Source organism: Oculina patagonica, chromosome 10 (genome assembly GCF_052425735.1).
Source record: "Oculina patagonica isolate OP01 chromosome 10, crgOcupat, whole genome shotgun sequence".
Classification (NCBI taxonomy): domain Eukaryota; kingdom Metazoa; phylum Cnidaria; class Anthozoa; order Scleractinia; family Oculinidae; genus Oculina; species Oculina patagonica.
In genome coordinates, this window is record NC_135767.1 from 7,036,800 (window position 1) to 7,140,301 (window position 103,502).

Below are 103,502 nucleotides of genomic sequence, written 5' to 3' on the forward strand. Positions count from 1 at the left end.
TAAGGAGAAAGCGACGGATAAGCACGCGTCTTTCTTTGCTAAGGGTCACATTGGCTTTATAATTTCGAAGCCTTTCTCTTAAGATCGGACAATGCCGGTAAGCAAACAACGATGATTTAACTTCACCAAAGATTTTTTCCGAGAGATGACAAAGCAGAATTAAAATATCATATTCCTCAGGCTCCGCGATATATAAAACAATTTCAATATTGTATCATTGTTAGGCAAGGTTTCTATACACGCTATGCTCTCAGTGGCCTCCAGTCTTCCGTTTCAATTTGATCAATTTTCAGATGGATTGATTTCGCTTGGCTCCAGATAGTTTAGCCTGAAGATGTTGATTGTCTATCGTTTCCGGCAGTCTTTTTACATTTTAATTTATCTTGCTTCAGAAATTACCATTCAGAATTCAGCGTCGAGCCTCTAGGTCATCATTAGGCTTTGTTTTTTTGTAACACGATAAATTATTTTATTTTAATAAAGCGAAAAAGAAAATATTAAATGTTTTTTCAGCGAAAGAAATCTAAAATGTCATTGTTCATATGTCCGCCTTCTATTTTCTTTAGAAATTTATGACTGATGTTTAACATAAAAGGAACTCAGTTAAAAATACTTTAATATTGCATTTTTGAGGAGGTTAAAGTACTTTCATTTCGAAATGTAAACAGAGGAAGACCTTGAAATGTTTCTGGGTATTAAATTTTATTGAGTCTTCTTTTGGAAATAAAAGGTTTTATTGATTTTGTTTAAAACTTCGAGCTCGTTTTGATTATAAAATCGTTTTGCGGTACATCGAGCGCTCTTTATAATTATTCCCAAATAAAAGTGAATAATTTTAATTCTTTTTTCTTTCTTTTTTTCTGCAGCAACGGGAAACCTGTAACATCACCATTTCCTATATTTTAGTAAACATCCTACAATAGCACAATTTCTATTCACTAAATAATTCACCTTGCAAAACACTTTTGTCTCAAGTGACGTGTATGAAGGAAAAAATAGCAGCTTTTCCAAGACTTGAACTTAATATAGCTATGTTTACCTTTCTTACACGCGAATAACCTTCTGTCTGTCAAAGTGTGAAATAGGCCCCGCGTCGTACATTTAACACGAACTCTCAGCAGAGGCAATAACGTCAATTCACTTTATTTCACAGTGTCTGTGATTGGAAGTGGAAATGCGATAGAACCGCCTTCGTAACGTTTACGTGGAAGATAATCTGCTTTCTGCGCAGTTCATCGATTCGCTTTAGGCGTAAACACAAGCGGAAGTTGAAACTAAATCAGTTTTTTACAGAGCTGATGTTTATCATGTCTTCGCTGATGCTACAAATAAATCGAAGTGACATACATGTTTTTTTCCTTAAAAATCGTGACGTACTGCAGTTATTTGTTTTTCTCTGTATGTAATCCCTATTTTCTGTCGATCAGTACATGTGATTCTGTTTCTCATTTGAAAATTGCATCAGTTTTAGAACTGTTCAATGTGGACTCGATATCAGACTCAGAATACCTTAAGGCTGTTATAAGTGGAAAGAACAATTAACGTAAAGGTTTGTTCTCGAGTGTTACCACAGTGAGTTGGGTAGAATTTCACCAAGTCCTTCGACGGTTTTTTTTTTTTACGCTTACGCTCGCCGATACTCCTAACACAGGGCGACTTGGTACAAGTCTGTGAGTTGGGAATACGGTATTATTGTTGTATTTCACGACAAAACACAGGAACCAGAAAACTAAAAACGTTTGATAGAAGGAAAATTTATATGAACAACCTCGACAAACTATTATCATCTTAAGTCCGCAGAGAGACTGAATTTTGTAGTAAAGGTAATCTGAATTCCGAATATCCTAATATCCATTTTGCAGCTTTCAGTTAAAATCTAAAAGCCAGAAGTACTGGCGTCAAATATAAAGTAATTAGAAATGCAACAGCATGTTGACGTTATAAACGCAGAATTCGCTATAAGTTTACACTTTGGAATTAATTAAACTTGGGCTAAAAACTATCCATGACGGTTGTCCTACATTGTAACTTGATATATGTGACCAAAGAGTTGAATGCAAAAACTGAAGTGTGGTCAGAAGTGGTGCGGAATTTCGTTCTTTCGTTCAGAATTTCGGTCGGAATTTCGGAATTTCGTTCAGAAGTCGACGCTTCATTCTGTGCTACAATAGACTGAAATTAATCCGATCAGGCCCAATCTTGAGGAAGAAATTCACATGATTAGAATCATATTTTGCTGTTTATTACAATCAATGTTATCAACATGGCTGCTCCTGCCAAAACCTGAACGGAAACACATGCAGGAAATTACAAGCTATCATTCGCATCTTGCATGAAAAATGTATCTTTTCATCTCTGATGTTATTTATATTTTTTATTTTATTTTTCATTATATAATTTTTGACTTTTTTTTTTACTGCAAACTTTCCATAACAATATAGCCTACTAAAAAGTTTAAATAATTGAACTTTGTAAATGCAATTATTTGTTTTACAAGGCAAGGGTAATTTAATTTTTTTACCCTTTTTAAGAGGAATTAGGTTTGTTGACTATTTCAATCACTATCTTTTCAAACAATGGTAGGAACCATTTGAGCAGCTGCATAGCCTTTCAAGATTATCGCATGCATGGGTTTTCCGTTTGTCGAAATCAGTAAGAGAATAAATTGAAAAGAAATTCATAAGATATATTTAACAGCATTGAAGAAAGAAAATCTTACAAATCTTCTTTATCATTATTTTCCAGGTTTATTCTATAAAGGCCGCTCTTCAGTGGAAAAAAAAGCTCAAGGCACGTCACTCATATTGATTTATATCTAAACTAGCAAACTGTTCCTCCCAAAACATTACGCGGTTGTTGTGATTTTAGCACGAATTAATTAAAGCGTGAATAATTAAAAAAACCGAAACACTCGCCGAAATATATTGGAAGCAATCGATATTAAGTATAGTAGTTCATTGCAAGTGCCCAAATGAATTGTGCAGTTAAATTCAATATTACAACTACACTGAAGTAAAACTATCATTGAGGAAATAACGATATTACAGCTTTTTCCCAAATAGGGTTAATCGAGTAAATTAAGAGATGTTTCTGCTGCATGGCACATGAGACATAACCTTCCTAGTACAAAATAACTGTTGACGACATTATAATTCCATGCAAATTTTCCCCTTCTTTCAAAATTAAAATTGAGGAAAAAATCAAAATTTCATTTTGCAAAATTTGTTAAAACAACAGCACACCAAATCAAAGTGCTTCTCAGGTCACACGCTAAAAAAACAAACAAACGGTTTCCTATGAAAGTGCTACATAATCTGCTTATTTAATAGCTTTTTATTTGAATGGTAACACAATAGGGATTCATCCACAGAGGTTAAAGTTAGAACAAACTTGGACAGCATAATAAACAGTTCCACATGAAAGTACTACGCACTAGCTTTTATTTGAATGGTCACATTTTAGGGCTTTAGTTTTATATTCGAAAACTTAAATGTTAAAACCACCTTAAACAGCATAGTAAACAGTTGAACGATAGAACTTCTCATTAGCCTTCGCATAAAAATTATCTGATGGTGACAGTGCGAAGTTCCATACGCAGACATAAAGTTAAGAAAACACCTTGTACAATATCAACCATACTGAAATTGACATTTTTTAAGGCCAATACCATTTGCTAACACCGTCTTCGACAGATGTTACTTTACTTTAGCAATATTATCACACCTAATAGCATTTTTGTTACAATGTTACTAACCTCTTTTCCTGGTTTAACATATTTCAAGAGCTTGTTTGTCAATTGTACAATATTACAATATAAATCACATTAAATGGACATTTTAAGGACAATACCAATTGCTAACACCCTCTTCGGCAGATGTTACTATACTTTAGCAATATTACCCCAACTATCACCATTTTTGTTACAACGTTACAAACCACTTTTCCTGGCTTGACATATTTCAAGTGCTTAATTCAATAGACTATATTCTTCCGCAATATTTCAACAACGGTTACCATAACGATTTTGGCAACAACGCTTTTAACTGAACTTGTTTACACTACACTTATTTCGAACAATTATTTCCAACAACCAATACCATTTTGTAAATAGCTTTTCTCTGTTCTGTTTTAGTTCGATAACTAAACTGAACAGTGTCGTAAATTAAACTTAAGTATACAGCAAGGGGCAAATGCCATTTGTTAAAGGACGTTTCTCCTCGCCATCTTACTTAGTAACAACTATAAAAACAGCATAAACAAACTTATATAATACTCCAACATCCAATACAACATAATTGTACTTAACAAGAGCTGAAAAGAGGCACACACTTTACTTACTTAAAAAAGAACTGCTACTTACTTAAAGAACTGCAAACGTGTCGTAGCTGAACTAAGATGTTCAAAATTTGTAAGTTTGGTTGAGAAGAGTTTTATCTTTCCTTCACCTTGCCGTAAATCAACTGGCGTCGTATTTTAAATGGGTATCTACATATGTACTGTTGCAGCACTAGAAACGCTATCTAAAGATAAGCGACACTTTATTTAACGGTCAGCAGGTGTCTATTATGTAATTTTGGGAGTTGCAAACAAAATTTCGTTAAATGGGATTTTTGGATAATGAAACAAACAGATCTGTCTGATGCAAGATAAAAGCTTTTAAAATGTGAAAAACAACAACAGCAGCTTTTAGACTTTGAACTTCCTCACAACTGTTTGTAAGAACGAGAAACAAATGGGTTGAAACTAATATCAAAATGCAACGTAGTGCGCGTTTTGTTATCCAAAATTCTGGAATAAAAATTGATTGATACAGAATGCTAGGAATCACTCGGATTGCCTCCATTTAAAAACGCCCATGTAGTCGAGATAATATGCACGGTCCTGCATGGCACGGGTAACTTGATGGCGTAACAAATATGGCGGCCGACGCAGAGGTTGCCATTGCAGCCATTATCACAGCAATGTTTTTGCTAAGTAGAGAGGAGGCATAAAGTATGGAGACTGTTATGGGTTTGTCGAATGTTCTAGCAGTGCTATTCACAAAGGAGAGGAGACACATTCCTCGAATCACGGGCTATGCCGTCCGCCATCTTGAATTTTCATTCGCAGTATTCTAAAACGCGCCCTCAATCTCCAGTCAAAAGAGGGCGGGAAATTGTCTTGTTAGACTTGCTCCAACTTGAAAGGTGCCACGTTAACGTTGTTAAGTTTTCATTTTGTTGTTGTTGTTTTGTTGCCGTTGTAGCAATTTAGAGTTTAGAAATCAAAGATAGACAGCAAGGTAACAAATACAATTAATAATGTGTAAAAAAGGCATACGAATTAAACATAGATGCCCAAACAGAAGAGGTACGGGGTGGGGGTAAACAGCTGCAAACTGTCGTGCAGTAAAAAGTGTGTTTCATTATTTTATTATATTTACTACACAGTTGCACTTTTCAGTGCCACTCCATAGATCAGTTGTCAGTGGTCGCGACGTGTTCTTTTTTGCAGTTTAGGAGCTATGCTGTGAGATATATTAACTCATCAGATAAGGCAGAAAAGCCTAGTGGTTCAGTAGCACGCTGGAGTTCGGATCGAGCAGTCCGGGTTGGAGTCCTGACCGGGGTCGCTGCATTGTGTTCTTGGGCAAGACACTTTACTCTCATAGTGCCTCTCTTCACCCATGTGTATAAATGAGTTCCAGCGAATTTAATGCTGAGGATAACCCTGCGATGGTCTAGCATCCAATTCAGAGAGGAGTAGAAACACTCCTAGTCTCTTCATGCTACGGTAACCGGGATACGCTCTGGCTTGATGGGCCACTAGACCCAAACGCAGACTTTACCTAGTACGATAAGAGGTGGGAGTAAACGAAAAAGGAGCAAGGATGGTTAAAACTAGGAAAAGAAGCACGCTTTAAGGCTAAATTTCGATCAATTAAAACCGACCATCTCTTTTTAAATATTTGTCACCCGAGACATTTCGAGGTCCCCATTTCGACCTGGTTTGAGTCTGGTTGGGCCTTGGGCTGTGCAAGAAACTTCAATTTAACAGTGCACCCTTTTTGGTATCGAATGAATGACTAGAGGGGAATTGTTAAGGTAACATGGAATGGTCTACTAAGCAAGTGTTACGCATTGGCATAAAAATGTATCAAGGTTATTTCCCCCAATACCGCCTCTTATTTCAAACCTTATAACGAACTTTCAAATAAAATTTATTTTATTTTAAAATTTTATACAAACAATAACCTTTATCGCCAATCTTCTGTTTCGCCCCCTTAATTAAATTTTCCTTTTTTTATCTTTTAGGCGCCTGGCAGGAATTGCGTAAGACATATTGCCGCGGTAGAATAAAAAGGCAAAGAGCCAAATTGTTTTATCATGAAATCGTTTTCCGATTTTTTCTTATATGTCTTTACGCTTAATTGAGTTATGACGCGTGAAACGATTGATCTAATTCTGAGAGGGAAAAACCTGCGTAGAAAGACAGATAATGTTACAGCGCCACATTGAAAACGATTATTGTGTAACCTCGGGCTTAATCCAAAGTACATTAATTTAAATTCAGTTAAAAGATTTTTGTAAGTGACGACGCGCAAACATCACAGATGTGAGATAAAAAGAGAACTCGAACTTTTTCCATTATCCGCATATTTAGAATTTTTTGACGACACAAATGCGAAAATAATAATTTTATTTATACAGATGATCGAAACATCGGAATAACCTTTAAAAACGCTTGAATCAGCGGCAGAGAATAAATTTCGATTCCATCTTAATTTAAAAATAAAAATGCCCTGGCTTGTTAGGGAGTGGCAAAAACGTTTTAAGAAACTGTCATTAAGGGGAAACGTTAACGATTTGCAACAAATATAATTCAAAGAAATTATATCTGGCCATTGTGGAATATGTTTTTACGTAAATGTTGAAAGGGGTTTGTAAGATGCAAATGATATTAAACCCGGGGCACTAAATTAAATGGGGTATAAAATACGTCATACTTCAGACTGTAAGAACATGAAGGAAATCATTCCTCATTTAATGAATGTTATGTGCAGTTAAGAACGCTCTCGTTCATGACCAATGTTAGGAAACTTTCCCCCTCCCCCACCCCTGAAGGGGAGAGAGGTTCCCATATGAAAGGGTAGAAGATGCTCTAGTAGTGAAGCAACTCTCATAAGCTAGTTATTCTATTGATCCAGTCCTCAAGTGTAGTAGTTGCTACAATTCTTTGGGCGGGAGGGGGGGGGGTAGGGGGTCGGTAGCGGCATTGTTCCTGTTGTCTGTTCTATTGTTTTCTCGCAAAACGAGCCATTCATGTGAAACCTTGCGAGAGATGCTACTTTTCCGACCTGGATAGTATTCTGAATTAAAGGAGAACAACCTGGCCGTAGCTCGACCTTTTTTGACTTCTAAAAGAAATCATTTTTAATGCCTATTCGGTCTAGACCGCAAAAACAGTATGACAGAGTCTTATAGTTCTTCATGTGCAACCCTAAACTAGACCTCGAGGGCTAAAATATATTTGCGTTCTGTCCTGATACCCAAGCCTGAGTTACATCAAAATCCGTAATTTACACCTCTAAACGAGACGATGAGCATCCCCGTCCCTTTCATATGAAAGTCCCCACCGGCTCTGGATCGTCCGAAACGGTCTTTTTTAATGATAAGTGGGAAGAAGCGTACTGTGGCGACTATGCAAAGTAACTGCAGGAGCCCATTAAGGGTTCCTGGCAACGGTTGTGATAAGAGTATACGCACAAACCTCAAGTTTTTTTTCTCTGACTCTGTTTCTTGACCCACCAGATTTGTGCGTAAGTTGATTGAAGAACAAAGTTTCCATGGAATAGAAGTGAAAGAAGTGAAAGTGAAATAGAAGGCCCAACTGTGTAATTTACGCCCCTAAACGAGACGACAAGCATGTCGGATTATCGTCCCATTCGTATGAGAGTCCCACAAGGGAAACTTTTTAGCGGACTTCGAACTTAAAGGGGCTTTGTCACAGTTTTTTAAAGATTTTTGAACAGCCAAAATATATATTTGTGTCGTAGGAAAATTAAAAAATAATGGTCCATTTTTATAAAAAAAAATTGCTATATTAGAGCACTGAAGCTGTTAACAAGCGTCTTTGGCTTGGGATGGCTCGGATGGAAATGGTTGCAACTTGAGCAATTAAGGTTCAACTTTTCAACGAGCTTGATTTCTATCTAAAAATTACGGTAATATATCCCTTTAGATGTTTGAAGATAATGTTTTTCATATGTTTCAGAACAGTTTAGACCAAAAAATTGCGAAATCCCCCGTGACGTATCTCCTTTAAGGCCGCAAGAGTATCCCTCGCTATTTTTGGCTGCTGCATATTTTTTTCAAAGAAATAACAGTTTAAAGAGCATTTAGAGTACATCAGTAGTTTATCTCAAGTACAGCAAGTCGAATGTTAAAAACCCTAAGTTTAATTTCTTCATGGATTTACCTGTAACACTAGGTCAACCGCCACCTAAGTTTACTGACATCATCACACGTTAAAATATGGATTCTTATAACAACGCCACATTTTTCGTCCTGTGTGCTCTGGTTTTCGCAAAACAGCGGAATTTTAAACGAATTGCTGTGTTGATTGTGGTATCTTGGTTGCTAACTAAGATTTAGGTATTTTGGAACAAAGAATTGAGAATTACTAGGAGTTCAACTGTGTGAGAACAAAAGATACTAAAGCACCAACTGTTCTTGAATTCATTGGTAAATTAAATAACGTGATGTTCGCTTAGGGACGGACCATTATTTCTTGGAGGGGAAATGAAACATTCTCCTATGCAAACTTTTTTTTAGTTTATGCACCTCTGCAAACATTCTTTTCGGAATTCCACCTATTTTTTGTCATACATGTCGTTTTGTCTTAAAAGTGGTCTAGGCCCTGCAAACAATTTTTTTTACTAATTTTCATTGGTGCTAAATATTGTTAACTAATCACTTTGAGTCAAAATTAATCCAGATTTAACAACAGTTTCTTTTTATTAAGAATAATACCGTTGAAAAGATAATAGTGTAATTGCTTCAAATACATTATTCTGGTATAACACGCTTACCGACCTTTTGAAGTGAAGTAAATTTCTAGCCAAACAAATTCCCATTTATTTGTCCCATTTTTTGGGCAAAGCCTTAATTACAGACCGTGAAATTCTAAACTTGAATTCTAAAATTCAAGTAAAATCGATACATAGGTAACTTATGCCATTGTTGAGTCTATTTTAGAAGACGTTGTAAGACTTACAGAGAAAAGCCTTAACATTGAATAACAGTGAAATAAAAACTTTAATAACGCACTGTGAGAAAAAAATAAGAGCCAATTATTTTATAATGCACCCCCGAAGGAGGTAATTATCCTGGTTTCTCTTTTTTGAAACAAGTCGTGTCTGTATCTCAAAATATATTGCGTCAAGTTTTGTACCCCCATGATGTTAATTTTTGCATTTAATTAACTGATATAATTTTAAAAGGAAAACAAACAATATAATTCCGTTACAAAAGCTTCAGCCAGTATTGCATGAATCGTTGCTTTAATTTTTTTTGTTTTAATTTTTGGAAAAAAATCAATGAATTTTATATTACTTTAAGCCTTGAAATATATTTCAGTATACGCTTTCGTGAATTTCTTAAGGGTTGTTTTTAAACATTCTTATTTAGAGGCAGGTGTTGAAAACGCTAATAAAAATAATACGTTTTCGTTGGTAAAGAAAAACGTTCGTTTTCAATTCACTTCGACAATCCTTCCTATTTTCGAAATTTTTTAATTCAGTCACATTTTTGCATACTAACAATGTTTTTTACCAGCTGGTTATCAAAGTTAATCGCAGAACCTCGACCCTTAAAAAACAATTGACTCGAACAAAATTGAAAAACTGTTACCAACGCAAAGCATCACAGTGGAAGGCAAAGATCATACAAAACACTGCAGCTGTCGCTTTATAAATAGTTTATAAGTGGCATTTAGCTAGAATATTCTAAATCACTGTGTTTTAAGCAGCGACACAAGTTTTTTGTAAGGAGGAATATGGATTCTGAAGTTCTTTTGTATTTCGTGGAACATTACAACTTCTGATGTTTTGTGATTTTGTTTTGGACGTGGAAAAGGCATAACAAGGTAAGTTTTAAAGAATGTGAGATATTTTAAAGTTATTTGAGGCAATTGAGTCTGATTTCGCAATTAACTTTGATCGTAGACTCAGTCTATTAAAATTGTCGACCCAATACAATACCTTACAACATAATTTCCTTTATTTAGGTGGAAAATATCTTAAATGTAATACGGAATTTATAATTATGTGGAACAGGTTCAGCTAGATGTTTACGCCAGTAACTTTACTTGTATCTTGATCAGAACTAACTTCTAATTTTAAAAGAGCGAACTGTCGCTTTTAGCGATCAAACTGAAATCTCATTTATAATGACATGGTCTTAAGCGGCCTTCACACGACAAACTAAAGTTGGCAAACTCAAGTTGGTGTGTGTGAACGACACAACAACAGTTGGCAAACAAGTTGGCAAACTGTTGGTGAGAATAAAGACAAGTTCTATTTTGTCGCCAACAGTTGGCCAACTTGTTTGCCAATGTTGCGTCGTTCACGCACACCAACTCGAGTTTGCCAACACGAGTTGGCCAATAGTTTGTCGTGTGAAGGCCGCTTTACTTTGGCAGCTAAAAATATAATGAAAACCTCTATTCTTTTTCGTGGCTGTCACCCTTTAAACAGGGTCAATTCATTGAGGAATTCAATCGAAGCTAATGTATATTTTTTCCTAGCTTCTACCAGGGACCAAAAGCTTCACGTAGTTTAAAAAAAATCGGCCTCCGTGAAATTAACTCGCAAGTGTAGTAACAAAATCACAAGAAAAATATTTGCTCGTCAATGTCTCGGAAATCCGGGTAAAAGTAAGTATGACCCAAAAAAATATTGGAATATTGACCAACTTTCACACAGACCAGTAAGTCAGAGAACTAAAATTACGAAACAAAAATAGTTTGATATGTTATGTACAATCACGACATCAGATCACGGAAAAAATGAACGGCGTAACGTTTCACTTTTCGCACATTTTGTATCCATCAAGTAATATGGTTTACGTTGTTCACGTACTTCGTACTTCTCGTAAGGTTTCTGGTCTAAATCAGACAAAAATAATAAGTTAATATCACTTGTTTGTTTCGACCTGAACGAACTTTGACTAAATTGGCTTTTGATACCAATGCACGTCTAGAACTCCGTTTTTTAAGACAAAGACATTGAAGGCAAAATTTGATGCTAGCGTGTATTTAGTGGTTGAATTTTCTCAAATTAAGTTATAGCGCTGAAACAGTTGTCAATGTTTTTGCTGTTTGTAAGAGGTTATTCGTATTTTGCACTCCAATCTTCACGACTTGAGGTATAGTAGGAACGGAAGTATACAAGGAACGAAAGTAGAGGTATAGTAGTTAGATGTGCAAAAATGACTGCAAAAATAAGTAATAAAAATAACTTTTAGAAAATAACAAAGAAATGAATAGAATTTATAAAGAAAAAAGCCGGGTACATTCTTAAATAATGAACGTGATCTAATTAAAATATGGGATAGGAATTTGCAATCTAAACTCTTGGGGGCCAGAGACCGTGGATTTCAACAGGAAACTTTAGTTATTACTTTTTCAATTTGGTAATTTTTTCATAGTACAAATCATGGTAGAACATCAGCCGTTTTCTTTAGTTTGAAATGTTGGAATGCAGCCTGAAAAATACGTTTAATTTTCATACCCAAGACTCGATAGGTGAGTATATTTTCAAAGGGCTACGTCAAAAACAAAACACCCTTAATTTTTTATGATTTTCTTCTTTTAACTTTGACGTTTGTAAACTATACTTAGCTCTAATCATTCTTGTTTTGTCTTGTTTGGTATCTTTTTGAGCGCAATAAGGAAAACTGCACATTGACATTTGATTGAAGAATTCACGAGTTTTTTGGTCAGTCTGTTTTGACATTTCGTTCAATTTTGAAATTTAAAATTGGCTAAAGGAGAACGAATTTCTTTCCTTGCCCAGCTTAAAAGTTCTACGTCACGGACAACTCATCTTGAAAAAAACTGGCAAGTGTTTTTAAGCTTTTCGTTCTAAACCGTCCAAATCTTCGTCTGTCGAAACCATCCTTTATTTTTGCGTTTTTACTACTCCTTTGTTATTTTCTTACATTACACAACTATTATTTTGAGGTTTTCTTAAATTTCGATGTAATCAGAAAAATGACTTAAATTTAAAATCATCAATTGTGGAAAAAAATAAAAAATACTTTCATTTCGGCTTGATAAGTGACATCACATAACAGTGGGATCCCGATTTTCGATCCTCGAAAAGAAACGAAAATCGGTTCGAGAAATGGAGGAGTTCGAAAAATCGGAGGTGAAAATGCAGGGTTTGACCGAGGGTAGGTTAACCACTTTTGGTTCGAGTTATGGCGAGTTTTCGAAAAATCGAGGTTCGAGAAATCGTGATTTCACTGTATTGGTGCAAATTTTGCAAATGTTCTACTACCGTACTACAGCCGTGTGGTCCTACTGACGTTTGCATGACGTGAGATCTCCATGGTCAGGAAAAAGACGTCGAGTCCTCACAGCTACCTTTTTGTTAAGCAAATAGGAGTCTTTGGTGAAATACTAGGGAAAGATGCATCCCAAATAGGTTTCATTGGCAGGCCTGTAGCCAGGCAGTTGTCAAGCGCCGAAGTTGGGGGGGGGGTCAAATTTCAAAGTCTAGAGGCCCAGCAATGTCATTTTTAGGTGATATCAGAAAAAGAAACACTCCTTTCATTCTTACAGGAACATGAAACAAAATAAATTATTTCAAGATTTGACCGAGGCAAGTTTCTCTGTTTGCCTGTCATTAGTAATAATGGGCCCTGTCATTAGTAACAATAGTGAACAACCGTCGCACTAGATTGAATCGACTGATTGGAAATAGTGGTCTTTCGTGATTGAGGCCGAATGGACGTACGTATGTGCCTTTTGAGAACTTGTTTTGCATAGTGCGACATTTTCACAAAAACTCCACGAGTTAAAACAACAACGTCAACGACGCCTTTCCCGCCAAGATGACGTGCATTCATAACAGCATTATAGAGTGTCTCAATGGGGTGGGTTGTTTTTTTTTTTTTTATTTCCCCCCCCCCCCTTACTCTTATGAAATACCAAACTCGTATCATTAAAACTTTTTAGCAGGCATATTGGCTTAGCAGTCTGATCGGAAGAAACTACTGATATTTCCCTCCCGGTCATCATGTTCGTACACAGAACATATACTATAACCTTGAGTCAAATATTTCAGGATTAGACCTTCCAAATAAGTGCGTAAAATAACCCTTTTGGCAGGTGGATTTTTTTTTACAATTCCAAATTGCTAAAGTTGTTTTTTTTCCTTAAACTGTGTTTATGGCACGAGGTTTCCTAGAAGGTTACTTTCGTAACTATTTGTTTGTCATATTGGGTTGAGGGACCTGAACGGGTAAAATGGGAACTGGGATTTGCTTATTTTTTCACTGGGAAAATGGGATTTGGGTCAGTGGGACTGGCATTCTGTGAATCACAAACAAAAGAAGAGGAATAGGACTGGGATTTGTACAAACGAATAGGCTGGGAGATGGGATTCGAGAAAAATTTGAGTCGGGAAATGTCATTTATTCCACAGCCAGACCCCCCCCCCCCCCAACAACCCCACCCCTTAAGAACCCTCCAGGTTAACTGATTTGTGTTCTTCAGGGTAATGGGGACATTCGAGTTTAAAAAGGGTGTTAAAATTCAATACGTAGTGTGCAGGTCACATGTCATAAACGGGAGTCAAAATATTGCAGATCTAAAACCTCGAAATTGAAACATTCTTATTTTATGGCAACCAAGCAGGATTTCTTTCGACCTCTTTATTGCAAAAAAGTGTATTTGACTTCTCATTTCCTTTTTCCTTTTTTTCCCCACGCAGTTGTCTTTTGACGGTATCTCTTCATCGCTGAATGGCAACCGTTCCGATTAGAGTCAATGTTTTTCTGCTGCTAATCTTCAATGGATGGAGGTTTACTGCTGCAGCTGAATGGAGCTGCTCTGATAAAGTAGAAGAATCTTCTGGTAAGTGCTGCTGATTCCCATTCATTTTAACCGTAAAAGTAATAAGCCCACCCCCACCCCCACCCCCACCCCCCCCTAAAAAGCTAGTGAACATACAACCAGTGGGGAACCTCAAAATCTTTGGGTTTTTTGGTAAATCTTCGTTATGGAATCCAATAATGGCATTCGTCATCAGTTGGTACTTGTAGCTTATTGTGAACGAAGTAGCCTTTTGGAACAACTGTTTGACATTTATACCTTTTGTTTCTATAACTTGCAAACTTTAATTCGGGCATTATTCTCCGTTGTTTTGGACAGAAATGGGCCTGGGAGCCTATGGTAGCGAGGCGATCATGAGTTTAAAATGAATGCCTATTTTTTTGAGGTGATTAACAATTATTAAGATGGATAGAAACCTTCTCAAATCCATAGGAATGCAATATCGCATTTGCTGTGCTGATATTTTGACAAAATCTCAAAGTAACTTCTTTCTTCTGTTTTGTTTTGTTTTGTTTTGTTTTTGTTTGAGGTGGGTGTGTTGTTTTTGTTTTTTTTTGTTTTATTATTTCAGTGTCCTACGACCAGGACTATTACTGTTACTACGCGGACGAAAATGGGGTACCACCTATACCATCCATTGAAAACCAGGACCCTCTCTTGACGGATTCGTTTGCTTCTCGAAGTGACAAAGTGCAGTCCTGTGCCAAGGCATCATTGGGTCGAGGTTTTAGATACTTCGCGTTATTCAATAACGGAGAATGCCGGTCCTCGTGGGATGCCACGACAACTTACGATGATTTTGGTTACTTTAGAGACACAAAACAGTATTGTTACTATTACTGTTACTGGGGCTGCTACAGTCGTTGCTATAGTTACCTGGTATACTGTGGTGATGGATACGGTGACAGCACTAAGATGAATCTCTACAAACTTAGTGGTAGGTCGCAACGACAACTGTGACAAATCATGAAACATCTGATTTGTTGTTTAACTGTCAGTAGACTAATTAACTGGCTGGCTGACTGAATGACTGACTGACTGACTGACTGACTGACTGACTGACGGATTGGTTAACTCACTGACTGATCGACTACCTGATAGACGGTACCTACTAACCAATTGACCGACTGACAGAATGACTGACTGACGAATAGACAGACTGACTGACTAATCGACTGCCTGATAGACCTACTGACCAATTGACCAATTGACTGAATGACTGATTAACGAATAGACGGACTGACTGACTAAAGGACGAATTGACTGACCGACCAACTGACTGATTGATCAATTGACTGATTGATTGATTGATTGATTGATTGATTTGATTGGTTGGTTGCTTGGTTGATTGAATGATTGATTGATTGATTGTTTGATTGATTGATTGATTGATTGATTGATTGACGGATTGACCGCCCGCCCGCCTGGGGCGACGAGACGCCAAGATCTCTTTTTAAATGTATTTTTTCTTGTAACAGCATTGGACGTCATATTATGGATCCGTGTAAAACGCCAATCCTTTCCGCAGTACAAAGACTTCTTTAATAAGAGTTCATCGGTGTCCACAAATGTCAACTGGATCATCCAGTCTTGGGTATTCTGTCATTTATTTGTTCGTTTTAATTTTATTTCTGTTTCTCGATTCGTTTAACACATCCTTGTCAGTCAACAAAACTGTCAAAACTGACGACGACATTTACTCTTCCTTCATTTTCTCAGAAGATATTTACATCTGAGAAGAAAGAAATACTTCTTTTGAAAGGTTATGAAACAGGCTTTCAGGAAAATACTTTTGTTTGAAACGTCCCATAATATTTTGTACATATTAATTTAATTAGTATAAATTAGCATAAAATGACCAAAACTACTGGACAAAAATCAACAAGCTTCGTTCCTCTGTTTGCCAGTATTCCTTTATGTATTCATTAGGGAAAACAGTAAGTTGCAACTTTTGAGGCGAGCAAAGTGCAAAAAGATTTACATAAAATTCCTCATATCCTTCCTAGCTCCTAGCTTGTGTCTGGGGTAACACATGTCTTAAAGTAACCTTTGCAAATGTTTGGTTATTAATTTCTTTACAAATTCTTCTATTTCAGGTTAAAGAACAGATTGAGGGTAGCAAGATCTGTGGTATCAACAATGGAACTCTTCTGTTTTGGCGGTAAACATTTTGTTTTTCGTTTTGTTACTGCTGATGTGGTTGTTGTTGTTGCTAAAGCTTCTGCTTCTGCTTCTTCTTCTGCTGCTGCTGCTGTTACTACTTCTGCATGCTGATATCGTTGTTGTGATTGTTTTTGCAATATACATTCTTTTCTTCTATAAGAATATTGTTTTTCCGGCCCAGGGTGAATATTCTTATTCTGCCGATTTTTGGCTGAAAATTTTCTTGTGAATATTCTTAGATTATAGCGTATTATATTTCCGTTTTAGAATGGTTATGGTATCAATTACAGTTTATTACTTTGTATTAGCATCAAACATACGGCTAGCGCTGCTTTTGATGTTTTTTGGCTAGTTTTGCCATTTACAGAAAAGGTACATTTTATACTGTTTAGTTCAAAACATATATTTGTGTTGTATTTACAAATTTTCAAATTCTATTCTTTTCATAATCTCAGCCTCTAGTTTATTCTTAAGATATTCTTAAAATGTTGCAAATTTCAGCCTCGATGTTCTTATAAAATATATACTTATCGAATAAAAAAGAGTGTATTTGTTTAACTTTTATTTACCTGTTTATTATGTTTATAAAAAAAACGTGCAATCGATTTACAAAGGCGAATACGATGCCTAGTTATTGTTTGTATCCTGTAGCCTAGAAACTGGTCTTGACCAGAGTGTCCCAAAAATTTAAAAGCTCCAGGCTGCGACCGAAAACAGACGGAGCTTTCGTAAGGTTTGTTTTCACGGTGGTTATGTAAGACCTCAAAAGTGCCGGGGTAGTTATAACTTTTAGAGCTTTTATGCAATTAATCTTAAATTTTGCACCAATATACAATCTTATGTTTTACGTTTTTCAGATTTTGGCATTTTTGGCGGGAAAATGACGTCACTAAATTGGCGGCAAAATTTCTGTTTATTATCATGGGATATCTAATAAAGTTTCCTTAAAGGACTTTCCACAAGGATCTACAAAGTGAAAATTTTTTGTAATATGTCTATCAATTCTAAAGATTTAAGGTTTGGAAATTTGAATTTCCCGCCATTTTGTTACTAAAAATAGCCCAAATGTTCGCTTATGCGCATGGCCACAGTACATTATACCATAACCGAGAGAATTCTCGCGCGCTGATTGGTCAAAAATTATGGTCGATGAGAGTTTATATAATAACCTGAATTCTACGCGCCTTTTGATTGGTTCTTACTTATGATCTATTAGAGTACAGACACATAGATGACGTCACGCGGTGGTGTGACTCGCGCGCGTGATCAGAGTTCATAGTCCAAATCAGAGTTGTCGGCAAAGTTTTTCAAACTTGCGCACGCACACGCGCGAGCTAAAAGATGTGTAAGTTTGTCTCCATGAATGAAAGCGAATTTCATCGTGTTTTCATCAAGTACGCATTTGTTTTCGGAATTCAGGATTGGAGTTCTACTCAGGTGATTTGTCGAAAGAAAATTGACCAGGCATTTGAATTTTTGGTCTAACTGAGAAGAACGGTGCTAGCGAACCGGCAGCGGACTGTCGATGTTCAGTGAACGAGCGCTTAAAACATCTTCAGAAAGAAAAATAATCTTGCTCGCTCCAAGCGATAGGCACACACTCAACGAGAGAGGAAAAGGTAATTAAAATTGTTATTCTTTGAATTCTTGTTCATCTTCTTTTGTATCATTGTCGTTTTTATGTCTCCGACCGGAATCTTTACGTCCCACCGGCAAAGTTTCTTCCCAGTTAGGCATCGCTTTTGATAAATACTTATTCGAGTTTGTTATGGTATAAAACAAATCGACCCCTTTTTTCCATGGTCTACACTATTATAGACCATAGAAATGACGTCATAAAATGTTCAAAACTCAAGTGGAACCACGAGCCTGAGTTTTGAACATTTTTTGACGTCATTTCTATGGTCTATAACAGTGTAGACCATGGAAAAATGTGGTCGATTTGTTAAATATTTTAAATTTAAACATAAAATCTTTAGCAAAATCTTGCTGCGGTGTGAGAAAGTAAATTTCAAGCAAAGAGGAAGAGAAATGATAAATTTAGCACCGTGGCGTCAAAAATATCCATTAACGGTAAAAAAACTGATTTTTTGAGTAATTTCAGCACTAAAAGGGTTAATCTTTTTCCTTGCCACAGAAACAGTTTACCATTTTCTTTTTATAACGGGCCTATTTGACCCTAAGTTTTTTTTCGTTTGTACTTAAACAATGGCGACTAATAACAAGAGTTTCGGATAATTGTTTAACAACTTCGCTTTCGTTACAGTCCCGACACATCCGACTATATCATTGGACATTACTACTTTCCAACAAGTTTCAAGAATATCACCTACATTGCTGATAAGATGATCGGATTAAGCCGAACTGAGCCTGAGGCCCAGGTTATTGCTATACAACAGAACGACGGTAAGAAAGCATGCCCGGGGAGGAGTACTCCCTTATAAGGGCTTAACGGGGACGTGCAGCCCGATAGGGCATGGTTTTCAGGCTTTTTTGTCTTGAACGGGGTATCTTTTATAATTTACATGGACCAATGTCAAACAGGATAGCCTTGTATTCCTGCAGAGGTGTCAATTTACACAAACTTAGCCACAAGCCGAATTTTCATACATTTTTCCGTATTGCTGTCTTACGTTGATTTCGGCATTGATACTTAACTTAATTCACGATTACAACAAAGCCAGTGAGGTACTTGTTTCTGTCTTAGACGGAGTATCAAAAATTTACATTTTGTCTTAAACAGGGTTGGACAATCAGAGGTTTGTGTCTTAAACAGGGTCATGATTTTAGAATCATCATCATCATCATCATCAATTATTATTATTATCATCATCATCATCATCATCATCATTATTATTGCAGGTCAATGTGATGAGAACCCTTATGCTCGTGCGAGTATGTCCATTTCGAATAATTTCGAGAATCCATCCGTTTACGAGAAGCAGGGTAACTACCTCTTTTATGGGTATGCATATTTCTACTGTACAAGTCCAGCAGTCATGAACTACAAGTGGGAGGCCGCTCTACTGAGCCCGGTCAGTATTTATTAACAGTTTTAAGAACACTTCTTTGAGAAAGTGAATCAAACTTGGAAATGAAAAATTGAAATACTCCTTCATTTTTTTGTGTGGAGGTAGGTTACTTTGGTGGATGAACAAAAACGAGCATATTTTGATTGACAGATTTATTGTTGCCATGGTAACCGCACTTGGTCACGCAAGCCTCAGGTTCATGTTTTGAGCTAAAATTTCACTCTGAAAATATAAAAATTTACGAGTCTAGTTCTCTGGTAAAAATAAACCCCATCAAATGAAATCCCAGCACAAAGTGGAGTCATTCTTCTAGTTTATAAAAATTATCGTAAAATTATTTTGCGATTTATGAACAAGGAAAAATTTGTCGCTTTATCATAGTGTCTGTCGGCCATTTTGACAAGTGGGAAAATCAAGCACGACCAATTTCGCAATTTCTCACAAAGTACTCAATTTCTTGAAACCAAATTAGCAGCAGAATTAAAACGGTTATTGTAGATTCTAAATATCATAAAATATTTTTTTATTATTTATGTCCGGTTGCCCTAAACAGAAATCAAGTTTAACTTAACAAGAAATCGTCGCGTAGAACAAGGACGTCGTTACGAAATCTGCTTGTTTCTGACCGATGTTTGCACCACTGTGTTCATGTACTTTTTCTGCCAAAAATGCAGATGACAGTCATGACACTCAGCGTCAGTAAAATAAAAGTTCAACTTCTGTGGTACGATTGTATCTGGCAATTATATCTTCGTTATTATTCTGTCGCTGTAAAACCATCCACCTCTAATACCAGATCGACAGGCAAAAATCCCATAGCCAAAAGAACCACGAGATATCCTTAAAACATTTACATCCGTCGCAACACCATTTGTATTGTGTTACATCCGGTCAGCAGTCGCATCTCCCTTACTTCCGGTGTGTTCGTTTAGTCAACATTTCAGCAATCTAACAATCGAGCTCGCGCTCGATTTTGGCCAAAAGTAGTACTCTTTGTTGTTCTCAGATCATACATTTGCTAAGTACAGTGATTTAAATAGCTTTTTCGGTGAACTGTGCTGAAAAGGTTTGGTAATCGACGGCAGAAATCACAAACATTCATTACGGATGTGTTTTGGCATGGCGGCCAGCTGTTGTTTATCGTGTCATGCGGATAAATGCAACATAATTTGTGGTCTGAAACGCAGTAAAATGGATGCTGATGTGGCAAACTATTAGATTTGGCCTTGTTACTAGTTTCTGTGCTCAATTTAGTCAAGAACATGGAGGGAGCGGAGGCGAAACCCACACGACAAGTCGTCCTGAAGAAATTGCCAAAACGTGCCAGGTAGGCTTTTGTATTAATTTAGATTTCACCAAATTCGGGAGCCCAAAACCGTATTAATCACATTTAAGTAAAAGACCAGGTGAAAGAAAATATTTTCAAGCTGATTTCATCTTTTGTACGCCATTTTAGGCCAAATAGTGCGGCCCTCAAAATGGCCAATCTTGCAACTTTTCGTAATTTGCCTTGTATATATTGAACGCCCATGGCAAAAATATAATTTTCCCCAAAAATATTTTATGATATTTAGAATCTACAATAACCGTTTTAATTCTGCTGCTAATTTGGTTTCAAGAAATTGAGTACTTTGTGAGAAATTGCGAAATTGGTCGTGCTTGATTTTCCCACTTGTCAAAATGGCCGACAGACACTATGATAAAGCGACAAATTTTTCCTTGTTCATAAATCGCAAAATAATTTTACGATAATTTTTATAAACTAGAAGAATGACTCCACTTTGTGCTGGGATTTCATTTGATGGGGTTTATTTTTACCAGAGAACTAGACTCGTAAATTTTTATATTTTCAGAGTGAAATTTTAGCTCAAAACATGAACCTGAGGCTTGCGTGACCAAGTGCGGTTACCATGGCAACAATAAATCTGTCAATCAAAATATGCTCGTTTTTGTTCATCCACCAAAGTAACCTACCTCCACACAAAAAATGAAGGAGTATTTCAATTTTTCATTTCCAAGTTTGATTCACTTTCTCAAAGAAGTGTTCTTAATTACTATGATCAAATTTTCACCCCTTGCTTTTTTTGGCGTTTCATAGGGTATTTAACGAAAGATTCAAAAAGGCGTTTTCCGTTTTCAAATATCTTTTTTAGTTCCGGAGATATTTAAAGGGGCTACGTCCCGAGATTTCGCAGATTTTTGGTCTAAACTGTTCAGAAATAAGTGATAGGCAACTTAACCGATGAAAAACATTATCTTCGAACATCTAAAGGAATATATAACCTTAAATTGCGGATAGAAATCGAGCTACAGCTATAAATATCGATTTTTTTGAAGACGCGCGGAAACAACTTGAAAAGTTAAGCCTTAATTTTTCAAATTGCAATCCATTTCCATCCGAGCCATCCGCAGCCAAAGATGCTCGTAAACAGTTTCAGTGCTCTAAGATAGCAAATTTAAATAAAAATTGACCATTTTTTCTGGGTTTTCTACGTCACAAATATAAATTTTGGCTGTTCAAAAATCTTGTAAAATCCATGACAAAGGCCCTTTTAAGCTTAAAAAATCGTAAAATATGCAATAAGAGGAAATTTGGAAATCGTCCAAAATTCGGCATAAGATTTTTTGGAGGTTAACGTTTGATCCAGGGGTTTTTTAGGTTTTGTTGGAAGCCCTTGGGATTTTTGGGGTCTTGATTTTTGCGCCCATTCGATCATCCCCGTCACTTGAAATTCCCTATTCACAGGATAATTGTTAATTAACGGTCACCTTTAGAAATGTACTTTGCGTAGCATACAAATTGTTTTATTAAATTTTGTTTTGTTCTTAAAGGCCTGGCCAAACGCACGCAACATTTTAATGCAACATATCCCAACATTGTTGGGTCATGTTGTGAGATGTTGTGAAGCAGCTGGCCAAACGCACGCAACATTTTAACGCAACATATTGCAACATTGTTGTGTACGACATGTTTCACGCGTTTGGTCACCCTGTTGCAATATGTTGCGGTATGTAGGATGGCGCAAATCGAAATAGTGCGCATGCTCCAGCGGAACAATGTTGAATGAACGTGGCCAAACGAGTTCAACATCTTGCAACATCCAAAAATGTTGCGAGATGTTGGGAGAAAAATTTGACCATTTTCAAACTTGGTCCAACATCATCCAACATGTTGCAACAGGGTGGCCAAACGATTGCAACATGCTCGGCGCACAATGTTGGGATATGTTGCGTTAAAATGTTGCGTGCGTTTGGGCGGGCCTCAATATATCTCTTTATCTTACAGGATAACACTACAGTTGGCGACTTAACAACAGTAAGCAGTGACAAATCATGGAGCATGTCAGCTCTATCTCTGAATTACGGCCTCTACTTTGTACAGTACACAATAAGTACTCCAGAAAATCCTTACCAAGTGGGTTACGACTACGGATTTATGAAGATCATCCCAGGACCTTTGTACGTGTATATAACGAAGGGATCTACTGCAGTATACATCGAGAAAAGACCCATGGTGGTTGATGGCTCCGAGACGTATGATCCTGACTACTTCGAAGCGAAAGGTAACCTCGTATAAAAACAAAAGTAAAAACAAAACCAGCACCTTTGCTATTAAGATGGTTTCCGTTGAATATTCGAGCAACGACGGCAAAAAAAGTACCAAAACGACCTGATAGCATGGGCACAGTTTTAATACAGTTAAGAAGAACCAATTGAAATTTTAGCTCTCAAGCTGACCCCGCGAGAAAAAAAAAAGAATTTGAATTTCTCTATATTTTAGTTAAAATGGATGTTTCAGGTCAAACAAAACAAAACAACACGCATTTTAAGCTTTTCTTACGAGGTTTGACATTAAATTTCTTTGCTTTGGTAAAGTAAGTCTGCATCGAGCCAAAGCGTCCCGTCTTGCCGGAGCTTATCTCGATTTTTGTAGCATTAAGCGAATAGGAGAATGTCTGCTCTCCCCCCGCCCCCACAGGTATGCTGCTCCATTACAGTGTTACGCCCAGTATTAAATTCGCCGGTACCCATTCGAACACCTGGGTGGAGAGAGCAGCTATGAGAGTAAAGTGTCTTGCCCAAGAACCAGGGCAGGATCGCTCCAGCCAGAGTCCCTTGCACTAACCATTAGGCCACCACGCGCGAGCCTACCACAATTGTGGCGAGTTGCTAGAAACGACATAATTTGAAAACCTCATTATCTCGATAATGAGATAATTCCAACACTTTTTTGTAAAGTGATACAAAATAGCTGTTCTTGCTCCACGATTGAGCTTGGTTTCCGGTGGGGTGGGGTGGAGGGGAAAAGGCCGGAGGGGATCCAAATTCTGACCCTATTTCGAACCAAAAAGCGTCATCTTTCTATCCATTTTGTGACCTAGCCAAATGAAACGGTGAAAGAAAATATGTACGTTAACATATCAAAATAATGCACTTATAATTTAAGACCAATTTGAGACCAAACTGCCATAGCATGGCCTAATGTAAGACCCTTTTAGACTGAAAATAGTTTAAAAACTTACCCTTTGGAAATGGCTGTTCGAATTGGTCGGATCAAAAAAATAAAGGGAATGTTCATATTATATACAGTGTACGTGGTTCGATAACAGTTTACCTCCCTATTGATTTAATTATAATTTTTTCTTTGTATCAGGGAACTATACAGGCATGAATTTTACTTGGGTCTGCTATAAATCTGGTGAATCCGTGGATCTTGACGCGGTCGATTCGATGCAAGTGGTATACTCCGATGGTTCTAGACCGACGCTGCATGGTTCTCCGGTACCGCCACCAGATTTACAGACTGGTGGCTGCTTTAATACCGGGCCTGGTATACTACCATTAAAAAACGCTACCATAACATTCAACAACACCTTGATGGTACGGGGCAATACATATTACATAGCTCTTAGGGTACAAAAGGACCAGCGAGTTGGGACCTATACTCAGAGTTTTACCATCGCCGAGGCTCCACCAGATTATAACGTCAGGTATGAAATATCAGAAACTTGAACATTCAGTAAGTGCTGAAGAAGTACTCTCAAGCCTAATACTTTTCGAGGACATGTAGCAGCAACAAAATGTATACACACAAAAGTTACTGTAGTGGGGACATGCCCCAGGGACAAGTCACAGCGCCATATGCCCCCGTGTGTGCTGATAATTTGGCACGTGCAACACTAATTCCTGCAAAAATTTGTCCCGGCGACATGTTGCACGAAGGTCAACGAGTTGAATTCCGTGCAACATTTTACAGGGAAAAAACAGCTTCCAAGTTCGTGTTGCGCGTGCCAAAAATAATTAACAGACAGAAGGAGGCGTGTCGCTGCAACATGTCCCTGGAACATGTCCCTGCTACATTTTCTAACGTTCGTACACATTGTGATTTTGTTGCTGCTACATGTCCCCGCTCCACGTCCCCTCAGTGTGAACAACACATGATTTTTTCTCTGCTACACGTCACTGCTACGTGTCCTTGCGACATGTTCCCGCGTGTGCGGAGACCTTAAGGGGGCTTTAACACGGATGCAATAAATTGGCTATATATCTTGGGCAGCCTTTTCCCCATAAATTGAAATGACTTATAGCAAACTTCCTGACGAGTATATACTGTATAATTGGGAGGTTGGAAAGGGAGATGGCTGGCAGTAGTGATGTCTTCTCCACTCCTTGTCAGCCCTGAAATCAATGTACCGTAACAGGGTACATGCATAGACCCTTTGCATAAATGGCGTCCGCATTTGAATAACAATACAGATACTTCCTAAGCCTCACATTCCCGTAAAAAATCCTTTGTCTATAAACATCAACATGAGGCTAAGGGTGTACAAAGTATTGTTATGTAAATTTGGGCGCCATTTATGCAAAGGGTCTATAAGCTAAGAAAGTAAGAAACAACAGCAAAAAGCACCATTTTAGATAAAGAGACCAAACTGCACCAGACCTATAATTGGTTACATAATAAGTACCAAAAACTCGTCACAAAATACCGCGATAATGCGCACTAAAATATCTAGCTACTAAGTTATTTTACAATGCCTGATTCCCTCTTTGTTGTATTCATCGTTGCCATGTTTCGTGCATGGTTTGATGAATACAATTACTATGATATCCCTGCAGGCGCACGCCATAGAGGGAATCGTGCATTCTCCTGCGAAATAACGAGGAATATCGCCTGTTATTATTCAACAAATGCGCACGCTGCCCATATATGGTCAAAATGCTAACGTTATCTGTCATCCGTACATAACAGATATCCTGCGATATACGTAGGTTGCGAAGATTCGTCCAAAGTCTTGTAACGCGCTGCATAATTACACCTTTTCAATCTGCAAAATGTGTTTCGTTGACAATTTGTTGAATAATAAAACAATTATCCTGCTCAATCTTGCGGAATATCGTCTGATTTTAGCCAACTCTGCCTACGGCCTCGTCGGCTAAGTATCAGGCGATATTCCGCGCGATTTCGCAGGATAATTGTTAAATACCTTGCCGACGATATTCCGCAAAATTGAGAAGGATAATTGTTTTGCAGGATAATTATAACATATATTTTCCTTTGTTTATAATAGCTGTTTCTCAAACTGTGCGTCGAGTGCAGTCATCAACTTGCGACTTGGCCTTAAAGCGCACTGCATAGACCCTGTAAAGTGTGGAACACCTCTATCGTACAGATGGTTCATGTACTACAAAGACGAAGATAACTTGGCAGGTATGCTTTATATTCTCAAATGTCGCTATGGCTCTTATTTGTCTGTCTGTTATAGAATGGTTTCTTTGATGGATCAATAATCTCGTTCCCAGAGGCTGCGATCCTTTTGGACAGCACCAAAAATCAATAACTTTGGGCTAGACTGAGAGCCCGCCAAAAAGACTGCAAAACCTAATTGGCTGTTGAAAACATGTTCATTTCATCTACTATCTCCGGTGCACGCGCAAAATCAAACCGGAACCAGGAATTCCGGTTTTTGAATCGCCCAGAGCCGTTATTTTTCCCGACAGCTGGTTAAGGGGAGGAAAAATGAGAAAGTTGACTACATAATTCACTCGTGTAATCTGTCTATTACATGTCAATGTCTTAGATGTCACTTTTGTAATTGGGGGCGCTAACTGGAAGGGGGAGCTTTTTAAAAACGACGACACTTCATTAGAAAGGGGAAATATTTTAAATAGGGCGCTATTTGGTAATAAAAGTATTTGATTTGCGGATTGTAGTCATACTGCTAGAAGAAAAAAGTGACCTTTGAGATCAGTAAGTTTCAATCAGTTCTTGAGGCGGGCCTTACTAATTTCTTCCTTTTTCAATTGTTATAGGAGACTGGATAGATGACAATGATTTCTATACGCACTTGCTAACATCTTACAGTGGCGTCACAGAGATTCTCTTGCAAGAAAACTTTCTCCTAGTGGACAGGATATATCGAGTAACATTAGAAGTGATGACTCAGTACGGAGCCGAAGGATATGCTCATTACGACTTTCGTCCCAACACTCCTCCTCAAAGAGGGACTTGTGTGTTGGACAAATATGCTGGGATAGCAGTGTTAGATCTGTTTGAGTTACAGTGTAACGACTGGGATGATTATGATCTACCACTGACGTACCAAGTGACTGTTCCTACACTAAATGACACCTACATTGTTTTGGCTGTAGGACAGAACAGTTCAATTCAATTGCGCCTTCCAGTGGGGGATAAGGATGATGTTTTTCGTCTGCGGTTAGAAGTCTACATTATTGACTCTCTCGTAGCATACACAAGAGTCAACGTATCTTTATATGTAAGTATGGATTTGCAATGATTTTTGTGCAATTTATTAACGGTCTCGTCCACAAGAAGGAGTAGCTTCTAAAACGACATAGTTATCTTACTCTAAGCTAGACCAGCCCAGTTTTACGCCAACGGTTCGTTTTAACTGTTGAGTAATTTATCTTTCTCCAAGATGCGAACGTCTCTTTAGAGATGATTTCGTCAAGAATGTGTGTCCATTTCAGAATTTTTTCTGTCTTTGAGATGTTTCTGTCTAAGACGGGGCTTGTCTTAGACGTTTCTGCCTTGGAGTTGTGTTCTTCGTGGATACACATGCAAACGACTATAGCTTTGCAGGAATTTATTAGACGTCAATTACAGGCAGGCTGACAGAGAACAGGCAGGCTGGCAGCTAGGCAGACAAACAGATGGGTGGAAAGACAGACAAATAAACAAGAAAGCAGACGGACAGAGAGACAGACAGACAGACAGACAGGCAGGCAGGCAGGCAGACAGACAGACAGACAGACAGACAGACAGACAGACAGACAGGCAGGCAGGCAGACAGACACAGACAAACATACAGACACAGACAGAAAGATAGACAGATAGACAGACAGACAGACAGGAAGGAAGGAAGGAAGGAAGGAAGGACGAAAAAAGAAGTACATACCTGCAGATTAACCTACATTATCAATGCTTGCATTGCATAATAACAAAGGAAAGCTACTTTTTTTACAAGACATAAGACAAATTCCATTGGAATCAGCGCTCTGGTTATCGTTGTGTTTGTCCTTAAGTTGAGTGATAATGGTGTTCGTTTCATGAGCTTAGTGACAAGGGTGTTTTCCAGGTATTATCCCCAGAAGCGAGTGCTTTGGAGAGTCAGTTGCCGGATCTGATAGGTGCCCATAGCGAGCTGGAGAACTTGGTAAATCAGGAGGACAACGAGTTAGCCGTACAGATCAGCATTGGTGTGTTGAGTGCTGTGGACAATCTCAAGGAAAACAACGAGACAACCACCAACACTTCACTTGTAAGGCAGCTTTTATTTATTAGTGCATGGGGGGGGGCTAGCAAAATCACTTGGAGTGGCTTCTAAATATTACCCAATCCCCCCCCTCGTTGGTAGGCAACAATGTCACATTTTCTGCCCATAATTTACTGTAAGCCCCCCCCCCCCCCACACACACACACACACACACACACACACACACACACACACACACACACACGTACTTAGCTTTCCAAAATAACGTAACCCCCCTTTCGCAATCTTGCCAACCCCACCCCCCATGCACTTATAAATGAAAGCCCCCTAAGGACACTAAGGCGTATCTTACATAAACGTAGTGAAGACTTTTAACCCTAGCTAGTGACGTGCATCTTAATATTCTAATGGCTACTCTAATAAATAGTTTAGAAAACGGGATGCCGTATTTCTTACTGTATTTATGAAAAAGAGGTATCATTGTTTTATAGGAAAAATATAAAAAATTACCTTTTCTGTCAAAAATGGTATATCAAAGGGTAATGGTTAGGCTTGGACCTCAGGGTTAGCCTCGCAATATAAAACTTTGTTGAGTACCTCTTCGCCGGCTAAGAACATTGCCACTTCTTCCCCCGTCCTAGATGGGAATCTACTTTTGACTTTTTGCTAGAAAATGATTAGCTAATGATTCATCTTGGTTTTTTTCAGCTTCGGGAGGATATTATTAATAGCATCACAAAGTTGAGGATGAATGATACAGAAAGTGTTAACCAAATAGCAAGCGTTTTGGTAGAAGCCACAAAAGAAGAGGCGGCCTTAACTGCAACATCAGGGGTAAGCATTTTTTTAATATATGTTGTTGTTGTTAGAAGTGGTGATGGTGGTATTGGTAGTGGGAGTGGTGGTGGTAGTAATGGCGGTGGTAATAGTGGTGGAAGTGGTAGTCGTCGTCGTGGTAGTGGTAGTGGTAGTGGTAGTAGTGGTAGTGGTGGTTGTGGTTGTGGTGGTGGTGGTGGTGGTGGTGGTGGTGGTGGTGGTCGTGGTCGTGGTCGTGGTCGTGGTCGTGGTCGTGGTCGTGGTCGTGGTCGCAGTCGTAGTCGTAGTCGTAGTCGTAGTCGTAGTCCTAGTCCTAGTCCTAGTCCTAGTCCTAGTCCTAGCGGTAGGGGTAGTGGTAGAAAAAATGTTCGGAAATACTCTACATTTTGTTAATGTGTGAAATCAAGCCACATATGTTTATAAACTCTTTTACGATAAATTATTAAGAAAGCTTAGAAAGTTCAAAAAAGCGTGCGCACTGTTGATTGGTTCATTGAGTTATTGCTGTTTCGTATCCATGTGGTTGGAGAGTGTGATGGTGGTCCATTGCACCACTATCATTGGACTTGTATGCTAACTTGGGAGGCGCGGTGGCCTAATGGTTAGTGCGCTGGACTCAGGATCGAGCGGTCCGGGTTCGAGCCCTGTCTAGGGCACTGCGTTGTGTTCTTAGGCAAGACACTTTACTCTCATAGTGCCTCTCTCCACCCAGGTGTATAAATGGGTACTGGCGAATTTACTGCTAGGGGGTAACCCTGCGATGGACTAGCATCCCATCCAGAGGGAAGTAGAAATACTACTAGCCGCTTAATGCTGCGGAAACCGGGATAAGCTCCGCCTGATGAGCCACTTGGCTCGACAGCAGGCTTTACCTCTACCTGTATGCTAACTTTCCGGCCCCATACCCACCTAGGGCTATGGCCATAAGTCAAGTAAGTCAAGTATGCTAACTTGAAGCCTTCCGTTTAGTTTCAGTCACTAGGGGCTTGTGAAAACATGTCGGCCATTTTGGCGCTGGAGAGTAACAATACAGCGTCGACAGATGGGGTCGAAAACGCTGGTAAACAAATCATATTAGTAACTGGTAACGTGTTAGGAGGAGCTGTGCTGTCCAGCAAAACAGGAAATTCTACAGAGGTGAGAATCGGACCAACTTCACTAACATCATTGTTTACATTTTGCCTCATTAGCAAAGGACGTTGCGTAGAGAGGGCATCATGCTACATACAAAGTGACTCCAGATATTTTAAAGAGCTTGTGAAACTTACTTATCGGCGAAATTTTCAGCTTTTGTGTGCAATATTCAACGAGATATAACTGTTTAAAAACTGCAAAATTTTTGGGTGGCAAAAGCGCTAATAAGCCCATACTGATTCTTTGTAAAATATCAAGTTTTCAAGCCTGCGTCACAGAAAAAGTATTTAATACATCGAGCTCAAATTTACAGCAAAAGTTAACCGTACCATGTACATTCAATATTGAGAATTGATATTTTTGTAGCTTGAACAGAAAGGGAAGCGCTTATGCTAATGAGGCAAATATTGTAATCTAAGATACCCCTATATCCGCATCTTGCAAACAGGTTCTTAAAAGAGATGTGGGGTGGGGGAGGGGAAGAGGGCTAAGGGGGGTGGGCGATGTAAATGGTTACAAGTTCTTTGGACGCCTTTTTAGACTGCGATCATCAAGGGCTTGAGGGATAAGCTAATGTCACTTGGGAATTTTTAAGAACACTCGAGAAGTGCGAGAAAAGCACTCGGCTGTGCCTCGTGCTTCTCTATGCACTTCTCTCGTGTTCTTAAAAATTCTCGCGTGCTTATATAACTCAACAATGCACTCGGGTGCGTTTTTTATTTCTTTAATAATAAGTTCGAATTGACCAATCACAGCGCGCGCAATTCCTCGACCATTTTATAATGAAATATAAACTGGGTGTAAATTAAGGATTTTGGTCTCGCTTAGTGTGTTGAGGACAAAACGCCAATATTTTAAGCCATCAAGGTCTCGATTAGGGTTGCACATGAAAAAATAACAAAAGACCGTCATACTGTGTTGGCGGTCTTGACTGAACAGTCATAAAAAGTGGTATCTTTTAGGGATCAAAAAAGCTTGAGCCACGTCCAAATTGGTCTCCGTTAGGGGTTTAATTCACATTTAACGACACGCATCTCTGTCATATGAGGGTCCCCCCGGGGGGGGGGGAGAAATCAAGAACATGGTTAAATATGGTTAAACATGGCTGACAATTAAGGAGACTTAGCGAAGATAGTAAGAATGTTTCTATTCTAATATAAATTTCTTTCTACCCTTTCAACGCGATAGCTTGAAAACTTGGCTAAACAAGCTTTGAAGATGGCAGACAATCTAGCAAAACTTTTTCTAGAACGTTTGTTACCTGGAGAAAAACCGGCAGTCTTCCACAGTTCACATCTCTCAATGCAACTGTTCAGACAACAAGCGGGTGATCCTTTGCCTCAAGATATGGAAGTCAGCGGAGGTTCCTTTTTACTTCCTTCGGACTTGGCACTTGCGAATACCTCGGGATTTCTCGATCGAAATGTAAGTTACTGTAAAATTCTGATAGTTTTAAGATAGTTATTAGATAAATTTTGGGCTTGTATGTTTTCAAAAGGCTTTCCTGTTGGGGCTTATATCATCGAAAGGATTAAAAATTGTGTTTCAAAAATGGTCGTGATTACATTTGGAAGCTAAGCGACTTAGCCATTTGACAAAATTTAGGTGCGCGTAAGAATACTGTACGGAGAATGACAAAATAAAGCGACATATCCGAGTCAAACCACGACTGATGCCAGGGCAAGAATTTAAGAGGGTCTGAATGGGAGTACCTCGATAACACTAAACACTTAGTTTTTGGGCTCTGTAACGTGATATTTTGATTTTGATTCTGTAATGTGAAACGGTAAAATTTTAGGCATTTTAACACTAACAGTAAAAAATTCACTGTAACAGTAAATTTTATCCAGAACGAAACAAAAACAGCTCCAAAAAGGCCAATATTAACTTGTTTAGTATATGAAGAAGCTTTCGGCCATTTTCCGACGACTTCCATCAGTTCGAAAGATTTTCGAAGACTACCGAATATTCCCGCAGACTGCCGAAGATTTCAGAAGACTACCGAAGATTTCCAGAGACTAAAGGATCCAAAGACTACCGAAGATTTCAGAGGAGAAATCCGAAAGTTTCTATAAGTCCATGAGTGATTTTATCCGTTTTTTGAAGAGCAGATAAAAATTTACAATGCTTTAAAATGCTATGCTTAACAGTATTTTCTCCGGAAACAGTAAACATTCAAAAATTCGCCAGTGTAACAGCAAACACTAAAAAGTAATGGCAAATAACACTAAACACTAAACCCCATCCAGACCCTCTTTAAAGAAGCGCACCACTCAAAGTTTATGAAAGTATCCCCGGGATAAGGACAACTATAATGCGAAGTAAGAGACCATTTAAATAACTAATGGCAATTAAAAAGCACTTTGTCAAAAGGTAGATAAAGGGACACTGTTCCCAGCTTCACTTCAAAAACTCAAGAGTCTAAAGATATATGGAAACTACGAAAAGTGGTCCAATTTTGTTAGAAATCACCATGCAAGTGTACTGAAGCGATAAACAAGTGATATTATTGTGCTGCCATCAGGAACTTTAGATCTCAACTTGAAAAAGTCAGGTCATATTTTAAAGTTTCGTCCTTTTGGACTGGATAAACACCTAAAAATTATTATGGCTCCCTTCTTCCTTCAACGACAATTTACTTTATGTCTCCATCTTGACGTACTAGGTGCATTTCACGTGCGAAAAGACCTATTCGCCAATTTAAGTACTTTTTACCGAAAAGCATTAAGATCCCCGTGACAGTGCCCCTTTAAACCACCGTACCTCTTATTATAATAAAATGAAAATGAGGTTGACCATATACCTTATTGGTACTAATTTTCGCGTCTCTTTAATTTCGCGATTTAAAAAAAATCGCGAACTTAAAGCGACGCGAAAAAAAATTCCCGTGAACTTTAATGTCGCGAAATTTAATGCCCTCCTATATTTCTTGTTTTCTCAATTTAATAAAGAAACTCATGTCTAAGTACTGTGTATAATGTGTAAATCAAATTTCACTATCTGTGTTGCTTTGAAACATAAGGACTATGCCTATGGTACGCGATGCGGTTTCTATAGTTTGGTTTTGTTATAAGTTGATGATTTTCAGCAATAAGAAGTGTAAAACAATAATAAAATTCTCGAAATAAAAGGGTTTTTTTTATTTTCGCGAAAATTAATTCCCCAAGAAAATAATTTTGCACCCAAATCGCGAAAATAAAGACCCGCGAAATATGCCGACCTTTTTTTCGCGACATTAAGTGCCCGCGAAAATCAGTACCAATAAGGTATATTTCGAGAAATCAGTCTTTACAATCCGTGGATACCATTATTGTTGATATAGTAGTTTGATGTCACTTGAAAGCCAATACAAAATAAATAAAGCTATGATTTATATGAAACGAAAGCAATATAACACAACTTAACAAAGCTTAACAGTATATCAAAAGTTACCTTCTGACCGTATTTGTCCCCAATTAAGGCCACAAAATTGCTTCAAGCTGGCCTCCGTAAGATCCAATAGATTTAATTTTTATGTCAATGACCTTCTTGAAGTCAAATAATTTATCGTTAGTTTCTTATTTCTTCTAGGTGCAATTCTCTGATTTGGATCCGTTCATTTGGGCCAAAAACAATACATACCAGGCACGAACTCCAGTCGTTAGCTTATCTTTCACAGATGAACATGGAAATCCAATACCGGTGCATGATACTCAATCAGATATTGAGATTAATATTCCCGTAAAACACCCAAATAATACTCTCAGCCAACCCACTAATTTCATCAATCCAAATGATTCTATGGCGTATCATTCATTTAACATCACCCACCACGACACGGCGTTTTCGATTCGCATCCAACCGATGAATGAAACACGTTATATTGTTTATTTGAGGTACGGGAAAAGACCAAATGAAACGCACTTTGACTATCAATTTCTCATACCAGATTTCACCTCTTGTTTACCTCCGGAGGATGAGAACTGTACGATCGTGTCGGAGTTTATGCAGTGTTTAGGAGCAAACAGTACCCCATATCATGATGCAAATTTTACTAAGCCTGGTCAGCAGACGTACTGCGGGCCACCCAAAAATGATTCCGTTCCTGCACCAGCACCACCTGAGGATGGCGAAGAAGAAGAAGACTTCTCATGCCCTGAGATATGTAGCTATGGCAACCTTACTTTTTCAAACTGCAGCTGTGACGAAATTCCTGACGTATCGTTTTTGTTTCCGAATGCTACAATAGCGGAAGATATTCAGACCTGTAGAGACTTCATCAACTTTTCACTGTGTCCTAACAATACTATGCTGTGTAAGAACTCCATTAATCTATTATCTTGTTACCTTCTGGAATTCGAACGCTTTGAACAATGTCGGGCAATCCTCACGACGCCGCGGAAGCTATTTTATGACATATACGGGAGGTGTACCGATGACCCTTTCAAGGTTTTCTTCAACCACACAGTCGGCAAGGCAGGAAAGTGGTACGTTGGTGTACAAGTGTATATACCTCCGTTTGTTAATGACACGGAGGAGGAAGAGGAGGATGAAGATGATTTTGAGTTTGAGGATTGGAAGGATGCTGTTAGAAACATGACTGATGAAGACGATGTGGAAGAATATCTTGAGGCGCACATCGTTGCTGTAGTGAATTCTGGAAAGAACACCACAGTGGAATTGGACGATGACGACTGTGGATTGTACAGATGGTATAAATGGTATAGTTGTGAGCAAGTAGTTTCATACAGACTTAAGTATTGGAAGAAGCATTTGAGAAAGAAAAGTCATAAAAGTAAAAAGGGAAAGGAAGAGGACGACCGCCGCAAACGAAGATCATTGTCATTAAACTCTAGCGACTCGGATCTTGAAATAAAGGCAAAGCGACTTTGCATAATAGTCAAAGAAAAGCCTCCTCCACCAAAAATAGGAGGCAAAATGGAGCTTGTTGAAGAACCAGCGTTTCATTTCAACACATCGTCGTTGTATACTTTTGACGTGAGGCTTTATACTTGTCTTTTCTGGAATGAGGAAAAAGACGAATGGAGCACGGAAGGATGCCGGGTAAAATTATAAGTGCTATTATTTTTATCGTTATAGTTAGGGACCAATCATTATTTAGAGGGTGGGGAGGAGGGGAGGGGAGTTGCAAATAGAGGAAGGGCAATGATTTTTATACGGGGAAAAAGGGAGGGCCAAATAAGTTATTGCATGCATATTAGGGAAGTTTAAGAGAGCTACGTCAAAGACAACCCATCTTGAAAAAACTGGCAAGTTTATCCAAGCTCGTTATTCGTAATTCGTCTAAATCTTTGTCAGTCGAAACCATCCTTGGATATTTTCGCGTTTTTATTACTCCTTTATAATTTGTCTCCATTACACAACTATTATTTTGAGGTTTTCTTTAATTTGGAAGTAATAAAAATGACTAAAAATACCGCGACATTACTCCTTAAAGGGAGTGAATGGGTAAGAGGGGGTGAGGCCAGCAAAAAATGTGCTTCATAAAAGGGGACGGTCAGGAGAAGGTGAACACAGCCTTCTCCCATTTTTACGAGCCCTCCCCCTCTAAATAATGACCAGTCCCTCATTGTTATCATTTTTAATTTTATTATCATTTTTAAATGAGATAGAGCCTATTTTCAGAGTGTTCTGTTGTCGTGAAAGCTTTAAGAGTAGCTTTCCGTCTGCTTACTTTCTTTTTAACCTTTTCACAGCCTGGTCCAAACTCTACTGAAGACAACCTGCAGTGTTTCTGCAACCACCTAACCTCATTTGGAGGCGACCTCTTTCCTACACCAAACAATATTGACTTTGATGAAGTTTTTATTGGGTTTGCCAGCCTTGGTAAGACTGGTAATGTTGGTGTTATAATCGCTGTCGGCGTGTTTTTTATGCTGTACATCGTTGGTGTGGTGTTTGCCAGAAGGGCGGATAAGAAAGACGAAGAGCAGGTACGTTTTTCATTTGGCTTTGCCATACAAAAGAAACTATCCGCCACATAGATGGTTTCTGGTGATATCTTAAACTTACATAAGAAGCAGAAGAGAACTCAGAAAACACTCCTTCGAAGAAATGGGATCTTTTAGACCCTCCTATTTAAGAAGATCAATTATCCATAGGAAACTATCCTCCATTTGCCTTGGATATGTCACCAACAGTCTTTTGTTTTTCTGCTAACAGATAGATTACTTCCTCTTTTTCGTTTCTTTCTCTTTTTCTGCTATATTGTAGTGTGCTTATTGCGTTTATTCGCCTTGCGAAGTAGTGCAAATAATAATAATAATTTATGAATTTATATTGCGCTTTTTAACATGTAAATGAGCAAAAGCGCATTACAATATTAAAACTTAAATATATTATAATATACTAACTATATACATTACAATATTAAAACATAAAATTATTAAAATAAACTAACTATATACACATTATTGACTAGATCTAAAAGTTAAAAAAGCTAATTTAAAAAGATATGTTTTAAGACGAGATTTAAAACTAAAAATAGAACTAATATTACGAAGGCTAGCTGGAAGCGCATTCCAAAGTGTAGGCGCACTGACACTGAAAGATCTGTCACCAAAAGACTTTTTCATTTTCCCTTCTGGGTGCACTAAAAGCGTACCTGAATTTATAGAGCGCAGTGAATAGCGTGCGTGCTTCCTTACCTTAATTAAGTTACTAATATAAGTTGGAGCCATGCCATTAAGAGCCTTAAAAGTTAAAAGTAAAATTTTAAAATGAATTCTATATCTAACAGGTAACCAGTGTAGTTCTTGTAAAACAGGTGTGATGTGGTCATATTTACAACTCGAAGTAAGCAGCCTAGCCGCGGCGTTCTGCACTCTCTGCAATTTAGCAATCTCGCAGTCCGGTAGCCCATAAAGAAGTCCATTGCAATAATCAATTCTACTAGTAACAAACGCGTGCAAAACCATTTCTACTTTACAGTGCAAAGCATTGTAAAGTATCGTTTATTTCTTCTATTTATTTGCCCCTTGTAAATATGTCTTTTTCTGTTTGTATTGTATTGTTCTAAGCATTATTAATAATAATAATAATAATAATGATGATGATGATGATGATGATGATGATGATGATGATGATGATGATAATAATAATAATAATAATGTAAACGCTCGCTTTAAAAAAGACACGTTATAGCCAATTGTGGGTAAACTATTCAGAATCTCGAAGAACAATAGTCTGACATACTTTTAAGTCACCTCAGGACTTTGGGGGGGGATTAAGAATTTTTTCTATCAAAGTTGCACATATGAACGCATGATTTTTAAATAGATCGAAAGAGACAATTCATCGAAGAACAACACATGATCTCAAATGGAAAAAAAGCCCTTATCCATGCTTACGTTTGGCTAGACTTGCTAACGTCACCCACAAGCCTCGCTTTTGAAGTGCAAAATAAAATGTGAAAATTTTGTCATAAATGTATTCCTAGAGCAGCAAGAAGAAACGTACACTTAAATGATAACAATATGAAGATGCCAGACGTTTGAGTGAAAAGAATTTGTGTAAGCGAGGCTTGGAAGTTTATTCTGAGTAACTTAGGACGCATTCTTTTGGGACTATTAACGGAATAGGAATACTCGGAATAGAAGTCATCGCGTTCTTTTGGGACCAAGGTATTCCGTTTTCGGAAAGAACGAAATACTATTCCGTTCATTCTGCACCCGATAGTAGAGTAGTTTACTGTTTTCCATTCATTCTACTATCGGGTGCAGAATGAACAGAAAACAGTTAACTCGGAATTAGGCAGAATATGCGTTCTTTTGGGATAGTTTTGGCGCAAATCATACACGACCGAGCTCCCTTGCTCGTTTGCAAGCCGCGCGTGCGCAGTTACAATAGTTCTCTGGTCACCTCCGCCACCTATATTCCGTGTTCAGAATAGGCTTCCTTTTGGAAATTGATACTCCGTGTATTCTGTTATTCCTAAACCGGAATGAGAATAACCAGAATAACCAGTGGGGGAAGTGTCTTTCACGGTTTACAGATTTCAGTGTCCATTCCTGTACGGACCAGAAAAACTGGGAACCATGTCTACGAGATTGCTGTGTATACAGGCATGTTTGGTTCGTCTGGTACAACTGCCAATGTGTCCATGATTATAAACGCAGAGAAAGGGGAAACCGAGATACTGCCACTTATGGACATCAATGGGGCTAAGAATCCGTTTTCTCGTGGCAGCGTAAGCTCCTTTGTGGCTAAACTACCAAACTTCCTTGGCCAGCTGAACTACGTGAGAGTGTGGCATGACAACTCAGGTCCAAGCCCCTCATGGAACCTCCATCAGATTGTTATTCGTCACGTGGCTACAGATCGAAAGTGGTTCTTTATTTGTAATCGTTGGCTGGCTGTCGAAAAAGACGACGGATCCATAGAGAAAGTCATTTTTGTCGCAGACCAAAAGCAGATGGCAGGGTTCCAAAATTTGTTCTACCAAAGAGCGTCAAAGGACATTGGCGATGGTCATTTGTGGTTTTCAGTGTACACCAGACCGCCAAACAGTACGTTCACCCGGGTGCAAAGACTAACTTGTTGCATATCATTGCTGTTTTCGTCCATGGTTGCCAATGCAATGTTCTACGAGATCGGTTCACAGGAACAAGGTCTCCAGATTAAATTTGGACCAATAAACTTTAACTGGATTGAGATGATGATTGGGATTCAAAGCAGTTTGGTAATTGTACCAGTAAATCTATTGATCATCACTATTTTTCGTTACACTAGGCCAAAAACTTACAAGAGTGAAGCAAACTCGGACTCGAAAAAGAAAAAGAAATGCAAACTTCCTCATTGGTTTATTTACATAGGCTACACATTGGCTTTGCTGACTTCTTTGACCGGAGCAGCGTTCACCATGTTTTACAGCATGATCTGGGGCAAGGAGAAGTCCAATAAGTGGATAACATCAGTTATTATTTCACTGGTGCAGGATATTTTCTTTTTGCAGCCACTTAAAGTGATTATTGTGGCATCTTTGTTGTCCTTTTTGTTCCGCAAGCCACCAGAGGAAGACAGAGATGAAGTACATAGTGATGAGATTGCGGAAACGACAAAAGATGAGGCTGAAGACGAGAGCCCAGTAAAGGACAAACTGGAGAGTCTAAAGACACTGACAAGTCTTTATTGCCCGCCTGATCCAATGACCATTGCACTGGCCAGAGAGAGAAGGCTCAATGAAGTCAAAATGTGGAAAATATTCTCTGAAGTTGGATTGCAGTTGGTCTTTGTATTTCTTCTGGCTATAGCATCCTATGGAAGTCGAGGCAATGACAGGTTTTGGTTGAACAAGAATATCAAGGACATCTTTAACGTGAAGATTGACAAGGTAAGAAGTAAGACCCTTCCCCTGGTGGAACCCTTACGGACCCTTAGGTGAGGTGGAAGCGCCGAGGCTTTCTAACCATGACCCTGTTAACAACTAAGCCTTTGTTTTGCTATCCTGTTTTAGAAAGACGCTTTATTTTGTAATTCTGTTCTAGAGGACAATCCAGGTGTTACATCCCGTTTTCAAGACTAAGGCTCCGTCCACACTGACCCGGGTAAATTTGAAAACGCATCTTTTTTCTCCGGTTAGGCCAACCGTCCACACTGAAACGGCGCTTTCGGTCACCGAAAACGGAGCTTTTCAAAAACGCTCACCAATGAGCGTTTGGACTTGGAGCGTGAAATAGTGTATTTTTATATTTTATTGTAAATAATTTTAGAGGGCCACTGGTTTGTTAGTATTTTTTATGTTATTTTAGTGCTACCCTCCTTAAATAAAGACTTTACTTTTACTTTTACTTACTAATGAAGCGTATCGTTTTCAAATTTACCCGGGTTAATGTGGACGGAAAACATTTTACGCGGCGTTTTCAAATTTCTCCGTTTTCAAATTTACCCGGGTCAGTGTGGACGGGGCCTAAAATAACAATAAAAAAACATCTCGTCCCGTTTCTGTTATGACGTACCGAATTTCTTCTCATTGACGCGTGCTATGATATTTTCTCGTGTTTGGGGAATGAAATAAGGTATCGTTGATAATCTGTCTTAATCTTTATCAGTCAAAATCATCCTTGTTTATTTTCGATTTTTTATCACTTTTTTGGTGTTGTTCTATGTTAGAAAACTATTCTTTGAGATTTCCTTCGATATAAAACATGGCTCCTTTAATAACGGTTTTTTTTTTGTTTTTTACTTATATGAAAATGCCAATTGAGTCGAGTTGGAGTTTTTGGGGGGGGGGGGGGTTATAACGGTTTTCATTGGTAACCTTGGTTTATTTGTTGCATAGGTTAAGGACGTGTATACATTTTGGTGGTGGTGTGAAAACTACATGCTTCCCAGTCTGTACACTACACCATGGTATAATGGACAGAAGTTTGAAGAGAAAGATTTCTTCTCCAACAAGAGGTCGTTTATTGTCAGCCTTCCTCGCTTACGGCAGGTTCGAGTCAAACCTGGTAAGTTTGGGGCGATGCATGGGGCTTTATAGAATTGAATTGAGAGAACGAAAGGAGGGATATAGATCAGTTTTGTTTAAGATCTCAATAGAAATCAGACTGACTTGACTGCCAACAGCAGTAGGTAAAGGAAACGTCTGTGTCTGAGCCAAGTGACCTATAAAGCCGGAGCTTATCCCGGTTTCCGTAGCTAGATGTATTGCTACTCCCCCCTGGATGGGATGCTAGTCCACCGTAGTATTACCCCTTAGCAGTAAATTTGCTGGTACCCATTTATGCACCTGGGTGGATAGAGGCACTGCGAGAGTAAAGTGTCTTGCCAAAAAACACAACGCAGCGCCCCGGCCAGGGCTTGAACCCGGGCTATTCGACTCGGAGTCGAGCGCGCTAACCATTAGGCCACGGCGCCTTCCACTAAACACCGTCCTACAGCAGTAGGGCGATGTTTTTAATTTCTTCATGTGCAATATTGACGTTCTGTCCTAAACACCTTTTGAGACCAAAATCTATATATGAGGAGTCTTCTTTGGGGGGGATCCCCTCCCATTTGGAAGTTTTAATTTTTCATCCTATGTTGTTGTTTTTTTCTCTTCTTAGGTCCTTGTTGTACTTGGCCGGCCTATCCCGAATTAAAAAAATGGTTTCCGCGATGTTACGATGACTTCTCCGATGATATTCGTGACGACGCTCCGCCCGGCTCCACGTTAGAACTAATTGACGTCTCACCCTCTTACATAACCGGCCAAAGCAGCAGCCAAAGTAGCAGCAGCAGCAGCAGCAGCAATGGCACTAATAGTAACAGCACCAGTAGCAGCAGTGAGGATGAGACAATGCCAACCATACCAATAGCTTGTAAACACACCCTGAAATACCATGATTCTAACTCCCTTGGAACTCTTCCTGTTGTTACGGCCCGCAATACATACACAGGCGGTGGGCTTGTGGCTGACTTAGGATATGACATACGGACGGCCCGTAACGTCATCGCCAACCTTCAGCAAGACATCTGGATCAACAGACGGACAAGAATTGTCATGTTAGAACTTGTCACGTTCCAACCAGCGGTGAATCTGTTTGCATTTACTCGTTATACGTTTGAATCTCTGCCGACTGGAGGCATACTCCCTTCCTACCGCACTGACCCTATCTCATTTTACGGCAGTGGTAATTCGTTAAACAGCGCCATCTTCATTGCTTGTTATGTTCTTATCGTCTTGATACTTCTTTATTCGATATATAAGGAAATAAAGGAACTTCGGCAGGTGAGACTGAAGTACTTTAAGGATGTTTGGAATTTGATAGAGATAGCGTTCATCTGCTTCACTATTGCAACAATTGTCATCTTTTTCTTCAAATCGGAACACATCAGAAGGCTAATAGAGAAGGTCCAAGAGAACCCATATGCAAGGATGAGCTTCGACTACGTGGCACTATGGACCGACATCGAGAGCGTGTTCCTGGCCCTAGTAATCTTCTTGGCGACAATGAAGTTCCTCCGCATTCTGAAGTTCAACAAGCATATCGCTATCATGGCCAAAAGCATAAGTATTTCCAAGGGTCCTATGATCTCATACTCCATAGTATTCATAGTGGTGCTGGTAGCATTTGCCATTATGGGGCATATGATATTTGGACGTTCGGCGTACATGTTTTCGACGTATACAAGGTCACTGGTGAACATATTCGAGATGATTCTTGGCAAAGGGACCAACTACGATGAGCTGGAGTCAATCAACCGTTTCCTTGGGCCGTTCTTCCTTTTCGTTTACTTCTTCAGCATGACTATCTTCCTGATGAACTTTTTCATGGCCATATTAAACGACTCTTTCACAGAAGCAAGAGAGATCTTGCAACAAGAACCAACTGAAGACAGTGAGATGTCCGATTTTATGGGGGAGTACGCTGTAGCCATGCTCAAGGAAGTAGCAGACGAACTACGAGCGATGGGAGGAAAGAAAAATAAGTATTCACATCAGGCCACATCATACAGCAAGGAAGCAAAGGAAAGTGACTTCTTTCTGTACTGATCAGTATACCTGAGGGGTACACCTTTTGAAACTTTTAAATTAAACACTGTCCTCTATAATAGTTCATTAACTGATAGTTACATGCTTGAGGCCAGGGTGATAGGGGCATTCCTTAGAAGTTCAAGTGGGAATTTGCTTATCTGCCCGGTCCTTAAAACCCTTACAAGATTTCATGTAGCGGTCTTTGGTCACATTTTGCCAAATCCAGAGGGCGATTTTTTTTATTATAAGTTAGACATAGCTATAGTTTACGGCTGGAACGAAGTTTACACAAGGCCATAATCACGACTAAGCGAGACTAAACTGTACTTTAATAACGATGGCTAAGTTGCAATGCACGTAGACTCCTCTGACAGCGTTTATTAGATGTGATGAGTAACCGCCTGAGTCCCGTGGAGGGGTTAGGGGGGTTTGGGGGGGGGGGGAAGAGTGTTGCTATTGCTCTAAATCCGACGAAGATCACAGCTTTCTTATACGCTGTTTAACTTCTGTTTAAAACTCGGATCAAAGGTTGTTTTCGCTTGGCTCTCTCTCTCTCTCTCTCTTGAAAGATGATGGTCCCAAAAGGAGTGACGTCAGAGCCCGGGAGCCCTTAAACTGAGCTGGGAGCCCGCAGCTTCATTTTTCCTGGGGGTATTATTTTTTTTTTTTTTCCTTTTTTTTCGTTTTTTTGGCGTTAACCCTTTTTTTTTTTAAAAATATAAATTTATTTTTTTAAATTTTTTGGCCCCAAAAAAATTTGTCAAAGCTCAAAATCTTAAAAAATCCTCAAATCCAATTTTGCAAAATATTGGAAAACAAACAGCACCACATAAAAAATAATTCGATGGCTTACAATTCGAAAGATTATGCACTTAGTTTTCATCCTCAGACTCGACAAAGTAAATTAACAAAAAAGTACTGCTCAATAGCGTTCCCTTGTGTGGTCACACACTTGGGTTTCATGCACAATTTTAAAAATAAGAGCCACGTTGTAGATCAAAATGAACACTACCGCATGAAAGTACGGCTCAATAGCTTCCATTTGAATGTTCACACTCAAGGGTTTCAGACAGACATAAAGACATAAAACAACGATTTTTAATTGCATGCCCTGAAACCAAACCCAAAGCAGTTACAATGGCCAATCCAAAAAAACGTAAAAAGCACAACAAACCAATAAGAGTTCAACGCAAATACTCGGAAACGTTGACAAGTACGGGAAAACACGCATGACCAAGTCATCATTGGTTTTGGATTTGCATTTGTTTGGTTGCAGTTGCGTAAGTTTCGCGGGTTTTTCAACCAATCACAGAACATAGCAAAGCAAAACCAAAGTAATTCCGGACAACTTTTGAAACTAAAATGAAAACCGCGCTATAAGCAGTCGGAGTGAAGCTCATATTTTATACCCAACCGACCAATCATAAACAAAAGCAAAACCAATCACGTGATATGGCTTGCTTGACCTTTGTCGCACTTGCTACAAGTCACATGTTTTAGCTTTCATTGATGTTTTTGTATTATTACTTGCGGGCGTCGAGATTTTCAGCCTGTAATTATCATAATTTTGATTTTACTTGAGTGATTTTCGCATAAGTGTTCTAAAACTAAAAGCAGGGTTATTACTCTGAAAAGTCAACGAAGGGCACAGACAATCCAGTAAACCAAGCAAATACATGTAGCCGCCTCCAAACGCGGGAAAACGTGTGCGATCGAATCACGATTGGTTTTGGTCTTACTTCTGACAGGTAATGGGCCCCTGCTTCTGATTGGATGAGCGAGAAAATGGCGGGAGTTTTTTAAGCCAATCACTAAACGTAATTATGCAGAAAAAAAAAGCGAATTATACCTTCCACACTACAGTGAAAATCGCTCAATGTATATGTCATTAGAAATTTACATTGTATGGAAATAACACATTTTAAAAACACTTGCATGGTTGGGATTTTGACGAAACGATTACATATAAATGTGTGATGTGATGGGTACCGCACTTTTGTAGATGGTAATCCTTTGGCTGTAGCTAAATCATGAGTAAATATTAAATCACTTTGACACTTGCATTATTCTGAGTGAATGTATTTTACCAGGAAATCTTAGAATGCAAAGCAGTCGTATTTTTTAGCGAATGCGCGCACGCTTGGAAGGTAATCTGAGAGACAAATAGTGAATTTTAAATGAGCAGGAAACTAACACGACTTATGACCGTCTTAAAAGCCTATTTCGCCTCTTTAAAACTAATCATCACCCCAAAGAACTCTTTCAAATGGAAGAAGACGTCATCAGAATATTACCCATTATTTTCAGGTTTAGCCTGTTCCAGGCTCTCGATTTGCGGGGAAGAACAGGAAAAAAAACAAACGGGGGAGCGGGGAAAAGACGAGCAGGGAAGAAGGCTCGCTCGCCTTATCGCATATATTATTATTATTATTATTATTATTATTATTATTATTATTATTATTATTATGTTTTTCGCTCTCCCTCACAATCCGAGAACCTGAAACAGGTTATTTGAGGTTATGAGACGTCACTAACTACAAAATGTGATGGATTAAAATAACAAAAGAAAGCAAATGACATCTGTACAGTGCCGCAGCTGTTTTGAGGGAAATGGCCGCTATACGTCGTAAAACTTTTCCGAGTTATTATAACCCCTTTTAGTTATGGGCTTATATAGCTGCGTAAGGGGTTTTGGGTGGGGTTATAAACGGAGGGGCTTAAATCCGGGAGGGCTTATAAGCGGAATAAGAAAACGTTTCGAGATTAGCCATGGGATGGTTGATCGAAACGGGTTTTTAAGTTAAAAACGCATAATAAAGCAACCCTTTAGCCCTGTTTAGTACTGTCATCCGGTAGAGGGGGACTTATATACGGGAGGGGGCTTATAATCGGATGTCTTTTTTTGTTTATAAGCGGGGGAAAAGGCTTATAACCGGAATTTTACGGTATAGGGGTAAAGAAGTCACCTGCTTTCGATCAGTTGGCTTTACCGAATGTTTGAGTTGAGTAAATCCGCTATTTTCATTGTATATAAAAAAGGATTTTTTGTGTCCTTACCGTCTCCAAAACATGTATTGGATGAAAAAAAAAACGGGTGTCGAAGAAGACTACAGCTGCAAAAACATGGCATTGTCACAAAGCCAGATATAGCTCGCTTGTATCGGATGCCCTGAGGAGCGCAATGTGATTTCCTCAAGAGAGGATTTTAATCGCACATGTCGCTGCTTTCCTTAGACAACAAAACTGTTTCTTCCAAAATGTCATCAATTCATTTGTGTCTAAAGAGACGCTTTTTTGTAACTTTTGCATGCATCAGTGTGAAAACTGAACGAGTCTGAATAATCGCAAAATGGATGACATGTGTAGCAATGGCGATGCCGTATTTACACCAGTAGCACTTGTGTTTGCAAACCTGCACATACTGGGCAAAGACAGGATGCAGGTTGAGACATAACAAGACAGCAGGGAAAGCAGGTGCGAGCAGCTATCTGCAGCTTTATACTCCATTGTTTGAAGCATCAGCAGTCAGTCAGTTTGTTGAACGCAACACAGTCTCAAGATTTCTTACTAAGAGAGATGCACTTCACTGTGGTTTTCGCGCTGGTATTGCTTAATGAAGTAATCTTTGCCCAAGGCAAGTAAGCGTACAGCGTATCTACAGATAAACAGAACCACCCAGCGAGGAAATTCAGTTCAAAAGTCTTGCAATGTCGTTGTACCAAAAGTTTTGCGGCCTGTATCGCTTTGGACCGTTTAAAGGAATATTTGTGTAAACTTACACAGTCAAATCTAGCTTTTCGGCCATTTTCTTGCTGAATAGCGATTTTAAGTGGCAGAAACTTTTAGGGAACAAAATCTCATTACCCGAATTTGCGAGCTGCTGTTACCTTTCCGAAAATTGTAGCTGGCGTTTTCTTGTACCCAACTCACTAATTTTACATCTCCAAAAACAACAGATGTAATATCTCCCATATTACGAAAGTTCGAGGTGACGTTTCTCTAAAGAAAATTTAACCTGGGATAATAAGCCTTCTGAACAGATATTCAATGAAATTATCCGTTGGGTGCCCCTGAGATAAATTTAAGGGAGTATCACTGTAGCTCATGCCCGCAGTTTTCAAAATTGTCTAAAGTAAAATCCCGATTTCTCCAATTGATTTCTCGAAATTTCCATTGACAGGAAGCAAAAGTTATTTCTCAATTAAATTTGCTTCACTGAGTGAAAATCACAATTTTACCCGTTTTTTATTGCAAGCTGCCTGCTTAAAACATAAACGAGCAAGCTAAGTGCGGGGTGGGTCCCAATTCAAATTTTTTCGAACGCGGGATTACGGTTTTGGCCAGAACATTATGCAAGGATTTAGACATCAAACTAGTTTTACCCTAAGGGGCGCTCCAGTCACGCCGGCGACAGAATCGAGAACAGAATTCCGTTGGTAGTCAAGTCCGCCAAATCAGCGAACATAAATATACATTGTTATGGTGGATTTATGGGAAAATCCGGGAAAAGACCCATTTCACTTCAAACCACCGGCCCGGCCGGCCAGTTTTTGACAAATGGAAAGCGCCCTAAGATGGTTTTTTAGCATATTGGTCAACAAAGAGCATTAATGAAGTACCCTTAATACGCCATTCTTACGAATGCTTGTTATTTCTTATTTTTATAGCAGAATGTGGTAAGAAACCTATCACAACACGAGTAGTTGGCGGAACAGACGCCAAGCCGAATTCTTGGCCGTGGCAGATATCTTTACGGGTTAACGTGCGAGGAAAGCTCTATCACATTTGTGGCGGGTCTCTTATTTCACCGACGCACGTGGTCACCGCGGCACACTGTGTGGTGAAAAACGCCGCGCCGAGTCGCTACAAAGTTGTTGCAGGTCAGTTTGATCAACTATTTGCGCGTGGACTTATGAGGGCGAGGTTTACGTTAAGCCCAGTGGTAAGGGGCGGAGGTGGCGGGGGGGGATTACTCCCTTACATAAGCTATATAGGCATGTGTGGCCAGTGGGTATGGTATTTGAGCTATTTTGGTCTGAAAAAAATACAGTCAACTCTCCTTATAGCGGACACGCTCGGGGCGTCGTTAAGTGTCCGTTATAGCGGGAGTCTGTAATAGCGGGAGTCATTTCCAGTCAAACCTCTTTCGCCGGGGATCTGGATTTTGTCCGTAATAGCGAGTGTCCGCAATATCGGGGTGTCCACAAGGGAGAAAAAAAAGAAAAAATTTTGAAAAGAATAGAAAAGAAAAAAGTATGGTTTCTTCACTCTGTTCAGCAGGCCACTCGAGAAAATAAACCTTTTCAAATGGCGTTTGCATGTAAGAAAAATAGCAAAATTCTTATTGCCCAAACTTAAGCTTTCTAAAGACACTGGTTCACATGCGAAAAAAGCAAAGAACTCAGTCAATATATCTATGTTTGGACCTCACGATTGGTCAATAACAATTGTATCCTTACAGGCGAGCATGACCAGACAGTTGAGGAGGGTGCTGAACAGGTGGTCGATGTATCAGCAGTCTGTTTTCACGAAGGCTTCTCCATGCAGCATTTACGCAATGACATCGCTGTACTGACACTTTCCAGCCCAGTGGCCCTGAGTGACAAAGTCAGCACCGTTTGTTTGCCACAGGGAGGACAACAAGTGGCAGCTGGGACCAAATGTTACATCACAGGTACACCAGCTTCGCATGAGAGGACAAATGCATGTTTATGTCTAGAATTATAGGCATGTAATGTGTGCAAAGGGCTACAGCTAGATAGCCTCTTGACACACCGCGGGTCTATGAAGCGTTAGTAACTGAGATGCACATAATCTAAATTACCTCTTTCTGGCACAAGAAATAACACAACAGGCTAAAAAGGTTTGAAACAGGCTCGACTGGCGATGTAAAACGGTTTCGTTTACGCGTAGCTACGCGCAGAGTCAAAAGAAGCGAGTCAATTAAACCAATGATAGTGAGTTTTTTTCTCATTTTAGCATAGCCTGTAAAAGTTCTTTTAAAAAGCTCTTAATGACCCTCTACCCATATATTAAGGCCCCCTCCCCTAGATGGGAAATAATGACAGTTTGAGAACAAAGAAACTTTACGCTATAGGTATTCATCCACCACGTTTACATATTATTGTTGGTATTTTGTGAAAATGTGTTATCAAACAGCACTAAAACATTACAAAGTCCACTTTATTCCTGCTATACTCATTTGTACCCTAACTGATCAGATATATGAATTGAAATAAGCCTCCAACTCTAATAAGCCCCCCGGAGCCATATAGTTCTTCTACGGTATTAGAGAATTGGGCCAAAAGTCTCTGTTTATCATTCATTTGATCAATTATGTAGGTTGGGGAAGAACTATTGGTGGCGGGAAACCAGCGAACATTCTTCAACAAGCTGTCATGCCTGTGGCTGACCATCAGACATGCGCAGCAGCCAACAGCGACTTAGTGCCAGTGGATGAACAGAGTATGGTATGCGCAGGTTACGCGACGGCAGGCAACGTGATCAGCGGATGTCAGGGCGACAGTGGAGGACCATTTGTTTGCGAAGAAAATGGGCGTTTTGTTCTTCATGGGGCTGTGAGCTGGGGGAATCCTAACTGTGAAGCACACAGCTCCTACACTGTGTTTGCCCGTGTGAGCTCCTTTGTGGACTGGATCAATCACAAAATGTCCATTGCAGGTCGAGTGTTGTTTTCTTAATTCTTTTCTTCATTCATTTATTCATTCATTCATTCATTCATTCATTCATTCTTTCATTCATTCTTTCATTCTTTCATTATTCATTCATTTTTTCTTTCTTTCTTTCTTTCTTTCTTTCTTACTTTCTTTCTTTCTTTCCTTCTTTCTTTCTTTTTTTCTTTCTTTCTTCCTTCCTTTCTATCTTCACAAATTTCTTCGTTTATTTGTTCGTTCCTTCCTTCTTTCCTTCCTTCCTTTCTACATTTCTCCTTTCTTTCACTCTTTGTTACGTATTTGTAACTGGAAACTAGTTAACTAACAAAAATAGTGTCCCTTACTCTTCAGGTCACGGTCAAGGCTGTGCCCCGACTCCCGCCCCAACGACTCAACCACGTAAGTGCCTTTTAACTATTACCCCGCCAACAGGATATATGGGATATATCGGAACAGTTTACTATTTTAGAGTACCTACCAACCTTGTCCCAAGGGTCTGCCTCTTCCACGCTAAAGAGAGGGGGAAAGACTCTGACCACCTACAGGCTCTCATTTTGCATTTTGTCCCACATTGAGACCTATTTAATCCCCTCCTCCCTTATTCCCTTTCCCCTCCCATTCCTGCTAAAACATGTTACGGTTTGTTTTCTCAGGTGGGTGGATGGTTGTACTGTGGCAGTGTGTAAACTATTGAATTGTAAATTCAAGTCGTCAAAGCTGCTTTGCAAATACAAAATGACAACTACTGTTGTCATCCACAGTAGCTTCTGTACGTCTTGAACACAAATTCATCCGGATGTCCCAAATTAACATCACCAGCATTACTCAACACAGACCCTGCGTTTTTCGCAGGTGTCATTTAATTACCGTAGAATTCCGGTTATAAGCCTTGGGCTTATATAACTTCGTAAGGGTTTTTGGGTGGGCTTATAAGGGGAGGGGCTTTTATTGGGGGAGGGTAATAAGGGGAAAAAAAAAAAATTAAAAAAAGGGGCGGGGGTGTATAAAAAAAAATTTTTTTATAAAAAAAAAAAAAAAAAAAAAAATTTTTTTCGGGGGGGGGGGGGGGGGGGGGGGGGGGGGGGGGGGGGGGTTGGGGGGGGGGGGGGGGGGGGGGGGGGGGGGGGTATTTCTTTACTTTGCATTCAGTAGTCATTACCAAAAGCGCGACATAGTGTAGAAACTCAAATTTATTTTTTCCTTCTTAGCTTGTGTCGACGACTGGGGAAAGGCAACATGTGATATCTACAAAGGCAGCTGTAGTTTTATCACCGTCAAACTGGGCTGCAAAAAAACATGCAACTTTTGTCGACACTCAATTTGAAGAGAATAAAGATAGCCCGGCCATACAGGGCATGGGAATTGAACGCTATGTTGTGTTAATTCTTTTTTGTCTGGCGTAAGCATTTCATACCCCTCATTTCACGCGTCCCTTTTTCCACCTAATTTTGGGCTTTTCAGTTTGAGCTTTTTATCCAATTCCCAACAAAAAATATAGGAATAAAAAGACCCTTTCTAATTCTTGTAGGGACCCGCAAATCTCCAGGAGAAAAATTGCGAAACAATGTATCAGACCTGTAGTGTGACTTGGTTGTTGGTGTTGTCTGAATTGCTGTCGAGACTCAAATTTCTTTCGTTCCCGGACTGCTCCTACGACGACACAGTCTTCTCGCAGGAGGACGTCACGCAGCCTCTGTGGGAAGAAGTGTTGCGGACGACCGGACGCCCAGCCCGGCGAGTCCCATGCAAATGAGCAAAAGCATGTTGTCGCAGGGACATGTGAGCGACGTTGGCCGCCGCGACGGGGAGGCTCCGCCCCGATCCAACCCCTACCCAACCTTGACAGAAGGCACCCCTTTCGTATCCTTCCTAAAAAAGGGACCCCCACAGACAGAAGGCCAAAACAGGAAGTATTGATGCATTTTTGTACGTTTAATAAATTTAATGATACAGCCAGGCCCTTTTGTGAAGGCCCCCTGACCGAATCCCACCCCACCTTAAACCCAACACCTGAGCGGCACGGATACTTTCCCACTTTCAGCTAGTCGTACAAATGCATAAGACAGGAGCACGCGTCGAACGCTCTGCGACAGTGATCATTCATCACCTTTGGATCCGTGCTTAGCACTTTCTAGAGTTGCTGTTGGGGATCCTTGTCAGTTGCATGAGAACGTGCGCAGTACTTTTCCCCCTTGGAACTAGAACCCATTCTAGACTTTTGCCTTAGGTAGTTTACACGACGCAAAGCGGACCTATAATTTAATAACGTGACGAGACAACTGATGTCGTCACCTCCTGCCTGAGACTTTCAAGAAATCCAATGACCTGGAGAGATGGTTATCTACTTCCTGTTGTCACAAACACCCGGGCGGAGAGAAACAATAATGAAAAAAAAAAAACTGCTCTGCATTCTCCTAGAAACTAAAAAAAAGCCTAGACCTGTTTCCGTTGGACAGTTATTACCCAAATATTAATTGCAAAATAATTACTGTTGCTAGGATAGGAAGTTGTTCCGGGGTGAAGAATCTTTAGAATTGTTTTGAGACACCGGAAATAACACTGCCATGAACATATAATTTACATAGGACCCCTCCCCCGGAGAGGGGGGGGGTGTACTCGACTTAATTTCGGGAAGGCAGGTGCGGCCCGGCCTCTAAAACCCCGACCCTGTTTAAGACACGAACCTCTGATTTTCCTACCCTGTTTAAGACAGAATGTCAATTTTTGATACCCCGTCTAAAATATAAACAAGCACCTCACTGGCTTTGATGTGACCGTGAATTAAGCTAAGTATCAGTGCCGAAATCAACGTAAGTCAGCAATACGGAAGAATTTGTGAAAATTTGGCTTGTTATACCTCTGCAGGCATATAAGCCTATCCTGTTTGACATTGGTTCATGCAAAGATACCCTCAACCTCGTTCCCAGGGCTTTTCCCTTGGTAATTTGGAACGGGCGGGAAATTACCAAGGGAAAACGGAAAAGCCCTGGGAACGAGGTTGAGATACCCTGTTTAAGACAAAAAGGGGTGAAATATATACCCCGTTCAAGACAAAAAAGCCTGAAAACCACACCCTATCGGGTCGCACGTCCCCGTTAAGCACTAATAAGGGTGTGCCCCCCTCCCCCGGGCATAGGACCAACAATTCCTCTTCCCAAATCGCTATCTTTTCTTTCACCTTTTGCCTGTTTCGAGTATGACTGAGCTAGTAGACCGATTTTGAGGGGTCAGGTCCTAAATAATGTTCATATTTGGATGAAATACTTTAAAAAACTCCATTCACAGAAATCACTGTCAACAACAGTGAGGCTAAAAGCCGTCAAAAAGGCTTAAAGGCTGCACAGGCAGCCCAGGCTCTGGCTTCGTTAATAATTTGCAACGGTCGTTGTCGGTTCGACTCAAGCGATCGAAAAATATGCTCGCTTGAGTCGAACCGACAACGACCGTTGCAAATTATTAACGAAGCCAGAGCCTGGGCTGCCTGTGAAGGCTGTTGACTTAAGTTGGCGCCAAATTTAATTCAATGTTAAAAAATAACCAAAGTTAACCTAAGTTAAAAAAAACCTACCGTCGGGTGGAATGCCATATTACACTGGTCTGAGCTGAACGGTAGTCAGGGTTTCGCAAGAGTTGTATATGTAGGTAAATTTCGCGTATTAATTACCGCTGATTCCTGAGCGAAAACAGCGGCCGCGTTAAAACTGGGAACGAGCCGAGTACAAAAATGTTCACGAAAATTATTATATTTCGCACTAGTGATGAGTGGCGGAACCAGACCTACTTAGAAGCTAAGGTGAGGGAACCGAAAGGAAGGGGCCCCCAGAATATTTTCGACCCAATGGACCCGTCCCGGTCATGTTGTCCCGGTACACCCCCTTCCCCCAAACATAACCCCGCGCGCTAGTTCCGTCAATGTGACCTTGTGTATTGTATTAATGAGTGTTGACAGTCGTTTCAATTCCTAGTGTATTCGTAGATATGGCAAAAATAAGATACATTTAATTTCTCTGTTCTTGGAAAATATCTCCCCCCCCCCCCCAATTCCGTTATCATCTCTCGGACGATGCGCGAGGACTGGGGCAATTGAAAAGCGGGAGAGTTGAAAGGAAAAATATATTGTAGATTTCCTTTTACTGGGCAAACAAGTATTATGCCAAACCGGATATCAAGCTTTCCCTGTTCTTAATACATAATACACTATTTTTTTCTTGGGATATTTACATTCACAGGAAGATGACATTCAAAATTAGTTTTTTTTAACGAGTTAAACGCGCACGCAAATGGTTAAAGCCAAAAATTTTAATTTTTGCATTACAAAACGTTTTTGACTTCTTTAAAGTGGGGACATATTTTTTTCCAAAAAAAAAAATGAAATAGTAGAGTTATAGCAAAATATCGTACCATACGGTATCAGGTCTTCTGTGAATTTAAAAGCGCCATTGGTATCTTGATAAAATCGGCTCATGTGTAGATGGTCATAAACAAAAGTATGTATACATGCATTCACAGCTAAATAATCACGCAAACCACAGGTTTTTTTTCTCATCCCCTCGGGCTGGCATCGATCAATGAAAGATTCGCCCAGAATTTGCCCAAATTTGCCTAGAGTGCGTTCTTAACTGGACCTTTCAAGAAAAATCTATTTCAAATTTTCCCCGCCTTGACCTAAACTTAAGTTAATTTTAGTGGCTGACACGAAGTCTATATTCATTTCGTGACAAGAAGCCTTGTTGCTAAAGTAACATCACGTTTAATTTGGAAAATTTAACATGCCGCACTTGATGATAGAAAAAAATCTTTAGACAAGAGACGTGAATAAATATTACAACATAAGTGGCTATTTTTAAGCTTGTGTTGGTGATACAAGTGGACAGAAATGCATAATTCTTTTAATTTGTATTCGCTTTCTTTCTTTACGTTTTGAATGTTTATAATATAATTGCGTGATTCAGTCTTCGCCGAAAGAACTTGGCATCACGCATAAATGCTAAATCAACAGTAGACGCCATTTGTAACAAAGAGAAATGAAAACAATGATCACTTTGGCATAAATCTGCTTCACAAACTTGTTTGCAGGACAAAATCAACTTTTTAAGACGCCAAAATACCAGTTATCTGCTTTACGAATGTCGTGCTTGCGTGAGTTTGACCCAGTCTTCCCCCTTCCGGTTTGTCGATTGCGTGTCAGGTTCGCGTGACAAGAAGCAACCGCTGACCAGGGTTCCAGTTAGAGCGACCAGGAATGCAAAGATGGTGGAGGCATAAGACATGTTGACCTTTCGCCGAAAACAATAATCCCGTATTTAGTTCTTAAAATTCGGTGCTTTCACAAAAGCGAAGACCAGCGGACCAGGGATTGTGATGGGGGAATTTGGAGAAACGAGAAAAGGGTAAATTTAGAGCAGTTTTGAGTTCATTGAAGCCTTCCACGTTGTTTGTGAAATGCCCGTTGTCGGTTTAGCGCCTTGTTGAATGGATTGTTCTCACGCACATGTGTTTGGTGTGAAAATTGATTGTAATTATAATGATCTCTTCTTGTTTTCTAGACAGAACCTGGAAACGATAATTTCGAAGCTTTCTAAGGAGCAGCCGAACGGGAAACGAAACAGTTTTATGTTGGTAAGCACATTGTTTTATAACCCGAGCTTTAGGCGTCGCTTGCTGAAGACTGCCTGGTCTTGCGTGTTTGTCGAGTGACACGCTGTTTGGTATGCTTGATTAGCTTAGGTCACTTTATTGTAAAATTGTGTGCAATTTCGCGCTAGGAAGGTGTCGGAAAATTCTAATCTAGTTATCTGGACCGGTTGGTTACTTTAAAAAGCATTTCCCGGCGTTAGTTTGGTGAATTTAAGGTTTCGTGTCTTCGGTAATGAAAACACGATCGAGGTCCTTTGTAGTTTTATGATAAGCACGCTCGCATGTAAATTTGTGAGATGAATAGCGTATTTGAAATACCTCCTATTGGTAAACTGCCATTAAACCCAACCCCTAGGTGTCAAAGGGCTTTACAGCCGAGAGAGAAAAGTGTATTTACAAATTGTTTACCTCGAGGGCAGTATTTTGTACCAAGATCTCGATTAAACGAACTAGGTAGTCTTGCACTTGTGTTAAATTGTTTCTGGTACAGTACAAAAATTCATATTTGACGCTTAGTAAACGGGCGATTCGGTAGGTTAAGCTTGTATTCCATGAATGAACTTCGCTTCTCGTTCGGGCAGATCTGCATTTAAATTCTTTGTGATATAGTTTTTATACAAATTTACATTATCATTGAATTAACTCGTTCGCTATAAAGCCTTGTGTTCTCACTTGCCGACGGTGTAATTGAATAGTGTGGTTTCGTATCAGGAAGCCGGACATTTGACATTGTTCATGCTTATAAAATTTGCCGACATTTCTTGCATCCTATACTGTAGAAAAATCGAATCTTTTAGAACAAAAATACTTACAATTCTAAGGACCTTATATTATTATCGCACGTGTGCAATTCGGCGGTGTAACATGTCAAAAACATTTTGCATTTAACAAGCGGAGGCAAAGGTCTCTCGGCTCTCGCTATATATAGACAACGTTCGCTTGTTATTGTCGCAGATTCGGACAAAACAGGGGCGGTATGGCTTTAAAAGCAATTTGATCCGTGTTAACACGATATCTGAATCTGCTTAGCCAAAGAACCCATTGAAATTGCACAGCTAAGGCGACGCTTTCGAGAGCATGACACAATTATTCATTAAATGTTTTTTTCTGTCGGCCGCTGGCCTGGGAAGGTTTTTGACAGTTTCCCGGGTTTTGAATAACTGGTTGACCGGTTGATTTCTAAACAATTAAAGCTTTTTTTTTGTTATTTTTGGTCTTTGAATACATTTGCACTGGTGGTATAACAGATCATATCTTCCCTTTTTTAAACTGTACAATATTGTTTTATTCTGGTTTTATTTCACAATGGGATAATAATATGTTTGCTGGACCTCAAAATAAATTTGGTCCAGATGTTTGAAAATAAATTGTTACAACTTAAGGTTGTCAGTAACATCCTTAAAATTTCACTTGGAAAGAAACAACTTTGCACAATAAAATGGGATTCTATTTTTAACATTCACTGTAGATTTTCATGTAATTTTTCATCCGATTTTCCTCCCGCATGTGGGGAATTAAAGAGGTGACAATGGTCTTTCCAAGTTTTGCCGAAATTGTTTTAGTCAGTTCTCATGAAATGCTCTGTCTCAATTTTTTCCAACACCATCTTAAAGTATTGATTTCTTTTACGAGGCTAAGAAAGTCTTGGCTTCCCAGAAAAAATAAATTTAATTAAAAGTAAGAAATGTTATTTAATAGTGTTGATTATTAAAGTTGTTGGCCCTGGGTCAGTTTATAAGCAAGATCCTCACTAAAAAAAGAACAGAATGGAAAACAGTTCCACTATCCCCGATTCCACTATCAATAAATGTACACTACTCTTCTTTATGCCTATCAAATAGAAATGATACCCATTGCTTACTAGGGGTGGCGAATGGTAAATGCGAGACTTTGCGAGAAGGCGAGATGATATCTCTGCGAGCCCGAGACTTTTTTACCCTTGCAAAAGAAATTTATCAAATTTAAAAAAATGTCAAATTTAAAGAAATTTAAAATGTCCTGTGCCACTGTTTATCCCACTTCTGTTGCTGTCGGTAGTTGAATTGAAGGAAAATTGCTTGTCCTTGTTGGAATTTAAGTTTTTCTAAAAGCATTGTCGTTTGTTGCGATTTTATTTTATGTGCTGTCATTAACTTTCTGGGCCGTGTCGCTTGCCGGAATTTACCCTAGCACGGCCTCAATGATGGGTAGTCCCCTTGGATGGGACGTCAGTCTTTAGTAATACCTCCAAGTTTGTCAAGTATTCATTTATGCACTAGTTAGCAATAATTTTTTAAGGGAAGTACTAAGCTAAATTGGTAGTTCTGGAGGGGTGGGGGGGGGGGGGGGCGGGGTTGGGGCAGGGGGTTTAAACCCAAAAACCTTCCATGGGGGAGGTATGGATATTTTCTGGAGCAACAATTTCTAACTCAAAGCAAGGGATGGTCTAATTATGCTACCAACCAAGCCATAGATTGCACCATTCTGCTGTATTTATGTCCTTGCTTTATCTTACAAAAGCAATCCACTTACTAGTAACTATCATGGGAGCAGATTATATATGTTCGACAAAGGTTACCCGCGCGTTGTAAGCAAAGGATTAATAAAATAAATGTTGGAAAAATTATTTTGTAATGGTATCGCTGTCATAATACCAACAAAGAGTTTTTACGTGTAGCTTGAAGATTAGGTGGGGAAGAGAAATAATGGAACAAAACTGTGTGTTTACAAACAGGTGGTTTAGTTTGTGCATGGGCCAGTTCTTGTTACCTGTACATGTGGTTAAATTTACAAGTATTGCCCATGTTAAAATTTCAAAAGATAAAGACACAAGTAGCACCACATACCGGTAATTTCTTAGTTGAGCAGTGAGCACTAGGGTTTCATTTAAAGACTCACATGTAATGAAACCTCAAATTAGCTAGATCCATTTTGCATGGCATAACAATAAGTGAACCACATGGAAATTTGTTGTTTCAAAGTTTTTTTTTTTCATGTTGTTGTATTTGAGTGAGGATCGACATCACACATTAGGGCTTCATCTACATGTTAAAAGTTCGAACCAGACCTTGTAGTTAAACACAATGGTGACACACTGGGATTTTCATCCACAGACTTAAAAGTTTGAAACACCCGCTTGTGCATACAGCATAATAAACAATACCACATGAAAGTTGACTGCCTAATTTTCATCCACAAACTTAAAAGTTAAAACCACCTCATGGAGTGTATTATAAACAGCATGTCATAAAAGCAGTGCTCATGATATATATGGTCACGCACTTAATTAATTTATGAAAGTTAGAGGTTCCTCATCAGCTGATGCAAGTTTCACTCAGGCTTATTCTTACTGATTACTGGATTTAAAAAGTCAAAAATACAACTCACTTGTAAAAATTATACTGCAACACATTGTTAACTAAAGGCAATTTGACAAAATGCTGGGGATCGATTACCTGTAATGGACAATGATTCATCCAGGGAATTAAGAGAACGGTGTCTGACATTTGCAGAATGCAGAATGCAGAATGCAGAATGCAGACTAAGAGAATATATTGTGTTACCTTTACCATTATTGAAAGCTAACCGTAAACAGGCTAACCGAAGTGCTATTTAGGCTAACCGGAGTGAATAGTAGGCTAACCGGAGTGTGTAGTAGGCTAACCGGAGTGAAAAGCTTAAGTTCACTCCGGTTAGCCTACTATACACTCCGGTTAGCCTGTTTACGGTTAGCTTTCAATAATGGTAAAGGTAACACAATATATTCTCTTAGTCTGCATTCTGCATTCTGCATTCTGCATTCTGCGTTCTGCATTCTGCATTCTGCATTCTGCATTCTGCAAATGTCAGACACCGTTAAGAGAAAGGGCATAAAAAGAAGCAGGGCATAAGCTGATAAGTAGGGCATAGATAGAAAAAAAGGTGCAAAAGGAACCAGGCTGCTCAGCCACCAGCTAAGCTCAGAACCTGCAAAGCAAACTTTACCTGAATAATTTGTTATAAATATAATAAGGCATGTAAGGTGAATAGGTACATCTTGTAAGTGATACAAAAATTATATTTTTAGTTTACCAGTAGGTGTTGGAGACTATAAAGTATCTTATCAGTTTATAATTTGCTCTGTTTGCAGATATCAGGGATAGATCATTCTAATGTCATGTTTCACCTTGGGACTGGAGGTATGTTACACTGATTATGCTATCATCAAATTCTATCATCAAATTCTCAGAGTAAGTACTGAAAGGGAAGACATGGCACTAGTTAGAAGAATTTTAATCTTGATAAAAACCAGGTAAATTCATTGGTTAATTGCTGGGAAGCAGGGATGGCATAGCAGTGAGAGTGCTTGCCTCCCACCAATGTGGCCCGGGTTTGATGTTGGCCCGGCGCCATATGTGGGTTGAGTTTGTTGTTGATTCTTGCCTTGCTCCGAGGGTTTTTCTCTTGGTTTTCTGGTTTCCTTCATCCACAAAAAAAAACAACATTTCCAAATTCAGCAATTTGACCTGGATCAATAGATCTAGAGGACCTGCATGAAAACCAGCTAGAGCTGATGTGGCTTCCTCTCTACAAATAATAATTTAAAATGAATTAGACCATAAGACTTTCGGTTCAGATAAAAATGGTGTTCAGCCCACTTACCGCACTACCACATAATTTTTTCATAGGAAAGGTGGAAAACCCAATTCTAGGGTATTGCTACCACAGCTTTTTACTAGTTCCCTCATACATGTAATATGTTTCTCATGATGATTCACCCTGCACTGTCCAGTTAAAATGTTTTACATCCCTGATTCCTACCGCAGTAGAGGCACATGTATTTTTGTGCTGTGCATAGGTGTATGTATTTATAGCATTATAATACCCCACTCAAAATTTATGAATATTAGTGGTGAGTGCAGTGGTGATTATTTTTCCAGTTTCGTGTCCCTGCATCACATCCCTGCCATATTTGCAACATGTCACTATGGCGTGTCCCTGCAACAGGACTTCTTGTACATGCGTGAACACCTCTGTGGAGTAATAATATTGATTTCATGCATTATTGTTGGTCTCACTTAGTTAAATTTAATTCAAGAAAAGAAATATTTTCTTATAAATCATAACCATACTTGTAACAAAACAGGGCTGTCATTAAGGGCCGTAACCCGTAACACCTGTTACAGCTGAGCTCACTCAAAGTTACGGGTGAAAATGTTGATTGCTGTTACCTTACACTTGCATACAGAGTGAAATGTAACAGGTGATAACTTCGATGTTATTGCTGCTTAAAAACTTAATGACAGCCCTGTGGGACAAAATATTGAGCGCAGAAATACTCCAAGTCCAAGATAAAAACTGTGTCACACAAAAGTTCATAGAAAAAACTGTCACATATTTTTTTGTAAAAATTTAATACCCCACAGATATACTTCTGCTAATGGAAATATCTTAAATAAAGGTCGGCACACACTAGGGGACTAGTAGCAGGGACTTGTCGCAGGGACATGCCTCGGGGACCATTATTTTGCATCGAATTTGTGGGACTAGTCGCAGGGACCAATAGTCCCACAAAGCGGTCAATTTTCTAGCGTGTACACACTAAGGGATAAGTCCCTGCGACTAGTCCCCTAATTTCTGAGGAGTTATGGAAATTGTTGAAATTTTTGTTTCCCGCTGCAGTGCTTAGTTTGTAATAAATTATTAGCTTATATAAGCCTTACCAGTTTTGCCAACTTCTTCATCACTTCCTTTAGCTACAGACTACAGTCTCTCCTTCTACTTTTGGAAATGGTTAAATTAAACTTAATTTGCAGCAGGTCAGCTATATAATCTGGGTAAAAAGCAGCATGCAGCAAATACAAGCTAAAGAAAGAAATAGTACTCGTTGAGCTTCGGTTCTGCTTGAAGTTAAAGCATTTGGTATGTTGTCAAAGACTACACAAACTAAAGCTAATTTGAAAGGGCTTTAAATTTGCAAAGTGAAAGCTTCAAACTCAAAGCACTATGCAAGCAAATTCAAGATTAGCAGCAGTGACAGAAAGCGCTTTAAAATTTAAAATTTGTAAAATGCGAACACCAGCCCTGACTAAGTACAAAAAGACTAGTTCCCTTGGACTCACCTTTCAAGTCAAAGAAACTATGATAGCACATGTAAACAAAAACCTGGACAAAAAGAGAGACGAACAACCGTGAGGACTTTGCCAACAAGAATTTCACTTTTTCGCAAATTGAGTCGTGCCAACTTTCGGTCCGTGTTCGTGCACTCGTGCAGTAATCTAATTGGTCAGTAAAACACGGGAATTCCCCGTAAGTTCACGAAGGCTTACGAATGACGAGTGTTGGAATGCTATCCCGTAATGCAAAGCAGCCGAGAATATATAAAATTCTACTTGTCACGTGGGTAAACATTTGAGCAATGGCTGCTATCGTGCGAGGAGCTTATGAAGTAAAAATGTGGGAAGAAGCGATGTTCTACATCTTTTGCTTACGAAAAGATTTCCCCGAGGGTATGTGGAAAATCGATCTGTGTTTAGTTTTAGTTTACTCTCTGGTAAAGACGAACGAAGTGGCCATTTTTCCCACGAACCTAAACTTCCGTGATTTCAGATCACGATCTATCGATGTTCTTTTGTGAAGAGTTTTCAATCTGCTTTGAATGGGCAAAATTGAATGATTGAAAGCTCAAATCTAAAATCGACCTTAAAAAATTGATGGAAGGCCTTAAAGGCTTGCATCTATTCAAATTTCTTACAAAATCAAACATAAAGCTAGACAATATACTATGTGTGAAAAACTGACAGCTATGTATTTTATAAAGAGAGCGCCTTACCCGCCAAACTCGTTCCCAGGGTCTCTCTCGTCTTTCCTTGGGATCGAGGTTGCCAGCCGCCACCTGTGGCGGGAAAACAAGAACCTGTCAAAATTTGACTGAGCCTACGATTTTTTTCGCTGAAGTTGCTAAGCAACTTGTGCACGGTATATTGCCTTGCTCCATGCTGATAATTTTGGTATCTTTGCAGGACACGAGTCCGAGGGAGAGGACAGTGAACCAGACCTGTTCCAATGCGGCAAATGTAAGCGGATGTTTACCAGCCTACAGAAATACCTGAAACACAAGGCAGCTAAGGATTGTGCCCAGCTACAAGCTGGTCAGCGGAGCACGATCAGCCCCGTTACAAACGGAGAGGTATTACTTTTTCTATCTTAGTACCAATGCCTTTCTTTTCCACTCGATCAATTTGACGCGAAATCTCACTACATGTACCTCGCTAACATACAGCGGTATCGCTCCAATCCGTTCCGAGGCCCTTGCTTACGTGTACTTCGCGCGCTCTCGTGAAAAAGGAGAGAGAGGCTAGTCTGTACTTGGTCAAGTCAAAACAATGCCAGAAGATGTTTGACAGTTGGTGTTGCAAACATCCTTGTTTTATAGACTATCGTTAGAAAATTGTGGTAAAGAGAGGGGCTTACGCGGGGGAGAGGTTGAGGAGGAAGGAAACATATTCCAGGTTTATATTCTTAGTCTCTTTGGAACCCTCGGCATTGTTCATTCTTTTGTTTGATGATTTATTTACTTCTCCTTAGGTTTTTGACAGTCCGGATGAAAACAGTTCAATCCACAGTCCTACACGAAGGTACTGTGAACTTAATATTACACCTTGAGTAGCAGCGCGCATTGGCTCACTTTCTGAGCAGGACTGCGGCGCGCAATTCTCGGAGGTTCTGCAGTATAGAAATGTTCAAAAATAGTAAACGAACTTTTTCCTTCATGAAGGGGAAAATGCGTGGTAAAGAAGTCCATTATTTCTCAGTTATGAATCAACAGACAATAGGCGAAAATCAATTTGAGAATAAAGTGACCGCGTGAAAAATGCGAGAGTAAACATGGCCGCGCGAACAAACGTGTTAAAAACGTCTGTGCAAAAAACGCAGGGCAAAAGAAGCGAAAAAACGCAGTAAAATAGGATGCGTGAAAAAGGCAAGAAAAAATTCCCCATGGGTTTTCCTCCGCGGTTTTTGCGTCGCGTTCGTCGAGCACTCGTCAAAAAGACGAATCTGTGGAACTGTTTATTTATGTAGTGCATAATTGTCCTTTTTTGTCTGCAGGAAACACGATAGGAAAGGAATCGCACGGAGGGTGTCAAACTTCTCCTCGGAAGGAGAATCAGTAAGCCCCGATATCCCCGTCGTGGTACCAGAACAAGTCTACAGCGTCCACCCTCCTTCCTTTCCGGTTCACATAGAAGCTCCTTCCGCCTCTAACTACCACGACTTCTCCAACCCTGTAGTTAGCATCTCCGTAGCTGAAGCACTGCGCTCTCACAGCCCTGTTGTTGTCCAGCCTACACCGAATTTCAGCATGTGGAATGGCTCAGTGAACGAGCAAGCGGAAAATGTGAACCCTCCAACTATGGCGACGAGTGTTTACGCGCAGATGCCTTCCACCTCGGTGGTGAATGCCATGCCAGTACTTCCCCTTCAGCACCCCAGTCAGCCAACTTCAGCGCCCAGTATTAGCTCATCTCACATGGACCAGCAATGGACTGGGCCGAGGATGAGGGGGATCCCAGTGGAAATACAGCCGGTTGCCCCACAAGCTCCGGTGCACATGACAAGAAGTAAGAACGGTCTGGGACAGCCTCCTCCCCTAGTGGTTCATCTTAAGGACAGAGGTGCGTGTCTTGCCCTGGGCTCTGCGAACGCGTTGCCACTTGATAAAAGGTCTTCTAAACCTTTGCCAACCCCTTCCCCCACCCCCCCCCAAACTTCCATTGCGTCAAAATGCCACTTTGTTTCTTACCTTTTATTTCATACCCAATACAATGGGTGATTTTTAAACCAAAATTATGACTGCGTAAGAAATATAGTTAGTATAAGGGCGGCTTTTTTTTTTTTGGGGGGGGGGGGTTTTTTTGGGGGGGGAAAAAAAAAAATATTTTTTTAAAAAAATTTTATAAAAAAAAATATTAAATTAAAATTGGGGGGGGCGAAAAAAAAAAAAAAAAAATAAAAAAAATTTCCCCCCCAAAAAAAAAGCCCCCACCAATTGACACCATAGTCATTCACATCTGCCAATCAAAGCAAGCAAAGAACACGACGAGCCAATCAGAGCTGAGCGATCACGAGAAGCATGCAACTTCGCTTCTGTTCCACTGAAATGTATCAACATGTCATTGGTGTCTTTTACCGCATCTCCACAAAAACTATCTTTTGAGTGACAATCGTTACTTTCCAGTACACCAAATCTCATTTTCTTGTTGAATTTAAGGCTTTTGGGAGTGAAGTAAACACGGCTAGTAATAGCTTCTGCGTCCGTGCGCTGCATGCGGCCATGGTACCTAGACGTGAAGTCAGTACCTCCGTTGTTGTTAGTAATATAAGAGACAGTGTTTCATCGAGATATAAACATCGAGAAGAGAGTTGAAAAAGCGATGCGCAGCGCAGTATTTTTGACGAAATTCGAGGTGTTTGGATAGCCGATGAAACACTGTCTCGAGTGTTTGATATATCTTCTTAATCGAAAGAAAATCTACGGAATAACGGAGAAATAAAATCGTAAAAATTGCTAATTATGACCGGATATCCAAACCTCCTTCACGGTTATGATTTTCTTTGTTTTAACTTGGTGAATTATTAATGTGTGTGAGAAAGTGTTTTCAAGTCCTAATCTTTTTTTTTTTCGCAGGTCGCCCCGTGAGAGCAAAGGAGACTGGCCTAACAGAGGAAGAGCTGACGGACGAGATTGTCACATCGTCTGGGCAAAAGGTTTACAGATGCAAGAAGTGCGATAAAGAATTTTCCTTCTCCAGCCGACTAAAGCGGCATCTGCTGGTCCATACAGGGGCGCGCCCGTTCGAATGTCACGTGTGTCACCGCCGTTTCACGCAAGCCGTGGACCTGAAACGTCATATGTTACGTCACAGTGGACAGAAACCGCATGTGTGCCACTTCTGTGGGAAGCAGTACACGCGAGGAGATCGGCTGAAGGTGCATTTATTGTCGCACACGCAAGAAGACAATTCTGAGAAGCCGTACAGTTGTTCCAGATGCAGCGCAACCTTTTATGAAGCAGAGGAGCTGCGACTTCACGTATGTGAATTCCAAGATGGCGCGCAGCCGGGCACAGCTGAGGTCGATCTAAACGAGACAGCCGCTTATGTTGATAATAGTGGGGCAAAACTGCAGCGCGGGGGTAAGAATTACACTTGTGACGAGTGCAACTCAAGCTTCACTAAGTACACTTCACTCAAGTCACACCTGCTTAAGCACACTGGTGAGAAGAAATACAAGTGTGAACACTGCAACAAGACTTTCTTCAGCTCGAGTAGTTTGAAAATTCACGTGCGGGTTCACACTGGTGACAGACCTTTCAAATGTAAGGAGTGCCCAAGGAAATTTAGTGATCCGTCGAACTTTAACAAGCACAAACGTTGGCACGCTAAGCAGAAGGGATCCGCGACAGTTGCAGCGACGGCAACTTTGTCTAGCATTTCCGAAAACAGTTCGTCTTCCGATGATAAAGTAAAAGAGCGTGCTACAGCGGAGCAGAGCAGTTCGGGGCAGGGCGAGCAAGCAGAAGAGCAAATTGGTACGGCAGAAGGAAGCCCTAAAGACGAACTACGCGAAGATTTATTCCCAGGAACAAGCCAAGATATGGAAACTGAAGACCCCGGCGGGTTCAAGTCACCAGGAGCGTTGCTAAACATGGCGGCAGAAACTGAGACCAATGTGAAGCAAGAGGTAACAGAATAGACGATCTTTAGTGAAGTTACAAAGGTCATTGGGAAACTTTCTCTCCTTCGCAGAGGCTTTTTAGGGAGATATCCGCTGATCACAATCAGTGCAGGCGCAAATTTATGCGCCTGCACTCGTTCTGTTCAGCGGATATTAACCTAAAGATCCTCTACGGAGAAGAGTGACAAACTATCACAAAAGCAAAGATTGGCTAAGAGCGTATTACATTTTTGAAAACTCATCTATTTTATTTATCGGCATTGCATTGTATATTATTACAGTAAGCTAGCCTTAAACGCGTACCATGATCATTCACATGATCAATGTAATATAACGCAACATGCGAAACATTTTTGTGTATTTTTCATCCGCTTTGTATTTTCTAACAAGCGCTGATTTTTTCATTTAACGTAAAGCAAAATATATCAGTGTTTAAGCAATATATCAGAGTAGTTTTTAGAAACCAAAGTAGTTTTAGATATGCATATAAATAATTTTATTATATTATATTATTACGAAAAGAAATAGTGTTTAGAGTTAAGTTACATTTATCATCGAAGAGAGATTGTATTTCTGGGAGTTCGGGCGTCTTGTAGGTTCCAGGAAACGTGGCGTGGTTTAGGGTCAAGGAAAGGTTCTATAAATTTTCGCGCCAAAATCTTTCGCCCGCAAGAGAGATTCCAAGATTCAAGCCTGACGGACGTGCCTCGATATAGATCCGTGTCGTGATTGGTTGTTGCTCGGTTTTGAATTTTCGCGCGCAAGTATCAACCAATCAGAGACGCAACACGAACCTCAGTAGAACACGTCATCAGAATAGAAATTTTCTGACGAATCTGAAGGGGATTCCTTGAGCGGGGTCGGGAGTTGAACGCGCAAATTCGAAGTGTAAAGCCCGGGCCAAACGAGGATGAGAGTTGATGAGAGTTAACTCTCGTGAGAGTTGTCGTCAGCTCTTATCATCTATCATCAACTCGTGCCAAACAAGAGAAAACTCTCATAACAAATTTGAGCATGTTCAGCACGTTCAAAGTTGATGAGAGCGCATGAGAGTCGATGAGAGTGCACGAGAGTTCCATGCCAAACGAGAGTTTAAACTCTCATCAACTCTCATCCTCGTTTGGCCCGGGCTTAAGGTGTGTTTACTTGAGACACCTAAACTTTCATATCCCACCTCATGTTTGTATAACGCGTATCGTTAGCTTCAAAAACTATCATTAATATGTGTTTATTGTTCATCGTGGTGTAAGATAGGAAAGATGAACGTTTATTCGTTTGTCTCACGATGGAATCGCTTGAGTTGTTGATCGCGACGTTTCGACTGCAATAATGCTAGTCTCCATCAGGCGATGAGGTCGACTGTTTACGTGTTGCTATTTGTAGTAATGTAATAATAAGGATCGAAACGCACCAATAGCAGAGAACCAACATGCTACAAGTAGCGACACGTAAACAGTCGACCTCATCGCCTGATGAAGACGAGCAGTATTGCAGTCGAAACGTCGCGATCAACAACTCAAAGCGATTCCATCGTGAAATAAACGAATAAACGTTCATCTTTCTTCAAAAACTGTTGTCGAGCAACGGGTACCTAGTCCTGCGGAAGTTACTCGGGAGACATAACGCCACTTCTATCAGTTCAAATTAGCGTCATTGGGGTTGCAACTTTTAACGAGTAGAAAGTTAAATATATATATCGGCAAATAGTTAGGCGTTTCTCATTTATGTAGCGTAACTTCAGATACGGACGAACATCTAGTAAAATGAACTTGATATACGGTATACAACGATCATCAGATATTACGAACAACGCAAAGACAAAATTAAACAAAATGAATATCAGCGAACAAGGATGCAATAAACTAGGAGTTCGAGCAAATATAATATATTGAGCTGGATATTTTTTAACCACTGTTCGTTCTATTGAGGTTACGCTTCATAAGAAAGCTTCATTGTAAATAGCTCATGCATGCTTACGGTCTTTCATATATCCAAAATTTTTTGTAACACATACTCAACTGTACGTGAACCAAGTTATAGTGTCTTCTCTATAGAGCAGTTTTCAACTGAGTGTCGTAAAACCAAAAGCAAAGTAATCACTCTGGCCAATCACGAAGAACACCGGCAATCCAGTGAACCAATCAAAACTCGAAGCAATACATGCAGCCGGCACGAAGCGCGGGAAAACGTGCGCGAGCGAGACACGATTGGTTTTGGTTTTAGTTCTGATTGGCTGAGAAAGTGGCGCGAGATTTTTAAACCAATCACTAAGCGTAGCAATGCAAAAAAAGCAAACGCCAATTACTGCGACACTCAAGTGAAAACCGCTCTTTCAAGTTTTAACATGTAAGTCTTTGAGTTAGTTCAAACATGTTTTGCTACTGGAATAGCGGCCAATATGATCTCATTATGGTTACAGGAATGTTCTAACGAGTTCTATAAAAAAAAAATCAAAGGTCTTCGTCTCTTTTAGCTTTTTCTTCCAAATATGGAGTATCGAATTCATTGTTATCTGTCGTGACGTAATTTAAGGGGTAATAGGGCGGTGTTGCGTATGTGTAGAGTTAATTGACTGATTACCAGCAAAGTTTTAAGCAACAAAAGTAGAGCTAGAGTATGCCCCTGCCTGAGAATGGATTCCAAGTAAAAACAAGACAGTTTAGCATGACTCGAAATTTTTGCGGGATATAATTTTCGCGAGTTCAAATTTTCCAACGATCGGCGAAAATTAGATCCCGCGAGAATAAATTTCGGGAAATTTTGTAATATCTTTCCATCCTTTTTACTATCTACAAAGAACCGGTGAAATTAATTTGATTGATGAAAGTCAAAAATCTCTTAACTCTTTGCCTGTAAACGTACTTTAAAGTACATCTGATACGAATTGTATTTATTACATAAAACTATACAGTTGCCTACCTTAATTACAGAACTCTGAAAATGTACAATCTGTAAATTTTGCATGCAAAACGAAAAAGCTAATAAAGTGTTGTTGAACTTGAAAAGCTCGTTGTGTGTTGTCATTGAAGGAGGAAATTGATTAAGGATTAAATTCTCCCAATCAGTTGCAAAGCATTGTATGGAGACGGGGTTTTTCTTTTGTTTATTTCCACGAAACTCTGGTTTCCAGTTCCCTTCGAGTACAACCGGTTTAAGGTGTCAAAGCCCACTAAATATAACACATTAACATTTAACTCCAGTAAAATAACAGCAAACGGTGAAATTCTTTCTTTTCTTTAATTATAATTTAATAAAATTCATCATCGATTTTTTATAAGATATTAATAATTGAAATTTTTATTGAAAATCTACCTAATGTTTGTTTCATACGTGACACATCTACAGCATGTAAAAACCATGAGTGATAAACGATTATCTGGTACTTTTTTTTACTTATTACATCAAAAAGTACGTGCCACTGGATTTCCTGCTATTGGCAATGATAACACAAACTTAACGATACTGGAGTAAATTTTAAACTTAAAATTAAACCATAATTTAAAAAGAATTTTTAATTTTAGCAAGTCAACGTTCACGTCCATTACACGTGAATTCAAATTCAAGTTTTTTATGGATGGCAGTAGGATTTATGTTCAAATCTGTAGCTTACAAATTATCAACTTTCTATTGATAAAGAAATTAAAAAAGAACCTTATACACGTTTATTCCTGATTACCCAAAATAAAATCACTGACGACCCTTGCAAAAGGCCACATTCACGATTACCACGGCCGCCATTCTCTATTTTCCAATTGCCCATAATACACTTTGTTTGCCCCCCACATTTTGCATAAACTATTGTTTTGGAAATATGCACTCCTCTCAAGAGAATTTGAAAACAATAGTTTCTGCAAAATGTGGGGGGCAAACAAAGTGTATTATGGGCAATTGGAAAACAGAGAATGATGCTTATCATATAAGAAGACAAATTAGTAATTGGTGGTGTACAGAAAAGCGAACTTTGGAAACAAGACTATTTTCAGAAAATTGACAAATATGTTTGTCCTAACGTCCAAATATGTGCCAAAATCATTTACAAGTGTCCGATGATAGCCAGAGCTATATTACAGTCGAACCTTTTAAATACGGACACCAAAGGCGCTGGAAAGACTGTCCGTATTATGAAGGTGTCCGTATTACAGAGGTAGAGTTTATATGAATTTCAGTTTTCTTCAGACCAAGTGAACTGTCCGTATTAGGGTGGTGTCCGTACTACTTAAAATTACTTTAATGGGACCGTGTCACGGATTTTAGCAAAAGTCAGGTATAGAAAATGACCAACAAATTCATTTAAATATATAAAATAACCTCTTAAAACAGTGAAGGAATATTAAACTAACAAACCAAATGCAAAAGAAGGTACGGATGTCAAAGTTAATCTTGTCTGCTTATACCTTTTAATTAGAACGCCTGGGAGACACATTTGGCTGCAATGAAGCTATGGTTTTGTCATTTAGAATCATAGAATTAATTTTTTTGTAAACAGTTAGTTTCGTAGCGAATATTATATTTAATAACATAAAATTTTTAAACTTAGCCGTGACACAGTCCTTTTAAGCTTGGAATGGTTACTTTGTATGCTGGCTATGAAAATGGCAACCATTATGGCGGCTTTTGTGAATAAGGACTATCCTCAGATGTCCTTGCATTTCCTGGTGGCTAAGTAATAATAATAAAACACTTGTTATTAGCCCTAAAAATATGAACCTGATTTAGATACCACAACTAAATTTTCATACAATCTAATAGAAATAAAAAAGTATTAATAATAATAATAATAATAATAATAATAATAATAATATTATTAATAATAATAAAAATTCCTTGACCTTAAATTCTCTTTTTTCACGAAGATCACCGTAAAATTCGGTTCTAAAAATGAAAATGTAAGTGTGTATAGTTTCGTCGACAAGATTTTATTATGATCATTTATTATGGTTATATTTAGCGTATAGTAAAGTTATCAAAGTACAACCCCGCTCCCTCCCCCAAAGTAACGACTCTTCAAAAATAAAGACAAAATTTGTCGACACCCTGATTAGAAAAGACCTCAAACCTACAAACTTCATTTCAACAGTTCAGGATACTAGAAAACTTCGGTAAATGCAAAGTGACAGGTTTTAAAAAAGTTGTGGAATTTCTGCCAAAATTGCGCGTACTTTTTGTAGTTTATTAACAATGGACTCGCCTTTAGCTCCAAAAAGTCGTAGTAGCGACCTTTTCATACTGACGGCAGTACAAGGTCGCTAAAACTGAAAGAAGCGACTCTTGTTACTTTATAAACATTACGGTATACAATCCAAATATTGCATTGTTGATATTGCTTAAAACAGCTACCTCACAGAAGCCACATATTAAAATGTTGGCCTTGAAATATCAAGTTCAATGATCAATCTTTTTTTTTGGCTTTAACCCTTTCAACATCGGTTAACTTTTATTTTAGCATTTCCTTAGAGCCTGAAGGCTGTTTTGTAGACCACAAACAATGACACTACATAATGGCACGGCTCCACAAGAATTTGACCTTGTCATAAAATTAGTCAAACCAATATTAGTTAAGTCAGGAGAAAAAGTGTTGTTATGTTTTTGGCCAAAATGCCAGAATTAGCTTGCGTGTACAAGTCTACTAGAAAAAGGAGACATCTACACGCTGGCCAGAATCTTCCTAAAGAACGTTTTTATAACAATTTTCGCGAATGTTTACTACGACAATTTGCACAGAGAAAAATCTCTTCATTGAATTGTGAAAATATATATTTGTGTTCCTAAAAATCTGCTTATACATCATAGTTATTTGTGTTGGACCTACTATTCTATATCTTTGGCTTGCTTTTGTCGTTTGTCTCTGTCTTTTTCAAGCCACCCTTTTTAAAATCACAGATGGAGCTTAGCAACGCGCCTCGTTCTGATGATTTCGGCGGTGGTGATGTCTTCTGAGCTGGGGCCTGGGTTGGAGGAGGCGGCGGCGGCGCGGGAGCTTGGGGAGGAGGTGGTACAGAAGATGCTGCTGGGAACAATTGGGAGAAGGATGTGTCAATCTTTAGTTAAAAATTCTTATGGTGAAATCAAATCGAGTTAATGGGACTGTCACGGAGATTTCACAAATTTTTGGTCTAAACTGTTCTGAAATTAGTGGAAGCAACCTAACCCATAAAAAACAATATCTTTGAACATCTAAAGGAAGATATAACCTTAATTTGTGGATAGAAATCAATCTACGGCTATATATATCGATTTTTCGAAGACCCGCGGAACCAGTTTGAAAACGTTTGCCTAAGGTTTTAAAATTGCAATCCGTTTCCATCCGCGCCATCCGCAGCCAATAATGCTAGTTAACAGTTTCAGTGCTCTAATATAGCAGTTTTTAATAAAAATGGACTATTATTTCTAGGTTTCATGCGACAGAAATATAAATTTTGGCTGTTCAAAAATCTGGTAAAATCTGTGACATAGTCCCTTTAAGGTACAGACAAGCTGTTACACGCACCAGGAGCTGGAGTCCCGCGGGACACGGGCGGAGGTGAAGATGGCGGCTTGGCTACACAAAGAGACAACAAAATACAGAAAGAACCATCAACAAAAATTCATTTAATTTTTTAGAGGGGGGAGGCGTGGTGCAAATGGAGGGAGGTCAAGTTCAAATTCAACTGACCCTCCCCTCTTATGATGCAGATTTTTTGTCGTCCCTCCCTTTTCATACCAATTCACTACCTTAAATATCCCTTAAAAGTGGGCAGAAATTTATTTGCCCCCCCCCCCCCCACTATTCCTTGCATAAAAATCAATTACCCTCCCCCTATTTGCAACCAGCCCCCTCCCCTCCATCTAAATAATGACTGGTCCCTAATTGGAGATTTATCCAGACCAAGGTGTAGCTACCTTCTTGTTACTAATTTTCGCGGGAACGTAATTTCGCGAAAATAGAACTGGCATATTTCGCGGGTCTTAAACTTCGCGATCTGGTCGAAAAAATATGTTTAGAGAAACTGAATTTCGCGAAAAGTGTCAGAATACTGACAAAGATAATTATGTAGTAAACTGACGGCAACGTTGATTAATCATTATGAATTAGATAGAAGGGTATTAAAGTTCGCGTCGTTATTTTTCGCGAGAACCTTTTTGCGCGGGTCTTTAATTTCGCGATTTTTTGAAAATCGCGAAAATCGCGAAAATTAAGTCCCGCGAAAATAAGTAACAATAAGGAATAATACAAACGCAAACAGAAAATTTTACAAAACTAAAGCTGGTTCCTGTGAAACCCACAATGAGATATTTCTGCCACGCTCACAAGGTCCAAGAAGGGAAAAAACCGGCCATCTATGGCTGTGACTCTCAGGCGTTACTTTTTGGGAAGTGTCTACTGAGTTACGTTCTTTTGTAATAATCACCTTCGAAGCCAATTTGGAATGTCACACAACGCTTCTCACAGGAGCGTTCCGTGACGATCCAAATACCGGATATTTGTTCGCTCGTCACGCAATCTTTATTCGCCAACGGCAAAATTCCGTGACAAGTGAAATAAATGCCAATGTGACGAGGAAATTTTTTAGTGGCCTCTACCTGTCTTTGCGTAGTTTATGTACTGGAGTAATAATGTAGTCTGTTAGTTTTCTGTAAAGGAAAATGCATAGCATCGAAAATCCTCGAACATATTGTACACAGCCATGTGATGAAACATTTTGATCATTATAACATACTATCAGACTGTCAGCATGGCTTCAGATCAAAAAGATCTACAGAACTTCAATTAATACTTACTATTCATGACATTGCAAGTTCTCTACAACAAAACAAATCTATTCATGCTGCTGTGTTAGACATTTCGAAAGCCTTTGATAAAGTTCCACACCAACGCTTACTAATGAAGCTGGAGCGTTACGGTATCCATGGTAACCTTTTGTCCTGGATGGAATCCTTTCTCACTAAGAGGGTACAAACTGTCATCTGTGAGGGTGCAACATCTACCTCCTCCCCAGTGACCTCGGGTGTACCACAAGGGTCAGTATTAGGCCCACTGTTGTTCCTAACGTACATAAACGACCTGCCAAACGGTCTAACCTCTACAGTTAAGCTGTTTGCCGATGACACCCTTTTATACGGTGTGGTGGTTGAGGACTCAGATTGCGACAATCTCCAAGACGACCTCAATAAATTAGAAATCTGGCAAAACGAGTGGCAAATGGAATTTAACCCTTCTAAATGCAACATCATCTGCATTTCAAATAAGCAAAGTCCTCCTCAACGGTCATATACTTTCTGTGGGTCCAAACTTGAGCAAGTTGACTCTGCATCGTACCTAGGAATTACTGTTAACAGTAAACTAAAGTGGTCTGAACATATCTCATCTATCTCAAGCAAGGCAAGTCGGTCCTTGGGGCTGATCAAGAGAAATCTCTGGAACTGCCCCAGGAAAGTACGCGAAACGGCCTATACCAGCATCGTCCGACCCAAATTGGAGTACGCAAGTGCCTCGTGGGACCCACACCACAAAAAAGACATTTCTACCCTGGAGAGAGTTCAAAGAAAAGCTGCCCGTTTTTGCCTTCAAAACTTCAACAAAACAGCTAGCGTGACAGACATGTTATCTGATTTGAAATGGGACACGCTAGAGACAAGACGAAAGAAAAACAGACTGACTCTAATGTACAAACTTAGTCATAACCTAGTAGACATAACTACGGAAAATCACTTAATACCAAACAGTGAAAAAAGAACACGCAATAGCCATGCTTTTAAGTATAGGATGCCAAAAGTTTCTAAGGACGTTTTTAAGTTTTCTTTTTTTCCTAGATCAATAACAGAATGGAACTTACTGCCAGCTGACTTAGTTAATTGCAAGTCATTATCGAATTTTAAATTAAATTTAGGGAAGCATGTAAACAAGTAAATTGTAACTAAGTATTTTTATATCCTATTTATACATGTACATTTTGTTTTTGTTATTTTGTACTCTTATAGTTGATGTGATGTCTTAAACGATGTTATCAACTTAATAAATGTAGATGTAGATGTAGAAACGATAGCCGTGCACCAAAAACGCCCTAGGTACCACACCCCTATATATTTCAATATCGTAGGATGGGACAAGTAAATAATTTTGGTACATAATTTTGTCCAATTAATACTCGAAGTCCTGCCGGATTCTGTCTTAACATTCGGGAGTTTAGCGGCTCGCCATCTCACCATTTTAGGGAGGACGGAACAGCCTATTTAACACAGGGTTCGTACACTTTTTCAGGCCAAAAATTCAAGGACTTTTCAAGGACTTTCCAGGACCCTTCTTGGAAATTTCAAGGACTTTTTTTCATGAAATTTACCCCAAATCAACGGTTGATGTGTTTGCTGAAGAACTAAAAAAATCGCTTATTTTGGTGGCCTTCTCATTGCCTTGAAGCCTTTTGACGTTCAATAAAAAATCAAGGACTTTCAAGGATCGAAAACCAATTTCAAGGCCTTGAATTTTTATTTTGAGATTCTAGGACTTTCAAGGCGCGTGCGAACCCTGTTACTAGATTTTCTTGATGTTGCATTGCTTACTGGTTGACAAAAATGCGAAAAAAATAAAAATAAACAGATTATTACCTGATAATTGAGACATGTCTGATAATGAAGACTCCTTCTGCAACTGCGAGGAAACGAAGAAAAAAACTACTCACTATGCGGGGGGTGGAAAGGGGACGGCGGAACTCAAACAAAGAAAATAAGCAAGCAAACCCACATTGTATTTATAGTGACTCTACAACCTAAAATTATCACGACTTCAAATCTTTGTGAAGCCTGATTTTCTTCTTTTATTTTCAGGTTGCTTTGCAAGTGCATATGTTACATTACACAACTATAAACATCTCTTTCTAATTAATTATTTGGCAGGCATTACACATTAACATTAACTTGATTATGCGTTATAAAGAGAAATTGTGTCATTTGAATTTTACTGACAATGTTCAGTTAAGTTTCTATTACAGAGCTGTAAAACTAAGCGTTCACATGTATTCGTCCATGCATAGCTAATATGTATGTTTTAATTCACATGGAATCACAAATGTTGTTGCATTTTCACTTTTTGACAATGGACCAATGCAATTAAACATCAATAAATGGACAGACACATAAGAAACGAACGCCACATTCTTAGGGTTGTCAAAATAAGCCGGCAACCAGCGCATTTCACCGGTTATTCCGAATACTGTGCTGGCTACTCGGAATATTAGTAGGTCAGTTCTGAGTGTGTGTTATCGAGTTCTGAGTGTTTCATAGCCCCCTACTTTTTGGATTGAACCTGCTACTCAAAAACCCACTGACAACCCTGCATTCTGGAATATAGACTTGGTTAAGATGGCGGCGATATTGGAGCTCCTTAGCTTAACAACATAAGCAAAGGAATTATTTAACTAGGGAAAGAAATTCAATTGTCTAGGATCACCAAAATATAGCCACCGATACGTTGTCATGATGTGAACATACTCTGTTCACGTGAACGAAAGGAAGCTACTGCGTTTTCGTAGGTAAACCTCGTTGTTAAACAAGTTACCGTAAACAAACTTTTCACTCTTAGTTTCTGGTATTGCACACAGACCCATCGCAAAAAGCGAAAATGAGGTTTAAGATTAACGATTAAGATAAGAATCAGTTGGGATATCCTATACTTCTACTGTTCAGGATTCTACTTAAAAAAAATGATCTCAATTTCCTCCCACTGTACTGAACAGTTAGTTTATGTACGCGATTCATTCCCACTAAAAAAGAGCTCCTGCATGCGTTGCGTGCCTATAATATGATGTCAGGTCTTATTTGCCTGTCCTCAATCTTAATGTCCACAAAAAAAGAAAAAAAAATAGCCAATTAAGAAGCGGCAAAAAATCGCAGTTCTTGTTAAACAGGTAATGGTGGTGTAAAGTGTGATTGGCTTTGACAGCTGTTGCAGAACTGAGCCAAAAGGGAATGGAAAAAAAGATCAAGTTATCTCCACCTTCTTAGCAGATTTCTTCCTCTTCTTCTTTTCTTCCTCTGACATGTGATGAGCATGCGCTTTCGATGCTCTACGGAACTGCCGCAGCTGGTAAAAAGAGAAGGAAACATATGTTTATGAATTAATTATAACCAAGAATGGATTTGACAAACTTTGTTTGGACTTCTTTTGCACAATACTGTACTTTTTTTTTTTCTGTATCTGATCTCTTTAGTAGAAATACTCCTAGTTGGTTCTTGCTACTAAAACCCAGATAAGCTCCTGACCAGCAGTATGCGACATTTGGACCCATACAGACTTTTAAAACGTTTTTTGCTATATCAATGTAAAAAAAATTGTGATAAACTGGGTATGAAGCCAGAGTGTTAAGATAAAGTTGGAAGAGGCTAAGAACAGTCGAGAATCCATAGCATGAAGTGACTAGGAGAATTGCTACTCCACCTGGATGGGATGTTAGTCCATCTCAGGGTTACCCCCCAGCAGTAAATTTGCCGGTACCCATTTATACACCTGTTTGGAGAGAAGCGCTATGAGAGTAAAGAGTCTCGCCCAAGAACACGACACAATGAGCCAGCAAGGGCTCGAACCTGGACCCCTTGATTCAAAAGACTAGTGCACTAAGCATTATGCCACTGTACCTTTGAAAAACAGGTATTAACAGGTTATTTCTAGCTTATCTTCTTACCATTTTTTGATCCTCCTTGAGTTTAGACTCGGCGCGTTCTTTGGCTGTTCTAATGGCTTCTTTTAATTTACTTGAAATCTATAAGCAACAGAACTAGAACGTTATTACAAGCGGAAAGATTCCATGAGCGAACGTTTGTAGATGTAAGTATTTATTTACCCTACGCCCCCCAGTTTGAAAATACAGAATAAACTCTGCACAGTGTTGCTGAATTTTCTCAAACAAATTGTTGCGAAATGAAAGTCTATAAATGTTTAAGAAGAAAACGTAAGCCAATTTCCGCGCCAAAAAAAACACGCCTCTTCTCCAACAACAGTTCACCTTCAAAACAATTCCAAAGGGATTAATTGCGAGGGTATTTTCGTCAAATTCACAGCAGGAGAAAGGGAGGAGAGTATTTTAGTTGAGACAATAGGAAATGTTAACTACCTTATTATAGGAAATTAACGATACATGTTATTAACGCGAATTTCAAAAATTCGCGTTAATTTTATTGACGTTAACTTTTTTACTTTTAGGATTTAACCAGAACTTTTTTTAAAATTCGCGTTAATTTTATTACGCGTAACTTTTGTTTGCGTTGTTAAAATGTTTCGTTTTATTCCTATAATAAGGTAAACAATTTTATTTTCAAACCATTTACATTCAGGTTGATAAGTACAAAACCACATCAGCATTGATGTAATGCATTTTGACTCGCTGAAAATTTTGTTCGCGTCAAGAAATTAAACCGAATTTTGATTACGCCAAAATATGAACCACGGCTAGAACAATCTCGCCCGAAGAAAACATAGGTATACAGGTTAATGCCGATTTGTAACACCCCCCCCCCCCTCCCCTCCTGACAACTCGAACCAAAAGTCGATTCCCTTTGATTTGCTTCACTAAGTCGGACACTGCCATTTTACCCCCGATTTCAAGAACCAATTTTCGTTTTCCTTGGAGGTTTGAGAGATCGGGATTCCACTGTATGTATTTCCTTTTGTATGGTTTCGTATGCTTATGCATTACAAATAGTGCAAATAAACTTAACAAGAAACCCACAACCCATCATGGGTTTCTGCTTGGGCTAAATTACATGTAAATCTGACTGAAACAGTCATAAAATTCACCTTAAGTTGAGGCTTGTCTGTAGAAGGGAGGTCTATGGCTGTGAAAAATCTGCAAAAACAAAATGACGATTTAAAGAAATAAGTAGTATTTAATATTAAGGAGTAGAAGAATTCTTTTATCAGTATGATTCCCAGAGGTTGTAAGACTCAGTGGATCTGGCCTAAAAAATACAAAGCTCCATGCTTACGATACAAGGACACTAGTTCAGTTTCGTTCATTTTGAGAGTCCCCATCTAAAGGGGGGGGGGGGGTGGGGGTTACATGTCAGACCTAGCCAGTAACATGTATTTGAATTGGAAGCCATATTTTGAACAATTCTATGGCCTATGGCTGTCAACACTGGCACTGGCTTTCATTAGAAATGTACAATGTTGTCTCCGAATAAAGAAATTTATGAAAAAAAAAAAAACAGCAATGAATATTAGTTTAGCATGTACTTACGGGTTAGCAAGAAGATCAGAAACAGACGGAAGACCTGTCTTGTTACACGCTTCATCGTTCAAAATGGACAACAAAACTGACCCTGTAGGTTGAAACATTACCAACAGAGATTACCAAAAGAAACCATAAACTGTTCTCAGACTGCAACGAGTTGCACATTTATTAGATGCTTACTTTTCACTATCTTTTACCAAAATTAAAGTGGAAACACTATAGGGTGATTTTCGATTGAGTGACTTAAAACCAAAACCAAAATCATCACTATGGCCAATCACAAAGGACACAGACAATCCAGTGAACCAAACTTGAGGCTAACGCATGTAGCCGGCACAGGCGCGGGAAAACGTGTGAGTGAGTCACGATTGCTTTTGGTTTTACTTCATATTGGTTGAGAAAGGGGTGGGAATTATATAAACCAATCCCTAAGTTTAGCATGCAAACGTGAGCTACACTATAGTAGCATTGAAGAAGCTCAGAAAATTACACGCAGTGATATGCTTATTTTGATTTGTCTTCTGATAAGGACAACCTTGTTGTCAGCGCCCTCTCTCTTTCTCCCTCGCCTCACCGTGATGTCATGGCAACCGAAGAGGCTGGTGTCCTGTTAGTAGACTTTTAGTAAACTGTCGGCCAACTGTTGGCCGACAGTTTACTGACAGTCTTGTATGTTAGGTTTTATCCATAATTGCTCAAAAGAGGGTGTTCACAAGATTCATGTTAATAAATTAGCGTCACTTACTGAGTTGCAATGGACAGTTAGGAGGGACATCATGCAGTGTACTGCTGCGTAATGGTTCACCAAAAGCCATCTCATATAACACGTGAGCAAAACAGTAAACATCCTCAGCTTCCTTTTCCTAGAAAGAGAAAAGATAATCCATCTTCTATGGCATACAGTGATTTGGAGCATTGCCACGTAAATTATTAACGTTGTGCTTCCTCGAGATGGGGGGTAAGTGAACTTTATCACGTAACTTTTCTTCCAGGTTTCAAGGCCCGGCCAAAGGGACGCTGTTGCGCACAACATAATGCACACGTTTGGCCACCCTGTTGCATCATTTTGCAACACGTTGGATGATGTTCGAACACGTTTGAGAATGGTCAAACTTTTCTTGCAACATTTCTGGATGTTGTGTAATGTTGTACTCGTTTGGCCATGTTTGCGCAAATGAAAGATTGTTGCACCAGAGCATGCACTAGTTTGATTTGCTTTTTCAAACGTGTGCATCATGTTGTCCAGAACAATGCTGCGCTATGTTGCGTTGAAATGTTGTAAGTACATAGCCCCGAAATCAACTGTCACATGTATCTTTGACACAAACAATTTCTTCAATAAAAGTACCTGTAGTTTTTTCATGGGAACATAGCGATGTCTGTGAATGGATGGAATACCCATCAAACCACTCTCAACTTCTAGTAATCTAAAATTGTAGGGGGAAATTGAGAAAATATGTTACTTCTCAACGGTTTAAAATGTACAGTAACTTCTTGCTGAGATATTTCCAAGTGAATGGTACTACATTAAGTCAGCCATAAAAAAGGATCAATTGATGTATACAAAAAAAAAAAAAACAAATTCAGCTGCCATGTAAGATGGCAAACTGATGGAGGCAGCGTGGTCGAGTGGTTTATAAGGGCAATGGACTTGAAACCCGGAGCTCCTGGTTCAAGTCCCGTTCTGACCGCCGCCTGGAGTCGTTTCTTGGCAGACCCTAGTTCAACTCCTCAGTCATACTAATGGTTTGTAAAAAGCCCTCTGGTCATTATGTTTATTTAATATTTGTTTCGTTTCAGGTTGAGTGGCAATTAAGCCTGAGAACTACAGTAGTTTGGGGTAGCTAAGTGCACTGACCACTATAAACAACAACATTTATTTTTATTTAAACGTTCCAAAATAACTTTTAAGGTTCTAGTATAAAAAATAATCATTACATGTACCATGTAACCAGGGTTTAGAAGACATACCTACAAACATTTCCTTCCACAACAATATTTCCTGTATGTAAATGACCTGCAAAGAATGAAACTGCTATAAATGTTCTGATCTGCAATTCAGATAAATATAGGGCAGATAAATTAAAAGCCAAAATGTGCAGTGCAGTGACTTCCCTCATATTAGTACAAGTACGAGCGGCAAAAAACTCTGACTATATTTTTTAAGTCCAAATGAAGACTTTGTTCAGTCAGGGTTCGAGCCTAGTGGTCCATCAAACTTGAGCGTATCCCAGTTTCTGTGGCATGAAGGGGCTTCTGGGGAGAGGAGTATTTCTATCCCCTCCCCACCAGTCCCAATGATGGGATGCTAGTCCATTACAGGGTTATACCCACAGCAATAAATAATTTGTCATTCCCAATTTATACACCTGAGTGGAGACAGACACAAACAGGACGAACACGACACAGTGACCCTGCCCAGGGTTGAACCCCAATCACTCAACCAGGAGTCCAGCACACTAACTGTTAGTTCACTGTGCATCCCACAATGTTTAAGGTTTACTTTTCAAGATTTGACAAACGAACACTAGTACAATAATTATTTTTAATTAATTTTAATAATTATATAAAAAATAAATCATTTTGTGGCACCTGTGGATAGGCAATGTTAACATTCACTGGTACAGAAGAAAGAAAAACTGTGTAATATTGAGCACTAACAGTAACAAAATGCTAAAACTAACACTATTAGCAGTTTAATCTTTTTTAGATATCCAATTAATAAAAGAGTATTTTTTTAAATTGAATTCCATTAGTACATACACTTACAGTTACTACCATGTACACTAACTTACAATTCCATACATTTACTTTACTTAAATAAGTTCTATATATACATGTATCTACACACTCGTTTACATGCTTACACTTACGCTACTCTTACATGGATACCAAAACAAAAACAGAAAGATGAAAAAAAAAAAGAGTATGCCCCCTGACAACACTTACCATAGGGAATCCCTTTCTCATGTAAAAATTTTAATGCCTGAAAAATACAGAACTGAACATTTAAAAAAAAAATACAGAACATGAATGAACTGGTTATGAGGTGACCGAGCCCTGACAAATTCTCTTGGTCCACCAAAAACTAGCTTGACAAGGCCTGACAAGACATTGCCAGACAAGGCCCAATCATGTCATAGACTTGTCTGTATTCACCGCACACTATATAGCCCATTCTCGACTCCAGATCTTTCCTCTTTTGCGCATGACTGATGGTGAGAAGAGCTCTGGGCAACCCTTGGGCAGAGCCTATTCTGATTTGAAGTTCATTGAAACAATGAAAACACTTCTGATTGGTCAATTTGTAACGCGCCAAAATTTGAACGGGCGTCGGGGTGGTTGTCCTGGCCCCTGGGGAATTGAATGTCTGTGCTTTATGCAAATCAAAGATTGTGCACGCAATCGTAATATGTGCTGTTTTTGGATGTATTTTTGTTTGAAGATGACATCAACAGTCTCGGAGCAATTCTTTTTCACTAAAATAAGCATGTTTTTAATGTATAACGATGTTTAACAACAGAGAATCGTCCAAAAACAGCACTAATTACAATTACGTGACACGACCTGAATTTGCATAAAACCGCAGACATGTCTAGTCTCTGGTGAATTAATGTAACGGTTGAATGACTTTTTTAATTATTCAGTTGTTGAACATTTTAAAATTAAATATACATTTATAAGAACTACCTTGCTGATTTTGACTATACTCACTGGGCATTTACACGAGCTAAAGCTGTAACATTAATTTTTGCTGAAATTTTCAACAAAATACAACTGCTAGTAATCGTTCCAAGGGCGGTTTTTTGTCTCTGGAATGTGGAGCGTGCGCAATAGAGTCATCATAGCCAGATTTTGGCTACGCTTGCGTGGAGTTTCCCAGAGCTCTTGTCGCCGTCAGTCATGTGAAAAAGACAATAGCTCTGGGGTCGAGAATGTATATAGCCGACAAGTGAAGATTTTCTTACCGCTAGCAAAAAATCGGCAGGTGTGTGGCAGGCTTTAGGTACAGCAATGTCAGTATAGAAATTTAACTCTGGCTTACCTCTAAGATCTGCCTTCCAAACAGCTGAATGTTTTGTTCAGGAAAAACAACTCTAGTCTTTGGATTTCCATATTTCTTAAGTTGATTCAGTTTTGGTTTGGCCTGAAATATTAAATTTAAACATTTAATTCAATGAAAGAAGCCTTCTTACATCAGCAGATACTGTAATACTATGTACACTGAACAATGTACATGTACATGTACATGTATGTCTAAAACTAATACTTAATTAAATCTGTTTAATATCGTTGATAATAATTTTATACCCAACTGAAATTACATCTTTTGTTTATCAGACTCTTCAGTCTATAATTATCTTGAACCACCCACCAGGTCAAAACTAAAGGCCTGGCTAAACTAGAAAAATTTGTTGCAGAAACATTGTTCCTTGTCATATTTCCTAGGAGTTAAATAATAATACTTTTTTTAATAATAATTTTATTTAGCTCATATAAATGTGTACAATTGGTTTTCATATTCTTAATTAAATAGAATAAGCAGTAAGCAAGGAAAATGTTTTGCTGCCCTGGTGGCTAAATGGGGAAACAATGCCCTGGGAACTTGTAATTAAAAGTGTTACACCTGTAGTTGCATAATGCGTGAGCGTGCTGTTGCTATGAAACAATCTTATGAACAGCACTGAAAACTAGTCAACGTTGCTTCCACAGTGGCTAAACTGGGCAACATATGTTTTGGAAGTAAAATTTGTGTATGGAAAGTAAATTAAAATGGTTTTGACCTGAATAACATTATCTTGTTTCCAGAGGCAAAACTTGTTTCTGCAACAAATGTTTTCCCAATAGCTAAACTGGGAAACATTTGCCTCCGCAACAATGTTTTTTAGTTTAGCCAGACCGTAAAGAAGCTAATTGTACATAGTTACGTGTACATTAATAAAATCAGCAGTGTGAAGTCTGGTTTCCAAAATATGATGGTAAGAAACCCTACTTAGCAATAAATTGGAAGTTAAGAAGGGCGTCCCTGTTAACCAAAGAGTAAGGGCCTGTTTATATGGAGGAGAGTTGTCACTGTTAGGAGGGCTACCCTCTCCCCCGAGCTATCTTTTGCCAAGCGTTTATATGAAAAAGTTGTCCCTGTTGACCGGGCCAAAACTTGGCCCTCTCGGTTCAAAAGATTGGCGAGAGTTGTTTTGAAACATCTATTATGTCTGCCTTTTTTAAATAAGGAACGCTAAAACATCGACCACGGCCATTTTTTGGACAAATTTACCGCCGACTTCGATTTCAATGTATCTGCAATTTTGTTTTGGTCAACTGCAGCGTTTGCACATGCTCTGTATGTGTCAACTTGTCCCCGGTAGGCGAGGCCAAAATAACCAAACTGTTTATACGGAAAAAAGTTGGCTCGCTCCCCAGGGTCACCCTACCTTCAAAGCGAGTGACCCTCCACCCAGGGTCACCCTGCCCCCCGAGCCAACTTTGCAATTTCTCATATAAACAGTTTGCAGCTATTTATAAAGAAACGTATGAAAAGCTCTCTCGCCCGGGGTGGCTCGGTATGGAGGGTAACCCTCGTACCAGGGACAACTCTCCTCCATATAAACAGGCCCTAACTACACCTGTACATGTAAATGTACAATGAAATCAATTTAATTAAAATCCTGTATTTTCAGTCATAATAATGGATAACAGCAGATGGCAGGGGAGGGTAAGTAAGGATGGTGGAGGGGGGTTCAGATTAAGGTAGAGGAGGTGCCTTCATTTTAATTTTCCACAACCTAGTTTAAAAAACAATTAACCTAAATTGAAAAAACATAACCTTGGTTGAAAATGGCCTGAAGTTAATTTTGACCTGCAACACCTTTATACCTATCCAAATTACTGATTTTGGTTGGGGGTGGGCCACTATGTTTTTGTGCCACTCCAGGGGTGGGCTGCCCCAATTTTTCCAATAATGTGGGGGTGGCCAGTGAAAACCAGTCTTTAAAAATTTTTTTATCCCTAATAAGCAAGTCATGCCAAAAAAAAATTATGATACACCATACAATGTACAGTCCGACCTCTATTAAGCGGCCACCCTGGGGACTTTGAAAAGTGGCCGCTTAATAGAGGTTGGCCGCTTTATAGAGGTACAATATAAATTGGATAGAAAAGGGCAGTAAACATGATTTTATTGACTCTATATAGCAAAATGCTTTTAAAAAGTGAACATATATGAAGATAAATCCAAAATTCATTGTAACAAAACATCAAGTGCATTTCCAGCACATGCATAGTTCTAGCTCTAACACAGAGTGCACGTAGTTGAAATGTACAGTATTTTTTCGGGGTGATAATGTACAGAAAAATAATGCAAAACATCGTTGACAAGTTTCTTAGGCCTAAGTTTTGCATCAACAGTTAGTATGGCAAAAAATTTAGCTCAGAATATTTCACAGACGATATATATCATCTGTCACCATTTTGCTTGGAAAGATAATTTACTGGCCGCTTAATGGAGGTAAAAAACCATATATTAATAATACACTTGCGACAGCTAAAATGTGGCCGTTGGATAGAGGCTTCAAAATACAGCAGTTTAGTGACGAATAAATCAGGACTTTGGAAAGTGGCTGCTTTATGGAGGGTGGCCACTTAATAGAGGTCGGTAATTATAATTATTATATGGCTACAATAGTACGCGCGCTCTGATTGGCTGCTGAGCGGGCATTATTTTCTTGTAATGACCGGGCATTATGAAAATTTTTCTCGGCTGGACGGTTTTTTGAGTTGTGAGTAAAAGCTACTAGCAAGGGGGCAAAAACAACAAAAAATGCCGACAAAATAAAACTATCTTTTCAATAACTGAAAGAAAAATATAAGCATACTGATACTTCTTTAGTATGAGCGACGAAGAGAGCCACAGAGAGCGAGTTTTACCTCCAGTGTTTTTTCCCTTGATTATACTCTTTTTTTGAATAGTGCTTAAAGGCCATATAATAAATAACTTATTAACCTCGTCCGTTCGGTCATTACAGGGGAATCTCAGACCTCGACCTTGATGTATTGACCTCGCTGTCGCTCGGTCAATACGTCAAGGCCTCGGTCTGAGATTCCCCTGTAATGACCTCACTCTCGGTTAATAAGTAGTATGTAATCCACCTACACAATGACTCATGAGAAACAATTATAATTAAAATAAAATCTTGCAACAGGATACAGTAACATAATTTGAATTTTGTACAGTTGTGTACCTTACAAAGACAATCTCTTAGTGTTCCATTTGGAAGGAAATTCCGTACAATTATGACTCCTTCTGAATTGCATGTGGTAAATGAAGGTGGACTTATATAAGGATGCTGAAAACAAGAGAAAGCATAGTGAATAATAAAGATGGTAAATTTTAAGCATAAAACAGTTCATGAAAAAATAATTAGTCATTTGATTACAGCAACAAAAATGTTCTTTTGACATTACCACAAAAATGCATTCACTTGGAAACTAATGCAACTTTGTATACATGGATAAAATTGTAAATAATAAATGAGGTTAAATATGTTATTTAATGAGGTTAAATATTTATTTAACTTAGTTAACGACTAGGAGCTAATTGTGGCTGTTCTGTAGTTGTCTGGCATTAGCTTGGCATTAGCGTGGCGGTGGCGTGGCTTGGCGTTTATTATTGTACATTTGCGGGCTGGCAATTTCCTATGCATGGCGTTTACTTCTGGTCAAAGCGCTGCGGGCAACTTCCGGCGCTCTTTAGTGATCAGCGGTTACCTGCCGCGTTCTTATGCGTGCGCCGTTGCACGTGCTAGTAGTTTTCACTGAGTCGCGTAGCTTCACTGAGTTTAGTGCTCGAGGCGTTCTGGCTTACTTCGAATATATATTTTTTCCCCACTGAATTTCATTCAGTGTGACGGGTGCTGGGATGGGGCTGGGTGTGGCGGGCGGGGCTCGTGGCTGGGTTGTGGCTAGAGCAGGCTTTCGGGGTGTTCTTGCTACCTGGGTTTGGGGTCGGCAGCTCCAGCCCCCAGGTTCCTTGGCATCCAACCTCTATGTGTGACACAGGCGTTAATTCACAATAATATTACAAACTACATGGCTGTGCATGTAGTAAAAATTATACAGATATGTACCTGTAAAGTGGTCATTAGTTTTAATATAGCTTCCATGTTCTCTTCCAAACAAAACTCGGGACCATAGTCTGTCTAAAAGATGCAAGAAGAATTAATTAAACGCTTACAGTAAAACTGGTATCACATTCATATTACACGTTATCTTGCTTAATAAAAAAAACACCACTGCATGTACATGTTCTAGCTGTCAAATATAATAAATACATGTAGTACATGTAGCGGTGAGCTGTTCTTTATTAGAAATGCATCAAGTAAAAATAGTTACCCAAGTAAGAATACTTCTGAAATCTTTCTTAGTAGGATCTGTAGGCTTAATTAAGAAGAACTGTTTCCTTAGCCGCCATCCTGAAACATGACAAAAATATAATGAACTGTTGCAGGGTATTGTAAAGAAAGTTTTTTTTTTTTTTCCAGGTTTCCCGTCAAGAAAGTTGGAACCATTGTGCAATAGCCTAAAGGCCTTTCTCAGTAATCCCCTTCATCTGCAAACAAAATAGTCCAAAAACTTGTCTTGTCTTTCCCGAGGGCAAACGGATGATCAGAATCCACTAGACTAGGCTACATGTATACATGTAAAACAGGACTTTCTTTGCATGCTTTGTTATTGTCCCTTAGCAAAGTTCAACTGTACAAAAAAAATTAATTAAAAGAACACGCATTTGCCTTTGCCGCAAAGGTCAATTCAATCTACTTAAGCTCAGTCATAAAAAAAGTGGGAAATTCTCCCATACTGGTTATTAAGGCCTTAGTCCTATAATTAAGTTATCTAAAGTCCTGATTTAGAAAATTTTACTAGTGGTCGTTGATATTGCAAGAATACTGCACACTGGAAGGATATAAGTCAACATATTTTCAGAAATACATGCTCCGTGATTTTATCCTCAGAAGGACCAGATTTTGATTCACAAGGTTACACTTAATGGTACAAATTAATAGTAAACTCACCAATATCAGGCAGTGGTTCAACTATTTCCCAGTTTGGCACTGATCTTAAGAACATAGCTACATTTTGCATGGCTATCTCTATGGTGTAAAAATATTATTTATAAATAGATGTAAATAGCCAAGCCTAAAAGCAGAGCTCCCGGGTTATTTACTTCACCCTTTTTGTAAATCCAAATTTACTGACTAAAAAACAGAAAAAAATAGAGCAATTAATCCCACAATCCAATGTTAACCATTACTATCTCAGCGGTAAACTAAAAAAAACATTGGACGTCAATGAGTTCTATATGTGAGCCCGCGATATGGTCATGTGATACTGGTCTGCGGATACCTAGGTTTTGACAGCTGTCAATTGACCATGACATGGATGTCCAATATCAAAGATCTAAACTGACGTTAACCATATAACCTTAAACCTATTTCTGTAGAATGGCCGCCATGTTGGGGCAGCATCATCGCTAGGGCACACGAGCCCGTGAACCATGCCGCAAGCCATAATGACCAAGAAAAACCAAACGCATGGGTCTGTCAATTTTCTATGGGTATGGGGCTCTGCTCTGCAGCCTTTTGGGCAGCTGGGAGCTCCGCTAAAAAGTTATGATCACTAGCTTTATATATATTCAGTGTTAGTAGTAATTACATAAAAATGTAATCACATGATGTATCAATCAGTACATACATGTATGGATCCATGCAGATCAAGAGATTAACATGAAAGGTTACCTTGAAAGTCCCACGAGTAGTTGGCTGGGTCAAGGAATCTCTTTACAGAAATATGACGTGTTAAAATTGGGTGTGCCAATATGAAATTTATGTAATTCTGAAAGAAAAAAACCAATTAAAATTATTTTATAGACAATTTTGTTCAATTGATATGTGTAGTTTAAAATGTAAAAGTCAGTTCAAAAATATTTTGAACCAGTTTGATTTGTATTTTTCTTTGTTTCAGATTTATTACAAATCATAATCCTAAAAAAAGAAAAATCAAAATCAAACTTATTCTAGTATAAAATAATTTTGACCTGACACAGTTATAATCTGACATACAGGTATACTGATTTAGTTAGCAATAAAGAACATACATTAACTTTAGTTACTGGTAGTAGGATCTTGAAGCAACTTGAGAAGGAGAGAGCACAACAGAAACATGAGACATGCTTACATGTATGGCATATTACACGTACTAGTGTACTGTACCTGAAGACCTTGCTGCCGTTCTGCAATAAATGCAGCGTCCATATTACCAAATACCTTTTTTGGTGGCAGAGGAAGATCAATACCCGAGACCTGAATGAAGGACAAAAATCTGTAATGAGCATGTCCCTTACAATAATATGATTACCATGTATTGTGTAGAAACAGCACAACAAGTCCTGTAACCTTCAACAGAGATTTTGTTCTATTTTGATGAAAAACCAAAGGAAGCTGATACATTTGCACTTAATAACTTCTTCTTAATAAAGACATCCTAACCATAATTATGTGATATGTAATTATGGTAACTGGACTGAGTGGAGAGTACAATTCAGGGTGTTAAAAATTGAGTGAAATTGTAATCAAGTGTAAAGACAAGTACAATTTAATAATGGTAATAGGACTGAGTGAAGTCATGCCTGAGTGTGTAATTGGACTGCCACCGCTTTAGCTGGGAAGTAGCCAAAGCGGTGGCACGGAACAGGGAGTGTTGGGCAGAAAGCCTGATGGCCTTATGCGCCTACTGGCACAAGAGACTTGATGAATAGGACTGAGTGGAGTCATGCCTGTAAAATTGGACTGAGTACTGTCCAATTATACAGGCGTGACGTGTACACTGCCCAATTACAAGCATGACGCATACACTGTCCTATTGTAGTGCTCAAATTGGGCTGTCCATCGATAACCAATCACGCTAACTAAACTGTGTTCAGAGAACAAAACACTGTACCTCGAGGCTTGCCTGGAGAGTGACAAAATCACTATAACGATGTACAACCTTGGATAATAAAAATAATGATTAAAATTACAAATGTTTGACATTTAGGAAGCTGGGTTTTGGACAGCTTCTTGGTGTAGTCTACATGTCACTTGCAATTCATTAATGAGCAAAGAAAGAATAGCCAGAGGGGGGGAGGGGTTAGGATGCTATGGGGGTAGATCTAAAGTGGAAGATTTGAACACACTATGAGCCATGATCATGCATTACATCATACAGTTACATTACATGTACATGTAAATACAAGGCCTAGTCTGTAAATATTCTACAAAAAAAATTTCAATGGAGCATCCAATTCCAAGATGATAACTGTTTTGTTTTTTTTTTAAAAAAAATAATAATGACACAGTTCAATGGCAATGAATTTCTTGACTGTATGTGAAACATAGGGCCATTTATTTTGAAGGAAATTGGTAAATAAAAAGAGAAAGTTTGAGTTTGATTTCATTTTTCATCTTGAAAAAAACTTTTTGAACTTCCTTTTGATTCAATAGAAATGTAAATAACATTTTCAGAGTTCAATCTCATTCATATTCTTAGCTTCAGTCATTCCTTCTCATCCCTAATGAGATGAGTCACAAAATCATGTGAACCTTGCACCCTTGGCCTTTATGCCAGGGGAATCACCAATAAAATTTACTTAATGAAATTTTATCTATTCTCCCTATCAAGCCAGAATGAAACTTTCCACATTGTCTTCTGCCTCCCAACCCTCCCCCCTCCTCTTCCTCCACCTCCTCATCATCATCAACATCATCAAATCCATGCCCCCCCTCCCACCCATCCCTTAAGTGGACTAGTTAACACTTTGCTTTGCCAAAACTCAATGCATTTACACAGATTAAGACAATCTATCAAGGTGAAGATGGGTGAAAAAAGGGGGATCCTGTTTTTTTTGTTAGTCAGTCTGTCTGTCTGTCTGTCTGTCTGTCTGTTAGCCTCCTACGCAGACGTTCCTTTGGCTTGTCACGCCTTTCTCCCCCCCCCCCCCCACAAGAAACATGATGAGCCCAAACAACGCCTGTTTGTTTGTTTGTTTGCTTGTTTGTTTGTTTATTTTTCCTTGTTTGTCTTAATGGGGGTCGTGAATATTAAGGGAAGTTAAGGGGATGGAATATTCTCAGCCAACCCCCCTGCGCTTCTGATAAATGATAAAAAGCCCCTTGTCAGCTGCGAAAATGTGTTTTCAGGAAGCATGTACAAAACACAAAATTGAGACACAATTTGTGAATGGTTTCAATAATTTAGCAATCAGACAATCAAATTATTTTACCGTGTCCCTAATTCGTTTCAAACTCTGTAATTTATGTTGACCAGGTGAACTACGTGTAATTTTAATCTTGGCAATTCAAATCCCCAGGGCCTTAGATAGCCCGGGAATCCTATGACAAGAGAAGTTTACTTTCTACCACGCCGGGGCAAGATTTAGAATTACTGTACTGCAATTAATTACAGTAGCTCACATTTATATACGGCTAAACTAACCTGCCAAGAGTCATCATGGTTAATTCCCCGTTGAACCTTCATAATGTAATCCTATGACATAAACGCACAAAGAATATAAGACGCTTGGAGAATCTACGATTACATTATCCAGGCCGAGCAGAATTGATTGAATGACAGTGCATTTCAGTGGCGTGAAGCTAAAACAACCGTAAATACAAGAAGTTTTTCTCTTACAACATGCTCCTTCTTGGCAATACCCTCGATCGTGCACATCACTGGAGTAGTGTCATTAATGATGTTCTTGCCTCTCGGCACGACAGCCATTTTGAGACAAATTTTCACTGCAAAAAAACAGCTGAACCACGGAGCTACAATCTCGGCGATGACCACTTGATCGCACAGACGTTCCGCCTCCTAGGAGAAGCACTGGGCGCCAGTGTAACGGGCTCAAGTCAGCGGTGTATAGTAGAAAGATAAGCGCCAGAGCATGCGAACAGTTTGGCGGGAAATCGACAAGAAATCTGTGTTGTGACATTTTGCTAAATTTGTGATTTTATAGCTTTCACAATGCCAAAAGCGAAAGACAAGACTAAAAGGAGAAGATTGGAAGAGCTAGAGGTTTGTAATGAGCAACTTTTGTGGTGATCGGGTCGTAAGATTTTCAACAATCGGTGTTTTATTTTGCAGGAAGATGAGCCGAGTCAATCGCAAAGGCGAGGAAGAAGGTGCGAAAATATTCCCTTATGCTCTTTAAATTTGATCTCGTTGTTGTCTGAAATGTTCCCTTGCATATATTTTCTGCATAGTTGCAACAAATTCCAAAATCTAATACCCTCTGAGTTCTCAATCGCAAAGGCAAGGAAGAAGATGCGAAAATCTCTCCTCATTAGCCCATTAAATTTGATCTCGTTGAATTGTAGTCTGAAATGTTCTCTTGCATATAATTATTTTCTGCATAGTTGCCACAAATTCCAAAATCTAATACCTTCTCAATCGCAAAGGCAAGGAAGAAAGTGCGAAAATCTCTCCTCATTAGCCCTTTAAATCTGATCTCGTTGTAGTCTGAAATGTTCTCTTGCATATAATTATTTCAAAATCTATACCCTCTGTGAGCTATAAAGAAATATCCCAGGTATCCAATAATCGATATTAAAAAGTCACTGGCACTTGATACCAATCGAAATCAGTGAATCGATTATCGATCAATAACAATCGATATAGATTTCACTCAAACTTCCACTTTGTTTTCATGATTTAGGTGCTGTCATCATATTCACTTCCGACTTCCCTTCTTTATGATACAGTAGAACCCTGGTAACTCGAACTCTGAAGGGAAATGAAAAACAGTTCGAGTTAGCAGGGTTTTCGAGTTAACCTAGTAAACATGACTGAAAAGTGGATCCAAGGGAAATAGAAGTTAGTTCGAGTTGTTCGAGTTAGCCGGGTTGTTTGAGTTATCCGAGTTTGAGTTACCGGGGTTCTACTGTATCAACTGGATGTTAATGTTTCCCCCTCCCTCCTCCCCCCCCCCCCAAAAAAAAAAGCTTACCACTCTTTTGACATCCACTGGGAATGTGGAATTTTTTGGATTAATAAATAAAGCATTTTGTCTTTTATTTACAACTAGACTACGAGCCGAGTTTTCTATGAGCGAATAGAACAAGGCACAGGCAAGCACAGCTGAGTTGACTATCGCTCATAGAAAACGAGAGCGAGAAGTCTAATTTTTTTGCAAGAAAACTTGTAATTTTAAAGAGAGCTCAAAGCATTCGCGATTGTGTTCTATCAGCAAATAGGAAACAGTGGGAGAACCAATCAGATTCCAGGTGATTTCCAATAGAACACAATTGAGCTTCTACCTATCTGTGATATTGTTTGTTGAACCAAGCAGGGGGGGTAATGAAGAAGTAGAAGAAATAGAAGTTGATTGTACACAGACAGCCAAGTCACAGAGCCAGAAAACACAAAATCAAAAAGAAATCTCTAAAGATGAACTCAAAAGAAAGGTTTGTGTGTTTTTTGTTCATTTGGACACAAAATTATAGCAAAGGCTGGTTACATACACCAAATTGAAGAAATGTCGATCCCGTGAAAAGCATAAACCATGAACGATAAGACTGAATGGGATTCTGGGTAGACAGCCTTGGCAAGCTTAGAAATATTTCATTTATTTGTGAAAATATATTTTCGTTCTTTGACAGCTTTGCAACCTCTCTTACATGTATTACAATGTTCATTCTGTCACAGACAATGATTACTTGTTTTGATTTCCCATTGAACATTTGGGTCGCATCATTTATGGTTTATGCTTTTCCTGGGTCAACATTTCTTAATCAATCAAGTGTATACAAAGTCACATACACCTGTATATTCAATAAGCGGTAAAAGGAAACATTGGTCAAGGATGCGTGACAACTATAACTTACAGAATGATAACGTACAGTAAAAACAAAATATAAAAAAGTGTCATAAATGGTTGTTTTTAAAAACAAACATTTCAGGTGTATTACCCTTCTTCAGTGTTTTTTTTTTCTAAAACTAAAGAAGGGATACACAGCCATAACATTTGTTTTCACAACCATTTACATGTGTATGACACTTTTTGATATTTTGTTTTTACGTTATTATCCTCCTAGTTTCATCTTTACATGTACGAGTTGCTAATAAAGAGAAAAGTGAGTTTTCTTTATGCTGTTCTGTTTCTTTTGGTTCTTCAATTTTCAACAGGTTGTTGAAGTTGTCAGGTATTTAATATTTACAGACAGGAAAAAGTATCCCATCAAACGTGGAGGTATGTGGTATACACCTGTATGTACACACTGTACATGTACATGTCATGTCATGTCATCTGCCAACTAAAGTAAGATAAGAATAGATAAGATAAACGTGCAAATGCCCGGGCAAGTAAAGTTTGAAAGCTGCACGGTGGAATTAAAATTTTTTTATTCCTGCCTTGTTGGGGTTTGGTCTGAGACCCCCTCTTTTATCTGAACCACTGCTAACCTTTAATTTTGTTGCATTGTATGTGACTGTTGTAGATATAACAAAAAATGTACTGAAGGAACATTCCAGAGCATTCAATCAAATCTTCAATCAAGCCAAGACAAATCTTCAGAAGGTACATGTACACACGTAATATTATGCATGTTCAGGTATCAGAAACTATTAAATTGTAAACACTGATTCCTAGCAAAGCTACATCAGTCTTGAGATCCAATGTACATGTACATGTTTAATCTCATCCCTGCAGACTGTGAACTGCATAAATCTGCCGCTATTTTCCTTCAAATCTGAATCCGCATTACTTTAAAACATTGTGTGGTATAGTTTCATTGCGACGGATGGTAGATTCTGTTTTTATGCCAATGTTTTAATAAGTTTCGTTTGATTGCTTGTTTTTGCAACAATTTCACTGAATTTTTACTGAAGATCGACCAAAGTGATCCAAACTTTTAGTACTGCCACAATTAGAGCTTCCTGACACGAAGAGACCGGATTCAATCCACGCCAAAATTCTCAGCTTATCTGCAATATGCTGTATTTGTGAAGTCCACAAATCCACTCAATGTATTGCAAAAAATCCACAATCCCGGTGATGCTATGTGCAGTATGTCGATCCGCAAACTTATTCACCCCATCTGCAAGGTATGCATCAAAATTATCAGAGGTATAAGTATGAGACTGTCAATATACACGTACGTGTACACGTTGTGTGTGCAGTGGAAACCCGATTTTTCCAACCTCTGAAAAACAAGAATTGGTTCGAGAAATCAGAAGCTCAAGAGATCTGGATAAAATTGCAGTGTTTTGAGGTAAGGGAAGTTACGACTTTTGGTTTGAGTTATCCAGGGGTTTAAAAAATCGGAATTCCATTGTGCTATACTTTCAATAAGTACTGTACATTATATAATTGTTTTGTTTCTGATTGTTTAGGTATTTGGAATAGAAGTAGAAGAAATTGAAGTGGGCAAGACAAAAGGTTACATTCTGGTTGATGGTTCCAAAACTGAAGAGGAGGATCAGCTCATTGACTGGTACTGTAGAGTTGTTCGGTTACATGCATACAGTGTGTAGGGTCTGCTCTGTGAGGCAGCGAGCCATGCGAGCCACCATGTGAGGCATGCGAGCCATGTTAGGCATGCAAGTCATGACTAATAAAATTATAAAAATACCAGCTCAACTCGCTTTGCAAACCTCTTTCTTTGATTGGTCTTTGATGTCAGATTGTAAGGTTTGCTTGCGGCTAGTTCCACCCCTGTTTGCTCGCGGTCGGCTCCACTCCGGTTTGCTTGCGGTTAGTTTCATTCCAGTTTGCATGTGGTTGGCTTTCACACAGGTTTGCTTGCATTTAGATTCACCCCGGTTTGCTTGCGGTTAGTTCCGGCCTTGGTTTGCTTGCCGTTAGATTCACCCCAGTTTGCTTGCCGTTAGTTCCAGCCGTGGTTTGCTTGCAGTTAGTTGCACCCCAGTTTGCTTGCGGTTAGTTGCACCCCAGTTTGCTTGCGGTTAGTTCCGGCCTTGGTTTGCTTGCCGTTAGATTCACCCCAGTTTGCTTGCCGTTAGTTCCGGCCGTGGTTTGCTTGCAGTTAGTTGCACCCCAGTTTGCTTGCGGTTAGTTGCACCCCAGTTTGCTTGCGGTTAGTTGCACCCCAGTTTGCTTGCGGTTAGTTCCACCCCGGTTTGCTTGCAATTAGCTTTTATTTGTTGGTTGGGGCAACACTACATGTATCATACAGTGATATATATTCATATGGTTATAGCATATAAACTTTAAAATTTGGATTTCTTGGTCAGTGCAGTGTAACCGATGTAAAAAGCAGCCTTAAGTGGCTTGCGTGGCTCGCATGGCTCGCACCATGGCTCGCAGATTTATAAAACTCCAGTGTGGAGTTTAAGGTTAATTTTTTTTTCTTGGAGAAAGTCTGCACTTCTATTGAGAATTATTATCACTAATAGTGATAATAATTCTCAATAGAAGTGCAGACTTTCTCCAACTACTTATGGCCTCAACTCTTTTCGTAATTTTGCATCTAAGACCTGGAATTCCCTACCTAATAATGTAAGATGTGAGCTACTTTAACTGGTTTTAGAAGACTCCTAAAAGTAATCTCCTTTCAGGCATAATGGTACATCTTAATATATATATATTTTTTTTTCATGTAAATAGATGTAAATAGATTTTGAATGTAAATTTCCCTTTTATACAATTTATGTTCTCGAAGATATTAGCCTTTTTCAGGCTACTCTAAAATTCGAGTTTAAATAAAGTTCATGTTATGTTATGTTATTAAAACATCCATGGTGCACCTTATCAGGGTTATCAGGGTTGCTTTAAGTCAAGATATGGTCAGGGAAAAATTAAATCAGTGAAGGCCAGGGAAAAGTCAGTCAGAGAATTTTATTTTGAGTCAGGGAAAATTAATTAAAATTATGACAACACTGAATGATTTACTGTAAATGGCAATTTTTTGGTATTAGTGATTGCATCAATGATATACATTGTGAAACAAAAGACAGTAAACACTAATGTCAATAATATTAAATATAATAGTATTATTTGATGTGTACACATGTACATGTAAGTCACAATGTTTGTGATGAAATGAAAAAGTTGTTATTGAAAAAATTGATTGAATGTTTTTTGCTGTTGTTGCAGGGGAGATGATCTTCCTAAAATTGGTCTGCTGATGGTTGTGTTGAGCTTGATTTTTATGTCTGATCATGTGATCACTGAATGTAAGTACATGTACATTCATTATTAAAATTTACCATTTTTAGGAAGAGAGCACATGCAGGTCTCAGGAGTGCCCAAGGTCATCTTCAGCTAATAAATCTAAATCTTGTACTTGACTACTCTGGATATCAGAAAAAAAACTTAATAATGATAATTATTGTTTTGTCACACATTGCCCCATGTCTGTTTGTTATTTTCAGCTTCCACGCAAACAACCAAAAACAACAACAACGTTTATGCTGTAGTTATGACCACCTTTCTATTGATTGTGTTTGTGGTGTAAATGACATTGCAAAAGGCCCTCTTTAATAAAGGCCCTCTAGACACTAGAACACTGCGAGTGTTGCGTGACTTGAACACTGCGAGTGTTGCGTTACATTATAATTCATTGTGTCATACATGTAGTATGTTCAACTTTCTTGTATGAGCCTGCGATCCTTGTGGTTGCCTCATGGTTGTAGTTGGCCGCCATGTTTTTTGTGTAAGAAAGAGATTTGGTGATTAAAGCCTAGTATTTCTGCAGGCAATCATCTTCTCTCATCTACAACAGTGTTTTACAAATTCATGTTAAAAATGCTAAGTATTTATTTGTTTGTATCTAGCATTGCTGTGGCACACACTCAAGAAACTTGGAATTGAACCAAAGTAAGTAGTTTCTACATGTACATAATATAAGTTAACTAAATATGGAGTAACCGGAAGATGTATTGACTGACTGACTGATTGATTGATTTTGATTGATTTTTTTTTTGCAAAATTGCATTTTATATATACATGTATTAATAATTTTGCAGGCCCCAGTGTATAGTCAACTCTTTGGGCCTCACAGTGCATTTATTGATAAACGGTTACATGTACAACTTCACTGATTTGTTTATTCTTCAGTCTGTGCATAATAAAATTATATCATTGTTTTCAGGGTAGAGCATGAAGTGTTTGGTGATCCAGAAAAACTCATATCACAAGAGTTTGTTCGGCAATGGTAGGTTCAATAAAAAAGAAAATTTTTGGAAAAAGTTAGTATTGAATAATGGCCTACGACATTTTGGAGAGGGGCTCTTACTGGATTCGGGGACACTAAATCGTAGACATTATGGTACACATGTAATGTATGAATTATATTTATATGCTGTGCATGTCAATAATTTAATGTAACCATCTGTATGCACCTACCTGTATTCATCTCTAACATCTGCAGATACCTCATAGGTAATTCATTAAAATTATGTTTATGTTTTAATTACTGACATAACAGTACCCCTCAAAAGTGTAAGTTACCACCCTTGAAAATCTTGTGAAAAGTTAGAGCCGTGTACTGGCACTGGTGGCAGGTTTTTTGTCTCGAGAGATGAGAGTCTCATCTTGTAAAACAATTAAAAAAATTGCAAGTACATGGCTCTAACTTCTCTCGAGATTTTAATTGCCTATTGTTAACCATACATGCTGCAGCAATAAGCGAGTGAGCATCGCCTAGCAAAGATGACATGTTGACACTGTAGTTGTAGACATGTGACATTTGACATGTATTGCAATGTATTTCAAGGCAAAAGTCTTATTTATGAAGTCTTATTCTAAGTTTTATGTTTTAAATTGTCACATGCTAATACTGATTTATTTGGACATTTTATAGTTATGTGGATAGGAAAAAAGTATTAGGAGGTGACGAGGCTGCATATGAATACAGATGGGGCTCAAGAGCTGAGAAGGAACTCACCAAACGACAAGTGTTGCAGTTTGTATCTGAGGTATGGAGAAAGCTCACCAAACTAGAATAAACCTTAATTTACATTACTTCAGTCATTTCATGATTTGTGCATAATTATCATCATTTTATCCAGAACTGGGTTGTGGGAGACATGGTGGCCTGATGGCTAACGTGCTGGACTCTGGATAGAATGGTATGGGTTCAATCCCTGGCCGGGGCACTGCATTGTGTTCTTGGGCAGGACACTTTACTCTCATTGTGCCTCTCTTCACCCAGGTGTATAAAAGGGTACCCGCTAATTTAATGCTGGGAGTAATCCAGCAATGGACTAGCATGCTGCAAGTCAGTTTATGCTACAGAAACCGGGATTAGCTCCACCCTGATCCGCCACTAGGCTTAAACCCACACCTATCTACCTTACATCGTACCTTTAGAACCTACTGTATTTTATTCGGAACCGAGGCGTATAAACATAAAGTCACACTCATCGTTAATTTCAATCGTGTTTTCTTATTCCTTTTACACGTAGCTCTATGATACGCAGATGGACGACTGGACTTCTCAAATGAAAGAGATTCTTGCTGAAGAAGAACAAGCAATAAATGGCACAGGATAGAAGAACGTCCATCATTGAACAAGCAAGAAGATAGCGTCTACGCATCTTCCTGTTATTCTGTTGAACTACAGGCCAATTTCCTTTTCAAATAATGGCCACTGAAGGTTCAATGTGCATTATTATAAATTCACAGCAAATACTACAGTTGGAAAGCTTTTTCCAACCTGAAATTATGGATTTCCTTTGCTGAAAGAAAGCTTGTGTCCTCATTCTGGTTTCCATGGAGCTTCCTGAGTGAATCTCTGGAATTGCTTGATTCTGTTTTGTGAAACCATAGTTGGCCATTTCTCATTATCTTGAAAGCAAATGGAAGAAGACGTTTGCAACCAGATAACATGCTAGGTCCTGTTTTCGGATTCCCTTTGTAGCGACCGAGAAAATCGCCAGTGAAGATGTAACAAGGGGAGAAATATTAATTTTGTCCTGGCCTGCCATTATCTTAGCAGTATTATTTAAAAGAGAAAATATATGGATTTAAAATTGGAAAAAATATTAATTTTATAGTTCATAAGTATTTTTTTGTATTATATATAGTTCTGTTGAGTTGATGTGAAGATGACCACACTTCATTTATATAAGGTCAGTTTAGGCGTTACAAATGGGAGATTATATTTTTATATGTCAAAAATTTGGTGGGAGAAAATAAAAGTTACTGTTCTATTTTTGCGGCATTTTATTTGTTTTTTTGTTCGCGGCTTTATCAGCGCAAGTGACTAAGCCCAATTGATAAAGAGAGGTTTTCACTTGAGTGTCGAAAGTAATTCGCATTTGCTTTGGTTTTGTATTACTCCGCTAAGTGATTGGTGAAAAAAAAAAAAAACTCGCGCCACTTTCTCAACCAATCAGAAGTAACACCAAAACCAATCATGACTCGCTCGCGTCGTGCACATTTTCCCGCGCTTCGTGCCGGCTACATGTATTCGCTTCGAGTTTTGATTGGTTTACTGGATTGTCTGTGTTCTTTGTGATTGGATAGAGTGATTTCTTTGGTTTATGCAACTTAACGACACTCATTTCAAAGCTGCTCTACTTCGCATTCGTTTGGTCGTGCATACTACGCTTAGTGATTGGTTTAAAAACTCGCGCCACTCAACCAATCAGAAGTAAAACTAAAACCAATCGTGGCCGCCGCACCGTTTTCCCCGCCGCACCGGCTACATGTATTTGCTAGAGTTTTGATTGTTCACGAGTCCGTGTGATTGGCCGTAGTCATCTATTACAGGTAACGGACACCTGGTGTGGTCCCGTCCCTAACGTAAGAACTAGACTCCCAGAGATGAACACCCCTAAGACGGACAGTTGGAGCTGGTCCCGAAGGTGTCCGTTTTAGAGAGATTCGACTGTATAGGAGCTATGCCTCAATTTACTACAATAAGTCGTCAGTTCGTAATGCGATTTGCAAAATGGCCTTTCAAATCAATATTACGTTGGTAAAGACGTCCAATTTTAAGGATCTAAGGACCCAGATTAAGTAGCTCCTCACAAGTTGTTCCCCAGCATTTTTGTCAAGTCGACCTAACTGAATGCCGGTACTCTTGTGTACACGTGGGTGGAGAGAAGCACTGTGAGAGTTAAGTGTCTTGCCCAAGAACACAACACAATGACGCTGGCCAGTGCTGGCGCGGGGACCGCTCGATCAAGAGTCTAATGAGCTTACAGTACGCTTAGTCATAGTTAATAGAGGGAAATGGTTAAGAAGCTCAGCAAACATCAAAGGAGCAAACAAAGAGGCCAAGATTTAGGTTGGAAGGTCCATGAAACAGTGCACATCTTTTGTTTAGCGCACTATGGGGTCGTCGCAAAGTGGAGGACGAGGCATGCCATCCACTCCGGTTAGCCTACAAAGCACTTCGGTTAGCCTAAATAGCACTCCGGTTAGCCTAAATAGCACTCCGGTTAGCCTACAAAGCACTTCGATTAGCCTAAAAGGCACTCCGGTTAGCCTAAATAGCACTCCGGTTAGCCTACAAAGTACTTCGGTTAGCCTAAATAACACTCCGGTTAGCCTACAGTTAGCTTAGGTAGCTTGCGGTTAGCCTTTTTATTTGGAGTAGGGATTTCTGCCTCGCTGCCATGTCTTGTTGTCTTACCTCGCACGCCCGCTGCCTCGCACATTTGTAAGACTCTACACTGTGCATGAGTTACGTAATCGCCATGTTTTTTTATTGGTTAGTTGCATGAACACACGTAACCACCTATTGTATTTTGTCAGGTTTTGGGCAATGTCAACCCCCCCCCCCCCCCCCAAAAAAAAAAAAAAAAAAATAGCGAACAGAAACCTATGACAAAAAAATGCCGGGCTTCACAACCATTTCCCTATATTAACTTTGGCTTAGTTCCTCTCTGCTTCGCAGAGGCCTCATTTTTTCGTACGGGCTGGTAAATGGGGAGAGGTGAAAAGTAAGCGCGCGGAGCCTAGGGGGGACTGCTTCGCCTTTCCCGTCGTCCCCCGCGCTCCCCTTACTTTTGCGGAGGAGAAATGCTTAGTTCACAGTTGGGATTTGCATGCACAGATACAAAACGACATAAGCAAGCGCAGTGCTCTAGAAATTCTGATGAACATTACATCGGTTACTGTGATTTCATGATGGGAATCAACAGCCAAATATTGTGCTTACCTTATCTCACGCAAGAAAAGAAAAGTCTTTTTCTTGTGTACTTACGCCGGTTCACATACTAGTTCTCTTTTCATCCTCGACCAATTGTGTTTATCGCACAAGTGGGGAAGCTACAGATAAAAGGTCAAAGTCCTCTTGTCAAATTCTTTTGATAAAAAAAAAATTTGTGGATACAGGGCCACTTTTGAAGACGGATATATTTGGTGGCTCGTTTGACTTCGAGCAATAATTTATCGTTCTTTACATCCACTGCCGAGTCAAATCGAGCCATTAAATCTACACAAATAGCGCACATTACAATAATTTCTCGTTCTTTGCATCCACTGCCGAGCTAAACGAGCCACCAGATTACAACGTCTGCAAAAGTGGCCCGTCATTCTGTAGTTGCTCCTTATTCTGGACTATTTCGAATAACAAAAAAATGCTGGGGCGGGTCTTGTGACCTGTATATGCCTCAGGAGTAGCAACACTTGCTTTATTGCTGGTTTGCAGTTGACGTCACAGCGGCCATGTTAGATGACAGGAACAAAGCGTTCTCCTCCGTTGGGAACTAAACTTTTTTTTTATGCAAATTCCGCAAAAACATGTTTTATTGTTTTGTCAACCAACATGGCGGATGGCCGCCTTGTCAGATACGATCGCACAAGGAAACGCGGGGCGCTTGTGCAGCGGATGAAAACTAACCCACTCGACTAACCTTTCGAAAGATGAGAGACTACTCTTGTCTAACAAAGATAAGATTGGAAGTATGATTTGAAGTATTTTTTCAACAAAAAAAACGTATTGGAAAGGTTAACTTGCCCGGTCGGGAACCGGATAAGACAGCGGTCCAGATAAAAAAAACGATATCTAGACCACCAGTGACCACTCGAGCAACCAATCAAATAGCACTTGAAAAATATCGAATAAATTGGATTATTTGGGTTTGTTGTGATAGCCTTGAGAGTATTATAAAGATTAGGAAAATCTGAGCCAGACGGTTAATTAAAGCTACTAACGAAATCAAGATAAACACAGGATTTGTAGATATTGCCCTTTGCGTGTAGTTCGATTGCGAAACAAACCCGTAAACCTTCATAAAAGGTGAAAATTAAATGAATATATATTTTTAGAACGTTAAATTTTTTAAATAACTAAAATGAATTTATCTTTTTAGAACGTTAGAATCTCAAAGTAAAGATAGAACATGATAGTCTAGCGCAAGACAGGAAGTCGATGTCAGTTTAAAAGACTAAACGTATTTTTTTCAAGTTTATTTATAACATACGCGTAAGGTTCTTATGTTTTAACGATGTTTATTGAATAAGCCTTGCGTACCCAGCAATGCAAGCATACCTCACCCTTGTACATGTACTTGCGGGCGTAAATACAAGGATTGCACAAGTATAAGCGCAAACAAGCTCCCTCGGCTGTACACAGCTGGCTTTGTCTGATTGGCTGTTCTGTAAGTAAAATAACTGACTGAATAAGCCAACTCTCTCTCATTTCCAGGGTCTTTTTTCTTATCACGCTTCTTGGAGTGGCCGGGAAGAAAAAAGAAACTGAGAACGATTTTGTGGGCAAACGATTATTGATTGTAGAAAACAACAGGCAGTACATTTAAAAGAGGGACACCACCGGAAGCAACATGATATTATGCGTCAAAATACTATTTCTATTGAAGTTTTGGATACTTCTGGGACTTTTTTCGTAATC

The 103,502-nt window shown here is 39.1% G+C and overlaps 6 protein-coding genes across 9 annotated transcripts; 5 read left to right on the top strand and 1 right to left on the bottom strand.

The window, feature by feature from the left end:
* The first annotated feature begins 10,060 nt into the window (after positions 1-10,060).
* Positions 10,061-34,859, top strand: LOC144667193 (sperm receptor for egg jelly-like). Its single transcript, XM_078528601.1, has 17 exons — positions 10,061-10,125; positions 13,979-14,121; positions 14,672-15,037; positions 15,579-15,694; positions 16,197-16,261; positions 18,530-18,669; positions 19,126-19,298; positions 22,582-22,858; positions 23,950-24,286; positions 25,868-26,007; positions 26,610-27,073; positions 27,896-28,078; positions 28,742-28,867; positions 29,819-29,986; positions 31,172-31,408; positions 33,554-34,674; positions 34,841-34,859. The coding sequence occupies exons 2-17, from the start codon at positions 14,010-14,012 to the stop codon at positions 34,857-34,859; spliced, it is 4,044 nt and encodes a 1,347-aa protein (XP_078384727.1). The 5' UTR covers positions 10,061-10,125; positions 13,979-14,009.
* On the top strand, positions 34,766-42,748 carry LOC144628282 (polycystin-1-like protein 2). Its single transcript, XM_078486357.1, has 5 exons — positions 34,766-35,026; positions 35,680-35,916; positions 37,977-39,314; positions 40,263-40,431; positions 41,029-42,748. The coding sequence occupies exons 1-5, from the start codon at positions 34,901-34,903 to the stop codon at positions 42,456-42,458; spliced, it is 3,300 nt and encodes a 1,099-aa protein (XP_078342483.1). The 5' UTR covers positions 34,766-34,900; the 3' UTR covers positions 42,459-42,748.
* Positions 42,749-46,016: 3,268 nt separating this feature from the next.
* Positions 46,017-50,481, top strand: LOC144667194 (elastase-1-like). Its single transcript, XM_078528602.1, has 6 exons — positions 46,017-46,074; positions 47,108-47,320; positions 47,902-48,114; positions 48,783-49,121; positions 49,466-49,513; positions 50,323-50,481. The coding sequence occupies exons 1-6, from the start codon at positions 46,017-46,019 to the stop codon at positions 50,436-50,438; spliced, it is 987 nt and encodes a 328-aa protein (XP_078384728.1). The 3' UTR covers positions 50,439-50,481.
* Positions 50,482-54,353: 3,872 nt separating this feature from the next.
* On the top strand, positions 54,354-66,280 carry LOC144628296 (uncharacterized). 3 transcript variants are annotated; one of them, XM_078486379.1, is made up of 7 exons: positions 54,354-54,504; positions 54,661-54,733; positions 58,860-58,908; positions 61,732-61,898; positions 62,297-62,346; positions 62,819-63,384; positions 64,398-66,280. In XM_078486379.1, exons 1-7 carry the CDS (start codon positions 54,476-54,478, stop codon positions 65,462-65,464), a joined length of 2,001 nt encoding a protein of 666 aa, XP_078342505.1. In that variant the 5' UTR covers positions 54,354-54,475; the 3' UTR covers positions 65,465-66,280. The 3 variants fall into 3 exon arrangements, with proteins under 3 accessions (XP_078342505.1, XP_078342506.1, XP_078342507.1); XM_078486380.1 differs by having other exon boundaries at positions 62,819-63,330; XM_078486381.1 differs by lacking the exons at positions 54,354-54,504; positions 54,661-54,733; positions 58,860-58,908 and adding an exon at positions 60,997-61,218.
* Positions 66,281-70,867: 4,587 nt separating this feature from the next.
* Positions 70,868-91,602, bottom strand: LOC144628308 (PX domain-containing protein kinase-like protein). Of its 2 annotated transcripts, none has more exons than XM_078486396.1 (21): positions 91,369-91,602; positions 91,174-91,224; positions 89,641-89,688; positions 88,914-89,003; positions 88,440-88,536; positions 87,717-87,794; positions 87,037-87,116; positions 86,772-86,843; positions 85,887-85,991; positions 82,694-82,795; positions 81,598-81,634; positions 80,620-80,665; positions 79,997-80,075; positions 79,394-79,511; positions 78,655-78,736; positions 78,213-78,261; positions 77,101-77,178; positions 76,416-76,502; positions 75,029-75,071; positions 71,934-71,984; positions 70,868-71,450 (listed from the first exon to the last, which is right to left on the bottom strand). In XM_078486396.1, exons 1-21 carry the CDS (start codon positions 91,456-91,458, stop codon positions 71,260-71,262), a joined length of 1,674 nt encoding a protein of 557 aa, XP_078342522.1. In that variant the 5' UTR covers positions 91,459-91,602; the 3' UTR covers positions 70,868-71,259. The 2 variants fall into 2 exon arrangements, with proteins under 2 accessions (XP_078342522.1, XP_078342520.1); XM_078486394.1 differs by having other exon boundaries at positions 70,868-71,453.
* A 30-nt stretch (positions 91,603-91,632) lies between these two features.
* On the top strand, positions 91,633-99,849 carry LOC144628377 (non-structural maintenance of chromosomes element 3 homolog). Its single transcript, XM_078486473.1, has 11 exons — positions 91,633-91,752; positions 91,822-91,859; positions 93,023-93,140; positions 93,862-93,925; positions 94,173-94,252; positions 95,068-95,168; positions 96,791-96,870; positions 97,471-97,513; positions 97,788-97,850; positions 98,499-98,613; positions 99,103-99,849. The coding sequence occupies exons 1-11, from the start codon at positions 91,702-91,704 to the stop codon at positions 99,187-99,189; spliced, it is 840 nt and encodes a 279-aa protein (XP_078342599.1). The 5' UTR covers positions 91,633-91,701; the 3' UTR covers positions 99,190-99,849.
* Positions 99,850-103,502: the final 3,653 nt, after the last annotated feature.

Bases quoted from the DNA above. Each gene is read 5' to 3' on its own strand.
- LOC144667194 (XM_078528602.1), top strand. From the start codon at position 46,017: ATGCACTTCACTGTGGTTTTCGCGCTGGTATTGCTTAATGAAGTAATC. The intron at 47,321-47,901 runs GTCAGTTTGATC...GTATCCTTACAG, and splicing joins TCGCTACAAAGTTGTTGCAG to GCGAGCATGACCAGACAGTT. The intron at 48,115-48,782 runs GTACACCAGCTT...TCAATTATGTAG, and splicing joins GACCAAATGTTACATCACAG to GTTGGGGAAGAACTATTGGT.
- LOC144667193 (XM_078528601.1), top strand. From the start codon at position 14,010: ATGGCAACCGTTCCGATTAGAGTCAATGTTTTTCTGCTGCTAATCTTC. The intron at 15,695-16,196 runs GTATTCTGTCAT...CTTCTATTTCAG, and splicing joins ACTGGATCATCCAGTCTTGG to GTTAAAGAACAGATTGAGGG. The intron at 24,287-25,867 runs GTATGAAATATC...TGTTTATAATAG, and splicing joins CCACCAGATTATAACGTCAG to CTGTTTCTCAAACTGTGCGT.
- LOC144628282 (XM_078486357.1), top strand. From the start codon at position 34,901: ATGGAGCTTGTTGAAGAACCAGCGTTTCATTTCAACACATCGTCGTTG. The intron at 35,027-35,679 runs GTAAAATTATAA...ACCTTTTCACAG, and splicing joins GGAGCACGGAAGGATGCCGG to CCTGGTCCAAACTCTACTGA. The intron at 39,315-40,262 runs GTAAGAAGTAAG...TTTGTTGCATAG, and splicing joins TTAACGTGAAGATTGACAAG to GTTAAGGACGTGTATACATT.
- LOC144628308 (XM_078486394.1), bottom strand. From the start codon at position 91,458: ATGGCTGTCGTGCCGAGAGGCAAGAACATCATTAATGACACTACTCCA. The intron at 85,992-86,771 runs GTACATATCTGT...TCTTGTTTTCAG, and splicing joins AACTAATGACCACTTTACAG to CATCCTTATATAAGTCCACC. The intron at 71,985-75,028 runs GTAATAATCTGT...CTCTTTGTGTAG, and splicing joins AGACATGTCTCAATTATCAG to CCAAGCCGCCATCTTCACCT.
- LOC144628296 (XM_078486379.1), top strand. From the start codon at position 54,476: ATGGGGGAATTTGGAGAAACGAGAAAAGG. The intron at 61,899-62,296 runs GTATTACTTTTT...ACTTCTCCTTAG, and splicing joins GCCCCGTTACAAACGGAGAG to GTTTTTGACAGTCCGGATGA. The intron at 63,385-64,397 runs GTGCGTGTCTTG...TTTTTTTCGCAG, and splicing joins GGTTCATCTTAAGGACAGAG to GTCGCCCCGTGAGAGCAAAG.
- LOC144628377 (XM_078486473.1), top strand. From the start codon at position 91,702: ATGCCAAAAGCGAAAGACAAGACTAAAAGGAGAAGATTGGAAGAGCTA. The intron at 91,860-93,022 runs GTGCGAAAATAT...TGTTGAACCAAG, and splicing joins TCGCAAAGGCGAGGAAGAAG to CAGGGGGGGTAATGAAGAAG. The intron at 93,926-94,172 runs GTATGTGGTATA...TGACTGTTGTAG, and splicing joins GTATCCCATCAAACGTGGAG to ATATAACAAAAAATGTACTG.